We start from the raw sequence: 144,179 nt of genomic DNA, 5'->3' as shown, positions 1-144,179 counted from the left end.
TTTACTTCGCTTGTGGCACGCTTTGTTTTGACACTGGCTAAAAATGTTCAAAACACTCATATTGCGGACGCAAAAAGGAGCTTGCATCTTATTTAGAGCAAGATAAGAGATGGCGATAATCGAGACGCAAAAGGGCCGTTAGTGCTCGCCGATAGACGCCGCTAGTCGCTTGCGTAGCTTGGGTTTAGTGTATTATTCATGAGTTTCATTTTAAAGCAGAAATTTGATTAGTTTTTTTTATACCCACCTTCTGTAGCCTGCTACGAGGCTGGTTTTTATCTTTAATGAAAGAAAAAGTGATATCATTAATTATACGTTTGTCGTCGACACGATGAAAGATTCGCTTTACGCTTGTTGAAGAAATATCTTTCCAAAATATCGCGCCATAGTTAATTGAGTTAAATGAAGCCAGCTTTAATGGTACCGCTGATGGTATAATACACTTTAACACTTTAATAACTTTTATACTACTTAAAAGTTTGTAGCATGTGAACAGAAAAGGTGAACGATCGTGCATCGAACCGCCCAACAGATCGAGAATAGTTCTGCAGAAAAAAGTCATTTAAAAGCGCAATAAATCTTATTAGTGCAAGCTTAGTGTTAACGTACGCCTTTGGAACGTTATACTCACCTGCTTTATAATTACTTTATCGCACCTGGTTTTAGGATAAGATAGGAACAGGGAGATATTTTCTTTATAAGCTACAAGACGGTTGATATCAATTAATTAAAGCTACCAATTTCCCAACAGTCGAGTGGCTACCGGAACCGTCAAGAATGTGTCGGAGCCGGGAGAGATTTTTCTAATGCAGACGTTGTTAGAATTTTCACCATCCCAGAGAAAATGAACGACAGATTCGCGTGAGTCGGTAGTATGTTTTGAATCTCTCTTATCTTAAATTATGCTTATTACTAGTGTCGCGCGCAGCAGCAACGCTTTCCATGCGCACTAATTAGCATTTAAATGGAACTTTTTCGCAAATACATAAGCTGGCCCTTCACTTTGATTTGAGTTGGCTGTATGGTATAGCCACTCATCACAACCGTGGAGAATGGTTCGCATCCGCCCCTTCCCATCTGATAATGCTGTTCTTCCTGTATCACAACCATTGCCGACGCGTGTTCCACTGTACGCGACGCAAGTACCACATTACATTGTGTTTAATTTTTCTTTCCCTTTTATTCTGAATTTTTTACGAACTTTGCGCAAGTGTGACGAAAGAATTAAACTGTGTTTCACATTCTTTCGCATTCATGGCTGTAGAACCATAACGGGGCGAACGCAACCCCAGAACAAAGGCGAAATGTATATTTTAATGGAGAAATTGCCGGGCTGAAAAGGCTTCACATTCCAGGGCACACAGCCGTAACAGCTTTAATGTTAGTAAGTCATTAAATCAAATGCAAGAAGCATGGTTCGTTTCATAGCATTCACTGAATAACGCAAGCGACAGTAAAGTAGATTTCGGTCACATAATTAGGGTCCCCAAGCTGTTAGACATGATATAAAGTGATATAAAAATGGTTTCTAAAAATAAAAAGCCCAGTTGAACGCTGTCCTATTTGCATGTTATTAGCTTTTGACCTTTCGTAATTGTAAGTTATTTGAATTTTTCATTAAATTTAGAACAGGTCTGGCAAGCCTCAGTCAGGGTGTGTAAGGTTGAGATGTAATTACTATGCTATTGTCCTTTCTTTTTCCGGGAACTTGGCTTTGCAAGATCTGTCCTTTTAATATTTTCTGACTATTCCCAAAAACTAAACTAACCAAAGCACAGTAGTATTAAATTTTCTTGTAAAATTTTTATTCAGCAATATAAAAATACACTAATGCATAAAAAATATTTCATGAATAGTTGACGGACTTTTTATATATTCAAAATTGCGATAGTTTGAGTCCTCCTGCTCATATCCACATTTTTTGCAAATGCAAATTTTGCTTTTTTAGCAGATGCACACAACCCAGTGACGTTGGTGCCGCGGTAGAAGAAAACACGTACATTCCGAGCAGCACTCGGCGGGGCATAGTCACATCGAATCCGACGCACGCCTCGCACATTGAATGGAGTTGATTTTAATTTCATTATCACGATCCATGGTCCGCATGCCCGCCCACCATACCCGACCGTGCGCCACAAGCATGCAGTGGACATTGTGGCCTTGGTTGCATCTTCCCTGCACCGAACCTACCACGGTATCAAGGCAACATTCTTGGAAGTGGTGCTGCTAAACGAGCCCGGAAAAGAAACCCGCCCCAGTGCTGGCGTGTAGATGTGTGTGTCCATGTGTCACCCAAACGATCGACCGACGAACCTTTAGTTTTGTCGAAGGACTGTCCTGGCGACTGAATGGGTAATGAACGAAAGAAGGAATTTTAATTAAAAAACTTTTGTTGCGTTTTCTCTCTTTCGCGCTCCCTTGCCTGCCCACTCGAAAGCAAACCACAAACGCCCGGTGGTACCTGTTTGGGTTGAGTACACACAATCCTCGAGCCCAAATGCATATCGTTTGTGAGGCAGGTCATGTTTAGGAAAACCGGAAACCCGAAACCGTAAGAGGCTGTGGTTGTCATCAGATTTGTGGAAAGTTTTCTGTTTTTTTTTTTGCTTTGGTTTCGTTATCTGATCATTATTAGACGATCCGAAACCAGGAAGCTCCACAAGGGAAAGTCATGTCACAGGACCAAACGTATCGCTTTTTTGACCAACCAAGGTTTATAAATCCTGACGAAAGAAGAGTTTAACCTTCGGTATACAACGATAGACCTGCGGTAACGGCATGATTGTGGTGTGTGGTCTGTAAATCTTCTTATGATCCTTTCATGAAAACCATAAATTTTGTGTATAATTTAGATAAAGTGATCAGAAGAGAGATGGGCAAACTTGCTTGTTATCTGCTATTTATTATTTTTCGAATGAGAGTTGAGAGTGAGAGAGATTGATAAATTGATTTCAAATCAAAAATATTTAACTGTTCAATCCTAAAAAGTTAATTATCATTATCAATCTTCCATTGTTTCTTTGAGCTCTTTTGAAAAATGATTCAAACTGTCAAGAATTCCTCTTCGCGTGATGTGTAAATGCAGTACAATCATTGCATTTTTCATGTGGCGTATTGCATAACGCGAGCTAATCAATGCCTCTCGACACGATTATCTGCCAACGCACACTAATACACATGATTCTTTACAGAAAAGTTGAATCACACTTCGTATCACATATCCACTGCACCGCAATAGCATTGGCAAGCCACTTGATAAATGGGAGCAAAACTTTGCCACTTCCAATCGCAAAACCTTGTCAATCCGTGACCAACGGGCCACAATGGTGGATGTACTGTATCCTATCCACGAGCGATAACTTTGACACTGGGTCAACTCCACTACCAGAAAGCATGTGTGGATGCTACTTTTCCGCAAACACTTGTTTTGTGCAATATTTTCTCATCCACCGGGAAAAGTGTCGGTAAAAAATTATCGATGTTTTGTTCGGTGAACCAAACCGGCAAGGTAGTTTGAGGTGGTGGTACAAAAATCTTCGCCATGTTTTAGTATACGCCCCAGTTGTGTAACAAACTTGCTCGATCGGAGTCAATGTTTCGCAAGGTAGAAAACATTTCTTCTTTAATTTCGTTAAAAGCACAATGCTGGTTGTACAATGAATGCACAAACTATTAAAAGTACGAGACTATAAAGAATTAATGAGATTGCTTTCGCGAAATTGAAAATAAACTAGTTTACGTTATCCTGCACCAATTGTTTTAAGCTTCGAAGTTCATGAAATAAATACTTTTAATTAAAACAATCAAACAATTTTGGTTTCTGCTTGATTCAGATTTGAATATTGTCACCTAAATTTGTGTAAATTGGTACTTTTCCAAACATTTAACTCTTTTTTCAATGGTTCGTTCACACAAGTTGAAACTGTATGTTCGAAATTATTCAGTAAATAGACACATCCGCATAATGGAGCGCCTGAACGATTTACCCATACGTAAAAGAATGAAAATAAAATTTTTGTACGGCATTTGAACTATCAAATGGCGCGGTGAGCAAGGTCACCGATTCGTATGCAAACGAAGTGTATGCCGTTATCGAAAAGGCATCTTGTTCAAAATGAAAAATCAGACTTTTTTTCCCAATCACTAACAGCTGTGGTTTGCACTCGAAGTGGAAAGTGTAAAAAATGTCACAGCTTTTACGCCTTTCTGGTTTTTTGGACGCTTGTAGCGTAAAGAGAAACACAGCACAACGTTGTGTCGGCATGGCAAACCATGAACAGAAAGCTGAAACAAAAAATAAACCCAGAAAACCCAAGAATATTGTGGACATACAAATGATAAAAACTCAACAGAAGTTACACATCAACTGACAGGTGGTTTGCTGCGCGGTGAACATCTTGTACCACACAGCGGAAGTTGGTGCATATGCCAATGTGCAAATGTAGTTGCATTCGATGTAGTGTTGTGTGTTTTTATTTGTATATTTACGTTTTTGTGAATATTGTTGCATTTCTGTATTAATCTATTTTAAAATTTATTTATGAATATTTGTTATTTATTTTATTTAGTTTTTTCTTTATATATTTCTTTATTGTTAAAAAAGTCACAGACTGACTGTAAAGAACCAGACTGTATTGCTCATTCTGTTAACTTAATCTATCACACAATTTGTATTAGGCGTATACTCAACCGAAACTTTATGTTTTATGGTCATTTTTTTAATATATAAAATTTCATTAAAGGTAATCAAATATTGTAAAAGGAGTATTTGAATTGAAAATTATATGCAAATAATACTACTACTTTTAAATTAAAAAAAAATAAATCAGCAAAAGATTCTGTACACGTTTCCAATTTGAAAAAGCTTCTGTTTCTAGTGTTTCACACATAACTGGCTCCCTTCAGTGGTGTAAAACATCGACTAACTCACCGAACATGCAAACCGAATTTTTGGGTCGATGGTAAAAAAAAAAAGAAAACAAACCACAACCCCACTGTACAGTCCACGGTAGAAAATGTGGTCCTCCGCAACAGGATACATTTTCAGGTTGCATAAATAAAAATGCAACGAATGGTGTACCTTTCCCGCACAGCAAAATGCAGAACAAATAACAGATACCAGACCAGTGCTGAATGTTCGTTAAACCCTTGGCGAGAAACTTTCCCATCCCGTTTTTTGTGTCTCTCAGACAAAAACTATTTTATTTTACCCAAGCCAAACTATTTCCCACCCACCATGCCACCCACCGACCGGGCATCAGGGTGAGAAATAAGTCACAATGGGAAGGTGAAACGAAAACAACGTAGAATGATAAGTTATTTCATTTAAAAGTTACAAGCTCCATCTACCGTCACACCGACCGGGCAGTTTGTCGGTCGTGTGCGGTTGCAGTTGTTTTATTCTAACCCGTTCCCGTTCCCAAGAAAAATGGCAACGAATCGCAACAAAAAAGCGTTGCAACATTATGAAATGCATCCTTTTGCGATGAGATGCAAAACAAATGCATTACGTTCCTAGCAATTGCACGGCAATCGGAATGAAAGTGTCGCCCGGGTAGAATCAGTTAATGCGCACAGAACGGCCGACCGTCTTCCCTCCCGGATCGGCACGGATCAGCTCGGCTCCGGTGGTTGTTGAAAGTGCAATTCCATGCATCCCGGATGAGGTTTGCGCTGGACAAAGGAATCTAGGGCGGATGGGGCGCGTTGACTGTGGACGAAAAGGAAGGAACGTACGTGTGTCTCGTAACACACGGGTTTGTGTGCATTTATTCCAATGCAGAACGTTATTTTGCGAATGCTATTGTACGTCGATGCACACGAGTGTGAAAATTCTGCTGAACTGCACCAGCCAAGTGAGCGAACGGTTCTATTACTTTGTGAAATAGATATACAATAGCGCGAACCGACGCGGAGGGTGAGTCGTCACTAACGTTTACCAATGTTTTTACTATCCACGCGCGCACTCTTTCTCTCTCTCTCTCTCACACACACACACACACACACACACACACACTTGCTCTCTCGAATATCATGCACTTGACATTGACGATACTATCATATCCTGCCAACCAGTAGCCCTGATGTTCCGCAGCCACCGGTCGCAAGCTGATCCAGCACCAGGAGAGATGGTGTGTCGCCGTCAGCTTACATGGCGATTACTTGTAATCTCATCACAGCTGCTGCTGCTGCGGCTGCTGCTACGTGTGCTTACCCCGACCATCACCCCAAATAGATACCTCAGCATAATTTGTGTTCACAGTGCTATCTAGCGTGATCCTCAGCATTACAAATCAACCGAAGTCATTAGGGAATTAGAGAATCGTTGGAACTCTCCAGCTGGACCGACGCACTGCAGCTACGTGTGAGTTGGAAATCGCGTCCGTTGATGGTATTTAAAATTCACATATGGCAATTATCCCACACGAGTCGATTAGCAGTGATAAAATATTTACATAAAATTGATTCCTCATGGACTGGTAGAAGATTTCCAAACCAGGAGATAATTTATTAATGCTAACGCTTAAAGGCTCAAAGAGCAGAACGATGCTCAACTTCATGGTGAATTACTATCGTGCATTAAAGAACGGTAAAGAATGAATTACAAACAATCCCGATCTGCATATGCAACACTGACTGTCTGGTTTATAAAATTAAAGCTGTTTTAAGGGACATAAACCCGCTAGAAAAATCGTAACATAGTTTGCAAAGATCCGGAAGTTTCTAGCAACAAACTACAGAAATGTGTGCATTCGTGTAGACCGAAATTATCTGAATGAGTTGACCATTTAGAATATTCCTGGTAAATTCATTGTTTCAAGAGGTCCAATTAACTACATGAAATATTTGTGTATAACTACGTGGAAGAAGCTCATGATAAATGTATCCTTTCCGGTCCCACCAATATCATAGTCAAATATTCCGTAAGGTCTCAATTCAACCCTCATTTGCACTGCTTTATCGCACTTTGACAGTTTTTGCACAGAATTGTCGTATGTGACTTACTTCTTATCGTCCAGTTTCCATCCGTTTCCCAAAAAAGGGTCTATTTCATTTCGTTTGCCATGATTGGTATCGAACTGCCAAATTCAAGTAATTATGTTTTTTTGGTGGTAATTACGGTGGCAACCAAACATCAAGAAGCCCTTTTATAAACCCAGCTTTGTGCAAAATGGTGTACAACTGTTTCACGACCCAAATTGAGCATTTGGGCCATGCTACAACTTCTGCCATGGCGAGCAATTCAAATAATTCTTGTGATTTTATCGATACTTTTTGCACGACAGACTTTACTGAGCGAAGCAAACATTCGCAAACATTCGAAAGCAATAAACATTCGGCGTATTTTTTTCACAACTTCATTAATCACGTAATAAAAAGTGAAATAACTTTGTTTACCGTGAAATGAAGCTGGAATCACTTGTTTCACACTTTGCAAGATAGCGATCAATACAGCCTTATCTTCTTTTTGAAACTTATTAGTGGATCTTTGACTTTTGACTCTTTGACTCTTGCCCTGAGCTTTTGTATATCTGAAGCTAGAAACACAAAATTTCTATTTCTCAAACATAACATCATTAAGAGATCATTTTTATTATTGTTTTTCATTATTAAAGAACAGCCTGGACATAAGATGCCATGTTTTCGTAAACAAATTTATAGTTTATTAAGATAAATTTAAATTAATCGCATTTCAAAATAAAGCAAAAGATGTTTTCGTCACGTTTCTTTAAAGAAATTGTTACGCGTAATACATCTACTAATAAAACAAGAAAAGTATGGCAGGATCAAAAGCAATGCACGCATTCTTACCATAGCATTAAAAGTTGAAAGTTAATTTTTAGTGCACATAAACATTATCATCATCATCACCACAATGAGTTTACGAAAGAATGCTTTGTAATAGACTTTTAGTTCCATAAATTCCCAAGTAGTAACACTTTGCAATAAAACTCGATCGTGATATTGGCATACTCAACCGTAAATCATTTCATTTTGATGTTTTCCATTTTCGCTTGGGTTTTCTGCACTGTATGCATATTTTCATTCTGTCACATTTATTCCATTCAGGTCGTTTTCTTTATCTCCATAACTTCTCTGTTGTACTTACTGGCACTGTGTTCCCCAATCTTTCCTTCTCTCGGATTTGCTCTCACAGTTTCACTGGAAAAAAGCAAAGTACAAAAATGGGTGTACGTAAGTAGTACGACCACTACAGGCAATTTACTTAGGACATTCCAATAACCATAACATTTCCATAAACAATGACCGGTTCCGAGTGGTATGGATCGTTGTATCCTTACCGCATCTACGTGCACAGCAACGGTACCATTCACAAAAACATGCAGCAAAAGTATATCTTCTCCGACACACATTCACTTTCAAGCAGCACCATCGCTGCACCCCAACGGCGTCGGTAAAGAATCGAGAAATCGAACCGGGAGGATGAGATTTTGAAATGATCTGACAACGACTGACCATAAATATGTATGACACGCGATGCGTGTTGCGAGAAACCCGAAGTATTGCCATGGGTTCCCGCTCGGTAAAGCACCATCGCAGGATGCAACTAAGGACGTTTCGTCTAGCAGACGGCGCCTCACATCGGAACTTTAGTTCGAACACTGGGCAACCGTCGCGATGATCCCAGGTGTCAATTGATGAAACGCCCACCGAACACATTGGATCGTTGACACATCACGACCGAACGTTGAGGCGGCCGTTATCGATTCTGAGCATCATCCAATAATTCCGAATTTCCTCGATTTCCGAGAAGCTTGCTCGACCATCCTTGCCCACACCACGGGCTGAATGAAAGGATATTGGTTGGAATCGGTCCGGATATTCACGAGGCCACGAGGCCATTGGATCGTTTGATTGGCTGACTGAGAGTAGGCAGACCAGCATAGAAAAAAAAACTACACAGCCGACCATTAATAATAGTCCGATTATTGATTGCGATCCCAATGCACAGTGACAGCGATTCCACCCGATTCCACCCGATTCCGGACGACTCCCGGACGGATTCACGGCTCAGTGGGGCCAGATTGACGAATCTGGGTAAATAATAAGTTGGATCCGAGGGTTTCGCGTACATCATGGCCATGCCGGGACGGATCATGGTCCAGCGATTTCACTGTTCAACTCTGGCCTGATTATCTATGCATGAGTGTAGCCCCGGTGTAGTGGCATGGACAAATGCTCTTCACAGCCAAACAAAAGTTTACACGCTTTCCTCCGATTCATCCGATATTTTCGACTGTTTCCGGAGTCGTTTATAATCGAAACAGTGGATGGGGTTTGGCGTCTGGATGCCACGCTGAATGGGTGTGCGCGTGCTATAAATTGGAAGTGAAATATGAATTTCGATAAGCCGCTTGTATCCCCGCAGGCAGAAAAGGGAACGGGACACATCCTGTTGAAAGTTGGCATCATATGCAGTATTTCTGTTCTGGCCGACTTGTAATTCGACTACCAACAAGCCTAGTATTTGCGACAATTCACTGATGTTTGGAGTAAACACGAATACAATGCGCTGCAGGAAACATAAATTTAGGCGCAGTGACCAACGGTATAAATTGTTGGTTATGAATAAACTTGCGTGTTGGTATAAATCTTTCAAAAAACAGCTAAATTGTCATTGTTTTTTTAACTATTGACTATCTGCCAAACGAATCGTTTATCGGTTTCACACATTATATTTAAAGAAAAAAGATTTTGAAATCCCGACTAAACGACATTAACAATTAACGGAATACAATCTGTTCGGCAAAGCATGGGGTATACAAAAACCAAAATCTTGCATTCAAAAAAAAACCATTTGTCAACGATCGTTCCGTTGTACAGCATTGTTTTTCCTCTCAGATACATCGATTGTAGCACATAGAATATTAAAACCATACAATGTACGATGCGACGTGAAGCGAACAAATGCGAACAAAAACTAACGCTACCGCCAAGCTTCGGGCGCTAATGGTGCAAATAGAATAAAAAGAATTTTTTCCATCTGTTGCAGAACACGTTTCAACATGTGACATTGAGCAGAAACATTATACCGCATACTGTGTATAAGTAGAAATGAAAAATGGATAAAGAAATGCTTCCCTGTTTGATGCAAGGATACATGAAAAGATGCTGTTATAAAAACGGAAGTTTTCGCTTTGTAAAGAGACTGTCTATATCTATTGGATTTCTATTTGTAACTTTCAAGTTATACTTGCAAGTATATTTACATATGAAGTTCGTGATTAATGAATACATTGGTTTTTATTTCCTATTTAATTTAGATCATTTCAACCTTGAAAACATTTGAAAAATCTTTTATTAATTTTTTGGTTTTCGTCAAACTTGCGTCATATATTCGTTTACATCGACATTTCTAATTGTTTAAGTCAGTTTAGCACCGTTCTTGGATCGAATATATCAGGGCAATAACATGGCAAGATCTTATCGATATTGATTGACATAACTGGATTTGCTTGCTCTCCACTACGGCGCAAAAGAAAAAGGACGAAAGAAGGAAAAATGTGCTGTCAACAGACCGAAATTCGATTTCCGCACGTAAAATTGAAGGAGTAGTTCGGGTTGAAATCACGTGTGAGTATGACCGCCTTAAAGGGACGATGATGACGTTGACTGACATGGTAAAGTATTCATAGCCGTTATCAGATACATCTGCTTTCTTACTTTTTCAATGCAGGCTAATTAAATTTAACTTTAACGCAGGTTCTGACATATTTCTTGACTCACAAAGATTGAAGAAAGACGGTCGCTTGAAGGAAATTTCGTAATGGTAAATAATGTTTACAAATTCATGTGTTCGGAGTTGCTTTAGTTTTTGAAACGAAACATGAGTCTTATAACAGATGAAACTAAACTTTAACTTTAATATTTGCATCCAATCTTTGTCACAATCCTGTTTTCTTAAGATGGCAAATAGCAAATGTAAACTTTAAATCCATCTTCATCGAACTATATAAAAAAACCAAAATAAAAAGCACCACTTTGTATCACATTTCAACTTTTGCGCTTCAGCAATCTTCACTGTTTCACTCTCAATCGCTTCAAAGCACTAAACAAAGCGTAAACGAATTTAAACGGGCAACACTATTACGAAAACTGATCGCTTTGGGGCAACTTATAAAACGAGACCAAAACGAAAACCCCAACATTTAACGAAACAATCAACGGGTGAAATGGGCATGGCAGCAACCAGCCAGTGCCTTGTTCTTACCAACTTCCAAGTCCTTCGTTTCCCAGCCTTGTGAGATGAAAAGCGTCCCGACTTTCAATTCTATTCATTTCCTGAATCTGTGCGATGTTGGCGCTCGGCTTGTTTGAAGATGGTACGGAAAAAAAGCAACGAAAGGAACACAAGTTTTCACAACACTTGCTTTGCAGCTTTACTTTTTCCACCGCTCCAAATCAGAACTTCTTTCGGTGTGTTGTGTACACTCAACGTAACGACGAAATCGAGATCGTGTGAAAATCAAATTAGGTTGAATCAATTTTCATACTTAACAGACAATGTCGATCGGTACCCTTCTGTGTATGTATGTGCATGTGTTTCTTTCTTCGGGTTTCTTCGTAAAACGGAGAGGTTTTGTTAGGTTCAATTTTATCAATGCTTTTAAGCAGAGTTTTTTTTAGGCAAGCAAACACAGCATAGTGTCTGTGTGCATTAAGATGCCAAAAATCGCAACAAATTCTTTGTGTTAGTTTTACCATCCTTTTTGTGCTTCTCCTTATCCGGTGGAGTTTTCCGAAGTTTTCCCATCGAACACAGCGCTCTTGCGATTGGTACAAATGTGGCTACAGTCTCGCCAAACCCATCACACCCGAACTAAACATTCAGCCACGCACACAAAGAACATTCATCCAGAAGGGAACCGTGTAATGGAAATGTTACCAGGGTAATAACGTGTAATTTTATCACTGCTGGCCAAATCTTCGGCGGGAAATAACCATTCCACACACATACGCATCGCATCAGTTTGATGCGTGATTTACAGCGGTAGGGGGTTAATCGATAATTCCCGTCCATTATCCGGCTTGTTTGCACTGTTCAGTTACAATTCTGACACCGTCCATCATTGTCTATTCGCTTCCGAGGCGATACTGCGAAATGAATGGCAAAGGGTAAAAAGCTAAATAAATCCTACGCTCGTGAGGTGCAATGTTGTCGAACGAGTGGTACTGCAAATTCGAAATAGATCCACTGTTTTACAACTGGTTGCTGCGTGGTACAAACGATAACCGCTTGCCACCATGTGGTTCAGCGTGTTTTTTTGTAGTGCCTTGAGATATGAGCAAACTCATAGACCGTATTAGCCAATTTATTCAATCAATATATATATAATCTCAGCCAAACATTATCCGCCCATCCCCTCCCAGCATTAGCGACGGAAAACATAAATTTATCGCAAATGTCTTCTCGGTGGTTTGTTGGCGAAGAAAACCAGCCGTCCAACGAGGGAAGCAATAAGCAGGAATAAAAGATCGATGATATTGGCGATATCGTTCGGAGCGTCGGTATCCTTTCGCTTATGCTACTCAAACACCACTGCCACTCGTTTCGGCTGCTAATCAACCGGAAATTTGATGGACATTGAGGCAAAGGCCAACGAACTACTTTTCTGCTGAGCAAGCCATACTTATTGAACGGATATTGGCAATGGTAAGGATATTTTATCGCTCGAAATAAAGCCCTTTTTTCCGTGGCGCGTCTTACGCAATGCGATGTGTCTAGAAACAGTGGGCAGCAATATGATTTGATTATTAAAACGCTTACCAGCGCTTCGACCAACATGGTGATGATTTTGCATTTAACGTCAATGCTTAAGCAAAGGATTTTAATTCCTTTCTAGAAACACTACCTAATTAGGCTAGCATACGGTGCGATCGATCACCTAAGCAATATTTCGATTAAAATTCATCACCCAGCCCCCGATATTAGCCTAGATCCCAGCTGTACCAGTATTGATACACTGCCATAATTTATCAAACGCGCCTGTTTTATCCAATAATCAACGTTGTTTGGCTGCGCGAAACTTTTTTCATATTTTATCATAAATCAACAGTAAATGGCGTGTCGGCTCATTTCGGGCAGCTTGAACTTAGCAAATCTCTCACACCATCGTGCTGTTCTCGCGACAGCGATCGATTGCTATTCAATCATTAAAATGTTTAATCTAATTACTGCCACTCGTTATGGCACTAAGACATCCTTGCCTATTTTACCCACACCAACACACACCCATACACGCACAGAGACCCTTAAATGGGAGTTGTTTCGCAGGCCGCTTTCAGCTGTTGCTTGGAAAGATTATGTTTCGGATAGAAACACAATTTGGAGTACTGCCAGGCGAATCTTCTTCGATCTTCAATTTTCTGCAGTATGCCTAAGCCGTTCCGTCGAGGGTACTGAGTGCCCAACATAGTTCATTAAATATTCATGACGCTTGACACGTTTTCAGCCCGTACCTTAATATCCGACAGAGGGAGACTTAAGACTGCACAGCCAACTTGCACGAGACCCCCTTCGGTATGCTTTGGGAGGGTGTGCCGGAACCGAGTGCGCAAGGTTCGAGCGGAACCGAACTGCTCCTACTCGACATTGTCACGCGAATGTCACGCCAATGCTAATGACTGTCAAAAATCAATTTGAAATTAATTAACAAACAGTTTCACGCGCATCCTTTTACCATCCGGCCAAACGGGGGGATGTGGTGCTGCAAGGTGGGACCAACTTTAAGCAGGGTTGTGAAAGGTTAAATAATGTATCATTCGTTGTCTGGAGCTGAGTTGTGCCTTTCCACAGCAAAGCACAACGAAACACTTGAAGGCGACAAACTAAATGACATACCGTGACAGAAACTATCCTATTCGCTATCTCTTGTTACGGTGCACTTTGTTTTGCTTGTCCAACTCATTGCTTCGATGACAAAGCCGGCTTCCCGACCGTACTACGCCGTCCATTACGTTACGGGTGTGCTGAAAAGGTTTGCCCACCAAAGTACGTCGAAACAAGATAAAATTAGAAATCATCTCATTACACAACAATTAATTGGACTCGCCTGGTTGGGGCAGCTTAGTACAGAAACCCTATTTATAGAGGTCTTCAGAACGAAATGTCACTGCAGAACTGCACGGCAAGAAGCGGTCTGATAAAATTTAAATTATTTGAAGACGTTGTAAGGCGTTGCAGAATCAAGAACTTTATCGGCATTTCCTGGAGTACGTAATTCCGCTCGCATCGCAATACGGTATCGTTGGTCGAACATGGAGATGAAATTAAATTTTGAGAACAAGTATTAAGCTAATTTGCAAGAATGAACCCAACGCGACGTAAACTGCCTCTACTCCCATATACAAATAAATATCAAATAATGATGTCGACATAATGTTATTGCTTCTCAGGATTCAATTTCGCTGTAGTGTTTTGCTTAGAATAACGTAAAAGTTTAAAAGCATGCAATCTCAGGGAAAGTTCAGGGTTCAGGGAAAGGAATGTTTTTTTTTCCTTCAATACTGCTAGAAACATTTTATTTGGAAGTTTTAGAAATATTTATGTAATTGACGTAAATTAAGACCGGAGTAAATGTAAATAATATGGAAAGATGGTAACAAAAGTAACAAACCGTAGTTATCTCCCAGCTCCACGAAGATGGTTCAAATCAGCGGCGGATCAAACGATAGGCAGAGTAGGCGGTCGCCTAGGGCCTCGCCGTGTTGGGGGCCCCAAAAAATTTGTGCCGATTGTGCGATTTATGGAAATTTGGCAGCAGAGTTAATTTATAGCAAAGAAAATTAATTTAAAAGGTAAAATAATGATCAAAAATATCTTCCTTGGTTATATAAAACATTTGTTTCTATGTGATAAATTAAATGCAGAGAAGAATATCGACTTAGTGACTTTAAAGTATAAACGAAATTGTACCAGGACCAAGAACGCTAGATTTCCCGTTCCCCCGACTGAGTGCCTGAGTGTCTGAGGGTCACCTCTTGAGAGACATGCTCTCCTGGTATCGTAAATCTCAAAACAGCTGGTTTGTATGGAAAGTTAGTGTATAAACATTGCATACCTTACGGCGCATTGCATTGCAAGTTGATTGCAAAGTTAGTGTTTAAACATTGCATACCTTTCGGCGGTTTTCGAGCAAAATTGCTGTACTAGGTGCTACCTCTTCCGTGGATGCTCTCTTGGTATCGGCAATCTTAAAATAGCTGGTTTGTATGGAATTTCGTACCAGCCGACGGAAAGTTTGAGCGAGATGAAGGATGCTTTCCGTTTCATCCATCTTCCTTACAAGAGCGATCGCTCTCACGGGTTTGATAGTATGCAATGCAATAGTGATGGGCAAATTTATTTCACACTGCAGGTGTCACCTCTTTAAAAACATGCTTTCCTGGTATCGGAAATCTGAAAAAAATTGTGTTGTTCATCGCCTAAAATATCAACATGAGCGAAACAGGTTTCTAAGAAATTTCTCTGATTGTTACCGTAAAGTAAACCGATTGAAAACTGTTCCTTGGGCGAAAAATCGTAGAAGGCGTTGGACTAATCAGGAATCGTAAATGTACGTAAATCGTAGAAAATGTGACCCAAGTAGTGGCGTTATGGTTCTCCTTAGCGCATACAAACGTTTATATATAGAGTAGCTTAACGACCCGTTTACAGGGCTACGCAACAGAACTCTGAGGTGTACGCAAGGCTTGTTTCTTTCCGAGACTGGTTTGCTGGTGTTGTTAAATCATGTTTGAAGTACAACTCCCTAACACCGATAACGCCGTAGCAAAATTATGGGGCTACGAAATGGGAAATTTAAAACTTTCGCTCTGGGCCTCCAAGGGGATTGATCTTCCACTGGTTCAAATTGACATAAAACTTTACTCAACGCTAATGGTCGATCACTAACAAACAAAATTGTAAATTTTAACGTTTTTATTAGATCTCTTTCGATGACATTTATCATGTTTTCTATCTGTATTTTTTTAAAAGAAGGGAAACCATTAGTATTGTAAATGTTTATTGTTCTTCAGAATAATGAAAGCAATCATAGCAATTCCATGAAGAAATTCCAGTTTATGGAGGACAGTTATTGAATTAAAGTGTTACCCTGTCCGAGTCCTTGCTGCGAAGTTTGAACAGATTAGTTTCATTCCTCCTCTTAGCTGTAAAATTGTGTACGAATTAAATAAAAAAACCCAAGATGCTTAAATGATTGAATGATGTGATATAGTTTTCTTTGATGATTACTCTACAAGTTTATTGGATAGACATGTTAAACATATTTCATGCATGACATTACTGTATGTTACCAATATTGAACATTAAATACATAACATAAATGTTTATGTTGAAAAAATCCAACCAACGACCAGGCGTCTCCATCATTTTGCTTGTCGATCATGGAACATGTTTGCTGGTTGGTGGAAAGATGTTTGCATTTAAAAATTGTCCATATAATCTGTTTTTATCCCTCTAAATAATTTAACTAACTCAATACTACAGTATCTGTTATGTTGCAAAAACCCAACCAACGACCAGGCGTCTCCATCATTTTGCACGTCGATCAGGAAATATATCTGCTGGTTGGTGGAAAGATGTTTGCATTTAAAATATAATCTGTTCTATCAATAAATTCTGTTTTTATCCTCTGTTTAATTAATTTAACTATCTCAATACTACAGCATCTGCCGTATGGTAACCGATCTAAAGTGAGTTTTTCTCGCACATTACTTTTTTTCTCTCGTTGATGAAAAAATAAGCATACGAGCAACTGGTACGTAAGCTCATTTATAACATTTATGATACATTTTTGTCATTACCTAAAAAAACCTATTATGGTTGTCACCTATTCCGGTGTCTGCTTTTGTGAACATATTAATTACGTGTCGCTCCGGACTCCGTTCGATCACTGTCCAAAGAGGACCCCGGGTCTCATATGCAATGGCTACCTCGATTCGCTTAATTATCCTTGTAGCATGTGGTGACGTAAACAGTTAAGTAATCGTACCGAACGAAAATCACTCCTCTCCTGGTGTGTTGTGTGCGTTTCGCCTTCTCGCCCATACCATGTCCAGTAAGGATAGAGGAAAGAATAAAGCCTCATCTTCCTTCGATTCCACGCATATAGGCTTGACCGTGGTGTTGGAACGGAAAACGGGTGTCACGCGGAGGGTGATGGTATTAATTTCAAAATGATGTGACAAAAATTATTATCATACACAAACATTTACACAGTCGCCTTCGATTTCTCGACAGTGTTCCTTGCTATGAGTGGTTCCAGACTAAGGGCTGGTCCACGGGACATCACATCATTTTCCCTGGACATCACCCCTAAACTATACACGCATAAGCGTAGCCCGCATCATGGATTGATGTCAAAACCGGGCGCGGTTCCTGTCCGTCAACGGTGGATTGAATGGCCGCGGACCGTGATCGCATTTTCACGGGTTCCTTCTAGTCGGTTCGCTTCCGTCTCAATTACCATCGGTTCGCGTCAAGCGTCGAAGCGAAGTTGCCTGCCAAGTGCCACTAGCTTCGATTCGATCGTTCATGCTGCTCCGTTGGCTGACAGTCCGATTTCTTTTCCTGCTTCTGTCGCTAGATTTGTTTGCCCACTCGCACACGGAGCACCCGGAAGCGCGAGTGCGGGACCGGAAAATGGGTGCGACACTCGGCTCGACGATGTGCATGGGAGGGGCGGTGGGGGACAAATGTACATACACATAAAAAAGTTGAGCCGACGCCCTGGAGACGGCACTGCTTTTTCCTACGAAGTGTTTCTTTTTCCCTTCCTGAAGGCGAATCCAGACGTACGAAACTCAGCTTCTTAAGCTCGGGTCGGTGCGTTTTTTTTCCCTTTCCCAGTTTCGTGTTGTACGTGCAATCGATTTGGCGGACAAAATTTGTCGGAACTGAGCATCGAATGAATTGGCGACAAAGTGTGATGCGTTGACAGGCACGTCAGATAGATTGGGGTGTTACGGGGAAATAGCTGAGCACGGTGCACAACCGGACCAACTTCCGCCACGAACCGTCCGGAAAAGAACAACCGGAACGGAATGGTATCTTCAATCGTAGGAAGAAGATATAAACCACCTCTCCCTCCTAGGGGCGGACAGTTTTGTTATGCGAAGACAAGCTCTTTTTCTGTGGCTATTTTCTTTGCGATTTTCACTCAACCGAGACGAATATTTTTCTAGTACTTTTTGGTTTGTTTGTTTTCGGTTGTGTGTTTCCACATCCGTCGGACGCTTTCGTGTGAAACCACACACAGACAACTGGCGGGAGGATTTATCTTTGAAGTAGAAGCGATGTAAAATTAGATATCGATATAACGATATTTTTCTAGCTAATGAAACGGGCCGGCAGAAATGAAATCGGTTCGTTGCCTAAGAAGCTTTTCTATCGAAGAGTTTTATGTTAACATTTTATTTTATTGATGGTTACATTTTCAACGAAAACGAACGCTTATCTGATTGCTGCGAGTATACGATCCAGGATATTCTAATTGTTTCTGTAGAGGGCTCTCTTACCCACGCATGTATTTTCTGTGTAATATAGCTTATTATTGCAAGATTTAACGGGCTTATGTGCGCATCATGGTGTCGTCTTGCGAGTCACATCGCTAGTCCTTTAAGTCCAGTTAGGTCATCCGCAATAACAGAGTTGTCGACATAAACCATAAACCCGGCATCAGTGAGCAGTTGCCATCGTCCAAGACACATGTGAAGTCAACAAAGCGATTGAAGTGTGTGTGGGTTTTGAAAGTAACAAAGTGAAACTTGCAATTGTGAACAATATGATAGAGAATCACAGATGTTGAAAATGAGTCTATGAATACAAAACAATATTGTTTTATCACTGCACTTACTGTAATATTTACTTTCGTAAACTTTTAGTTTTAACAGCTTATATGCAAGTTTATCCCACACCCTGGATTTGAACGCCAGAACCAATTTTCTTACAAATGAAAAATTTTAAATACCTGCTATGTCGCCAACGTTCACTCTACCGGTTATTTTTATCGTCTAGAACTGTTTCACACTGTTCTCTTTCAGTTTATCCCTATTACAGACAAACCTCTCACCGAACGGGAACTGAGTTTGACATTTTCTAAATGAAAGATCCTCTTAATTATCTGCTCTTGTGGGAGAAAAACATCGCTGAACGTCGTCAGCTGTCGGAAGTGACATAATCGAACAATGGAATAAATAAACTATGTTCCCTTCACAAAGCACCAACAGCACTGTTCTGCTGGTAACTCTCCAAGAAGTCAATCACCGCTTCCGTGCACTCACAGCAAGCCCACAGGACGAACGGTCTCCCGGGAGGACATCATCTCCGTGGCCCGTGGTTCACCTTTTGACAGGTCGACGCGACGTCACGACCTTATCCGATGACCATAAATTATGGCGTCTAATTACCGTTTTAAATCATTTTCAATGCTGCCCCCTAGCTTCGGGCACGCACAGCAGCGTACCCTAGCCCGGCTGCACAATAATGTCGACGGTCTTTCAAGTTAGTATTCTGCCGGTGAGCTTGTGTACATAATTTACGGCTCAGAACACACAGCAAAACAAGCACCAATCCCATTTACCAGACTACCTCAACTCTCTTTGCGCCTTGTTGTTACTTCCCTCACACGTAGCGCAACACGGTCAACACTAATTTACCATTTGAATGCACCCTCGACAAGCGTTTGTTCGTGTTTGTCCGTTTAGTCTGGCTTTACGACGGGTCGATTGGCTCCAATTTGTGAACAATTGCTTCACTGTGGAAAGGAAAAGCGCTCAATTGCACTCGCGATACGCACCATATAATGAAGCGCTTAACACACCTTGTTCCGTGGAAAGTTGGCAACGCCAAGCATCGCTGCCTAGGTACAGCAACTTCTGGCCTTTCAGCAGGGAATGTTTGACATTTGCTACACGCAACGCTGTAGAGTTGAGCTAGTGTCTGTAGCAACTCTACTCTCACAAGCGAACTATGCTGGCGCAATGTTTGTTCAGGGATTGTCGAAAGTTTTCCAGGAAAACTTCAATTAGCTAAGAAGCAACTACAACCGCGCACCGTGTAGGAAGGATGCAACAAGTATTTCTGGAAATCTTCATCTTATCAAACATGGATGGAAAGATTCTATCCTTTGCGATAATCAGGTCACGTCGTACATCATCGAACATTTCGTGACTGAAATAATGTATCCTGCTGGAAGCGTGGAAATGAAAAGTACGCCGAAAGTATTTCCGTTTTAAAGCTTGTTCTGAATGCCGCATGCTGTGTGTTGTGAGGTTAAGTATTTGCAATACATGTAATAAGAGAAATGAGCTATGTAGTGTTTGATATGATGTTGAATGTAAAGTTGTCAACATGACAGAGATTCTGTGATGAATTTGTGATGTTTTAACCGTTTCTTCTTTTTTTACATGTTAATGTGGAACATGTCGCTGTAGATTTAGAACTATCCTTAGTTTCTTTCGGGATATGGTTCTACATAAAGCTGTCTGAACTTCTAACTTGCCAAGACCCTACGCTAAGATATATTTTCGACTCTTCCACTTAAACTGAAATAGATTACAAATTGGTTCAACTTACTCACAACTGGAACACGTTGTAACAATCTAATGCTATAGGTTGTACAGAAGTTGTGTTTGTTAAAGATTTAATTAAGTATCTTTTTTTTCTTATTTTAGCAGTCGTAGACGTAGAGAGATAATAAATCCTAGCTACGAGCGCCGCTACAACACCGGACTGCCCTAACAGCTCAAGCTTAGTGTCCTTACTATGTCACTATGTGTAGTGTCCCTACTACAACAATTGGAACCACACATGTTCCATTGCAAATATTCTAAGTGTGACTCGACATCGCAACTAGAAGGATAGAACTTATCTTCAAAAATATCTTCCTCTTAGATAGAAAAAAAAACAGTAGAAAAATAACTTAATAATGCAAATGCATTCTTTACTCCAAGCTGCTGCTAGACGCAATTGACACGCAATAATTGAAATTGTTCCTCGTCAGGCATCTAGACTGCGTCCCATATTTTTTAGAAGATCCTCATTGCCCCCATTAGGCCAAGATTAACTCCATTGACTACATGATATGTAGCTTTTAAACCTGTGCGAATAACTTCGATTTCAGTGTACCACTTTCGACATGCAAAAACCGTGTCATAGTTACATTAAATATCCTTGCCTTTTTTTATTGTAACCTAGTTCTAAGAAACTTATGTAATCGGCACCAGCTAATAAGTTCATCTTCAGAGACACATATTATTTTTCAGAATGCATTTGTACTACGAGTTTCAACTAGCTAGTGTGAGCTAAGTGTGTTTGTGGTTTTCTTTTATTTAGTTTATCGTTCGTTTCCTTTTCCAGTTGACGCTTTGCCAAATACAGCGAATGGAATTGGCTTTTACGAAATGCAGCTTAAGGTAAAAGGAGCGATATATAATGAATTACAGGCTAATGTAGCGGGAGAATACACGAATATAAATCAGGTGCAAAAAAATGTTCTGCATATAATCAAAATTAATTTCATATTTTAATAATAAACTGTTCTTAGTTAAATAGTACCAATACGATAAACAGTTATCCCATAAGCATAATAAAAAATAACAATAAAGGCTGTTTAAGTTTAAATATTTGGTTTGAAAATAAATGTTCACTCAAACGATTCTATTTGTTTATTTTTTTACACAGAAGACACAAGAGTTGATTGCCTTTTCTAATCAAGAGCACAAATACACCGAAAAGCTTCCCTTGTACTGTGCAATATCGTTCGTTGCCCACACTTTTCCCGAGGCCATGTGAGGCCTAGTGAAATATTTGAGCGGAGCTACGGTATTTAAATTTTGATCTCTAAGCGCAAAAACACCGAAGGGCAACGATGGCAAGTCAGGACAGCAGCGGCCGAACCTGTTCTTCCCGGTTCGACCAGACGGTAGACGGGAGAAGTTTTATTTATCGATAAACTTTCCTAATCTTTGCACTGGGACGCCATCATCTCCCGAGGGGCCTTTGTTTTTCATTCATTCTGTGTATGTGCGTTTTTTCCCGACAAAATTGAGACGACGCTTCTCGTACCTACGCAATGTGCCCTTCAATGTGTTACAACAGCGACATCCACATCAACCCAAACAGACGGTACAAAAGACAATGTTTCGGGAAGATGCTAAAGAGAAAAGAATAGCATGCCACCATACTATTGCCGAACCAGCACCATCGAATCAGATCGGATGAAAATCCCACCCATGAAAACATCCGGATAATCATGCTCATGCAAATCGTTACCGGCGCCCGACCGGATCCTTACGCTGGTCCGTTCGCTCCATGGTGTGCGTAAGACGAAAGGGGATTAAATGAATTATGTTCGGCAAAGGGAATGGAAAAGCGATTAACGGTGTTTATGTTTCTTGGAGGTGCGACGCTATTGGCGTCTGTTGGGTAAAGCTCTGTCGATATAGAGCGCTTCTTCTGGGGAAGGAAAATAAATCTGGCAAATATTAACATGTACGCGGTTGAGGTATACCGTACACTGTAATTGCGTCTTGTGGAATATACGTGGATTATTTCTAATGCAAAATGATTATGTTATTACTCAGAATTCGATTCAGTTCAAGTCAGGAATGCGCTTCCGACAAGTGAATGTGAATGAATAAGTCCGACCTCATACCCCGACACTGATTGGAAAAGGACGAAATTTTCTTTAAGATATGTACACACCAGTATACAATAGCTCTGAAAACCCATTGTCACTAACAATCTTAATATTAAGTGTTAAGAGGGCCGGGTTGGTTGGTTGAGCTGTGAAAGAAAGTTCTTGTCGCTGAACATCCACGTCGAAACAAACCCAAAAATCATATTTAAACTCAAGCTCTCTTGCAATGAAAATGGTTACATTCTTGGCACTTTTAGGTTGATTAATCGCCCAGTTCGTATGAAACATATTGTGCATCTCGAAATTGGACATACATTGGTTTTGTAACAGAGATAGTTCAACTAAAGCATAACGAGAGAATCTAAATTTAGTGGCGATGAGTTAAACAAAAAAATGCAATCTAGAATTATGTTGGTAATTAGCGGTCGACATCCACAAAATTGATATGTATTTGTTTTTGAATGCACCAGCTGCATAGATGGAAATTAGAAATACAGAGAACATAATACAAATATTTATATCGAACATAAAATTTAACTGTAGTCATACGGATCTGATACGATTGCCTTCGACAGGGTTGGATATACTATTAGCTAGGGCTCGAAAGGGGGATTATTCATGTGCCTATATTTATGGGGATTCCATCATACCTTCAGTAATTCTAGATCTGAAACTACTTCTATTGATACCAGATCTGATCCTGCTGGTGTTCCACCGAGTAGAAACACTGGCACAATTATGGTCTTGTGTATTTAAATGACGTAATTATTGTATCTATCGATTTGCGGATTATGTTAAAATGTGTCGTACTGTGAATTCCTCACCCGACCAAAGCGATATGCATTATCAAATGTCTGCAAGAGATCTTTAGCACAGAAAATAGTATTATACTGAGCTCAATTTGTAAGATAACAATAGCGATTAATTATGCTGCTTACAACAGTCTAGTCAGATTTATTATAGGAAATTGATCAATCAATTGACATCTCAATTCCGATTGTTGGATGAAACGCGTTGGAAATATCCTACGAAAAAATACTTGGTTCCCAATTAGCATAGTTAGATGGCTGTATAGAAATAAATTATCGTGTAATGGGAGAATTAGAACCTCACGAAAATGACTAAATGATTAATATATTTTTTATTCGTTATAGAAAAGCTTTAAAAGGGAGCGGCCCGGTGGCATGATGGGAGCGGAGCCGGTCTTCACACGAATGGACCGAACCAAAATCCACTTCCGGAACAATCCCCAGTAGCAAGGACTGACTATCCGGCTACGTGGTAAAATAAGTCGATACGGCCAGGCCATTCTAACGAAAAAAAAGAAAAGCTTTAACCATATTGAAAGACGTTTTTTATTTATTCAGACATTGGTTTGTGATTCTTCTTATAAAATCATTAACGCACGAACATTATTATTCCAAATAAATACGTACGTGAAATAATTCACGTACCCAGATCCACCTCAAGTTCTTCACACTTACTGGCTTACTGCCCGAGATAACACGACGTTTTCTGTAACTAATTTTAATAAGAAATAAATTTCCATACGATAAATATAGAAATTCAATTGGTATTTGAGATTTTGCTATCGTAGGTAATTATTTGAAACTAGGTTTGCAACAATAATATTAAATTGTGGCACCAGACCTCACTGCACAGTTGAATTCAGGTTGAATGTAGCTTTTTCTCGATTCTCTACCCGGATTGACTATTACACTGTTTAAATAGAATATTAATGAATCATCCTGATTAGATGACACAGCATGTACTGATATTCTATCTATAAAACAAAGCTGTTTGTCAATACCTGCACCCTGGCGCGTGGGAATGATATTAATCATCAGTGCGAAGGATACCACGTTACAGAGCCGTGAGATAATTAATCAATTTATCAAAAAAAAAAAACACTATTCTATCGGCTGCAAACTAATTTCTAGCACAACACGAAACCAATTCCTTTAAGCCACACGTTTCACAACCCAATTCATTACAAGCCTCAGATTCAGCTGGAAACTCAAAGTATTTTATACCCATCATAAAGGGGAAATCTATCGATGGATTAAACGAACTTGGGTTTGAGGTTCAAAACGAAGAAAAATAAATAAAGCGAACAACAATCCACCCTACGCACATGGCTCAATTCCGTGAGTAACGCAAACTTGATGTGACGGAAAACCACCGAAACCAACACGTGGTAGCCCCTGGCTCCGCGTTCGGCTAGAACCTCAATTTCCGTCCGTCCTCAAAATAAATGCGTGTATCGAACAATTAACCGCAGAGGACAGCGGATGGGGTGCTCCAAACGTCAGCGGACAAAGATGTGCGGTGCGTAGGTATCGATTCTCCCGGAAAACCTCCAGTAAACCCGAACCCGCCACAGTAAAGTGTCGAAAAAGTGAAGACAAAAACAAAACGCAGGGAGCTTAATTAATCCGTTCTAATCAGTCAGCAAATCAATCAACGCCGTTGTCACGCAGGGAAGTAAATTAATACAGTGTTAGCGGCATTGGTCGGCTAACTGTACCCGCACATGGGTACGACGCGGATCGATCGAACACGGGATCGATGGTCACTTCGTCAGTGTCAGTGTGTGTAGCTTGTGTTCGTAGGGATATGGGAAAGGCCGTTCGTTCTGTGCTCCGTGGCTCAAAGGGACGGATCAAAGCAAAACATATCGATGGTATCCCTTTTTCAAGGAAGACTTTCTATTTCAGTTTGTAAAAACAGAATAGTAACAGAGAACGTTGAGCACATGTATCAAAAATAACAACTCGCTAGCGTACCCAAAAACCTTTCACGTCTATGCCTGTTTATAATGCGCATAAAAGCTTATTCAACGAAAATAAAATAAATGCAGTGGACTATCGGACCTACTTGGTTTAAGCATATTTGCGAAAGACTTGTGCGTAGAAAGAACACTTCCGTAGGTTAACACACGGTTGGGCATCCCTTTTCAAATATTCCCGCGTTCGCGTGCATGTTTACATTGAGTATTTGAGGCAAAAAGGTCAATCTTCGGCCTACTTTCAGGAACGGGAAAACGGTATAGTAACGATCAAGTTTGGTCTGCGTGTGATGGGAAATCCTTTTGCTAACGTTCTTCGGTAAGCGATTGCGCAATCGGTAAACTTCCTTTTTTCTTTTGAAATATTTCCTTGTTACACGTCAGTTTTCCACCGCAAGATGGATCGAAGAATGGAAGGGAAAAATGGGAACTTAAAACAAAAAAAGAAGCAGAAACAGATCGAATCCAATTGGTGTGGAAAGGTTGGAAAGGTTGAATACATAAAACAACCAGTAGCAATCGGGATGCTGTGGCATTCCCGCAAGCTACTCAATCAACCTCAGTTCATCTGACGATAACGTTCCCGGGCTATGGGGTGGAATAGAACTTGCACAGCTGTCTGCAGCAGGACACGCCGATTGGTACGACGACAAACAAGCGAATCGGAGTTCGGTAAACATCCAGTTCTAATTAAATCCGATCCCGGTGCCCGTCCCAGCTACCTTCATGCACCGTGTCGCAACTGATGCGGTGATTAACGCTCTCATCGAACCCTGGCCGTGCGATGTTTGGATTGCGATTTTCCTTGAAAACCCGGGCGACCGTCGTTTCCGGTGGCCGCCATCTATTCGACCGTCACCCGTCGTTGCTGATCACCGTGAGTGTGAAGTGATGGGGCGGAACGATTTATAATGACTATATCTTAATTTTCACCAAAAGCTGTTTCGTCTCATGGCCCCGTGAAGCGAGCGGGAGCTGTAAGCTTTCCGGAGAATACGCCTAACTATTTATTGCTTCGCGAAACTCCTATTGCGCCGCTGATTTGTGATGACTTTAAATTTTAACAGCTTTTACGCCTGTTTCGGTTCGGAATTGTGGCTTTTTCTTGTGTCAAGGGACAGTATAATTATTGTTACTGTAAAATCGTAAAAATGGCTCTGTCACCAATTCGGAACCGGTTGAAATATCGTAAATTAATTCATCCTCGTTCATCCCGGAACACCGCTGGAAAATTCGGCATAACATCCATCTGATGGCAAACTGTTTGAAATGGTAAGTAGTTCCATCCGGGAATTGGTTTGCAAACAGTGCGTAAGTTGTTTATTTGGTCACAAATTTCCGAACCACCACCTTCTTGGAAAAGCTCATAATTAATTGACATTTTTAAACTGCCCTTTTTGCAAAAACCAAGCGTTTGCGAGACGATAAACATGCACGTGTTTTGTGTGCGAAAACGGTAAATGAGGCATCATCTGGTTTGTACAAAACATTGCTTATTCCGACTGGCGGTAGGTTCGAGAAAATGTCCCTGCCAGAGACAGTCACGTTGTGGGTTGGATGTTTTTCGATGAACATGCAGTTTTCATTGTTTCTTGTTTTATTGTTCGGCACAACAACCGTCTGGTTGAAACCTTCCGAAACCCTACAGCCGTGTTGTGGTATGTTTATAGCCGCGTTTTTTTAAGGACAACTAACTTTATTGTTTGTTTTTTTTTTGTGCATTGAAGGTGTACTTTGGCATAGACTCATCTTACGTCACCTTTGTGGCCCACAGTATTTCTGTTTGGCAGAGTACACGAGTGATGAGTATTAGACTTTATATGCTAAGTTACTTGAAGATGGGGACGTCGAAATCTACAATCAGAAACCTCCTTTAATGCCTTTTGGTTTGTTGGATGAGGTTTGAAGTGCAGAAACATAAATTTATGTTTGGATTTATGTGTCAATTTGTGGATCAGTTGAGTTGTTTGTTGAGACGAATTTGCTAGACTATCATAGAGAATGGGAGTTCCCATTCCATATCTTTGATTGAACAAGTCATGAGTCATGAGTCCAAGTCTAAATTTAAGCCAAATAAATGAAGTATTTCTTTGCAATTGTAGTTGAAAAACATAGTGATGAAAAGCGTGTAAAGGTCCTAAATTGCGATGACTTTGCTTGTAGGACATACACTGTGATCTCAGACAATTTTACTAGCACTTCTGAACAATGCCACAGGCCACTAACATATTTTATCAGACGATTGATACGCAACGTACGCTGATGAGAAAAAAAAAGATTTTGTCCTTCGAATCACCTTTCAGAAGTTAACGACGAACTGCAAAATTTTGAAAACATATTTATGAACTGGTGTCGTCGCCATTTTAAAGTAGCGTTGGTAAATGTGTTACTATCTCGTTTACTAGCGTGAATGCACTAAAATTATAAATAAAATACAAACAATACTAGTGATCCTCTGTATATTAATGCTTTAAACAGCAGCCTAGTTAGATTTATTTTAAAATATGGATCAAATGTATGATGTCCTTACAATTATTACTTTTCTCGCAATTTAAACTCGCACGAAACTCGATATTGATGAAATATATTATCATACGAAAGAAGAAATGTATCGTAAGCCTTTAAAATATTCGCAAGATTTTGTGAATAGGACCAGAATGATTTGTATACCAAAAAACAAAATTCTTTCTAAACTTACTTAAGTATTGGATAAAATATTCACGTAACAATTTCACATGTCCACAATTAATGTTAGTAAAGCGTTTTAGGCTTGTGTTTTTTCGTAAATAAAGAGCTTTATTAGTTAAATCCAATATTTACTGGTAAGACAAAAAGAAAAAAAATACAAAGGACCTGGAGATAAATATACTTAAAATGATTAAAGAAAGGCTCAGCGTGCTAAGAAGAAATATATCACAGTTGATGGATGATCATCAGTACACTCATCAGGAGGTGTGCACTTTTTGCCTGTGATTTCATACTGCAGTACAAGCTTGCCGCATGTAAAAGCAATTATCAGCTCACGTAACTGCAGTACCATTCATCATTCGTCGATATCTAAATGGTATACATTTCAAAACCATTTCATCGTGCAAATCAATGGCAGTTGATTGATCTGACATTTGTGCCAGACATGTGCCTTTTTTTTTTGCACCACGGGAACATACATTACACGCATCGGTTAAGCTGGTACAGCAAAGCCCAACGCCAAGTACCATGATCAATAGAGTGCCGTAATTATAGAGCAATAGCAGAAGATAATTAAATCATCATCATCATCGCACCGAAACGTAATGCCATCGCAGCACGACAAATCGGCGCGACGAAATGCCAATAAATCATGCCCAGCTCACCTTTGCAGCATACTGCACTGGGGTTACACACGTTACACGAAGCATTTAGTAAAACACCGGAGATAAAATGATTGATGCGCTGGCTTATGGTCAGCATTGATCGATTTGCTATATGTGCATACCTGCTGTTGTTGAAATCCGCCTGCACTGGATATAATGTCCGCTCCGGTTGCGGATGTAGACGAACCTTCAAACCAGCGCTGCCAATCGGAAGATGGAATAGTTTCCACTAAGCTCACACGCTAGCAGCACACGTCTTGCACAGTTTGCCACTCACAACGAAACTTAACCGTACAGCACACAACTTGCATTCATTTCCTGTTTAATCTGCCACTATGAACAGTGGAAATTAATCAACAAGTTTCGCCACACTAGAAACTTTACCCTGCCCCGGGAACTTTACGCCCTTTCTTTCGGTTGGGTATTTGGGTACCGCCTCGCACAAGTATACACGCTGACCGACAAGGCATCAAACGGCGGGGGAAATTCATTTGCACACTCGCACCTACTTGGGATCGTAACTATCCGCACGGAATTTGAAACAATTTCACTAACAAGATGAAACCGTAGCACACACCACTACCAAACAACGACGACCTTCCATCATCACCTCCGCCAATGCGATGCACACATCCAGCAGCAGGATGGCTTCAAATGCACACCCGCAGCACGGTAGGTTCGTCCCGGGTAGCTTGATGGCCGGATGGCTTGGTACATAAATTTTCACACAACTTTAGCAGACTGTGGGCGTTTGGCGCGCAAATATGCGACGTGAAATGCAAACGGAGACCCGCACTGGAACTGGGTGGCCACCACCGTTCTCGGATGTCTCGGGGTTTTTTGCTAGCTAGCTTTCACCACGCCACTGGTACGACGACGCAGAACTTTCCGGAGACGGGCCTTTCCAGCAAAAACGGACCTAGTGCTGGTGGCCACGCTCGGGAGCTTCTTCCTTCGAGAAGTTCATTATGTTGCATTTAATTATCCACTCTCTATTTTCCACTTTCTTCAATAAATTTTCCCATTCCGATGGGTAGCGTGAGTGGTTCGCGGTTGCACACTTACGTGTACCAATTTGACCGCTTCCCTGGGACCAGGAACGCCACACTTTGCCAGCTTGGCCTTGGCAAATGGACACGCACACAGCCACTGGAACTGGCGGAAAGAAACCGTTGGACGATGTACTAAACCCGTGGAAAGAAGCACTTAAACACGGGGATGCCTTTTTTGTTTTATGTTGTGGGCTATTCTTGCATTAAATGTTGCAATATGTTGTATTTGTTTTCTGTTGCACAATGCACTTTGCAGCGAGACGGTTGCACCACCAGTGTTGGGGCTTAACAATATTTAAATTTAACCCGACCACGTTGTCTCACAAAATGCACAAAACCGTTAAGTAGAATATTCTTCGCTTGCTATCACACACTCCTGATAATGATGGATGTTTTTCTTTACGTTAATTCGTACACATTTAGTGCAGGACAGTGGGGACCAAATAAAGCACTCCAGGGTCGCGAAGGAGCAGAATCGCAGAAGTGTTATCTGTATTTCCCCTTGTTATCACTGCACTTCGGTACGACTGTAACGGTCCCTTCCAGAAGCACTGGCAACCGTGTGGTCACGCACCGAATCGGTACCGTTCAGCTTGCTGCCGATGCGATTGTTTGTTATCGGAGACTGGACGGCTCGGCGAAACCGTGCCTTCATTCAGAAACGAGGATCATCATTACGCCGCGGGCTCGGATTCGGATCGGAAGCCGAATAACTCACAAAATGCGTCCGGCCACCATTGTGCCCCTCATCGGCCGGAATGCTTCGGGACGTCTCGGGAGAGCCGTGCAGGATAATGCCGGATATGGACCGAGCGGGAGCGATACCGATGCCGGGAGGAGGCCAGAGTCCACCGAGAGCGCCGACACACGGCTTCCGAACCGTTTTTTGCTGAATGACGATGATGATGATGGTGATGAAACCGAACTGATTCACGATTTTGATCTCAAGCTTGCGCGCAGCATCTCCCACGCGGTATGCATTTCGCTCACGCAATCGTTTGCTGGTTTTCTCGCACGACCGCGTACTGCGAATGAAATGGGTTTGTGTATGTGTGTGGGTGTGTGTGTGTGTTTCTATTAACATTTCCTTTACTCACCACCAAAGGAACCGCTCTCGTACGCATCCGGTTCGGAGCGAAACCCTCCCGCACGGTTGCCACAGCCAGCCCCAATGTGTCCCATCAATGCGTGGTGTGCATTGCGGAGTACAAGGCGCCAGCAGGCCGCTAACTCTCGCGTAGTATAAGGGCGCTCTTGCTCGGTTGGCACAGGCACGATCTCTTGCTCTTGCTAGCCATTTCCCTTCGTTTGCCCCTTTTCAAACACGAGCGTGTGTGCGTGCGTGATACGAGCTCCGGAACGGAATGATAACACTCGTAAAGTGTTGAAATAGCACTGTTATCCATTATCAGCGAAACGTTTCCCACCGGCACACGCGGTGATGGTGCGTCTCCATCGGATGATCCCTTTCGGTTCCGGTAGCCCTAACCGAGCCCTAGCTGTCTGTGTATGCGTGCGTGTGGTTGCGTCTGGCCTTGGTGGGTGATACGTGCGCAATGCTTAAAGTATGCATGTCTCCGTATCCCCTGGTCCCGAGTCTAGTCAGTTGTGCCACATGAGAATTACATGTTCTGCGGGTCGTGAACGGTGTTACCGTAGCCGTTCGACGTCATCATCACCCGCTGTCGGTAGTGGTCGTTATCCTAATCGGTGATCTGACGGAAGAGTTAAACCAACGGCAGAGCTGTCAAGTGCTTTTGAGAATGAGATTAAAGCTGTAACCCGTTGTACAGGATGTAGCACCATGCTAAAGGTTACGATCAAATATCCATTCGCTAGTGTAAAATGAGTTTATCATTATTTAAATTTATTTGCTGAAGAACTTAAGAATGCACACAAAACACAAGAAATTCTATGTTTTTTAGTTACGGGATAGACTCGCTGGCTTGTTGCGAGAATCCTTCGATAGCTAGGCTAAAGCCATGAGGATCTCAATGCGCTTTTGTTTAGGGTTAATTCCTTCTGTTTTTGGCTTATTTTTCCGGCGAGGATATTGTAATACTTGTAGAGTTTATGATTGCACCTTGTTCCGTGCAAATGGTCCCAGAAATATTGCGTTGGGTGTTGAATATCAAGTAAGGTAAATGGTATAATCATATATAAATGTGGGGCCACGAACAATGTAGGTTCAATCATGTTTATACTATAGAAGAAGAAAAAAGTGTTTAAAACCATACATACACAACAATTGGCGACGAGGATTTAAGGAACGAGAGGCTACCGAAAGAAATCACCAGGATGCCGAAACAAAACGATCTGAGGCAAGCAATCCTCAGGAAGACGCAGCTCTTACCGAATATGGTGCAACCTTTCGCGGTAAACTTTTGCGGAATTGGCTTCCTTACGTTACGAGTTATTATTCAAAAAAGATGCTAAGAATCTTGACGATGCTACGAAAGTTCGTCTACTGCTGAGAAAGTTGGACACTCAATCACACTGTCGTTATATCAACTACATCCTGCCGCAGCTAGCAAAAGATGTCAACTTTAAAGAAACTGTCGAAACCATTGATAAAAATTTTCGGAAATCAATTATCAACCTTCTGCAAACGGTATCAGTGCTTGCAGGTAACCAAACCTGAATCAGAAGATGTGATCACCTACGGCGGAAGAGTGAATCGGTTATGTGAAGATTTCGATTTCAAAAAGATGAATCTGGACCAATTGCTCAAGAAGGAAACGATTACTTCTGGTACTCTAATTATTGTGAACGTTTTACTTAGCACCTCGATGGTATTTTTCGCAGTTGCTAATCTGGTTACGTGAACTTCAGGCCATTTTGATCAGGATCAAGATCAGCAATTACTAGGCAGTAAAAATCATCCGCCAGTACTGCGTAATCGATGTGTATTCTTGACCATAGTTTGGAAGGTATAAGCCAAGATTCCAATGTTCCAGCGCTTAAAGAAATCTTCAATTACATTGTCGATACCCGGCCAGTACACGAAACTTCTAACTGTTGTTTTCATTTCATTGGGCAATTCTCTCGATCGCGGCTAAAAGGTTGTCTTCAACATGCCTCAGAGACGTATGCAAGATCGTCTTATTCTTAGTGTAACGCTTTACTTGGTATGGTCTTCCATACATTGGTTTATTTACTTTTTTTTCTGAGCAAGCCGCATGATCTGTTCAAATATCCTTTCAAGTGCCTATCGTCGAGCGCCGTCATCAGCTAACCTATTATCCAAGGTATTCGGCCGGACGCCACCTCAGCATTGGCCTACCAACTCAACTCTACCTATGTGGACGGTCTAAACACGCTTCATGAGTCCTCCAGTGCTTTTCTAATAACATGGTTAGCCTTCAAAAAACTTCCTCTCGACGCAACTCATGGGGTTTTTGAACAGGAATCTTTTAAAATTGGAAAATCAGGGAGGTTTAAAATTGGTTAGAATATTGGGTAAAGCAATAAGCCTTTTTTCGTTAGATCGGCCAAGGCGTATCGACAAGTAATAAGCCTTTTTGAAAACAAAAATAGTTCTATTGATCCGATCAGTCTTGGCCCGCCCACAGTTAGCTGACATGCCCAGGTCACCAAAACCGTTTTTAGGAAATCTCCGTCAGGGTAATCGCCACTATGGCTCGTCCGTTGGAAAGAGCTCGGTGTGTCTCTATATGTCTTATGCCGAACGTTGACGAGTACTTTCCTGATCGATCCGATAACTTTAAGCCGTAATAATCTGCAGAATAGGCACTTTCTACACCAAACAAATCTTGTAGACGGGTCTCCTAAGCCCTGAAGATGTCTTCATAGGCGTCTGTTGGAAAATCTTCAACGGCTTTTCTGATATTTTTGATGATCGCTCTTTTAAGCTTCTAAATAGACAGAAGTCCAGGGAAGACAAGCCCAGGATAGAGAGAAGTAGTTTAAACACGGATATACGTATACGGGCTATGCCCCTTTTAGGGCAGGCGGTGTGACTGGGCGCCTCCATTCTGCAGTGTTAAAAACTCTAAGCATGGGTTTGCGGAAAATATGCTCGATAGGTATCGATCTGAGAACTAATTAACGTTTGGCGTATTATTAACCGCAACAACGTGCTTGAGTATACGCTCGCCTGTGCAAAAATGAGACTAATTACTCCGTGAAGATTTATGTACTTCTACTAAACATAAGAACTCTCTTTTAACCTTATTATTCAAAACATTTTAACCGACTTTTAAGATGAGATATTTTCACCCAAATTTTAATCAAAATTTGTCATCAAACGCGATGATAGTGCCACCGTCATTTGTCTCACTAACCTCAAGACTGAGGTTTTTCACTTTCGGCTCAATGCTTTAGAATACATGTTTACTTCTAGAAATTGATCCTAGAAGTTTTCACTCCGAGTCACGGATAAATGTGCATGAGAAATTTGACTGCTAATTGATTTTTATTTTTGTCTTAAAATTGTATTTATCGTTTCACATAATAAGAACGTAGGCTGATGTTAATAATATTTATAAAACAACACTTTAACATACTTCTTTGAAGCGATATAACCACCCGTTAATTGATAATAAAGTTGACCTGAGGCAATGAATGGGCTTTTACTGCCATATCGGATGCCCTCGACCATCAATGTTGTGCACATGCGTCGCGATTGGTTTACTGAGACACCATTCGTACCAAACCTTGTGCGCTGCGACACAGCGCCAGAAATGAAGCGTTATCTCATCACCCTTCTTCAGCTGTACCGGATCAGTCAGCGGTACAAACATCGAGAACCAAGATACCAAACCCTTCGTATGCGTAAACGGATGAATGCTTAGAGTGATGTCCTTATACAGCACAGTATCAAAGTACCCGGTGAAACCGTTCATCACGCAATCGAGCGAAGCACGGAACCGAACCGTCTTATATCGGCTATTATCGATCGGATCAGTGTCCCTGTTCGGATGCACAAATTCAAACAGCTCCTGCGGATTGTCAATGTGGAACGCGTTCTTTTGATACGCCACGTACACTTGTTCCATGTGACGCGAAGAGATCACCCGATCTTTGCTATGCATATTACGCTCTAGCGTGCGCACCTGGTTGTAAACCTTCGATGCAAAGCACGGATTGATGTACGAGGTAGATTTACACGGTATGCTAATCCCGTTGTCCTTCAGATGTTTTTGTGCCCCGTCGAGACACTCGGGCGAAAGCTCATTGTCGCCGAACGAGCCAAGCAGTTCGGACACAAGAATGTCCGCCTTTTCCGGTGGGTTAAACTCTCGCATGTCGGTAGAAATTAGCTCAACTTTTCCATCCAGCCACAGCTCATTGATGTGTGCCGTCAGTGTGACAATGGCATTTGGGTTCTTCTCTATCACGTACACTTTCACCTTGCAGTTCGTTGTCTTGGCCGCATTCAGGGCGGCACGGACCAGTGGCCCACGTCCCCCACCGACAACCATAATGATCGATGTCCTCGTTTCGCGTTCCTTTTCTGGGACCCGGTCAAGCAAAGCCTGTTCGATAGCGTTTTGATAGAAGATATACTTCACAGGATCATTCTCGAACACCTCGTACGTCCCTCCGTCCAGATTGTCATAGAGCGGTTGGAGCGGATTCTGAAGGTAATCCTCGTAGCCTTGCGACGGATCCCTTACATAATTGTGCTGTATGGTGTACCGAATGTAATCCACGTAATGTGAAATATGACCATCGGCCGGATTAGCCTTCAGTATGAAATGGCAACCAAACGTGCGGTAGAGCAGAGTCACAAGCGATTGGTGGGCCTTCGAAAGTACCGGATAGTTTTTGGCATTTGTCAGAAAAATGTTCGATGGCACTACAACCGCATCAACCGGTTCACCCAGCCAGCGGAATATTTCCTCCTGCTTCGGCAAGTCCACCGTCAGTTCTAGCGCTACTTTTAAGACCGAATTGCCATCTGCATGTGTACGGAAGTTGTTCCACCAGTGCCATGGATTTTCTACCACCTGTTCCTCCTCGCCGACATCTCGTCGCCAGCCATTCTGCATAAGTTTCGGGTTGGAAAGTGGAACCTCTATGAGCAGTGTGCCTCTGGATATGGAACATCCTACCGTCCTAGCAAAGTTAGTACAGTTTGCTTTAGTTAGCCTCGTGTACATGTAACCGGCTTGTACCAAATGTTCGGCGAACGATAATTCCTGTCGGATGGTACGTTCCGCCTGCTTCCGAATGTGATCAATCGGCGAGTCCAGATCCAAATTATCGCCAATCCTACAAATCACCTTGTGGGCCCATTGCGAGGAGGTGAGTAGCAGATCAGATCGCGTAAATTGGACGTGCTTGGAGCGTAGCGGTTCTCGAACAAATTCCCGGTTGAAGTTCCAGTGTACGATGGGTACGGTAACGGAGCTGCAGTTTGCCTTGGATGCGTTTTCAATTTCCTTCGGCAGATCACAGGCCGTGTTGAGGTATAACGATACGGCGGGATTCACTTTATGCTCCGTTGCCATCGCTCAAAATATTGTAGTGGATTTTAATGGATATTAGGCAAAAGTTTTTCGTCAGCAAATTTACCCCAAACAGCCGGCTTTTAACTTTTTCTCACGTGTAATTCCAATTGTCAATACAGAATGACAGCTTTGTTTTGGTCGCACGGTGGAATATTACGAAATGGTCATTATTACACAAAATCAATGTTCAATAAGGTAACGCTTTTTCGCACCTTGGAAAATAAAAAAAAAACAATGTAAATGTGTATTAAATAACACAATATATTATTTGTTTTGTGACAAAGTTCTTGCATGCCTTTATTTACAGGGGCCGTTCGAAAATGCACGCTTATCCGTTTCTAGAGGGAGCTTGCTTTTTGTCAGTTTGGTTGACAACAAGGATAAATTGGCGCCATACAAACAAAATTTGCCGCATCGCCACAGGGCCAGAGTGATACAGTTTTGTTCAAATCTCTGTTTAAGCAAGATAATTTCGTGCTAAGTGATCATCGTGATGGCGCTCTGGGTTGATCGCTATCGGCCGCGAGAGCTATCAAAGCTCGACTATCATAAAACGCAAGCGAATCAACTGATCAATCTGTGCTCTCAAGGCGACTTTCCTCATCTGATGTTCTACGGTCCTTCCGGGGCTGGAAAGAAAACGCGCATTATCTGTTTGCTGCGAGAACTGTACGGTTCCGGCGTTGAGCGACTTCGAAATGAGGTGATGAACTTTACGACACCATCGAACAAGAAGATCGAAATCATGACCGTCAGCAGTAACTATCACATCGAGGTTAACCCATCCGATGTGGGCATTTACGATCGCGTTGTGATCACCGATATGATAAAGCAGATCGCCCAAACGCAGCAAATCGATCCATCGGGGCAGCGTGAGTTTAAAACGATCGTTCTATCGGAGGTTGATGAGCTCACGAAGGATGCACAACATGCGTTACGTCGTACGATGGAAAAGTATGTGGCCACCTGCCGGTTGATCCTGTGCGTTAACTCGACGTCACGCATCATTCCCGCGGTGAAGAGTCGTTGCCTTGGAATACGTGTTTCTTCACCGACGGAGGATGAAATTGTATCTATCATGAATGTAAGTCAAAGGTCATTTATTACCAATTTGTTTATTTATCATTTATTTGTTTTTGATAGTCAATCTGCAAAAAGGAAAACCTCCATATTCCGCCAGAGCTAGCGGTTAGAATAGCGCAGAAATCGGAACGCAATCTACGCCGGGCCATACTATCACTCGAGGCTTGCAAAGTTATGCAGTACCCTTTCACCGCGAACCAGGAAATCCCGGACATGGATTGGCAGACGTACCTCAAGGAAACGGCCAATATGATCGTGCAGGAGCAAACACCCCAACGCATGGAGGTTGTCCGCGAACGGTTGTATGAGCTGCTGTCCCAAGGCATACCGCCGGATATCATTTTCAAGGGTTTGGTTCATATTCTTGTGAAGAATTGCGACATGAGCTTGAAAACGCAAACGCTCAGCTTTGCCGGACTGTACGACCATCGGATGCAACGTGGTAGCAAACACATCTTTCATCTGGAAGCGTTCGTGGCGCAGTTCATGGCACTGTACAAGAAATTCCTCAACCAAATGTCAGCAATGGATATGGATGAGTTTTAAAGTAATAGTCGTTCATCAATACATCAATAATCTTCATTACATTTTTATGCCAAGAACTTTATTAACTCGATTTGTTAATAATTTGGATAATGCTTCACTCTGAACAACAAAACCGTGCTTTGCTTTGTTCCTAGTGCCAGATATCCGCCAGCAGGAGAAAATTGGGCCGCCGTTACATGCCCTAGGTGTGTCATATGTAGCGGGAAATTCCGGAACACTGTTCCACTCCGGACGTGGATTAGTTTAACAGCATTTTTAACAGTTGACGATGCCATCACCAGCAGCTCCGAGGTCGCATTGAACGAAAGCGAATCAATGTATGTGGTTAAATTGGTAATGGTCTTCAGTGGCACCGGTTGTTTCTGCGTCAGCGTACTATCCAGCGCGTAAATATTAACGATGCCCTGTCTACTACCTGTTGCCACATACTGTCCATTGGGACAGACGGCTATGCACGATCCATTAACGCAACCATCGTCGTAGAATATATTCACGATTCTCTTTTTCTCCAGACTAAATACGGACACGTCCGTATCATTGCTGTGACACAGCAAGTATTTTGAGTCGGGCGTAAATGCTAGCGAAGAACACACCTGTCGTAATTGAATCGTTTGCAGCATCTCTTTCGATTTGGCGCTCATGAGATGTACCTCGCCGCACTCGCCAGCGGAGGCCAGATACTTTCCACATCGGGACACGCGAAAGTTTTTCATCAACCACGTCGCTCGCTCGGGTATCTTGCGAGTGTCACTCTGCCCGCTGATCAGGTTATAAACGTGAAAGAACTTACGGTAACTGCCGAACACGGCTTCGTCGCCATCCGGCGACAGACTGCTGCAAACGACACGCATCTTCGGCAACCAGATCGTGTGGAGCTTCTCATTGCGCACTCCATCTACTGCGACGATCGACACCAGACCTCGTTTGCCGGTTATGATCGCCACCATCGAGGTCGGATGGAAATTGATGGAGCTAATTTCTCCTTCGGCTTTCGTTTCGCGGTTCAAATTCTTTAACTTTTTCAACTCGATCATACCCTTAGGCAGTCCCTGTGAGGGTGTCCCCTTAACGACGTGCCCTACCGTTTGAAGGATCTCTTCGTCCGAATCGGGCTCCTGCACTCGATCCAGATCGGCCCACTTTGGTTGGCCGACAATCTGTTCGAACTGTTTGCGCCGTCTTTGTTTTGTCAACTGCTCCGGCAGTTCTAGACGCGAGAACTTGTTTCGCTTCATGTTGGCCGAGTCCTCTTCATCGTCATCATCCGAATCGTGCCAAATGGCCGATCGTTTCGGCGGCTTCGATTTGTCGTCCGCTGTTCGTACATCTTCTTCAGGTTGTGTTGAACGTTTAGCTTTTGCTTTGTTATTCTTCTGTCTGGTTAATTGCGATACTAATTCCGCTTTGCCTCCAAACACAAGTGACATCAGTTTTTTTTCTTTTTTAGAGCTGGGTTGATCTACCTTTACCTCTTTTGCTCTTTCTGCGCCGTTCTTCTTCGATTTCTGCTTCTTTGCTTCATTTTCTTTTGTGTTTTCAGCTGATTTATCGCCTTTCTTCACGGATGTGCTGATATCGATACTTCCCATACTTTGATCTTTGTCCTCATCCGATTCATTCCTAGCTTGATTTGTCTCATCTTCCGTTTCGGGCTCAGACTTTACATCATATTCATCGGACGATTCTTGCGATTTATCTGAAGAATCACTGTATCTCATTGTCGATTTTAAAATGCTGACGTAGCTGGAAATTAGATTACTCCGCTCACCATCATCGGAATTATCATCACTTTGCGATTCAGGATCAGATTTTATAGAGTCAAGCTCTGTATGCTTTGTTGCACAGTCCGGCACAACTTCCTCGTCGCCACTCTCTGACTTGATCGATGCAGCTTCATCTTCGCTAGACGATTTTTCATCCTCATGGACCGTTTCTTTGTTGCCCATCTGCGCCCGCAGCTCACTAACAACGCTGGGCTCAAGATGACCAAAATCATCGTCGCTTTCCATCGTATTTTTCAGCAATATATTCAAGAAGGGACCACACAAAACCCAATCGCGCAACAAAACACGTGAAAATAAATGTTCGGTGAGTTGTCAATTTTGACAACACATTTGTTGTTGATTCGTTTGCCCCTTTGGGAATGGATGCAAACACGTTTGATCCCTCCTGTAACGGCTTCGGTATGAGGTCGGTAACGTCAAACGTCACAACATTGAATTATGTAAAAAGCGTACGAATGTTTTCATTTCTACTTAAATTTAGATCGATGGTCTCGATCTATCCCAGTTAAAATAAATGATTATTCGAAAGAGCAATACGCTGAAACAGATTTTGGATCGATGGCCCGGTAAGCGAACGTTTGGCATCTATCGGTTTCTGCCTATCTTTTTCGGACTTGGAGCGGCATTGGAATTCTCGATGATCCATTGGCGTGTAGGAGAAACTAATTTCTGTAAGCTGTTATTAGGTAGAGATGTGATTTCCGTTTGATCCTTACTTATATTTGGTTTGCAGATAATACCTTCAAGAAACGACAGGCGAAAGAAATTGTGGAAGAAAAGCTACGTCTGCATCAGCTGGAACCGATTCCACAGAAAAGGGGCTGACCGATTGATTGCCAAAGAGAGTGAACTTAGTGATTAGTGTAATTCAAGGGAAATCATGCCGGCCGGTGTACCTATGCGACAGTATCTGGCTTTCATGGCAGCCTCTCTGCTATCCATGTTCGTTGGATCACAAGTGGTTCACAATTACTATCACCCGCTACGAGACTTGAATTATTACGTGGAACGAGAGATCAAAATGCAAAGGTTGCGTGAAGTATCACAACCACCGGATAATACGGACTCACCTAAGAAAGGTTAAATAAATAACACCAATAGTCGTTATTCGGTTATATACGAAGCATTTTGAGTATACATTCAGTTATTCGTTCCAAGTGCGTTGAACATATGGAATAATGCAACTATTTTGTTCGTCGATTTCTTCAATTACTGATGGGTGGTGGAATGTGCCGCCTTGAGCACCTTCAAGTGCTGCATCAGGGTTTCATTTCGTTGGCATTCCATCGTGAGCTGTTTGACCGTGGCTGCATACTTGCGCTGCTGTTCCATTAGACATAACAGCTGAGCGTTAAGCCCATCGCGCTTAGCTTTCTCGTCGTCACATTTTTTCTTCAGCTTTGCCTTCGTTGCACGAATCCCTTCGACGATAGTTTCAAATTGTTGCACAAATTGTTCGCGCGAGTGTGGAGACTGCATGGCATTTGCATAGTTGTCGTAGATGGAGTTCAGCAACGACATTTCCTTCTCCAGATACAGCTTAGTGTCGTCCAGCGTGTTGTATAGCGTGTAAAATTGCTTTGTCTCTCGATGCTTTGCACTTACTGTGGATAAGTTCGTCGTTATTTAAATGCGTATGTCTGCCAACAACTAAACTCTCACCTTGATTATATAGCTCAAGAAACCTTCTCTGATATTGAGCCAATTCCGTACGATCTGGGACGGTGTCCAGCTGTCGTTTGATAGCCACGTACGAACGGTTTTTCTTCGCCAGCTGCAAACGCAAAGATTTCAGACGTTCCAGTTCCATGTCCATTTGCCGCTGTAGCTCCACCATGTCATCATCCGGGGTTGATGTTTCCGCTTTCCTACAGACGTACAGGATATACAACGATAAGTATATAGCACAGTCAAACGGCAATGTTACGATAGTTACTCTATCTTTTGTTGCAGTTCTGCCAATTCTTTCTTGCAATTTTCTTTGAACTGTGTCTCCTGTTTCTTCATGTGCTCGTTCTTCAAAACTAACTCCTTTACGTGGTCAAGTATTCTGCAAAAGAGAAACAAAATACCAACGTAGAAAACTACACATAAACTGGAAATTCGTCAACAACAAACTTTTGATTATTTTCAGTAATTTCTAGATTGTCGAGATTTCTTATTTCCTCCTCGAGAATTTCTTTACGATCGCTCGCTTCCTGTAGTTGCCGCTCCTCCTCGAGCACCATTGTTCGTAGCTGATCGCATTCGTCTACTGCGAGTTCAAGTTTTTTCTCTAGCGCCAGCTTGAGGGCAAGTTGAGATTTAATGCGATTTCGGTCAGATACATTGTCGACCACATCGGGCGAAAGTTTTTGTTTCAAATCGTCGTACTTTTTCGCCAGCTTTAACTGGTCAGCATCCGTAAGGTCGACGGGAATGTTGTGCTAAAACGGGAAGGAACATTACCACCAGTTATTACATTCTCAATCGTTAAAATAATGTTCCTTGAAGACTTTTACCTCTTTTACGATACTTTTAAATAATACATCAAAATTATGCTAAAAAAATGTGTAAAAAAAAAACAAAACGTAAACAAGGTGAATAAAGAAATGCAAACCAAACAATAAGCAAATTTTAAATACACTCAATAATATTAAAGTAATACCTCTTTTTCTGCAGTCACTGATACGTGTTCCTCCTCGTCGACCTCTTCCTCCGCACCAGTATCACTGTCATCGTCGATCGTCCGAGCCCCATCGGGCATTTCCTCCTGATCCGTAGCATGCTTAGGACGCACCGGTACCCATCCTCCACCGGCTGCTTTACGTTGCTTAAACTGTCGCTTAGGCAGATACTTCGATTCGATTGCCTGTAGATTAGCCAACTGCTTGAGGCGCAATCGCTGCAAGTCGCGGTCCGATTCAAGAGTGAAATGGTTTTGAAACTGAGTTGCAGCCAGCTTTCGCAACGTGTCCGCCTTTTTGCTTCGATTTTCCACCGATCGTTTGACCAACCATTGCACGACGGGAAAGATGTTGATGAAATCCAAGCCCTGTATTTGATGGGGTTCGATCAGGAAGGGACACTTCATTCGAGGTAGTACGCCGACAATTTTTTCCGTCAGGGCACTGCAAACGTGGAAAGATAGACGAATTGTAGTAAGGATTGGTAGATTATGGAAAAAGGTGCCAGCAATACTTACATTTTCTGGCCGATGGTAAGATTCTCGTGGAATAAAAGATCCACATTGACGTCATAGTCACAGGCCTCGATGCACCAGGTCATACCGCCCACTATCTTGTCGAAGGATGAGAGGCCCTGTATATGCGCCCGATAGTAACCGGCACCGACGAGCGTATCAATGATTTCCTGCTCCTTTCGTTTCTGCTCTTCATCTTCACGCTTTTCAACCTGTTAAATTTTGGCAGGTGAAACAAGAGTTGCGTTATCATGAGTGTGTTAACATCAAACACTTCTGGTGCATCCACCTCACCTGAATCTCATTACCATCCGCATCGAAGCGAGTTGCCAGCTTCACATTGGGTAGATGCTTGGAAAAGATGTTCTTTGTGGCCATGGTGCGTAGGAATGAATGAAAATGAAAAGTGTGGCTGAATATGCTTTACAAAAGATTAAAAACACGAGAGAAACAAGACGACACTGTGGACACACTGAGGGCTCAACATGTAATCGCCCTAGCGGTATCAACAAGATATTGCACCACTACCAACGCAAATTATGACAGCTCATTCGAAACATAAACAATAACAAATGGTAAAAAAAACCTGTGCCTAAAAAAAATGCATGTCGCTCGCCGACGATCTGACTAAAATCTTGCACAGACTGTGTGAAATATACTACAGAAACAGCGGCGGATCAAACGGTAGGCGGAGTAGGCGGTCGCCTAGGGCCTCGCCGTGTTGGGGGGTCCAAACATTTTGTGCCGATTGTGCGATTTTGAAAATTTTACAGCAGAGTTAATTTGTAGCAAAAAAAAATTAATTGAAAAGGTAAAAAATTGATCTAAAATAGCTTAAATGGTTATATAAAACATTTGTTTCTATGTGATAAATTAAATGCAGCTAAGAATATCGACTTTGTGACTTAAAAGTAAAAACGAAATTGCACTAGGATTTCCACGGAAGAGGTAGCACCTAGTACAGCAATTTTGGTCCAAAACCGCCGAAAGGTATGCAATGTTTAAACACTAACTTTCCCGTTTTTCGTGAAAAATTTCTTCGAAAACTACCAGTTTTCGAATGTATTGTACCAGAAGAGCACCAGGAGAGAAAAATGACCAGTTTGTCAAGCTCTGATACCAGGAGAGCATCCAACGCAGGAGAATGCTTTTTCCGTGTTTTTCGAGGCAGAAAACTCGCCAAAAACGACCAGTTTGTCAAGCTCTGATACCAGGAGAGCATCCAACGCAGGAGGATGCGTTTTCCGTGTTTTTCGAGGCAGAAAACTCGCCAAAAATGACCAGTTCGTCAAGCTCTGATACCAGGAGAGCATCCAACGCAGGAGAATGCTTTTTCCGTGTTTTTCGAGGCAGAAAACTCGCCAAAAACGACTAATTTGTCAAGCTCTGGTACCAGGAGAGCATCCAACGCAGGAGGATGCTTTTTCCGTGTTTTTCGAAACAGAAAACTCGCCAAAAACGACCAGTTTGTCAAGCTCTGATACCAGGAAAACATCTAATGCGAGAGGATGCTTTTTCCGTGTTTTTCGAGGCAGAAAACTCGCCAAAAATGACCAGTTTGTCAAGCTCTGATACCAGGAAAACATCTAATGCGAGAGGATGCTTTTTCCGTGTTTTTCGAGGCAGAAAACTCGCCAAAAATGACCAGTTTGTCAAGCTCGGATACCAGGAGAGCATCCAACGCAGGAGGATGCTTTTTCCATGTTTTTCGAGGCAGAAAACTCGCCAAAAACGACCAGTTTGTCAAGCTCTGATACCAGGATGGCATCCAACGCAGGAGGATGCTTTTTCAGTGTTTTTCGAGGCAGAAAACTCGCCAAAACTGACCAGTTTGTCAAGCTCTGATACCAGGAGAGCATCCAACGCAGGAGGATGCTTTTTCCATGTTTTTCGAGGCAGAAAACTCGCCAAAACTGACCAGTTTGTCAAGCTCTGATAGCAGGAGAGCATCCAACGCAGAAGGATGCTTTTCCGTGTTTTTCGAGGCAGAAAACTCGCCATAAATGACCAGTTCGTCAAGCTCTGATACCAGGAGAGCATCCAACGCAGGAGGATGCTTTTCAGTGTTTTTCGAGGTAAAAAACTCGCCAAAACTGACCAGTTTGTCAAGCTCTGATACCAGGAGAGCATCCAACGCAGGAGGATGCTTTTTCCGTGTTTTTCGAGACAGAAAACTCGCCAAAAATGACCAGTTTGTCAAGCTCTGATACCAGGAGCGCATCCAACGCAGGAGGATGCGTTTTCCGTGTTTTTCGAAGCAGAAAACTCGCCAAAAACGACCAGTTTGTCAAGTTCTGATAGCAGGAGAGCATCCAACGCAGGAGGATGCTTTTCAGTGTTTTTCGAGGTAAAAAACTCGCCAAAAATGACCAGTTCGTCAAGCTCTGATACCAGGAAAACATCTAATGCGAGAGGATGCTTTTTCCGTGTTTTTCGAGGCAGAAAACTCGCCAAAAATGACCAGTTTGTCAAGCTCTGATACCAGGAAAACATCTAACGCGAGAGGATGCTTTTTCCGTGTTTTTCGAGGCAGAAAACTCGCCAAAAATGACCAGTTTGTCAAGCCCGGATACCAGGAGAGCATCCAACGCAGGAGGATGCTTTTTCCATGTTTTTCGAGGCAGAAAACTCGCCAAAAACGACCAGTTTGTCATGTTCTGATACCAGGACAGCATCCAACGCAGGAGGATGCGTTTTCCGTGTTTTTCGAGGCAGAAAACTCGCCAAAAATGACCAGTTTGTCAAGCTCTGATACCAGGAGAGCATCCAACGCAGGAGGATGCTTTTCAGTGTTTTTCGAGACAGAAAACTCGCCAAAAATGACCAGTTTGTCAAGCTCTGATACCAAGAGAGCATCTATTGCAGGAGAATGCGTTTTCCGTGTTTTTCGAGGCAGAAAACTCGCCATAAATGACCAGTTTATCAAACTCTGATACCAGGAGAGCATCCAACGCAGGAGGATGTTTTTTCCGTGTTTTTCGAGACAGAAAACTCGCCAAAAATGACCAGTTTGTCAAGCTCTGATACCAGGAAAACATCTAATGCGAGAGGATGCTTTTTCAGTGTTTTTCGAAGCAGAAAACTCGCCAAAAACGACCAGTTTGTCAAGTTCTGATAGCAGGAGAGCATCCAACGCAGGAGGATGCTTTTCAGTGTTTTTCGAGGTAAAAAACTCGCCAAAAATGACCAGTTTGTCAAGCCCGGATACCAGGAGAGCATCCAACGCAGGAGGATGCTTTTTCCATGTTTTTCGAGGCAGAAAACTCGCCAAAAACGACCAGTTTGTCATGTTCTGATACCAGGAGAGCATCCAACGCAGGAGGATGCGTTTTCCGTGTTTTTCGAGGCAGAAAACTCGCCAAAAATGACCAGTTTGTCAAGCTCTGATACCAGGAGAGCATCCAACGCAGGAGGATGCTTTTTCCATGTTTTTCGAGGCAGAAAACTCGCCAAAAACGACCAGTTTGTCATGTTCTGATACCAGGAGAGCATCCAACGCAGGAGGATGCGTTTTCCGTGTTTTTCGAGGCAGAAAACTCGCCAAAAATGACCAGTTTGTCAAGCTCTGATACCAGGAGAGCATCCAACGCAGGAGGATGCTTTTCAGTGTTTTTCGAGACAGAAAACTCGCCAAAAATGACCAGTTTGTCAAGCTCTGATACCAAGAGAGCATCTATTGCAGGAGAATGCGTTTTCCGTGTTTTTCGAGGCAGAAAACTCGCCATAAATGACCAGTTTATCAAACTCTGATACCAGGAGAGCATCCAACGCAGGAGGATGTTTTTTCCGTGTTTTTCGAGACAGAAAACTCGCCAAAAATGACCAGTTTGTCAAGCTCTGATACCAGGAAAACATCTAATGCGAGAGGATGCTTTTTCAGTGTTTTTCGAGGCAGAAAACTCGCCAAAAACGACAAGTTTGTCAAGTTCTGAAACCAGGAGAGCATTCAACGCAGGAGGATGCTTTTTCCGTGTTTTTCGAGGCAGAAAACTCGCCCAAAATGACCAGTTTGTCAAGCTCTGATACCAGCAGCGGTGGATCAAACGGTAGGCGAAGTAGGCGGTCGCCTAGGGCCTTGCCGTGTTGGGGGCCCTAACAACTTGTGCCGATTGTGCGATTTTTGGAAATATAGCAGCAGAGTTAATTTATTGGACAAAATCTAATTAAAAAGGTAGATTAAAATTGTTCGAAAATATCCTTAGCTTTTATATATCCTTGGTTAGATATTTTTTTATTTGATTAGCTATATCGGCCCGGTTACAACGCTACGCAAGTGAAGTATTCAGTGTATTCAAACTCCTTCTTCGTTATCGGCACGACATCTTTAGGATGTTTAAGCCTACCATTTCTATTTTTATTTTTACTTTATTTACCCGTTGGATAGTCAGTGCTGCGTACGGAGGTTTGGTGGTCCAAATGAAATTTTTCCGTGGTCCTGTCTTGTGCAGACCGACTGCGCTATCAATACACCATCTGGCCGCCCCGTGAACCCTTATATGCCCTTTTACTTCAACCTATTCATGTGTTCTATTTCTTGAACGGAATTTTTTCATCTGTTCGTAAATGATCCTACCGTTAGATGCTAGAATAGAAACCATGCTTATTTTCACTTCCGCAATATTCGCAAGCTATTGCCATTGCGATACTCGTGGTGTGGTATTGTTTTCTCTCACCGATTGAACCGTGAAAATGTCCAGCCTACGTGTTTCGGAACAGTATTGTGGTGAAGTATTGTGTTTAGTATTTCGATTGTCACAATTTGTGTAAGTTTGCAAGCCGGTAAAGATGTTATAAATGACAAAATCTGTCAGTATACTAGGACATAGCTAGCATTGTCATAGAATATTAATAAAATCATATTGCAATCATTAGAACTTTCTTTTCTGTTCGATATTTGATACTTCATGGTTCTTGGAATACCATTTCTGTCTTTCTTGATTATTACTTAATCGAAGCTGGGCTGTAGGTCCAGCTTATGTCCACCCATCCCAAACTGTCCAAACACTTCATCATATCCCTTTGTAGAATACTGTTCAAACTACATTGCTGTAATCTCGGTAACATTTGCATCGTTGTTAAACTGAAATTGTTCTAAAATTTCCAATTCTAAATCCATACGGTTTTAGATCATCGCCGCGAAATCGTTAATCTAAATTAAAAAAAGAACACGAAAAAAGATACTTGAAGAAATCAAGTATGCATTGATATAAAAACGATGTGTTCAGTGAAGAACCTATCATAGTAGTCTTGCTAAAACATTGTTGGCGATATCGTGCGTGCTGAAAGCGGTCTCGTTTTCTTGCATTGAAAACTCAGTTTGTTTGAGAAAAATTTGTGAGAGCTTTGTGGTGTTGTAAACCTATAATTTGACTGACTATCAAATTGTGCCTGAGGAGCACGTAATACTGATGTAAATGTGCAAGTGTAAATGTGACGAAATGATCGCAAGTATCTTCACAATGACCGAAGAGATCGGCCCAGTAATTCTAGGATTTCTTGACGCACGGACAACTGACCTAAACTTGGAGCATCAAACTTAATACGCGAAAATCAATCGAGCGATCGAAATTCACATTAATATGTGCAGGGCCACGAGAGTTGACAAATTTGTCCAATGACCAAATAAACTGGGCAACTGTGAAAACCACTATAATGTTGCCGCGCACACAATTGTTTTCAGATTTCCGATACCAGGAGATCATGTTTTTCCAGAGGTGACATCTGCAGCTTGGGACAAATTTGCATATCACAATTGCTATTGCATACTATCAAACACGTGAGAACGATCGCTAATAAGTAATATCAATAAAACGGAAAGCATCCTTCATCTCGCTCAAACTTTCCGTCGGCTGGTACGAAATTCCATACAATACCAGCTGTTTTCCGATTTCCGATACCAGGAAAGCATCCACGGAAGAGGTAGCACCTTGTACAGCAATTTTGCTCGAAAACCGCCGAAAGGTATGCAATATTTGAACATTAACTTTCCCGTTGGTCGAGTAAAATTTTGCAGCAATTTTACTCATAAAACGCCGAAAAGTATGCAATGTTTAAAAATTTCTTCGAAAACTACCAGTTTCCGAATGTATAGTACCAGGAGAGCATCCACGGAAGAGGTAGCTCCTGGTACTGCGCCGTAAGGTATGCAATGTTTATACACTAACTTTGCAACCAATTTTCCGCCGTAAGGTATGCAATGTTTATACACTAACTTTTCATACAAACCAGCTGTTTTGAGATTTCCGATACCAGGAGAGCATGTTGTTCAAGAGGTAACATCTTCCAATCCCCCTCCCTCCTTCCCCCTCCACGATGGCGTCCAAGATGGCGGACAACATGGCGGCCAAGATGGCGACCAAGATGGCAGCCAAGATGGTGGACAAGATGGTGGCCAAGATGGTGGACAAGATGGCGGACAAGATGGCGGACAAGATGGCGGACACAAGATGGCGGCCAAGATGGCGGACAAGATGGTGGACAAGATGGCGGACAAGATGGCGGACAAGATGGCGGACAAGATGGCGGACAAGATGGTGGACAAGATGGCGGACAAGATGGCGGACAAGATAGCGGACGAGATGGCGGACAAGATGGCGGACAAGATGGCGGCCAAGATGGCGGACAAGATGGCGGACAAGATGGCGGACAAGATGGTGGCCAAGATGGAGGACAAGATGGTGGCCAAGATGGTGGACAAGATGGCGGACAAGATGGTGGACAAGATGGCGGACAAGATGGCGGACAAGATGGCGGACACAAGATGGCGGCCAAGATGGCGGACAAGATGGCGGACAAGATGGCGGACACAAGATGGCGGCCAAGATGGCGGACAAGATGGTGGACAAGATGGCGGACAAGATGGCGGACAAGATGGTGGACACAAGATGGCGGCCAAGATGGCGGACAAGATGGTGGACAAGATGGCGGACAAGATGGCGGACAAGATGGCGGACAAGATGGCGGACAAGATGGCGGACAAGATGGCGGACAAGATGGTGGACAACATGGCGGACAAGATGGCGGCCAAGATGGCGGACAAGATGGCGGACAAGATGGCGGACAAGATGGCGGACAAGATGGCGGACAAGATGGTGGCCAAGATGGTGGACAAGATGGCGGACAAGATGGAAGACAAGATGGCGGACGAGATGGCGGACAAGATGGAGGACAAGATGGCGGACAAGATGGTGGACAAGATGGCGGACAAGATGGCGGGCAAGATGGCGGACAAGATGGCGGACAAGATGGCGGCCAAGATGGCGGACAAGATGGCGGACAAGATGGCGGGCAAGATGGAGGACAAGATGGCGGAAAACATGGCGGACAAAACGGTGGACACAAGATGGTGGACAAGATGGCGGACAAGATGGCGGACAAGATGGCGGACAAGATGGAAGACAAGATGGCGGACGAGATGGCGGACAAGATGGCGGACAAGATGGCGGACAAGATGGCGGACAAGATGGCGGACAAGATGGCGGACAAGATGGCAGCCAAGATGGCGGACAAGATGGCGGCCAAGATGGCGGCCAAGATGGAGGACAAGATGGCGGACAACATGGCGGACAAAATGGCGGACACGAGATGGCGGACAAGATGGCGGACAAGATGGCGGACAAGATGGCGGACAAGATGGCGGACAAGATGGCGGACCAGATGGTGGACAAGATGGCGGACAAGATGGCGGACAAGATGGCGGACAAGATGGCGGACAAGATGGCGGACAAGATGGCGGACAAGATGGCAGACAAGATGGAGGACAACATGGCGGCCAAGATGGCGGACAAGATGGCGGACAAGATGGCGGACAAAATGGCGGACAAGATGGCGGACAAGATGGCGGACAAGATGGCGGACCAGATGGCGGACAAGATGGCGGCCAAGAGGGAGGACAAGATGGCGGACAACATGGCGGACAAAACGGTGGACACAAGATAGCGGACAACATGGCGGACAAGATGGCGGACAACATGGCGGACAAAACGGTGGACACAAGATAGCGGACAACATGGCGGACAAGATAGCGGCCAAGATGGCGGACAAGATGGCGGACAAGATGGCGAACCAGATGGTGGACAAGATGGCGGACAAGATGGCGGACAAGATGGCGGCCAAGATGGCGGACAAGATGGCGGACAAGATGGCGGACAAGATGGCGGACAAGATGGTGGCCAAGTTGGTGGACAAGATGGTGGCCAAGATGGTGGACAAGATGGCGGACAAGATGGAGGACAACATGGCGGCCAAGATGGCGGACAAGATGGCGGACACAAGATGGCGGACAAGATGGCGGACAAGATGGAGGACAAGATGGCGGACAAGATGGCGGCCAAGATGGCGGACAAGATGGCGGACAAGATGGCGGCCAAGATGGCGGACAAGATGGCGGACAAGATGGCGGACCAGATGGCGGACAAGATGGCGGACAAGATGGCGGACAAGATGGCGGACAAGATGGTGGCCAAGTTGGTGGACAAGATGGTGGCCAAGATGGTGGACAAGATGGCGGACAAGATGGAGGACAACATGGCGGCCAAGATGGCGGACAAGATGGCGGACAAGATGGAGGACAAGATGGCGGACAAAATGGCGGATAAGATGGCGGACAAGATGGCGGACAAGATGGCGGACAAGATGGCGGACAAGATGGCGGACAAGATGGCGGACAAGATGGCGGACAAGATGGAGGACAAGATGGAAGACAAGATGGCGGACAAGATGGCGGACAAGATGGCGGCCAAGATGGAGGACAAGATGGCGGACAAATTGGCGGACAAGATGGCGGACAAGATGGCGGACACAAGATGGCGGACAAGATGGCGGACAAAATGGTGGACACAAGATGGCGGACAAGATGGCGGACAAGATGGCGGACAAGATGGCGGCCAAGATGGCGGCCAAGATGGCGGACAAGATGGCGGACAACATGGCGGACAAAATGGTGGACACAAGATGGCGGACAAGATGGCGGACAAGATGGCGGACAAGATGGCGGACAAGATGGCGGACAAGATGGCGGCCAAGATGGCGGCCAAGATGGCGGACAAGATGGCGGACAAGATGGCGGACAAGATGGCGGCCAAGATGGCGGACAAGATGGCGGCCAAGATGGAGGACAAGATGGCGGACAACATGGCGGACAAGATGGCGGACAAGATGGCGGACAAGATGGCAGACAAGATGGCGGACAAGATGGCGGACAAAGTGGTGGACACAAGATGGCGGACAAGATGGCGGACAAGATGGCGGACAAGATGGCGGCCAAGATGGCGGAAAAGATGGCGGACAAGATTGCGTCCAAAATGGCGGACATCATGGCGGACAAAATGGTGGACACAAGATGGCGGACAAGATGGCGGACAAGATGGTATACAAGATGGCGGACAACATGGCGGACAAGATGGCGGACAAGATGGCGGCCAGGATGGCGGCCAAGATGGCAGCCAAGATGGCGGACAAGATGGCGGCCAAGATGGCGGCCAAGATGGAGGACAAGATGGCGGACAACATGGCGGACAAAATGGCGGACACGAGATGGCGGACAAGATGGCGGACAAGATGGCGGACAAGATGGCGGACAAGATGGCGGACAAGATGGCGGCCAAGATAGCGGACAAGATGGCGGACAAAGTGGTGGACACAAGATGGCGGACAAGATGGCGGACAAGATGGCGGCTAAGATGGCGGCCAAGATGGCGGACAAGATGGCGGACAAGATGGCGGACAAGATGGCGGACAAGATGGCGGACAAGATGGTGGACAAGATGGCGGACAAGATGGCGGACAAGATGGCGACAAGATGACGGACAAGATGGCGGACAAGATGGCGGACAAGATGGCGCTCAAGATGGCGGACAAGATGGCGGCCTAGATGGCGGACAAGATGGCGGACAAGATGGCGGACACAAGATGGCGGACAAGATGGCGGACAAGATGGCGGCCAAGATGGCGGACAAGATGGAGGACAAGATGGCGGACAAGATGGCGGACAAGATGGCGGACAAGACGGCGGCCAAGATGGAGGACAAGATGGCGGACAAGATGGTATACAAGATGGAGGACAAGATGGCGGACAAGATGGCGGCCAAGATGGCGGACAAGATGGCGGACAAGATGGCGGACAAGATGGCAAACACAAGATGGCGGACAAGATGACGGACAAGATGGCGGACAAGATGGCGGACAAGATGGCGGACAAGATGGCGGACACAAGATGGCGGACAAGATGGCGGACAAGATGGCGGAAAAGATGGCGGACACAAGATGGCGGCCACGATAGCGGACAAGATGGTGGACAGGATGGCGGACAAGATGGCGGACAAGATGGCGGACAAGATGGAGGACAAGATGGCGGACAAGATGGCGGACAAGATGGTGGACGAGATGGCGGACAAGATGGCGGACAAGATGGAGGACAAGATGGCGGACAAGATGGCAGCCAAGATGGCGGACAAGATGGCGGACAAGATGGCGGACAAGATGGCGGACAAGATGGCGGACAAGATGGCGGACAAGATGGAGGACAAGATGGCGGACAAGATGGCGGCCAAGATGGCGGACAAGATGGCGGACAAGATGGCGGACAAGATGGCGGACAAGATGGCGGACAAGATGGTGGGAAAGATGGCGGACAAGATGGCGGACAAGATGGCGGACAAGATGGCGGACAACATGGCGGACAAGATGGCGGACAAGATGGCGGACTAGATGGCGGACAAGATGGAGGACAAGATGGTGGACAAGATGGCGGACAAGATGGCGGACAAGATAGCGGACAAGATGGCGGACAAGATGACGGCCAGGATGGCGGACAACATGGCGGACAAGATGGCGGACAAGATGGCGGACAAGATGGCGGACAAGATGGCGGACAAGATGGAGGACAAGATGGCGGACAAGATGGCGGACAAGATGGTGGACAAGATGGCGGACAACATGGCGGACAAAATGGTGGACACAAGATGGCGGACAAGATGGCGGACAAGATGGTGGACAAGATGGCGGACAAGATGGCGGACAAGATGGCGGACAAGATGGCGGACACAAGATGGCGGACAAGATGGCGGACAAGATGGCGGACAAGATGGCGGCCAAGATGGAGGACAAGATGGCGGACAAGATGGCGGACAAGATGGCGGACAAGATGGCGGACAAGATGGCGGACAAGATGGCGGACAAGATAGAGGACAAGATGGCGGAAAACATGGCGGACTAGATGGCAGACAAGATGGCGGCCAAGATGGCGGACAGAATTGCGGACAAGATGGCGGCCAAGATGCAGGACAAGATGGCGGACAAGATGGTGGACAAGATGGCGGACAAGATGGTGGCCAAGAAGGAGGACAAGATGGCGGACAAGATGGCGGCCAAGATGGCGGACAAGATGGCGGACAAGATGGCGGACAAGATAGTGGACAAGATGGCGGACAACATGGCGGACAAAATGGTGGACACAAGATGGCGGACAAGATGGCGGACAAGATGGTGGACAAGATGGCGGACAAGATGGCGGACAAGATGGCGGACAAGATAGCGGACAAGATGGCGGACAAGATGGCGGACAAGATGGCGGACAAGATGGCGGACAAGATGGCGGACAAGATGGCGGACAAGATGGCAGACAAGATGGCGGACAAGATGGCGAACAAGATGGCGGACAAGATGGCGGAAAAGATGGCGGACAAGATGGAGGACAAGATGGAGGACAAGATGGAGGACAAGATGGAGGAAAAGATGGAGGACAAGATGGCGGACAAGATGGCGGTCAAGAAGGCGGACAAGATGGCGGACAAGATGGCGCACAAGATGCCGGACAAGATGGCGGACAAGATGGCGGACCAGATGGCGGACAAGATGGCGGATAAGATGGCGGACAAGATGGCGGACAAGATGGCGGCCAAAATGGCGGACAACATGGCGGACAAAATGGTGGACACAAGATGGCGGACAAGATGGCGGACAAGATGGAGGACAAGATGGCGGACAACATGGCGGACAAGATGGCGGCCAAGATGGTGGACAAGATGGCGGACAAGATGGCGGACAAGATGGTGGACAAGATGGCGGACAAGATGGCGGACAAGATGGCGGACAAGATGGCGGACAAGATGGCGGACAAGATGGAGGACAAGATGGCGGACAAAATGGCGGATAAGATGGCGGACAAGATGGCGGACAAGATGGCGGACAAGATGGCGGACAAGATGGCGGACAAGATGGCGCCCAAGATGGAGGACAAGATGGAAGACAAGATGGCGGACAAGATGGCGGACAAGATGGCGGCCAAGATGGTGGCCAAGATGGCAGACAAGATGGCGGACAAGATGGCGGACAAGATGGAGGACAAGATGGCGGACAAATTGGTGGACACAAGATGGCGGACAAGATGGCGGACAACATGGCGGACAAGATGGCGGACACAAGATGGCGGACAAGATGGCGGACACAAGATGGCGGACAAGATGGCGGCCAAGATGGCGGACAAGATGGCGGACAAGATGGCGGACAAGATGGCGGACAAGATGGCGGCCAAAATGGCGGCCAAGATGGCGGCCAAGATGGCGGACAAGATGGCGGCTAAGATGGCGGCCAAGATGGCGGACAAGATGGCGGACAAGATGGAGGCCAAGATGGCGGACAAGATGGCGGACAAGATGGCGGACAAGATGGCGGCCAAGATGGTGGACAAGATGGCGGACAAGATGGCGGACAAGATGATGGACAAGATGGCGGACAAGATGGCGGACAAGATGGCGGACAAGATGGCGGACAAGATGGAGGACAAGATGGCGGACAAAATGGCGGATAAGATGGCGGACAAGATGGCGGACAAGATGGCGGACAAGATGGCGGACAAGATGGCGGACAAGATGGCGGACAAGATGGCGCCCAAGATGGAGGACAAGATGGAAGACAAGATGGCGGACAAGATGGCGGACAAGATGGCGGCCAAGATGGTGGCCAAGATGGCAGACAAGATGGAGGACAAGATGGCGGACAAGATGGCGAGCAAGATGGCGGACAAGATGGCGGACAAGATGAAGGACAAGATGGCGGACAAGATAGCGGACAAGATGGCGGACAAGATGAAGGACAAGATGGCGGACAAGATGGCGGTCAGGATGGCGGACAAGATGGCGGACAAGATGGCACTTGTCTAATGGAACAAAGAATGCTATAAAACATAATAAATTGTTGAAGTTGTTCAGTAAGTAGAAGCTCACCGCAGAAATCAACCGTTCATTTTTGTTCATCGCCTAAAACATCGACGTGAGCAAATGATCATGGAGTTAGTCTTTCAACACAAAAACTTGACCTAGCATTTTAGTTTCCAAATGCTGAAAGCTATGCAAATCTAACCGACTGTGCATAACACAAATTATTATTATTATTATAATTTTACGCGCTGTTTGCATAATAGCGCGTTGTCTTGTTATGCGTTGTTTTGTTATGCATTGTTTTTAAAATTAGAGGCCCCAACTATAATTCCGCCCTGGGCCTCCCAGGGAAATGATCCTCCACTGTACAGAAATTACAACAATTAGCTATATATTAAAGGTTCTTTTCGGATAAGACATTTGAAACCATAAAAAAGTATGATAATTTAATGAAATCTGTTAAATAAGTTTATTTAGGATGTCGCGTAATATTTTCCGTTTCTTCACTTTCGACTCAACATCAGCCATAAAATAAAAAAAAAACGTTACATACATTTTACCAAATCTCTTCCGCACCAGCGGTCTATCCGATTACCTAGAGGCATATGTGTTCGCGTATACCCTGCCGTATACGTATAGAGAAAACCGAGTCAGAAACACGATCCACATTTGTACATTGCAAATTAATTAAACCTAAACAGCTGCACATCATAAAAGGAAGCACATGGGTACACAGTTGGCAGAGAGATCACGATCGATGATCTCGTACAATTCGCTTAGTACAGCTAATGTTAGTTGAACGATCAATGCGTATATTGTCCAGTTAGTTCAGTTCGACGAAGATAAGTTGGTTCCAACAAGAACACTGGTGAAAACCTGGGGAAGGATATGTAATGTGAATCGTTACAATTTATGGTACACTATTTAGCAGCCTACAGTTGTGTTAAACAATCTCTTACACACGCATTGAACATTAGTCAATGGGTATCGTCGTCCGTTAAAATAGTCAGTGGTAAGCAATAAATGCTTTACGGGTGCACAGTTTATCCTGATCATATAACTGGTGCTAGTTTCTAGTTTGATATTCGTTTCACACGTCCTGTTATCCTTCGTTTGTTCTATTTCCTTAAGCCTAGCTTAAACAATAATAAAAAAATATAGTATAAAGGCAAGCGTCTCTCTTCGGTCGGGGAGCAAAAATCACTCCCACTCCGGCAGAGTTCAACTTTTTGTTGGCAGCTATTATATTTCGGCACAATTCCATCTCCCGGAACTTCCATTCAAAGTAATCTCAGTCTCGATTTTAAAATGATGTTAAGAGTTAGTATTGATGCACGTTACGTAGGGAGTAAATCTTCTCCTTCAAGCAACGATATGATGACGTTGTGTTTTGAAGAAACTACTACGTAACTAAATCTTCTAGTTTGCATTATTGACGAACCATTCATAAAACTACCACTGGTTCTCACCTATAGCTCGAGCAGTGTTCTAAAGCAAAATGATACCATCTTAACACATGGTGAGAGGAATGCCAACAAACTATACACGGACCATCATCCGTCGAAATGGATGGATGGGAAAATATTTATCCTGCGGTTGTGGTTAAATCGAAGGTTACAAAAGGTACCTTCCTTTCTATTTGAGCTACACACCTTCCTTTTAGGACACTTCCATATTTCGATGGACGGTTACAGGGACGAGGATGTGATGACCACTTGTTGTGGTCGAGACGGGTGATCCCGGCGGTAAAACCGTAGTTCCCAGCACACCCGTTCTAGAAATGGATGTTGGCGAGGGAAGCAAGGTGTGCATGGCCGGGTCCGCGAACCGATCGATCGTCGTTCCGATCATTTTCGACTCGTTAAGCATCGGAGGCTTCGACAGAAAGGAGCTCCCGGGACCGCCCGTGTGATTGCTGTACGGGCTGGAAACGGATGTGCTGATGGACGCACTGTCCGACATTGAAAGTCGTTTGTTACCAACACCGGTACCGTGCCCACCACTGCCGGACGGAATTCCCTGCGGATCTACATTGGACAGGCACAGATGCTCCGATTCCTCATGGTGTGTCATGGTAGAGTAGCCATGGTCAGACGAGCCACCACCACCACCACCGTTCGGGCGGCGATAGTCAGACGACATCTGGTACGGTGAGGCTACATTTGGAATAATCATGTAATTCGCATTCTGCTGCCCGTTCAGTAACAGATTTTGCTTCGCGTTCGTACGACTAATGTCACAATCATCGGACGGGCTGCCGTCATCCAAATCAAATCGCGACAACGGCAAACCGTGGCAGTGATCCGCGACGAGATCATCATACAAATGCTCGGAAGCTCCACTTTGGTCAGCATTCTGGCGGAAGCAATACATCGCAAAACCAACCACGAGACAAAGCGCAAGAATAGCACCAGCAACGGGACCGATCGAGCTGTAGGCGGGTGGCAAAATTGACTCCATGTTGTTACCGGTGTATGCTGCGTCACCGTACGGTGTGGGCGCTCCGAATATTCCATTAAAGCAGGCTAGCTGGGCCGTACAAAAAGGTGTATTGAGTCGATTTTCACCATCGACATCAACCTGACACCATTCACAGCCAACCAATCCTGTTAAACATTAGAATTAAGGAAGACAATAGTAAATCATCAAATAATAATATAAAATTGCATTTAATATGTTCCACTTACCCATACACTCGTTTTGTGTCGTATAGTCCTCGCAATTTATGTTTGTACAGCTCTTCAAGTCATAGTCCGCTTCGTAATTGATGGCACTCATCGAAATCAATTCCTCGGGCAGTGGAGAGCAAAGTGGTACCGGGAAACTTCCAGCAGATTTCGTTCGTTTCGGCTGAGTTGCACAGCTTCCTTCAAGATCTGAAACGCCATAGTCTAAAGGACACTCGCACGGACATTCACACTCAGTCTGTTCCATTCGGTTGCAGTTAAGACATGAGTTGCCAACCTGTAAGCGTACACAAACACATAAGATTAAACATACAGAACAATATAATATAACGATATAACTTACCGTACTGCAAGGACAAAATGCTCCTCCATCGTTAGTGGAGTTAACAATGCCGAGGAATAGATTCGTGCCAGGAATCAGCGCGATCTGGTACTTTGTTTTCTCTCCATACATCAGATTGGTGATGACGTCCTCTGTCGACAGACTCATGTTAAACTGATAAAACCGCTGTACCGTTCGATTAACATAGTTATAGCACATTTTCTTCGTGACCAGTTGTTTATGGTTGAGAATGTCGTTGGCGACCTGCGACTCCTTGTGCGTTATGTGTTCAACCGGACGGCGGGTGTTTCCGGATCGTAGCGGTGCTTCAGCAACCATCGGATGTGCTACCAGGTAGCCACGATCATCCATGAGCAAGCATTTAATATTTTCCATACTACAAACAGATGCCGAATCAAGCAACAACTTGTAAAAGAACGTTTGCGTAAAGTCCATTGCAACAACGGCGATTGCTTTGTGATGTGCGGTGTTGCTGGCCGTTGTACTCGTTCGTCCTTCCGATATCGCATAAGCGACACTTACGACATATCCAGCACCACCAGCATCGAGATAGGGCTGGGTAAATACCAACCGGCCCGGATATTCCATCGCCTTTACGAACCACGACCGCTTCGTTGGTTCCAGGTCAGTATCGAGCAAACCACCGGGAAACATTTGCAGCACACCGTTAACGGTAGCGGCATAACGCCTAACGATGTACCGGCTAAGATTGCTTTGAGCGTGGCGGACTTGGTAATCGTACAGTATTTGCAACAGTGCCAAAACATCGCTACGTACATCAGGCTGCAGACCTGGGTTGGCAAACAGTAGCTTGCCGTACGTGTCCTTCAGGTAAGCCATAATGTTTTGTATAGTCCTAACGTTAATTTCCTCGCCGGTGCCGTCCCGGTTGTTGCGAATATGTGTAAATGGGGACTGGAACGAAGAGGAACTCAGATAGAGTGTGCTGGCGTCAACAATGGCTAATTGTTTCACCAATCGACACAGCGATCCATCGCCACCCGATTGCAGCAGATCCACTGGCGGTCGTTGCAGTTGAGGCGGAAAAATATCAATACGGTGATAAAGCAATGTCGAGAGAAGATTTCTCGTCGTGATACTACTGGCAGCGATGAAGTTGTATTCGACACTATTCCGCCCATCGCTGCTTCCCGTCAATGGATGAAGGTACTGCACCGGAGTTTGAGAAGTGTGGGGTTCATCCACATTCAACGAGTTGTCGGAATCGACACCGAGCGTTCGTACGATGCACACGATGTAAGAGTATACACGCTTCCAATAGTACATTGTAGTACGGTTTGTGCCGTAGTGATTGATGCGCAAGTTACCTTCCGGATCGGCCAACATTCGCTTGTATGCCGGCGCGAAATGCTCGCGTTCGAGGCGCGTTATGTTGGTTATGTAGAAGCTTCCACGAGCAGCCAGCGGTCGCGGAAAGGATGGATGCATAATTGTGTTGCCCTGCAGATCGATTAGGAATGCGTACGAATCATCCTGCTGCCGATAGTATGCTACATGCTCCGCCAGATCGCTCAGATAAAGATCAACTCCAACAAGACCGTGAACCCCTACAGGGTAACTCACGGTAACTACGGTATCGTGCAGTGATGGATCGTAGTACGGTAAGTGTATACGCAGATGTTCCTCAATGAAGCGACTCGCGCTTAAAAACGGTTCCATTAAAGCCACGATGAAACGCTGAGCATCGAATGAATGTTTCGATATCATTACCATCTTCCCGGCGGGATAGATCACTTGGGAGAGATTGTACCGTGCGTAGTTCTGTGTACTAATATCCGCAATAAGCTGCTTCTCGTGTGCAACTTCACGCTCGTCCAGCAATATTAAGCAACTGTTGATAATGACCGGATAGGGCAATCGTGTCTGACCTTCGTGAACTGTATGCAGGATGGTTTTTGGTGCAGTTGAGCCCGGTGGTAACAGTGCCCGACCGAGATACAGAAAAACTACCGGAACTTCGTCGTCGTGCGTTCGATAAATGTCGGAGAACGCATCAAACGCATATTGGAAGCCCGCCGAATGATCTGTCGTCTGTTTAGTTCGGTTGAGCGAATCAATAAAATCCACCAATCGATCCTTTTCGTCCATTGTGGCGCGTACAAATCGATTCGGTGTACGGCAGTCGAAAAATTCGTCCGAAGTAATGACGCGCTGTCCGATCGCCACGATCGAAACGCGATCGTTCTCGTTGAGCAGATACAGCACAAACTTGCTGATGGCTTTGGCTACCTCGAGCTGGTCGTATGTTATCGTGTTTCCGACGTCCAGCAAAATCAGCACATGTTTGTTGCGAACGGCCGATAGGAACAGTGCTTTGAGTCGACCGTCCCTTGGATAGTAGTGGCATTTGTAAGCGCTTGCATGATCAAGCGAGGAAAGGTAGAACTGCTGTCGGTAGCTCAGATAATTCTCATCCATTTGAGCACTGTGCTTGGTAAATAGCTGCTGCAAGTTGGCATTGTTATCGTCGATAGTTTGATCGGTAATGCGTATTCTTGGCCGATCGGAATCCGCGTTCGTTGGAAAGGCACTGAAATCTAGGAAACCGCTGGTGGCGAAGCTATTGTTAGAACCGTTGGTATTCACCAAAACGTCACCGGACGGGGAATACGGTCTGCTCAACGAAACGTTAGATAGTTTCGTGCTTTGAATGAAGCTCTGTAAATCGAACGGCGCTTCATCTTCCCATGGGTTTATGAGCTCGCTGTAGGGACAGGGATTGATGAGTGTGTTATACTTTGCACCATAGCTGCTGCCAGTGAGTTGGATGAATCGACGCAGATGTTCGATCACCGATATCGTCTGATTGAGCTTCCGAGTTAGCCTGAGAGCTATTTTTTCCAGTAGCTCGGCGTCATTGTGAGTCGTTGATATGATTTTCATGCTATCGTACAATTTCTACAAATAAGGGAAAGTCAACATTGCAATTACTGCATTCTTCACTGAACGCATTTATAGTCGAAAATGTTACCTGAACATTGGGAACACTTAGTTCTCCATTTCGGATATGGTCGAACGTAGTTTCTAGTGATTTTGTCAACTCCTGAACGCTATATTCTACAGATCCCGCAGATGCTGATGTTGTTGAGCTGCCGGAACTCGGCGCGGAAGCTGTCACCGACGACGACGGTGAAACGGGCGATATCGATGTGGGTACAGATATCACCGCCACCGAAGGCACTTGGTTGTTATCGGAACTTATCGGTACACTTACACTTACGTTGCTTATCGACGAAACTATGCTATTTACAAAAATTGTGCTGCCAGACGCTACCGCTCCTTGACACCGCAGCGGAATCGGCAGTAGCAGCACAATAAGCATCAACATTCCGAAATAATACTGGACGGTGTGGACAAGTCGCTTCATATTGGCGGTGATTCCTTTCTTCCAGCGAGGAAAAGCTTTCTTTTCGTCCCTCAGCGATCCATACGATTTGGAACGGAACACACACACGCAACACGATCTTTCACACGCACACAACTACACGTAAACAAGGGGAACTTCGGCCGCAAATCGTATTGCTTCTCGCTTTGGAATTTCCTACGCACAGCATATCCGCTATCGATGCATCTCTCATGAATTTTACGTGCGTAATGTAATGGTTTGTAGAATATGTATCGTGTCACGAGCACTTGTTCCATACGATGATATCGCGCACTGTTCCTCGCACACTTCACTGCGGTATTCGCGATGTTTGGGTGATGGTTTGTAAACTTAAAACTAAACCGTTTTCTTTTGCTACAAACCAATATGTATCTTTTGTCTAGCCCCGTTTGGTTTCAATCAGGTGCAACGATTGTTTCACTTTGTTGGCACCGAAACGAGAATTTAGTGAAAAACAGCAGGAAAACGATCTCAACGCGACGTGCTTTGCTTTTCTACCTTCGCGTTTGACAGTACGTGAAACTAGCCCTAAATATTTTCGCACGTGTCACTTCAGTCAACAGCAAACCGCGGCAGAAACAGGGTTGAATCGATAAGCATGACGAGTTATACCAAATATTTATACAAATCTATGCCTGGTTAATCTTCTTGCCGTTATCCTTCGATAGGTTTATAGACGATCATTCGTAAATTTCTGATATTTCTCTATTCCAGTTGATTGGGTTATGTACGATTTTACATCATCAATAACCACCATTAGCGCCCTCTGTACGGCAATACTTGAACGTGCATTGGCCGTGATGCCAGTTTAGTTTGAAATCGTTATCGACGTTGGCGGATTTATAACCACGTGCGTATTACCACGTGCCACTGCCACGTAACAACGTGCGTACTGCCAAGTATGGATGGAGAGAGTATGAATTTACATATTTTTGCTTAATTAAAGATTAAATTGATCCGATCCCAATTGATCAGTAAAATATAGTTCAAAAAATGATTTTCTGTTGAGCAAATCAATGTTAATACATATTTGAAGTTGGCTACAATAAAGCTTACGAGAAGTATTATTTATTGTAATTATTTAACCTGACCTAAGCAAAATGGCAGCGCAAAGTAAAAATCTAGCTAAAGAGATTTGAACAGGGAATTATAAAAACGCAGCCAAGGATTTAATACGTTCCATCGTTCTCGAAAGAGATAGGAGATAAGGAGGTATATCGACGAGAGTACTACAGCTTCGTTAATATAAAAGATGAACATTCAGAACTTCTACATCCCTTACAGCATTGTGGTTTCCAACAATGTCCATGACGGAGCTAACAACCAAACGGAGGAATAGGTAGATTATGAATATGATCATGGTCAACAGTGTTGTGATAGCCGGGATTAAGTCCCTCACGATTGTGGTGCATGGCTAGATGACATAGAGACACACGTATATCTTCAGATCCCTACCATAGGAATGACCAAATCGTCAGCGAGATTTTGCTTTATCTATGCCTCTGATGCCACAGCTACTATTCATCGCTACTGTTAGATACTACTTTTAAAGTAACTGATACATGTCCTTGTAGCGAAGTGTTAGAGACGAGCATTTATCTAGTATTTTTTAGATTATAAACTTTGTCGGCAAGGCACGGATCTTATCCAGATTAAATATTACTGAGTAACTGAGTACTTCAGCGATGATCTGCCTAATGAGCATTAAGTGCGAACGGTTTTATAAAATCTGTCATGGATCATATTATTCTCATAGCTTTTTTCCACCGCAACCTCAGGAGATATTGGCTTGAGAATGGAGGAATGTGCTTAATGGTTTTTTTAAAACTATAATTACCAGTAAGTTATAACTGACGCCAGTTATGGCGAACAGACAGGTGAGCACACTTCTGGAAACGTGAAATATTTCAACTATCTTGGGTTTAACGTCTGCTTCGACAACAATATTGATGGTGCTAGCTGCCAATCGGTCTTTTTACAGTCTGAAGACTATTCTGGACTATACTGAAGGTCTATTCTGGATACAACCAAACTCTCTGGAGACTTGGACTTTGTCTAGATCCCTCGAAGAAACCCTCTTAGCCGTGATAGAAAGGAAGATGCACGGAAGAATTTTTGACGCCATTTGTGCGGATGGACAAGGGAGGAATCAGTACAATGACGAATTCTTCGTGCTGAACGATGAATCCACTTTACTAAATTAAACTGGACTCACCATTGCACCGAAAAAGTCTTTTTAAGATGCGTGGACAGAGCATGCGCAGTGGGATCTCACATTGGGATCAAGTGATAGAGTTGTTGCGCCGGCCAGAAAGGCCCGGATATTAGATTGGCAGGCGAAGGCGCTCGGACCTTGAGCGTTATAGAGAACTCCTGCAGATGATTAAGTTGCAGGCAGAATGCGATTGTAGCACCGGATATGATTTCTTTCGATAAAACTCATCGCCAAAGAATATTGCTATTTTAACAACACAAATAATAAAACTCATTACACCGACGTTAGGATTATTTTTCGGAGGATTTTTATATTTATTTCAATATAAAACATTCTATCAACTATTAAATTAAAACGATATTTACAATTGCATGTTTGTGTATGTGTAATGTGTGAACATGAATCCATGCAGGCGGCCGTGTTCCAGCACACTATTGGAACGTAACAGGGGACGATCGGAAGAAAACCACGAAACTCTCAAAAAACGATCGTATTTGTGCATTTTCTTTGTCAACGTTCATTCATTGTTTTTTTATGTTTTGTTTTTACTTTCAGTGTAGCGATTGGTTACGCGGTGGTTGTTGGGTATTTTCACCATTTTTCGTGTTAAAACTTGTTCCATTTCTCCTCCAGCGTTACACATCGTGGAAAAAAGAGGGCAGGATAGTGCTACTTGTTAGAAGCTCATTGCATAAACCATATCCATCAGGCTACGTTCATCTAGCGGTGAGTAACAAACCGATACATCACAGTGTCGCTTTCGGCAAAGACACACGAAACGGCCAGTAAATCTCAGCACCAAGATATCACGGGAACATTCCAAAGGATAGCATAAATCGTCACCGCACACACAACGGGCCGTTTTGATTCGCGCTCTTCCAGCCATTACTGACTCCAACATTCGCCGATGCAGTTATTATGTTCTCTTAGCGCAAAAAAGTAGGCCAGCACTCGGTGGAAATAGTGCGCCAGGTCGTCATCAAACCGCCAGTCGATGTCGTCGGTAGGCGAACATACTTTACGGTTATTATCACTATTATTATTATTTCACAACGTTCAGTTCCTGATCGGGCTATTAGAAGAGGTAAAAAAAAAGTGCAGAAAACAACACAACGCACTCACACACGACCCATTTAAGAGATGCAACGACTAATGTGGAATGAAAAATGCGGGCAAAGAAAAAAAAACGTTGGCAGCATGATTGCAGAATTATGAAATGTGCAATCGAACGGAATCGCGGGCCGCCTTTTAACGACAAGTCGTGCGCCGGGTCGTCCGGGGTTTCCGCGTCGGAATTCTGTGTGGTTGCGAAAAATTTGCGCCCAGGCCTGATAGATAAATTATGCTTACAGGTCAACGCCGTCGCACGTACCGCCACCGCCAAATGGATCAATAACATTCAATTTTGCGTTGATTTATGGGGAACGGTTTCTTTTTTCCCTCCTTCCAATCGGCGCGCGCAAAGCCGACGCGTACGATCTTCAAAGGAAAAATCCAAATCACTGTCCGCGAAACGGCGCCCCGCCACACACCGGGTACGAAAGTTTCAACAGAGCGATTAATATCGCACACCGAGAGAGCGTTTGAAGTCCAATTTTCCCCCGTACCGGCGATGTGGGAATACTGGGGTTGGAGCGCTAAACGCAAAGTAATTCATGGTGCGCGACGTCCCAAAAGTGTTGGGCCATATTAAATTACAGCATTAAATGGTTGGTGCATGGCTTCCGACACCGTCCTACCGTCCGCATGTGCGTGTAACCAATCGCGTACAGGAAAAAAAAGCTTTCTACAGCAACAAATATGGTGGAAATGGTGCATTTCCTGACGGAACTCACTCTCAGGTGCTTCAGGAATGAACTGCAACAAAACAACACATCTTACAATTATCGGACGGGGCACATTTCATCCCCTTCCCTTCCCTCGGGTGGTATTCTTTTTTTTGCAGTTTTTCTTCCGTCCACCAAAAGGGGTTCCACTGGATCTCATCTTTTCTTCGTCTACATTATAAAAACCACCGTTTATAGGATAAGAAAAGAAGTGTTGGTTCGAATTCGTAGTGTTGATAATTTTGCTTCGAAGGTAGGTTGCAAGGTTCCAAGACTCGGCGATTAAGGAATTGGGACGTTTAAAGAGTCGCCAGTCGCCTGAAACGGTGCCGCTCACTTCGTGACAATTTGTAGCGTTTTCGTTGTTGTTGCACAAAATTTAATAAATAAACAACATGAAGGTGTAATAGCGTTTTGCGGTAGCGCAAAGTGCACGCGGAAAACATTCGTTTGCTGACAACACTGCCGTATTGTGGTTATAAAATCAGTCACATTTGCTGTTTGCTTAATGAGTTGCTTTGAAAAGAAGGCGAGCGTAAAGACACAAGGCTAGAAAAGCTTGCTATGATTGTTCTATCCACCGAAAATTTGATCGGCCGTTAGATCGCCCCTTTTTACTGGTGGGTCGTCAATCAAAAATCAATAAGCAAGCGCTTTAACATCATTTGTATCCTGTTTTTTTAAATGGAAGGACGACGATTTGAAGACCTCCTGTCTGTAAGCGTGTCTGTTTTTGGGTATCATTTATCGGAAAAGAAATGAGATGGAAACAGTCGATTAATGATGGATGATGATGATGATGATAATGGGGCACTATTGGATGGACAGATTGTTGATTTGATGATCTTCACGAGTATGTGCGCGCGCGCGTGTGTGTTTGTCGGTGTGTGTGTGTGTGTCGATGTGTGAGGAGCAAGTGAAAACAAACAGTAATAATTTGTACAATTCGTGTCACGGAAGTATCACTATTACGTCGTGCCGGCCACTTGTGGTTGGGGACCCTTCGGTTTTATCATCATGGTGGCCTTCTTGAGCGTGTAGTCCCAGCCTCTCCAGCGGAACCAAACGATACCCTGCCGGGCGGTCAGATCCTGTGGATCGTGCAGGTATAGTCCGTTCAGTCCTCGGCCGCATGACTTCCACCACCAGCCGCCCTGCGAAAATGGAGTTTGAAGAAGCAGAACCAGGTGATCAAGGGTGTATCGAGCAATACGGGTTGATGATGAGCTAGTACCTTCAGCATGCTGGCGCAGTTGAGCGAACTTCGATCGTTGTCGCGGTTGTATGTCGAGAACGGACTGTTGTTCGAGCCGTACCATGGATCGTTCAGCGAGTCACCCGCATTACCTTCGTAGCCGTCTATCTCCAGCTTGTAGTAGTCCTGCTCCGAATGGATCTTGAAGTGCGAATATTGTGCGTACCTGTGGCGCGATAGATGATGAGAAATCAATTACCGCTTTGCGATCCGCTTCCGCCCAAACCACTTACCGCTTATTGCCTTCGAAGTCTTCCAACTCAACTCGCAGCGAGTAGTCTTCGTTGTTCGTCAGCATGTAGATGTTTTCGTTTCCGAGCCAGAATTCCTTTGCCGGATCACCGAAACCGTTTTTGTAGTCGGCCCAGTCGCGATTGAAGTTTTCCCGCGGATCGCCATAGTCGTCACGTCGTTGGATTACCTGTGCGTGTGATGATGAGATATAAATTATGTTTCTCGATAATGAAAAAAAAAAACAACTGTCGGTGCTTGCATACCGTCCATCCACCATCGGCAATTTCTTGTTCGCAGAACACCTTCAGGAACCAGTAAGTCGTCCCACGGATCTGCAGATAGTACACGCCGGATTGCCGCATTCCAGCGTTCATTAGATCGACGCAAGAATAACCCTGAGAAAAAGAAAAGGACAAAATTAATGAGATTTTTTTATTTAAAGGACCGTCTTACTTAAGACAAGACATCATTTGGAGGAATAAATTATTACCATCTAGAATGGATAGAATTATCCGCCGCTTATGTAGTCAAGATCTTTATATAATAAAACTGCATCATGCCTACATCTATTCCGGTCAAATGATTCCCGGAAAGATAAGCCTCGGAGTTTTTCCCGCAGTGTAGCATACATCATCACAAATTACGTACCAATTACCGTGGTCAGTCCGCTTGCCGGCATTGGCAGATGCGCACGCTGTTAAATCATATTTCATCACTAATTCTAAGACGATTTTAAATCGCTTAGTTTTAAAAGCAACAACAACAACAAAAACCATTGTGAGAGGGTGGTAGTGGATTATTTTATCCATTTCTCATCCATCATTCGTTCTTCCGCTTGAACGTGCGCAATTGAGAGCAGACTTTAGCTGGTCCGCCTTAGTTGGTGTACCGTGCGAATGAAGCTGGACTTTATTGGCCTTGGCCCCCGGAGATCGTGGTACGAAACTGTTGAACTGAACGATCAATTCATAAAACGATAATTACAGTTCAATGGATCATCAAGGCTTAGTTACCGGGGCTGATAGCCATGGCTTAAACGTGTTAGATTTATTGTTGTGCATCCATCAGCGGTGCTTGAATGGTTTCTCACAAGCGCCAAAAACATCATCATGGTACGAAATTATCAAAAACACAAGATCGTAGTTTTTTAAATCCAGTTCCGGTTGCGCGACTATCATTAAACACGACTACGTTTGCTGACTATTGGTACAGTGCGTCAAACTTCAAGCGAAACTTCGGCGTAAAATTGGCGCAAATGTCAAAAGTTCGGGCATAAAGCGAGAACGTGCACTGCGCGTCGCAATAAATATTTGCGAAGATCATCCGTTTTGTTCCGAAACAAACGAAAAGAAGCGACGACACTATAAAACTGAAAACAGTGTGCTTACAAACGGTGCGTCCCGGCGATAGTTCCAAATGGCCATTTGGTGATAAATGTATCAAACGAGTGCGGCGGTACGATCGATGTCCACCAAAGATGGTGACAGAGAGAAAAAAAAATTGGCAACACGATGAACTGGTCCAAAACAGACCGAATTCTACACTTCTGCAAAACCCTGGTTCGTACGGCCACTTGCTAACGTTTCGGGATTTTAGTGTGTGGTATCTCGCACCAAAAACCTGTTCATAGGTCATCACCAAGTTCTCGGCATTTCCGTCCGAAATAGTTCTTGTTTCGGGCCAACGCTTTAATTATTCTGCTGACCTTTGCACGAACGGAATTCTCGCTCACTCGTTTCTTCTTTCGGGGGAGGTTCGCGTACGATAGTGGTTGATGGTTGATGGTGTGATGGGATTAGCATTTTACTACGTACAACGCCGTGGACGGCTGGCGGATGACCTGCTGACGGTTGGTTCGTTCGGTCGCTTCAAATCAAACGATCATCCGTTTGTGTCGTTCGGATGGGATTAGAAGTCCTTCATTAGGCGGACATGAATGAGCCATTTAACGAGGGAACTCGAGGGATAATTTGGGAGCAAAAGGTTGCTATTAGCAATTTAATATACGGCACCAACAGGGAGATGGTTGTGATTGTTTCCAGCTGTTTGCGCCTTGCGTTTAATGATTGTAGGAATTCTAGCACCTTCGATATGTTATAAAAAAAAATCGTTATCTTCCCTTTCACTTCCGCGGCCAAATAAGTGAGTCCAGATGCTGTAACATTTGATTGGAAGTTTATGCACCAAAGCACTTAAGCAGTTGTGTGCGTTCAAAATAAAGCAATCGCTTAGTAAAGATCACCGAAAGAAAGGTTACCGTCGCAACTGATCTTTCCACAACAATGTGTTTGCTGTAAAGTAGCTCAATTGATTGCTTTTAAAGGACCACGTAAACGTTCCATCGGCGAAGAACTATAATTACCGTACCCCATACACGGTCGGACCACACGAACGCGAGCTAAATTCCAACTGACCGTTCTGACCGGGACGGGCGAATAATTGTCAGTAGCGAATGAAAATGTGCGCTAATGCGAGGTTTTCGCCGTGCAATATCCTTTGCCAAAGCGCAATGAAACACGCAAAATCCGACCACTTTTTTGCAGTTACCCGTCACTGATAGTATAATCCACGGGGTTTGAGCTAAATGTCAATCCGATTGACTTCCCACCGGAGTCAATTAGCCGACCGCGGGTTGCTGTTGTTGGGAAACGATAATCCATTTAGCACCTTCCTGCCTGCCGTTACGTTCACTTTCGTCCCCGGCTGGCGGCCGACGCCCACGGACACCGACGAGGGGAAGCGCCGTACTTCACCGGTTCGATGCCACGGTTAGACAACGCTGCAACAGCATAATGAAGCGGGGAAGAAAAAAAAACACATCCACCGGACGAACCCACCCGGAATCGGTTCCAATGTAAACGCAACGTGTGTTTCGCGGTTGATGAGTGCCGAGTCAGGAAGGCGCGATACTGCGTGATAACGGGGTTGAAATGTTTATTAGCACCCTTTTTTAGCGTTTGACGTCGGTCGGATGCCGCGAAGAAAGGTTAGCAAACGAAACTCTACGAGCTCGTAGAAAAGGTGCGCATATGAAAGGAATCTTTTCTACACCTTTTCGGCTCCTTGCCCTAAAACGATCTGATGGAAATGTTAAAACGGGCTCGGAACACACGTAAACCCATGCACGGAATAACCGAGAGCACTAATTGAGGAAGGGATCGTGACTGTTGGGATTTATTTGACAGACACACGTAGTTTACTGTCTTCCTATCGTTGCACAACATATGTACAAGATAGCAGAGGTAACCCTTGTCACAAATGCATTTGTTGTTGATCTGATTCAAGCCCTTAGGGGAAGGCATCATGTTAGCATTCTCCAAAACAATTAAAAACCACTGTAAAAATGCAACACATCCAACGCCACAATTTCGATCCATCGCAGCATTCTACAGGTCTAACCGGAAACGCTAGTACCCTTTTTTGCGATCATGTTGACAATGATCGTTTGATCGAGAAGGAACCTCTGTGTTTGTGAAAGTGAAAGCACCGAAATGCACAAAACGATCACCGTTACATCAGCCACCACATTCGTTACGGCTCGTTGAGATTAGATTATCCTAGCCGTCCGGCAGCGCAGAGGTTAAGTCCTCGGCCGCACCCTTTTGGCACGAGTTTGCGAAAATGTGTTTGCGAAAAATAAACCACTCTGTCTGTCTTGTCTGCCCTCGGCTGCTTTGCCACTGAAATGGCTGAAATGGTGGGCTCTTGTACTCGGTAGCGGCTACCGGATGAGAAACGCACCACTGATCAATCTCCATGAGTTTGACTCAATAGACGTCTGGGGGAGCGTGTTCCAATCATTCACTGGACACCACACGCGCCAGCAGCTGGACACACATGAGCAACTGGTCAGCAGCGGCTTTTGTGCTGTAGCTCTACCGAAACTATTAATTTAATAACGGTCACCAATTAATCATCGTTTGTCGCGCTGCGAATGAAAGTAAGATCTTCTGGTAGCATTCATGTTGATGGAGCGACGACTTGAAGGGCAGCATGTTTTGCAGTAGCCTATTTGCAAAAAAAATCTATTATTCACCAATATTGCATGCTAAAACTAGAACTTCTACTTCGTTTTTAGTTGATAAAACTACTGAATTATGATCAACCTTGTATAGAAGTTCTTACAAGGCATACATGAAATAGAGATGTTAAATGTTAAATCGCACAACAATTGTAATAGAATTGCATTACTCCCTAAATTAAGATGATCAAACGACAGCTAAACTCGATTAATTCGCTAACTAACTATCTTAACCTTTATTTCAACTTCAAATTGGGGATCCTGGCTTTTGATATTGAAAAGGAAGCTGATTTTTTTTAATATCCCATATTCAACCAATTTGCGAAGTTTGGAATGACTATAATTGAAAGACAGGTTGGTGATTAACCTTTTCTGCGCTGGTTGCTAAAAAATAATGAGGAAGTCATAAAAAATTACATAACCATATTTTTAGCATCATACCCCACTAATTGATCAACAAACAGATTGGGTTGTATCTATATTTACGGTAATTTACATTCGACCAAAATTCTACCACGGCACTGCACTGGGCGACGCGATCGCAACAAAATATGACATGAAAAGGAAACCAATCATAAATGATCGGTTGATCGGTTCGTGTTGGTGCAATAAACACATTGGTTTCCCAGCCCTAAAAGCTACCATATGGTAGGTATTTTTCGCGCCAGACGCGCCTGGTATTCAACTCCTGCAAGTCACCGGCAGGTTCGTTGGTGACTTAGTGCCCTGTCAACCCGGTGCTAGGCGTTACGAGGTTCTGGCAAAGTGTTATTAAGCTTTGCTGTCCCTTGAGAAAGGTAATTGCGATCGCAAAGTATGCAATGCATGCTGCTGCTGGTACTGCTGCGGAGCTTAATGCACATTCGAATACAGGAAAGCGAACACTACGTATAAGGTTCAATCGGAGATATTGGTTTCGCGAGTTGGTGTCGGAATAGTGCCGAACCGTTGCGTCACGTTCTTCTTTCCTCGCGAACCGTTATGAGGATATTTTGTTCCCCCACGCCTTGCCTTTCCCAGTAAACGAGCGTTGGTTCTTATTGATCTCAAGTCCAGACGCGATGGAGACCCACATCTCCATGCTGGACACTAACTGGTCAAGAAACTGTGAATGCGTTCGGTCAATTTATGCAACACCTCGTAAATTAGAGCCATCGAGCTGCGCAAGTGCGCGCACACGCAAGTGCACTACGCACGCAAAGCACGTGCGGTTGTAGAGGGTAAAAGCAGAAAGCAAAAAAAACCTCCTCCCCACCGGTGGAACACACATGTCGAACCAAAGAAAAATGTTCCATCTGGTGCATGCTCCAAATAATTCAATTTGTCAATCGCTTCCAACGCGATTCGTCAATTGTGAAGTTTGCTGATTGCTCACCTTAATGTCCTTCAGGAAGATACTGTCGGTGGCGAAGGTGCTGTTCAGCACGGAGGGCTTATTCTTGACGCTGGGGAATATGATTCCGCCTTTACGCGACACGTTCTTCGCCGTTCCGGTCGTCGTCGCTGGACTGCTACTGTTCGAGATGTTGGCGTTGCTCTGTGTGGTACTGCTAGTGCTCGTGCTAGAAGCGGTGCTGGTTGAGGTGGAAGAGGACGATGATGATGAAGAGGCCGACGACGAGGACGTCGGGTATGTCGTCGTGGGGAGCGCTTCGGTAAAATCTTCCACGATGTATCTGGTAATTAAAAATGACACAATATTCCTCAGGTGAGTCCATCTAGTCCAGAAGATGCTGGAGGTATTCAAAGCGTTTCCTTACCTGTTTGGATCATACTCCACCAATCGATCAATGGTAGGATCCATCAAAAGCTCCGCCGGAACGGGTCGCTGAGCCAGTACGGCGACATCATCCTCCTGCTTCTTCAGCCTCTTCTCGACCATATCCAGATTGTTGATGATCAGATTCGTTTTCGTTTTCAGATCATGATGAATTTCCCCAATAGCGCGCTCCTGGCGTTGGTTCTGCGTTAACAGTGCATCCGACTTCGGCACCAGATCATCCACCGAGCTCTTCGTACCGACGACCACATCCCACACCTCGTCCATCTTCTCCGACACCGACATGATCGGGCGTATCTGCTTCACCAGGATATCGATCTTGCTCGACTTCACGTACGGTGGCAGGGTCGAGGTCGCATTGTAGTTGTTGTAGTTGCTGCTGTGATCGACCACCGCGTCGTGCACGTCGTTCAGCAGGTTCAGCGTCTTGCCCAGGTTCTCCGACACCACGTTAATGTGGAACTGCAGCTTCTTGTCGATGCCCTCCGTGATGGAGCGCAGCTGGCCGAGCTCCTTCGTGATGTGGCCCATCACCTCCGAGTGCATGGCTTTCGTGATCTCGGCCACGTTCATGCTGACCGTTTTCCGCTCGCTTGCCTCCGCGTTGATGTCGTCCACCGACAGGAAGTTGCTATCGATTTGGCTCTTCAGCCCGTTCAGCTTGCTGTCGATGTCGCTTACCTTCTGGTCGAGCGACACCAACCGGCTGTCGAGCGAGTTGGTCGACTTGGCCATCCGCACACTGTTCGGCCGGTCGGGCCCATCGTCGACGATCGACAGCTTGCTGTCGAGCGTGCGCAGCTTCGAGATGACGGAGTCGGTCTTGAGGATGTTGTCCGCCACCTTGCTGTCGAGCGACTCGACGCGCCGCATCAGATGCTCGACCGCCTTATCGAGGTTGTCTATCCGCTGCAGCTTACCCTCGAGTGTTGACACGACGACCTCGAACACATTCAGTAGCTGCTGCTCTCTGCGTGTGTGGGTGGGTGAAAAAAAGGGGGAAGGAAAAGAAATGAAACGTAAATAATGGTCATTTTAAATTATCGATAAGCTCTTCCGCTCCCGGTAGAAAAATATGTATTTATGTAACCGTTCACCGTGGTTCACATACTAATTTTTATTTCGTCGCTACACATTGTCGCTTCCATTGCAGCCGATGCGAGAAACTTGTCGCCTTTGCTTTTGGCTGTGCACTTTTCGCTTGTCTCTAAACGCTATTGGGCAGTCGGTTGCTTTCGCCGAACACCGGGCCAGGGCCAACGAAAAGTGAACGTCTTCGGTTATCTTAATAATTTAATTACTAACGTGCGTCCCGCTCTTTGCGCGTTTTCTCCATTTTCGCACTTTAATTAACATGATTTATTCGTGTCGTCGGTGTCGTGTTTCTGTTGGTCACTTTCCCGCGTGGAAGCATTTTAATTTTGCAAAATCGATGCAACCCGATAAACGATTACACTCGGTGCACTCGGTGAGAGAAAGAGAGTTTCTGGAGCATGATATCTCTTCTACTAAGAGGATCCTTTTTTGCTGAGCAGCAGAGGGGGCGGAGGATGTCTTTCACTTTGTGCGTTGGAATTATGGGAAATTAATCTCGCACTCGATGCGATTTATCATGCGAACACAACATCGGTATGGTAAAACGTTTTGCGGGTAAAAGTGCATTGAACGCTTGAACTTCCACCAAGGAAAGGTCCACCTTTGTTTGGCGTCTTGCGATGAGTTGAGCGGGTAAAAGGATCAATTTAAGAAATTGCTTTATTGTTTTTTTTCTGCTTGAAAACGCACGTAACACGGTGGAGAAAGGGTTTTCTTGGTTTTGGCAAATCGAAAACGGTTCCCTTTGCGTGCAAAGGCACCGCGCGGCGTAGGGCATAGTAGCTAATTAATCAATTAATTAACAAAATTAAACATGCCACCGTAATTGGAAATCGAAAATTCAATCAACATGCCCCCTTCGATCGGAAGGACAAGACTCGACACTAGCGCAACACTATCCGCAAGCAAAGGACTTCTATGGTATTTGCCAGGCATTGCGCAATGGTGATGGAAAATGGGAATGTGTGTGGTTTCGTGAAGAAGAAGGAGCACGCCATCGATCGGTCAAAGCGAATGCGAACGAAACCCCCGCCCCGAAGCGGGTGGCTACTTTGTAGTTCACTTAATGGCAGGTGTTGCTCGACTTTTATGCAACGCAATGCGGTACGGTGCGGGGACGGTGTTTTCAGGAAACGTGAAGAGAGAAAACAGTGAAGATCGAAGACACAAACCAAAACACCAGCACCAGTCCTCTGCAGTGGCGGGCGCTGGTTATTATGTATCCGAAAGCTGAGTGCGGAAAAGCAATCTCAGCACGGTGCAATGGTAAAACGTTCGCCACAATTTCGGTACAATTTAAACGAACCATTTTGTCGGTACGATTTCCCTTTCCCTGTGTGGCAGAGCCCGGGGGCCGATGAATGTTTACAGCAATAACCTAATTTTAAACTGTGCGCCATGGTTTTTGGAGTACTCTCTCCGGTTTTGCGGAGTAATGATGGAACATATGGTGATGGTTATATTATGTCCGTCGTACAGCTGTTCCATAAGCTGAGTGGTGTTCAGTACTTGGATTGTTTTTGGATATGTTTAACACTTGCCTTAATATCGGTATATGTATTAATTAATTTAATACATAGCATATGGTGTCAATTTTGAGCAAAAAAAAGGAAATAAAAATGCACACTTTCAGTAATAAATAAACTCCAGATGTCTTCAGCACTTCAAACGAGCGTATTATTGCGAGGCCACCCGCCAAAGCTCTCCACGTGATGCTGCCGTTGAACTACTTACAAAATTACCAGAAAAAGACTCTACGGAACCTCATTTGACATGTTCGGCCCTTATTAAGCTCGCGCCAAACCATAGTGACGCGATCGGGCATTAATTTGGCGCAAAAACTCCAGCTGTCCTGTTGCACAGGACTCCGTTACCGGGCCGGCGTACAATTGTTCCCGAGAGTCTCGGGGAGCACCTCAGAGCGCTCGGGAGAAGCTGATTTTACGTCTTTCTACGACGCGTACGATAGCCACACAAAACACCTTTTTGCCAGGCTTCACCGGTGGGCCACTTGTCAATTAATGCGAAACTCCATTTACGGACCTAAACATGAGCGAACTTTCGAATGTGCGCGACTTCTGTCCACCTTCTCCCGGTTTTGCGTAAAATGATAAAATTGCGCTCGCTTTGCGCGTGACGTTGCGTGGATTTACCCGTTCGTATTTGTTTCGCTGCCGTTGTTTTGTCACTACCGGCTGGCGGTGACGGTACGAAAAATTCGATTAAACCCAATCAAAGCATTCGGACGCAGGGTAAACTCTCGGTGTTTTGCTACCGTACCGGGCCCACAGGGTCACACAGGGTAGGGTGATGCGGGTCTGACGAGAAAAAGGGTTGGCGAAGTCAGCGGTGTAACTGGAAGAACCATTTTCCATTTTTGGTCGTAAATCACTTTCGAACCGAACGATCGCATAGTGCGCAATTCTTCGTGTCCTGGGTGTCCCGTACGCACCCCACCCTGATGATCGTGTTGTCCACATGCCACAACGCTTTGCGGATGGAAAATTGTACTTTACGTGTGTATTATAAATTCCCCCCCTCTCGTGTAGCGGAGAGTGAGAGAGAAGAAAATAGGTTTCAAGAATCCGGGCCAGAAAATTGTAATGCCAAGCGGCAAGCGGTCGCGAAGGCGCAACTAATCGATGTGAAGCTCCAATTTAGCGGTTCGTTGACTGTGTCCCTACTGGCGGAAGAGTGAAGGTTAGCTTTGTGGTGGGTACTAGAGTGCGGCGAGTGCTAATAGCAAAATAATTAATTTTTGAATGAAAGCCATTTAACCCAGAATGGATGGGGGTGGCGACGGGGTTGGACTGGATGGAAATGACTCGCTTGACAACTCGTTTGACGGCTGTGTGGCGAAATTCAAATCATTTTCGCACAGCTCTCGTTTTTTTTTCTGCTGCAATTACGACTATTTATTGCTCGTTTCAGGTGTTAAATTAGGCATCGCTTTGGTTTCTGTGCGGTAAAAGGTAATGACAACGCTCATCATGTGCATTATTGTGCAAGAGAGCTGTTGCGCAGAAAATCCAAAAAGTCACATCGGGCGTTCGTTCAAACGAGTTCGTAAGGGTCGTGAATTGTTATTGGAGAGCTACAGCAGAAGGTGCTTGATTAGACATCTCCAAAGGTAAGCGGTAATATGACCCAGTTCTTACTGAAGACTTTCGCATTGACGAAACGTTCTTTCTTTGTGTGACTTCGTGACGATACCCTCCCGATAATAGTGTTGATTTGACGGATATTGTTGAATTATAACTAGGTTGCAGTTAATAAATTCCCGCAGGAGTGAAACAGGAAGGGCACGGTGTCGCCATTGAAGTCCGGCTTCATACAGTCGATGAATTATTTAAATTCGATCGATTGCAAAATTACTTGACATGAATAATTCAGTGCATTCGGGGGCCCATTCGGCCCAACCGAACGGTTATGCCATGCGAAAAAGCGTTTGTAACCACTATTCTACGGCCGATCGAGTGATCAAGAACGTAACCGAAAGTAATGGTCGGTGGTTTCGGTTCCTAGGGAGTAGAAATGTTGCTCCACTCCGGGACACACTAGACACGCGGCGTTCTCCGCCGTCCGACCGATGTCACAATCGTGCATCGCCAAACAGCCGAACGAATTCAAACAAACCAGAGCTGGTGTGGATGGCTGGTGCTTTGCGTTCGATTATGTTTTTCCCTCCATGATGTGGTGAGGGAGGCAACAACAAAATACGCACACCAAATCCCACCGGGTACGCGGGGTTGCTCTAGATTTAGCGCATGCAAGCAGTGGACACAAGCGCAGTGTGTGGTTTAATAAAAATGTTACCTGTGCTGAGAGATCTAGCGGTGCAGGGGATCGCAACGCCACGATCAGCAGCGATCGGCAGTAGGCAACTTGTTTGACTTCTTCGTTTGTCAACTGAACCCTTATCCGGGCGGCGCCGTACGGGGTGGTTCGGTGTGAGGTCCCCGAAAGCACGCAAGCTGCCGGTGTCCGAGGTTGCGTAAGGCGGAATAGAAAGCTAGTAGGGGAGCTACTTCATTTTCTGTTGTTTCACTACCTCCGCCGCTGATCACGAGAAGGAATCTTCAAAGTAAGAAGATCTTGCCAGGGGAAGGGATGCCAATTCGGCAAGTTTGGATTAGCGCCGAGGGTTAGAAAATTCGTGACGCGTTGATTCGGTTCATTTGTTCCTCGTGTTCCCCAATCAACCGTTTAATGGAGCTTAGCAAATTTGGAACAGCCAAAGCGCATACATGCGTATCAGCGAACATGTGTTGCGGTTCGCTCAAGCGTAACCTCCACCGGTGGAGGCGAACAACAACGAAAAAAAAGCTCCAGAAAAGTGGTAAAGCGCAGGAAAGGGAAAAATCTTTCTATTGAGCCCACTGTCAGTAACTGCATCTAAACCGGGTCGTCGCGTAAAGGCCCAGCCTCCAACAGCTCGCTCCAACTTGAGCTTGCGCCCGGTGGTGTCCTTCGCCGGCGGCGATTGCAAATAGGTATTGTACACACTCGGTCTCGCCGATTCGCCGGCGATGTGTGGCGTACTTCCGTTCCAGTAATTTTCAACCAGTAGCAAATCTACCGCAACCATAGCCACCGAGGTATCTCCGAAGGTGTCCGGGGCTGGGCACACAGGACGGTAAAGCTCAATTAACCCAATTATCCCACGCACGCGTGACTTGCTGGGGCCGACGCCTAAGCAGCTACCAGAGCTCTTCGATTCCGAGATACAATTCGCATCACTGGCCGAAGCTTTCGGTTCGAAGCGGACACCACAGATAAGCGTTCCGTGTAGCACCTCCATCTCCCCCCGAGTGCCTTCGTTGCTGGCGGTACGCTCAAATCTCCGATTCAACACTTATTTAGCAGGTCTTGCGTTTCTGTGTGTGGCGTGGCAATTCACAGCCCGGCCACCCTGCCGGACACCCCGCGGTGGCCAATTCGCTCGGACTGATTGGAGTGACTGGAGTGAGGGTTTCATAACATCGTTGGTGGTTGGAGTTTAATTTCGCGCACTATCAGAAGCGCGAGTCAGCCCGAGGTGGCAAACGGGATGGGGGCTGACGTTTGTCAGAATTCCGACACCCCCGGGACCGAAAAAAAAAACCAAGTATGCGAGTGCGTGAATATTTCTTTCTTGCCCGCGAAGCCATCAACAAACGCAAACTCCCCCCCCGAGTGTGCGCGGCATTGCGGTGGGAACCCTGTAATCACTTAATTAATGCGGCCGTGCACGGATGGCCAAAGTCTTCGGAAGGTGCGCAAAGTGTTGTGAACTTTGTCTCCTCTCCCCCGCCCTTACGCTGCCTGCTGCATTCTGCGTGCGTTATTATTATTTTCATATTTTTCGCGCACCTTGTCCAGCAGCATTTGTTCCCACAACAGCAATAGGCATCGCGTAATTACACTTGGCTCTTGGCACTGACGATATAAAGGCAGCAAGGGTGCTACAGCAGCAGAAGTATGCAAAAAATGGTAAGCCTCATAGTAGGCTACGATGGCAGCTAAACGACAGCAATATCGTTTAACACTCGGCGAGGTCAGGATCGTTGCCACTGTAATTTGACGATTCGTCTGTGGACAACGGCTTTTTTGCTAAATTGTTCTGCAAACTGCTTGTTTCTCGTTGAAAGTAGGTGTTAGATAGTATCACTTTTTAGGTGTGCAGAGGAAAGATGGTAATTTTGCTGCTTCGTAGCTCACGATCATTGACGATCGTGATAAAGTGTTGGAGAACTTTTGCAAGTGATAATCTTCCTCTCGTGAGTGATCGAATTTAAGAGAAACCTTACAGAAAACAGCAAGTTATTATAACGGCAAAAGGCATGTTAAAAGTTGCATACGGGCATGACATAATAAAGCGAAAGAGAACGTTGAAATACAATTTTGAAGACATCCAAACGATTTTGGCATCATAAATCATCTCCATACCGAGCTTGCTGGCCCTCTGTTGAAAAAGTAAGCTAAGCGACCACACAACCATTTAAAGCATCATCTCTTGGGACACAAAATGCGGTGTTACATGTGTGTTACCTCTGAATAATCAGCCACCCAACTCATGTTGATGCAGAGGTGTGAGATTAGTTGGACAAATGGAAAAACAAACAAACGCTGGAAAGCACAAAGGAAAGCAACATCAGCGGCACTGGCACTGGTGCCAACTTACGGTCATTACAGACCATGATCGTTGACTCTGATTGACAGCTGAATCTCCATCTGGAGCTCGAACTGCTCCAGTTCGTGTGTTCCGGTGTGACGGACAGTCTAAAGTCGACATCCGCACGGTGGTCACGAACGGCACCAGCAATCCATCCATCCGAATGGAAAGCGCGTAATGGTAGGCGGCGGCAGTCCTATTGAGAAGATCAACAATAAAGCGGTGGCGGTTTCGAATTTTCAAACTGTCCATTCAAAGTAACAACAAAGCGATCTACTTCCAGTTGCCCGGTGAAAAGGTCCAGGTAAGGTTTGTTTGGAGGGTAGGCGAGAATTGGATTTATGCGCACAACACAGGAGGTTGTGTGATCAATCAAAAATCAATTGTTCGCAAATATGGATGCAAAGTGTCCTGTACCTTCAATGGAGAGCGCCGCAGTAGCAGTGCCGTACCTTCCCTTGAGTCTATCAATCACAAATCGGGTGAACTCAGTGCGCGTTGCTGTGGGGTGGTAGGAAATATTGGCCACTATATTGTGCCATTTCGGCAGGCCAATCGTGCGGTGTCGCGGCGGAGGTATTGATCTAGGACACTGGTTACCCAGTTAGTGGGTAGCTTAACCTGTGCTGAAACTTGCAAAGGTTAGCCAAGATTGTCCAAACAAACAACGTACGATCCACTTAGAACTAAGTAGATTGGTCCGACGTGTCGGAGGAACTCCCTTGTTGCATCGTTGCAAGGCGCTGCCCTTTTTATCGTAGGCGCTATTTTCCCAGAGGTAACTGGCATATTTCGAAGGCGCCTTCTAATTGACGCCTTCAAGCTGGGCGCGCGCGGTTTTGCTCCAAGTTCCATTCACTATGGGTTTTGCACCAGCGAGCCCTTTACAGAGGACCCAACCAAGATCATTTCACTCCTCCAGGGAGCTACTGTTAGGGAAGGGAACCGGAGTTTATTTGGCCCTGTGTGGAACCCGTCCGTGACTGTGGTCGCTCACGGTACGAAGCTAGTCACATGGGCAGCATACTAATGAGAGGACAGAATGGTGTCGAATCATTCATCGACCAATATTCTTTTACCGAACGCGTGGCCTTAAAGGAAATATCGGACGAATTGGTGTTATTGGATGATTTTTAAAGAGACTTTGAGCCATGCCGGGTACATTCGCTTTTGGACGCTTTAACCTAGATTCAAATTACACATCTCTTAATGGTGTTTGGCAACTAATGGTGTTTAACTTCGGGATTGATGGTATAAACAGAACGCACTACCTTAACAAAGAGACAAAGCATTCAAAGTTACAGCGATAAACAATGGTTTAATAGAATTGCTCCGTTATTTTGAACTATAATATTATGAACACGTCTCGCGTTCTGCATAATGGACCACTACTCGATGCATAGGACCGTACGTGGTTAATATATTATTAATGAGTTACACAGATAGTGGTTATGGGGACACGAACTACCTGCTTCGTCTAACAGCTTCGATCCAGTTCCACTTGAACAGTTTTACATTTTTTGTAAAAATTAACAAACCCGAATTGCGCATTCACAAGTTTGCATTGCGATCGTGTATCGATCAAACCATACTGGATTTCGGAGTCTCAATTTCATGATGTTACTCGGTTGAAGGCTCATCACAACCATGCGGGGATAACGGATGATGGCGCTAACATTTTGCATAATTTTCTCCTTTCTAGTCGAACTCCGAACTGTGAAGATATTCATATGGCTCCGTGTGGGACGTGATCGTTTGTTAACACCTTTACCGTACGGACACGCTGCTAGCACGATGACGTGGGAACGTGACAGCTGAGTTCCAATGTTCTATAAAATCTATGGCTAATCTACTTTTGTTACAGCACATTACTTAACACGAATTGAAAATAATTTCTTTTTCTAAATTATATTGTTCTTCAGATGTGCAATAATGTGTTCAATAATCTTATGAAAGATGACTAAATAAGGTGTATGAAAGAGCAGTTCAAGCGATTTTTTTATATTACGTATTTTTGATTTTAAAGGTTGATCGAGGTACGATGAATAATTTCTCAAAGATTGTCCAATGATTTCTGGTGTAAATGAAGGATATGGCTCTCACTCGGCAACAGGTTGGTTTTTGTTATTCCTGTTCCATAAGTTCATTAATTAAGGCGACTACTAAACATCCGAAAAATAGTCAAATGATCCTCATTAATAAGGATCAGCGCACTGCTATCGATTATGTTTATTAATTTTCTCCGAAAAACTTCACTACCACTGTTTAGTAACTTCAATCGGCGATGCTATACGGCAGCGGCAAAGGTACAGCCGGTGAGCCAATTATCACCTAATCTGCCGCCGTTTACAGCGCAATGAAATGCATCCAAAATTACTACACACTTTAAATTGGACAAAAACCTCAACCGTCCCATTCGTACCGTACCAATTCAAACCCCACGCGAAGGTGCAGACGGTTTCGGTTTATCTGGACAGCGTTCTGTTCGAATGCTGCGGTATCAATTTGTCGGCGGCTTAAGTGAGCCCGTCGAACGGTCCAATTAGTTGGTCATTTTTCAAACGGACACCAATATCGTTGGAGCCCCTTTTTCGAGGGATAGCAAGAGCTGGTTGGGCACGGAGGAAGAAAGTTGCCACCGGCGATATGGATGATTGAACGCAGCCCATATCGACGGTTAGACGAAGCCCTTCGGAACGACATCCTACCTTTGGCTGGCGGTGTGTCTGTTATGTTTAAATCACACCATAAGCAAAACCGGTGGAGATTGTTTCGTTACGAAAGTTGCTGCTACAGGAACACTGAAGAAGCTTTAAATTTGGACAGAGAGATGTTCGATTGATCGATTCCTTCTGTTTCAAAATTAGAAAAAAAACTACAAAGCCATTTACGTGTATTACGCAATTTGACAGCGAGTTCCAAAAAATATAAATCCCAATACGATTCCACCTGAAGAAAAAAGATCCACCTGGAGAACCAATGCTGTAAGAATTATGCAAGGAAGGGAAAGGATCGTGGTGTTTTTGGGCACCTTTCGCGTGGCTGGACGTAACCATGTCGCACGAATGTCACTTCGGCGGCATTTAAGTGCTGAAATTTGCAACAAACTGACACTGCTCGAACAAAAGGTGAGTAGACCCCCTCCGCCAACGTACGGAGCGGCACGTCCATCCGCATCGGAACGCTAACGAAATGCGTCGCCTATTTGCTGCTCGGTTTGGACCGTGGTGGATGAGTGTAATCAATTTGATGCGGCCACCCCGGCACGCACGTTGATGGCCATGAAAACTGTGACCGTCGCACCGCAAGATGCGCGTCATCTGCCATGTTGGCGAAGGGTCACACAAATTAGCAACATTTCTAACCCCTCTGCGAAACCCATCGACCATCGCGGGCATTCCCCAAATACGGGCCCAAGTGTTCGCAAAAGTTTCAACAGCTTAAAGTGGCGCAAAATAACAAAAAAAACCGGCACACCGAAAAACTACTAAAATCCTACTCAAGATATCGGGGGGAACTGATTATCGCACCGAGGAATCGGGCAGGTGAATCGCAAGGGAACGCAGGAACGGTTACAAGTCCTGACGATGGTGGAGAAGAAGATGCCATCCACTAATTAGTGTGTGTGTGTGTGTGTGTCGAAAAAGACAATTTCCATTCTCCTGAGTTGGGGAATGAAAGTGAATGTTGACGTTAACGCCGCATGGCTTGCTTGAGCTTTTTCGTCCTGAGCTTCTTGAGAGATGTGTCATGTGCCGTGAGTTGTTGGCTGACAGCACGATGAAACGATGACGGATCGATGTTTTGTTTTGATACTTGGTTCAAGGTGCATGGGTTCAATGCATTTGCGTAAGAAAGGGTTACGAGCGGTTCTATCTGGCAATTTTAAAGCTTCTCATTTGCAATTTTTTCAGCTCCTGTTGCCTGACCTTAGCCATTCATCAACCAACTGGGAAGAGATGACCAGTGAAGGGAAATATTCAATGTCAAAAGCATGTAGCTGGGACAAGCAGTAGCTAATCATATGCATCACTTTATCATATCCGAATTTGAGAGAATTGGAGGAATTCTGCCTTTAATGCCTTCAAATTTGATTGATTCTTACGCTTTCTAATGTCTTAATCGATCGTGGACTATAAAGCCTCTCTCCAGCTTTCCTCCGATTGTAAAATAGTATTAACTGTGGCTTTGACATTCCACACCTCCATTTCCTAACCAACTCGGACCAGGAATTCGTGGTGCGTGAAGTTTGGTCCCCTGGTGCGGATCGGACGCTAAATCGCGATCTGTCATCGTTGTCATTAATTCGTGGCTAATACGGTTTCACATGCCTGCCCGGCCGTGTCATACAACGCATACCCGAACGGTATGATTAAGACGCCATGCCTCCACCACCGATTGAGTAAGCCCTGACCTGTCGACGAGTCCACCCGGGGATCGGTGGTGGCGAACCACTACAAAACCGCTCCCAGCCCTACGAGCGATGTGTCTTCGGCCGTAGCTTAAACCGAATCGAAATAAATACACACGACCGTTGCAGTGCGTGCGTTGACTAATTGCCTCATTTTCGTACACCCAAAACTGCCGTAAATTGACCAAATTCGCCTCCGCATGTTTGAAAAAGTGTTCGACTGGTTCGAATGGTTTCCAAACTTGCGCGAGAGTCTGTCCGTCTGTCAATGTTTACCGATCCAATCGCTCCAGTCCGGCAAGTGGCCGAGTAAGATTGGTATCTTGCCCAACGGCAAACATGCCTGTAGGCTCAAGTGCCAATACCGGGACGGCTTAGCTTTTGCTTTGTTTCACTATGGCGTTTCAATTATTTCGTAGCCAAATCGGACATTATGGAGATGCCGAGCTACTTCTGCGAGTTTTTTTTTTATCGCCATCGGTACATTATGGCGTTGCCGATGGTGAGGGAAAATTTCTCAATCTTCCCGCCCTTGCGTACGTACGATGGACATGGTGGTCACTCCTAATTTCTGGTGACCTCCGAACGCCTAGAAGAGAAAGACCAATGATGGATTGCTGTGCAAACAAATGGATTATTTTCGGTGCGGAAAGAAAAAAATGATGCGAAAGGTAAATTCCACCTTACCGTGGCTCGTGACATCGAGCAGCAGTGCTGTATCCTTTATAAAGTCACACAAGAATCCTCTTCAGTGTTTTTAAAAGCCTTTTTTCTTCCGTATCTGTGTCCCAAAATTAAGGTAATGATGGTCACTTGTCCATAACACAAACATATATATTTGGAGACCAGATCAGCTGTAGTACTTTTCATGTGAGATAAGTATTTTCGATAAAGTGTTTGACAAACACTTGACATGTTTTTCTTACTTGCTAGAGGACATTTAATTTTTGCACAGCCTTTGTGGGTGATGAGTTGCTTCAGGACTCTAGGATATTTAAAAGCCCAGGCCTATACAGTATACACTGATTCTACGTTACCAATCCAATTCCAACAATGATTGGAAACAAATGACTGACAGAAAAATGTCAGAAAACTCGATGTCCTGATGAATATTTAATGACGTGAACGGTAGAAGGTACTTTGGTTGACCAGATGGCTGGCCAAACGAGCGTACTTGCTACCAATTCCATCATCGCATCGTACCGTCCTCAGCTACAATTGAGATGTCAAACTTAATGGTGACTCAAATTTATCAAACAGCGAACCCCCTTCATCGGCTCGCATACACATTGGGTAAGAATGTGAATCGTAAACGATTTTTTACATCCCAGCTTTTATTGCAATGATTTTTGAGGACGCTGGAGAGCTATCGAGTAAATCGGAACCAGCAGATTATAGATAGCAGCGGGCGGTGAAGGTACCCGTTCGCGGCACATTACGGTCTGTTGTGTCTCAGGAGCACACATGGTTTATGGAACACCAGGTGTGAAGGGAGTCACGCTGGCCATTGTGAATATGATTTATGTGCCTTAGTTTTTCTTCGTAGTTCTTGATCTACCGCTGAAGTCAGCCGTAGGATACTGCACTTGGCTTTTGCAACCATTGAAAGCGAGATCGTACCAAATGGGTTTTCGAATCGATATCAGCACCTCCTGTTAGATTCGCACAACATTGTTGTACTGGATGTGGTTTGGTCTATTTCATCATCGTTGCCTACAGTGGCGTGGCCTCTACTTCGCCCAGACACATTGATTCAATTTTACTCCTTTCGATCAGTGTCATTCGTATCTTGAATTTGATTAGAAGCGTATTAGGATATTTGTCTCGTTTGCAATACAGCGTTTGCAAAACACCCCGAGGTCTGTCGCGGTTATATCGCATGACCCAAATGCTTTTTCTGTGCGTCATGATCTTAGTTTGAATCATTGCAGATTCAACTGTTTATAGGAAAGATCGAGATTCTTAATTGTACATAAAAAATACTCTTATTAAACATGGATGTACACATGAGAACAGTGCGCATAGTTTAATAGTAACTAATAGTAATAGTAACTCTTTATCGCATATTTTTTGTGGAATTAAAGTTGCGATTGGCAATATGTTGTCATGAAAGATCAATAACCTTTTTAGAGATGGTGTGTTTATGGAGCGAAGTTTTGAGGGAACTTCCTCCCGTCGTAGTGCTCATGAATATTCATCCACATCTGATACACGGAGACGGTTATGATACTTTTTGAAACAAATGCCGGAAAGAATATTTTTTTAAATCCCGCATGAAATGTACAGGCAGTCCCCAATTTTGGTGCAATTTCGTTTATACTTGAAAGTCACAGAGTCCACTTCCTTCTCTGGACTTAATTTTTTCACCAAATCAGGCGATTTAAATATCAGGGGAAGAATATAATAAGAATTTAATATAATCAGGGGAGAATACATTAAAATTAGTTAGAAAGAAATGTTTTATGTTACAAAAAAAGATATTTTCGACCAATTTTCATCTTTCTTGCTTAGATTTTGTGCTATAAACTAACTCATCTGTCAAATTTCTAAAAACCGCGTATCTCGGGGACTGCCTGTATCACGCTTGATGTAAGTGCGTAGATACTTGAGAAGATGATACATTCCGCTTCAAGAAAGATCGCAGAAGTTGAAATCGAAGAAAGTTTGAACGGACCTGATCAATTACCTAACTAGTTTTGCGATGTGCATCTGCCTTGAGCCTCCTGTGATGCGAAAGCTCAATTAGTTGATGTCCAAGCCGCTTGAGCACCGCAGAAGGGTACGAAACTCTTCTTGCGGCGCTAAACGTCTCGAATGCTCACTGAAGCATAGCAACAGGAAGTAATTTCTTTCCTTTTTGTCAACAAGTTTCCTTAAGCACGGAAGATGTATCGCGCCGGGGTGTGCAAAATAATGTACAAAACCTGTCGAGACAGCGTGGCTCTTGGGTGAGATCGATATTCACTTCAGGCTTTGCTGAGATGAGACGGAGTTGAAGCAGATGACTGGTCGTTTTTCTAGCCACGCTTCAAATACTAACGAGACAGGTTTTGAAGCCATTTTTGTATAGGCATAGGCGATTATTTCAATAAAAAAGAAGCAAATACTTAGCCATGGTTCCAATTCTGCTTTGAACAAAACCTTATTTAATGGATGAAGATGTAGGGTCACCTCAATTGTCTCACCTGAAAAGATAGAAAAATGCTTGGTATTAGATGGCTTCAACCTCGATTTATTTCATTAAACTTTCATAATTATGAACATGCGTAGCATAATAATTTTAAAATAATGTTCGGAATACAATAAACTTGTGCGGTACCGATACTATCGGATTTTATGTTCATCAGCGCTATAAACGGCATTGTTTTTGTGCTCCTTCGGACGTAACACGCCCTGCCGTGCGCAGGTCGTGAAACCAAAAAGGTGGAACATAGTACGTGGCTAAATTACGTTATCGACCACACTGAGCTAATAGTTGAAATTGAACCGTATCATACTGTCCATCGCTTATGATACTTGGGCAAGAAATAGGCAAACCCAAAATCGTCTACCACCACCTGGATAGTTTTTTTCCCAGCTTTAATTTCGATCATGTTCTGCACCATTTTAAAATACTGGGTCCACAGCCTGTCCAGCCGGTATTACCAGCCAACGCGAATGATGCAATGTGCAACGTGGTCACGATTAATGTGACAAACGGAATGAAAAGAATGAACGTTGGCGGTTGTGAACAAACAAAAAAAAAACCATCATCAACCTATTAAACAAATCCGTTCGCCGATCGTTCGGGCAAAGTTTCAGTGGTCCAAGGTTTTTGTGTTAGGCCCTGTGAACGCCCAACTTTATGCGAGAAAAAGCACCAGCTTCCCTACCGATCTTAAGGGAATTCTCGCAGGCACATGTACGTAGTACCCGACCGGACGGACCGTGTCCATTTTGGGAGTCGCAAAAATGAAAGGGAATCGAAAGCACATTGAATGTCAACTTGAATTACGTTTCGGTGTGCCCCGGAAAAGCCCGCGGCCAAGCAAAGGCACACGGCGTGCAACAGTTTCGGGGCGTGTACGGTCCGCGATACGGCCGGGTTGCGCTGAAGGTGCCGGGCCGAATATTTAGTACCGTTTCAAAGTGCCCGGAAGGGAGAAAAGATTTTACAGATTTTCGTCGGAATAAAAACAGATTCAATTACGGTTTCTGTAAGTTTCGCATACAATTTCTGTTGAGATCCTTTTAATGCGTCAAAATGAATACCATAAACATTGATAGGCCGTAATAGTCAGCCGTGTATTTGCCTCTGGCCACGGTCGGGCACGAGCACCGCAAAACATTTATTATCGCTCGATGATGTGTTTTGTTTTGCCTTCACATGCTATAGCAAGACCGAACAAGCTTGCCTTTCCCTCATGGGTTCGATTGGAAAAGAATGAATTCGCCATCTAGTGCCTGTAAATATCCATTTCCTTCCGTAGTTCGAATTTTTGTGATTATTTCCGTTACCCGATCAACCTTAAGGCGATTAAATTCGGGCTTTCAATGATTGGAACTGCTTGATTTTGCGCCCTGATCGATACGTAACCCGACAAACGTAATCTTAACTGCCGTTAAGCCGAAAAAAGGTTCCCATCAATGCAACGCACGTTTATCATTACCAACAGTCGAGCCGAAAGTGTTTATTTCGATTTAATAAAAAAATGATAGTTGACTGCAAAAAAAAAGAATACACGAAGAACAAAATATCCAATCATTGCAGAAGTGCAACTTACTTGCAAAGAGCACTGATAACGAGCTTTCAGGTGTGAAAGCTCTAAAGCGGAAATTGCCTTGCCCGACCCCTTTGCATGGTGTTAATTCAATAAATTCATTATCTAAAAGAAATACAGACAAGTAAAAGCACAAACACACACATCCATACAAACCTGCATCGGTGCGTGACTTTATGCGTCCACTTCCTGCGTCCACCGAAACGATCGATTTAACACGATCGCGGAAAGGTGTGCTAAAGTCACGTTAATAACGCGCGCCCGTATCGTCCCGGATTACGTCGCGAAAACCGTTGCGATCAAACGGGAGCACACGAGCAGCGAAGAAAGAAGGAGAGCAACATCACGTGCAATAAAGTGCAGAAATGACCCAAGAAAGTCGTTTCCATTATCGAATTAATGCGATACGATGTTCGTTATTTGTCACTGTTATGATCGCTTTTAATTGAGTACGAATTATTGTGTTCGAGCGCACCCAGGCTTTTGGCCGAAAACCGGTTAATGGGCATGGGCTGGATGATTGAAAGGATGGTTTTATTGCTCACGCATCGCTAGTGACATCGGTGACTGTGCGCTGCATCAGCGGGAGCTTCACGGTGGCGGTAATACATTGAAAAAGCCGAAGCTCGCGCAAAAACGCTCAATAAAATACGATTTTGGTGAATCTCCCCTCGGTACACCGCGGAGGAGAGATTGGTTTTTAATGGGTTGAACATCGAAAGGAGGAAGAAAAGCGTGACAAATTCAATTTCCTTTAAATGACAAATAAACAATTGAGAACAAAACGAAGAAGCTCGAGGATAACTTTTTAAAAGCAACATATTATGCTGATTGTTTCAAGTTTTTATTACACTCTTCTCAATATCTAGCCAAATATGCAATTAATCATCAATTTGTATGTTTATCGGTTCCATTTATTCGTTAGCGATATTCAGTACTGAATAATCTTCCCAAATGATCCATTAAAAGACCAGAAACCGGATATTGTACGATGTGTTAGCTAACCAGCGTGGGTTTACCATCGTTAAGCTTATCAAACGATCGTGAGACATTCGGGAATGGAAATGTAATCACTGTTAAGTTGTGGTAACTTGATTGAGCAAAATGTTTATTGCAACACGTTCGCTTGTCGCTTCCAACCGGCTCGTAAAAAAGCAACCAATTAACGATGTTGTAGATCGACAAATCGGATTAAACAGTTGTTCCCATCGGAAAGGAGACATCACGCGACTAATGCTTCATCAGTGACTTAAGCTCTAAAAATTTGCAATCACCTTCCTTGTATAGCAGGAATTAAAAGCGCACCATGTCATGTTTACTCTTCTACGACAACATTTTCACTTATCTTTTTTAAAACTTCCTTCAACAAGCAACAAATCGCTTGAAGAAGATATTTGCACGCTAGTCCGAGGGTTTAAGTACACCACACAAAGTAGGATGACAATTTGCACCGAATTTTGACATGTGCTTGGGACCATTTTTATGGTAACCGTGCCGGGAAGGTTAAAACAATTAAACAGTTTCAATCTAAGGGTTACCGAAAATGTTCTGCCCATCTGACCGACACGCGGCACGCCGTCGACCTTCGCTTACGCAAAATGTCCAATCTTCTGCCTGCTTGTGACATCATTGGTTGGCGCACTAAGTGGCGTAAGATTGTACGATGTTTTCCGACAAAAAAAACAACAACAACAAATACAAAACCAACCGTGACTGTGAACGCAAATCCCACCTCCAAGCGGACAAGGTGTTTGAGTGTGGCTGTGTGGCCTCCCGTGTCTAATGGAACAGCGCGTTCAAATCTCACCCGGCAAAGGCACACGGCAAACAAACGCAGAACGATCGTCTCATGAAAAACATCTGATAGCCCCAGCATAATGTTGCTTCGTACAGAAAAAAAGTGAACTTCAAAATGTAAAGCAAATATTGGTGGACATCTACGAGCACTCCGAAGCGGGCCCGATGCTGGTCCCGGGTGGAACAACGGTGGAACAAGAACGAAAATTAACACCTCGCTCGGAACAGATGATCAAATTCTGGTCAACAAGCTGCGGTAACGAACGGTTTGAAGCGAATAAAATCGAAAACATTAAAATTCACCCATGACCTATGCTGACCTGGGTTCATAAAAATCGCACTGAGGTGGCCGGCTTTGGTGGTGGTTGGTTCTGGTTGAACATATTTACATAATTAATTCACACGCCTGGCGCACCGTCAGTTTGACTTGACGCGACTTGACTGGAGCGTTTGTTTTCGTTTGAATATTCGTGCTTTTGATACGTCGCTCTTGATCGTATGCCGCGCGTGCTATTGTTTGGATATGTGAGTTGTGGACTCATGCTTTGCTTCCCCTACTCTACTATTACTACTGCTACTACTACTCCTCTACTCTAGTACATCGAGCCAATCTTCAAGGATTCAAACAATGATAAGAGCTCGAATTGATGCACCATTTCAAGTAAAAACCACACAACAATGGAGCTGCCATATTGCATGAATAGGAATGCTGTTGTTCGTGGATGTATGCCCATAGCAAACATAACGAAGGGCATCATATTCAAGGGCTAAGGTAATCATTTCCGTGTTGAAGGATGCCATACGGTAAGGTAAATAAAATACGTTCAATCGCATTATAATGAAGCAATTCTTAACATAATGAATCATCATTATAAAGCAAACAGGAATAAATTTCCCGTCCCACCGCGATCATTTGCTGTATTCAGATTCATTAATTTATATTAATGTACTATCTTATCACAATCTTCACAAACCCCAATACTCGTAGATGAAGCGATAGTGATACATCTACAAAATGGCAATTTCCTACGTCAGCCTATATCAGCAAAGACAAGATTGGCATCATCCGTCCGCCACCTTCCTGAGGAAGCATACAAATTATCATATCTGTACGCTACGCATCCGCCAAAGGTTCTTCAGCTTCCAAATCGTACTGTATTCCGTGAATGGGGGGAAAAAAATGAAAAAAATAAATCCAAACTCAAGCAAGACGCAAACATATGCTTGAATGCTTGCCCATTAACACGATGACATCCGGTTGGTTTGACAGCGAATGTTTTTGCTATCGCATCCCAAATCACCACCGCTCAGAATGGATCACTTATGTTACTGGGTTTCGCTGCGCTTAGCTCATTGCTGAACAGTTCACAGTAGTCGCCGGGGGGCACGAACTACAAAATTATGCAAAACTACCGCCAGAGGCGACGTGACGTTCTTGCTCGGGATAGTGAGCGGACCGTTCAACAACGAAATAATTGTTTCCTAATGGCTTTATCTCGAAAGCTAATGTTATCGATAGTTGTGCAGGAAGTTTGGTAGTCGTGGGAAAATATGTACTTGCACGTTAAAAACTTTGTTATTGAAATTCCACGTAATCTGAGGTTCAAACATATTCGTGCAATAAACTGTACATAATTTACAAGCAGTTCAGCAGCATGTTAAATTCAGAAGCTTACAAAAGGATAGCTTCGTTACATAGTCTTTTATTTGTAAAGGAAGTCTTCCTGAAATATTGTTTTTGAATGTTTTTATATGAACAAGTGATTCAACAGTATGTTTAAACAACTCCAAAAAAAGTCCATATGCTAAAGATTTTAGGATACTTTTGTGAAAGTGAGATTTTATCTATTATATAATTATAAAATAAATAGTAATTCAATACTTGAAGAACCAGATTTTGTTAATTACAGTATACTACATATTGACAAATGTTTAAAAAAATTATACAGATTTTAGTGAAAATACGTCCGTATGATCAAATATCGCTATATATCAAGATATCAAATATATAAATAATATTAGGTGCGCAAATAAATAACAGCCGTTTTTTCATAAGTTTATTTTTACTCGAGTCATTTACATTTTCAAGAACTAGGAACTTTTACTCGCACGAAAAAATCACTAATCTGTTTACTCAGTTTGATTATGTCATTCCCGAATTTGATTTATGACGTTTGTAAACGTCAAAATCACGCCACAGCTAGTCCACAGTGGCCCCATCGATTTAAAAACGGTCGTTATTTATTTGCGGACTTAATATATAATAAATAATATATATACATCAAAAATATTTCAATATGTCAGATTTATCAAAAACACAAAAATTGCTACATCCCCTTCTAGCTCAAACCTAAGTTCGAGGTCTCAAAAAAAGTCTAGTAAAGACTTCGAAGGGATGTATGAACCAAAAACAAAATTACAACCCAAACAGTTAACTCTCAGAAATTACTGACTAATATACTTAATATACTGACTGCATTCCTCCTTTTTGATTGAATCCTAGTTCGAAATGAAAGATTTTTAGAGATTAACAAAGCATTTCTCTAAAAAGAACTAATCATGCCTGGTGTGGGCATAACCTCTCCTTAGCGAAAGCTAAGATTGCAAAAAAAATGAACACATATGATCTCCATCTAGTGAAATTGTTCATAATGCGTAGCATCTTTTTTCCCCGGCATAACACATGCACTTTCATCACTTTTATTTTGTTGTAAATATCACTGGATCGTCTGTGGGCTATTTCGGGCAAAAATCTTGGAAGCTTCTTGTCTGAGTATTGATCGTACAACACTTTTTCACATTCAAGCCTAGCCCAAATGATCACTGGTCTACTTGAATGGTTTACATGTTTTACTCGCTTTTTCCTTTCATCCTGTACAACTTTACTTGCGGTCACGCTCGTTGAATTCATCGCAAGAAGCTTCAAAGAGGAGAAAAAACGATCATCACGCTCGCGGCCGTTTCTCGAGGTGGATATCTAGCTACCTTTTCTTGTTACTGATCCTAGACAGTTCGGTTAGCTTTCTTTTTGCTTGCCGTTGAAATATGGCAAGAAAGGAAAAAAAAGACCTGAGCAGTATGATTAGTCACTTCCACCTCCCCGTCGCATCCGTTCGTGTTTTGAACATGCAGGCAAATCTTCTCCTCAATGGTCGTGTAGTTGATCAACCGGTGTTGCACTTGCACTTGAAAGTGCCCCACCCCAGAGCCGTCTCCGCAGCGTTTGTTTACGTTGAAAAGTTTGTTTTTCCCTCGAAACGGGAGATTTCCCTTTCGACTGGGGCAGGAAACTGGATCACATTTGCTCAACGATGCACATCGATGCTGGGCGGTAGCCGTAGCCATAGGCTAATTTGTCGCTCTTATTAATTCTTCGCAATTTGTTCGGGGCCGTGTCTGGGGCGCTGCCTGCGCGTAAGTGCGTTTGGTAATACACTTGTTCCGGTGACGCTGCCATTGATATGGTGACATTTAGGCCACGAGCCACACGGGTTGAGTTACGTCTCTGGACGAGCGACGTTTTCATCCACGCGGGAGCTAGAGGGTGTGCATCAAACCACTACTGAGGGGCGTGGAAGACCCCGAGTTCAAGATACTAATTACCGGCGGTGTATCTCCCGGCGGCGCGCGGTGTGTTGCATACAGATTGCGCGTGGCACTGGTGTACACACGGTACGTTTGGGTGAACACAGGCGACGCAATGACGGTAAGACCTCGGAACACTATATCCGTTAAAATTTCAAGTTCAACCGGTTGCAACGATAAGCCGTTTTGTGGCGCTGGAGGACATGCGTTAGTCGCCTTGTGCATGACAGGAAACAATAGCAAATGTTTATCCGAGACGAACCATACCATGACAAAAATTTGAGTTATTTGAAAAGAGTTGCCCTAAGCGTAATGGATTTTTTTAAATAATATATTGGTCAGTTGATGGAAACTTTTGCAATAAACTGCTTCAAAGATTGTACTGAAGAGTTCCTTTTTGAAAAATGATGTCACTTCTATGGAATACTAATTTTATTTTGAAAGTCTTCCAAAACTAAAAAGTATTTGTCAAAATTCTTTGGATGCATTAAAAAGGCAACAGCAGTAATAAAAAAAAATCCGACATTTTCAAACAGAATTCCAACGATAAACATTGCTGGAAATCTATTCCGTCCAATTAAATTCCACGGACGAGCAAAACAACATTCCCGAAGACGTTCTGTAAAGAGCTAACAAGCCTTTAGAATGTCAATAGGTCCTAAAGATTTACAAGCATCCGCAGGTTGAATCCATCAAAAAAGGCCCGGAATGGAATTCGCTCGGCGAATTCGCCAGCGCTTGCTTTTTCTGCGCCCGAGTAGGTTTTTATTTGCCCATCTCCGATAAGCTACGAATCTACGAACGCACCGGTTGACCCTCACCTTTTCTCCCGCATTTTGCGGTGAACCTCGGTGAAGCTATCGCCACAGCAGATCACCTCACCGTGTATCCCTGCTTCCGGATGCTCCGTAATCCAGTTTATGGTTTCGCGAATTTCTCTAGCCGCATCGTGCACCGGGCCACGGAGACGTACCGGGGGCCATTGGGCCAGGGAGACGAGATGAAACACGCTTTGCATATAATCGCCATCAAGAGCTATCAGCGTCCGAGTGGTTTCTTGCGTGGCCGAAACCCGCAAATGGGGGGTTTGTGGTGTTGGTTTAACTTTTTTCGCGACATCCGTTCCACCGTCCGTGGACGAGCTAGCTGCTCCATTCCGTAGCTGGAAGGTGTTTGGTATTTTCTTCTGCTTCTTCTACTTCAGCTTCTGCTTCTGCCTCGTCTAACCTGTTTTCTCCCATGACGCACCGGCTTAAAAAATCATCATCCGAAAGCCACCCGGAATCGGTGATGGTCGTGCACCCGCGGTTCGGTAGTTCCCAGCCGTACCACGGCAAAGGCCTTGACTCTTATCCACATTTCCGTTTTAAACCTGGCGTGGCCGCTTACCGCATTGGGAAATTATGAAAATGCTTGCACCGGGTGGACACCGGGAGCAACGGTTCAGGTGACACAGCCGTACTCTGTACAGCCGCGGGATGATACGCATGCGGTGGAGTCATAATTATGATAATTCCCCGTCCGTAACGTTCGATGATGGATAACTGCACGGTGAACCGAGGTTAAGTAACGGCGATTGTTTGGGCACAAGATTTAATCAGCTGTGCCAACGGGGCAGAGGTTTTCCCATGAATGAACCTTATGCACGGAAGGATTTGTTCCATTTTGTGTGTTGGAAATTGAAAAATAAAACATAACCGCCTTCCCGAAAACAAGAGACAAATTCGATTATGCAGGCGATTTGTTTAGAAATGGTTAATATGCGCTCTTTCTCACATAATCGTCTTGCTGATGAGTTTGTCCAACGAGAAATGCATTTTGGAGGCTGTCGGCATAAGGCTGGTCCTGCAAAACGGAAATATGTTGTATGACGCTGTACGAATCAACCCCCTTCGAGTAAGCCTTTTATTTATGATGGATGAGGATTAAACAAGACGGAGTCAATTTGTATGCGCAGTGGACAGTGATGGGGTTTAGCTTTCTGATCCCGTTTTCCTCGCAACAAGAATCCCTTTCCCACCGAGCGGAGAGTTAAAAGGGTCCACCCGAAATGTGATGTTAACGATGTAATTATGACGCTACAATAGCTTGATGAAGCGTATATTTAGATTAAAATCGAATCGAATCGGAACGAGAAGAGCCAGTGTGTGTAAAGAAAACCATTGGACAGACATGAAAATCCGGAAAGTGCGTGTGCGTTAAGGTAAAACAAGTATTACGGCTTTCTGGCTGGCGAAAATGATGCGCGCACCGTTGTACAAACGCACCAACGCCGCTCCGGGTAGGCCGGTTTTGCGCGGAGGGTGTGCGTTTAACGCATGGCGAATCGTAACATGGCGCGGGCATATTTCTTGCCCGGTTATTGTTGTCTAGTGCGGACGTGGAGAAGGGCCCGCAAGTTTTCACCGGTGCTATAGTATACCGAGGCGTCTTAATCATGCACCGTTTATGGATGAAAGTGAAAGACGTTGGACCGACGCACCATCGCACGCATCGGGACGATCTCGCGCGAAGGTCTGCACGGGCCCAACCCTACGGTAAGGGCCGCCACGTTCAGACAAGGGACGTGGTTACTTATTTTCCTGTTTCTTTTCATTATCCGCGCAGCGGTTGGTCACGGACAGTGTAATGTTCAGGTTGCTCCACTAGTCAGCGGGGGGTTTTGTGCTACGGGACGTGCTGCTAAATGTGGGGTTTCATTTCTCCCGGAACGTACGCAACGTCGCAGACACCAGGTCGCCAAGAGTGATCCGTTTTGTTTGGGTATTGTTGCAAGTGACGCTGAATGCGTCAAGCCGTACAACCATGGGGAACATTGAACTATATAAATTACATTTACGTGGAAAAATAATTTCAACAATTAATTTTCGTGCTTTGTATAACTTTTTCCAAAAACTACGATTATTCGTTTTTTTTTTTTGTTGCACAGCTGTTGCATTTAAGTCAACAATATCGCACATTTAGATCAGCATAGTGCAAGGAGTATGAGCTGTTCACAGTTGCTTTGAGGTTTAATTACAGCTGTTTTAAATAATTTCAATGTGTTTCCCGAGGTGGCAAGATACACATTTGCAAACAAAGTATACTAACAACTTGTAATTTCTTCAAATTTTACCTCATACTGCTTCATTTAAAGTAAATGGTCGCAGCTAAAGACAAGAACAGGATAGAAAACCATGAAACACTTTCCCTTATTAGACAGCACATTATGCCACTAGCTTAACGGGGCCGATCGTACGTTTTAGCCCGTACCTTAATGGTTTACACCGTTGTGAGAGTTTCAAGTTCTCGCTTTAGGTGCCCCGTTTTCTACGCCAAGATTGAACCTTGTTTAAGATGGTGAAGCAATTTGTGTTTGTTGTTGTTTCCTATACTCTCTTGATTTAAATTGAATGCACTTGAACTCTCCGACTGCTCCAGGAAAATATGATTGACAGTGTTTGGTAGAGGTGAGAAAGCCTTGGCAGAAAAAAAAAACTCAAAGAGGAAGTACAAAATCACCAAGCGGGAAAAGAAAACGACCGAGGTGCATTCCACCTTCGTCCAAATCGGATCTGCTGTTCCGACCGATCAAAGGGGCGTATCAAAATGCACTATTTTAAAAACTCCCCGCCCCGGTCGATTGTTTTGCTGTCTGCTCAACGGCTCAATCAACGTTTCGCATTTCCGGCGACCCTCTTTCCGACAAACGCGCACCGTTGATTGTTGCCTTTCAGTCGGTTTTTTGATGTTTGCACTGTCGATCGCTCAGTTTAGTTCCTCATATGTACGTGGGTACCATGTGGCGACGATTTTAACGAAGCTCTATTGGAAGGAATGCATTTTTCGCTTGGATAATTGTATTCAATTGGAATAATACGGATGTGGTTTGGAAATTGCAGGAAACGGAATCTTTAATGAACGGAGATTGATTGGCAAAAGAGGACGTAACCAGATAAAAATAAGAGGATATACGTTAAAGAGGAGATAATGTGATTGATTTCAATACGATCATGATCCTCGTTCAGCAATCGATTACTGATCATAGTTTTGCTGTCTTTCAAAAGAGAACGACAATGTTCATTATGCTTTCCGCTTTCGTTCTTTCCGGGATAACGTGCATTGGCTTAAATTTGTTCCGCAATTTAATTAATAATTTAAAATGCTCAATGCCACATCGACCTCCATATCGTGTCGCACGATTAGATTTGATTGCTTTCGGCAATGCCATCTTTCACTTGCAGTGGCCGCTGAAATATTCAATTACGATCGAAATTGGCATTTTATTGTTTATTTATTTTGTGCTCAATTATACACCTGTCCAAAATTGACTGTCAATGTTAGTTTGAATTTCACCTTAAAGTTCACTGTTCCGTGCAGCGAATCAAAAGGCGGCATTTGTCTAAAACGATTCTCTAGCATTTTTACTGCAGCTTCGACGAGCCGGACCGGAGGGGATTTGTTGTCCGTAAACTTTGCAATGATTTATGAAGGCCGCGTAGTGATCGTTGCCTTTAATTTTTTTGTTGTGCTGAATTTTTGTGCTTTAAACGCCAACCGCCAGGACAAAAGTAAACACGGCGTTTATGACACAAGCGAACATACAGGAAGGGGGGGGGGAAGTATCGAAGAAAAACACACCAAAAAGAAGGCGATAAATAGAGGACAAGGGACAGCGATCTAATGCCACCGTGCCACCAGTCCTTCGGTGATAGTAAAGCTTTCCACTACGATACGAGCTTCATACGCGATACGCGACGCGACGAGGAGAGACCACGGTGCGAAACTGCTGGTGGCCTGATATCATTAGATACCTGTTGGGTGGGTTTTTAGTTGGGCTCGTTGAGTTCAAAAAGGGAGGAACTCTAAAAGCGCCGAGGGCGCTGAAAGGGGAAGGTCTTGCAACAATTGTTTCACCTGCACTATGCTGGCCTCTAGTCACACCGGCTCCGGTGTATAGTTTCTGCCAACGGGCAGCTACACTCCGGTGACATTGTAAAACACCAGCAATCGGTTTAACACGCAAAAGTGTAACGCACTGGCGGTATCGAGCGAAGCATTAGTACGGCAGGTGTTTTGTGTTCGCGATGAGAATATTTTGTTTTCTATTATTAGAGCAGAATTCTGACAGATTTACAGCTAGTTTTAGTGAATTTTAATTATTTAAGTTTGAAAAAAGAATGTCAGAATTCTAATATTAGTTAGCAAAGTATTCCCTTTTACCCTGCGGTACAAAAAATGGAAATTTTAATTTATTTCCATTGGACACCACTAGATGGCGGCTAGCATTGTGCAGCAATAGGTGAAGCGAATGATGCAGGCATTAGCGTATGCATATCTATCACAAACGTGACAAACGCGTTCGGCTGCACCGCAGCACCTGTCCTTTCGGCCGATGGTGAAAGAGAGACAATTGATTAATGGTCATTGGGAAACGAGATAATCGATGCCGCCCAGCCTTGTACCAGTTGACACGGCTATCGCCAGAAGGTGGTACGGATCGATCGAGGAAAGCGTTCGAATAGACGCCGGTCGCGTTCTGGCGGGACCTTCTGTCACTTTCGACGCCGTTCGGTGAGGTTCGTCGTCGCCATGCCGTTGAAGTCACTTGTCCTTACTGCCCGAACGGTGAGCACTTGCGCTGTTGTTGTGGAGCATGTGTGGCTGCAAAGAGCAATGCCAAGACCCTACGTCGCACCGAATGAATGGGAACCCATTTCCGAGTTGCTGAACGGTGTCAAAAGATCAAAGATTTTCCTGTGATTGGGGCTCTTTTCTGATTGGAGATAATTTATTGGACTCCACCAAACGGAAACAAACGTGTGTTTCGAGTGGTGCGAGCATGGCTTTACAACGTCGTGTCTCCTTACGACCGTTCGTTTTTCCCATTATTCTTCCCACACGACCTGCACACACCCTGCATGGGACCCAGCGTAGGAGGAACCGCCGTTTCCTGTGCCCCCAAAGGACATCTGTTAAAACCCATTTCACTTCAGCTCGGTGGAACCTTTTACCGATGCATCTGATCTTAATCAGACGCGTAAGTGGGCGCTCCATTTATTATTACAGTTATTATGAAACATTACCTTCATCACCACGTGCCAAATGGTCGCGCCAGTTCGGTTTAAAGCGAAGGGAGAAATGCACATTTGAGGCGCCCTTCATCACGTTGACGCTGTGTGGTTGGAATAAAAGTGAAATGCTTTCCTAATGGTAGGTTTGGAAGTCCGGGCATAGCATAGCGTTTGTTGCGAGAGTTAAGTGCAGATCGAAACGGCAACGATTGAGATTCTGCAGTGAGTTAAATTGATGATTTCGGTAGATTGAACCAACTTGTGGGAATTGGTTTTACTTAAGTGTACAGTTTTCTTAGTTTTTGTTTTACAATTTTAAACTCAAAAATAATAAATTATTCAAAAAATGAATACAACTCTAGTATTTATAATACTCGACAAATAGTATTTATAATACTTTTAAGAAAATCAAAACCAGTTATTCTGTTAAAAATAAGACTAAATTAATTGTCCCCTCCACAATCCACTACAACAAAGTCGAAATATATAATAATAATAACAAAATAACATTCCCGATATTCGCGATCCATCTTTTTGATCTACACCTTCACTTAATAAATCTTAATTAACCCATTATACTTAACATCTTCGGTATCGTATAATAAGAGGTCGATCTGCTAAAAGATTAGTCACTATTACTAAAACTCTACAGTATTGTAAGATATAGAAAAACAAAATTAAGTTGTTACTAAATACATGTAGAAAATAGATTTGTGCTTGAGGTAAAGTAGAATCGGATAATAAATCAATGAAGAATAGTCAAACAAATAATCAAATTATTTGTTTTAACGTCCATTCGTTAACATGTTCTACTACTAATAATCACTATCGAGTCTATCTTCTTCGAATCAAAATCAAGTCATCGATGAAACAGCAAATGGTAGTTCTATGATCTTCTCGTTTTTCAACTGTGTACAAACTTAAAAATACCGTGCTACGATTTTTTATTACAAAACAACTTTAACGCTTTTAGCTTTCAGCACATTCAGCACAACAACACACGCATGAGTTAATTAGTGAGATAATCTTTTTATGAATTCTATCTTCAAACCTACACAGGAAATCAAATTTAAATTGTCATTAAATTGACCAAGTTGACACGAAATATTTGGACATAATAAATTCAATGCAAGTTAAGATAGTATGATGATCAATCAACTATTGACGTAAATAGTATCATCGAAAGCGATAAATAGGCATCATATTCGATGTGGTTAAGATAAACTGATGAGACGTGTCTTCGACTGAGTTGACAGGTGTTCGATCAATTTTTCGGTTATATCGAACTGCTTTTTTGTTAAAGTAAAATTGAAATGACATAAGCAAACGGAAGGTGTGTATAGCAAACAAAAGCAAAAACACTAAACTTCCGCGCCATTATATAAACCATTGTGCTAACTAGGTTTCCCATTTACAAACACAGGGAGGTGCCATTGGAATTGAAATGTGTCATTGAAGCAAAAACGAGGTGCCATTGAATACGCACCCCAAAACAGCCCATTAAAGTGCGTGTGTTTCTATTGCCATTTTGTTTTGTTTTTTCCAAACTCTTACGTCCTTCTCGAACGGGGTTTCCTTTGCCACCGAAAGATTAAAAACTTAAATTTATCAAATGGTGCCATTTTCCCACGTTTGACGGTATATGGATCAGTGAAGTGAACATTGTTTACTTTTCACACTGGCCTGTTGAACGATTTCCTCTATTTCGTGCCACCAGTACGCTACTAATAAAACACAGTTCAGTTAGCCGCCTCGCCACGGACTTCTGTTATTTGGAACAATTTAAATGGAAATATCATTGCAAGTGGTCACCGCGGACAGGCGGCCGCGTGAGGTGCGCTTCCTTTGACAAGCGGCAAATAATGCGAAGCAGTGTGCGATTTTCCCACCCATTCCATGGTAGAGTGGACAGAGCAAGCGGATTGAGTAATTAGCGAAGGATTCGCGTCCAAATTGACAGCATTGTACGCGGTTCACCGAGCAGGCGATCATGGACACTAATTATGAAGGCTGGAAAGAGTAGTTTGAAATATTTCAAGCAAAACAAAAAAAGCTCCAAAGGTCCACTGCTTGAACTGAGCGCAATTGTTGGTGGTTCAGCGCTTAAAACTGACCCATTCTTTTCGAGCTGCTGCGCGGGTCGGATCCATCAAGCGGACGACCGGCTGGCCCTTTATGAGAGCGCCCTTTAGGAGTCGACACTGCACGCCATACACGGGAAATCTGGAACATGAATCATGAGCATGCGCGCACCGCCCATGCCATGAGGTCGCGGTTACCCTCCGGGGGTGTTGCTCGATCGTTAATTTGAACCGATCTGGTAGTAATTTATTCCACCACATCCTTAACACGGTGCATTGGATATGGGGTTGAAAAATTTACTCGCGTTTCTCCCGGACAATGAGGGCGAAGTTTACATAACCTTCACCAGAATGAAGGGACGGAAATGATCAACGGCAGCCTAAAGCACGACTGCAACCATTTATTTCATTAGTTTGTTTTATCCCTTCTATTTTGTTTTATAAATGCAGCAGTAAGTGTTTGGATATACAAGTTCTAAGTGCAACAGAAAGGGCAGTGCATTTTAGTGCTTTAATATTTATCATAAAAAGTTAAGACAGATGATAATCTGTTAAAAGTCGACATTTTGTAATTTTAGTTTGTCTTAGTACGACAGACTCTTTAGCAAAGCCGTATGTTCTTCATTCAATTCACCGTATACTGTTTCTTCACGCCATTGGGTGAAAAACTGTCACGTCCTTCAATCAATCAACGCACCGTCGAAAAATTACTGCTACCAGGGGTAAAAAGTTGGACCGCTGGCAGCTGCAATCCGTCACCGAACCTGTCTGCGGGGCACACGACCAAACGATACGGTCGCTCTCCGTACCGTACCGCGCCAAATCGGTTGTCATAGTTAGCACATGCAGAGAACGCTCGCGAGCCGTTCAGTTCTTCTCTTTCGCTGTATGCCTTTCCCTCATTACTTCTAAGCTCCCCCAATCTCGACCAAACGCACGAAAGACTTGTGCGCAACGTCAGGCGACGAACCGCCAACTGCAATCTGACCGCCGTGTGTATCACATACGCATCAAAAAGGCTTACCGTTTGTCGCGGGTTTTCGGGTGATACACGGGCAGGACGGGAGCAAAACGAAGCTAATGTTGCAAAAATTGCCCTCACTTCCGAGGGAATTGCGCAGGGAAGGAAGGTGTCGGTTGTCGGCCTGTGCGGTAGCTAATGTCTCACTGGACCGATTACCGGTGCGACTAATAAAGGTGTGTATAATTATTAATTAACTGCTCCAATTTCGCAAAATTGGTCCATTCGACTAGCAGCGGCGCGACATATCGAGCAGAACTCGATCGTACCGCAGGGTAAGGTATTAAGGAAACATTAGCGCTTTTCCACATGTGTTCGAAGGGATTTCCTCCTGCTGCAAACGGCCCTGCGCAATCGGCTTTCCTTTTATGTGTCCCTTCACGGATGGATCGAATTTCAGAGCGCTTCTGTTCGCTGCTTTAGATCGGTTAGTGCTGCATTCATTGAAAAGCCATCACAAAGTAAAGAAGTCTCTACGCTGCGGGCTGTGCTGCTGTAGGGGACACCCCCAGTGGCTTAGCTTCTTAGTTGCACGCACGCGTCGCACTTACGCACGGCGGCCTCCTTTTTGGTGAAACGAGCGTGTTGTTCAAGTTCCAGCATTAATCTATCGTTAGTGAGACAATTTCCCATAATTTGAAAACCATACACTACGGCCCGGGCCGTCTCGTTGGAACGTTCTTTTCGGTCAGTCGGTCGTTTGCAACCGTCGCTAGGTCGCCGCTTGCCACCAAACCGGTGCTGCCTGCTGTTGTGCTGGTCGGAAAATGGTAAAACGCTTCCCTAACGCTGGGTACCCCGGCATCAGGTACGAGGTACGGGTGCCAGGGAGTTGAGAGGCGCGTTGGGTTTGAGAGCAAACTTGAACTGCTGTAACAATAATCTGCGCAGCCGCACCGAGGTTCGTTTAGTCGGTTTCTGGTGAATGGTTGCGACATCGCGAACGTAGGAGGCTGGTCGATCTCGGAGGCATACCACACCGCACACCCTAAACTCCGAACCATTCGCTTTCGTCGCTCGGAAGAACGAGGAAGAAATAGCTACAAGGGGCCCGAACGAGCAAGTCCGTGCTTTTTCGTCCTCGCCGGCTACATGCGGTTGCCAAATAAGCGCACGATTTTATGCACGACAAGGTTGAGGGAAGTTGAGTGAGAACTGTGCCACGTTTCCCTTTCGCTTTCGGTGCAAGCGTGTTTTAAATTGGAGCCACTATACGCCAGCGAATGGAAGGCATAAACGCGGAAAACGGGGTTAGATTTTGGACTGACTGCAAAGAAACATTCTAATCAATGGAATGATAATAAAATAGGAACACTTAGATAATGTGGACCGAGTTCACCTGCGCACAGAATTTATTGTTGCTAAAATGATCTCCCTTTTTTTCTCATCGTTTCCCCTTGCATTGTACCTTCTTCACCAACGATCTAGCGTGGGAGAAAGGAAAGCTAAACGATCAAAACATAACCGGTCAATCTCATTATGAGATCACTTGCAGCGGTTAGGCGGTAGTTTTTGATTGAAAATTGGAGGAATTTAAATTGACCCACATTCACCGGCAACTACTCGTAAGGTTTTTGAAATCATTACTGGGGTATTAGTCGTTCGAGTTGACTAGACGATTGAAGTCCTGACGTCCATGATATAATGATCATAGAGCTTTAATTATCCACGATTTAATATTAGAATTCCGCAATTTCATACAAAAATATAAGAAAAGCTATTAATTAGTTTTCGTATAGCAGAGATAGTCAACGCACCTTCACTTAAATTATAATTTACGTTGGTTTAATTAAAGCGCTTAAGTGTGTTACTCCGAAGATAAATTAAACCTAATGGCAATAAAACAATTATTCGTGTTAAGAAAAAACGTTCCACAGAAAATGTTTTGCAGAACTGTTTGTTAGCGATTCCTGTTGTTATTCTTACAGTCACAAAGCCAACGAATGCTGATGAAAAAAAAACAACATTAAATTTATAGTTTCAAAAACGACTGAGTCAGTTACCGGAAATTGCATCAATTTGTAAAGTACTACGGCGGATTTAAAGCCATTCAGTTTTTGTTTATGACCAACGGAAAATGTTTTGTGATCTTTTTTTTTTTGGTTGCTATGCTGCAAATAAAGGCAGATTTATAAACCGCTGCCTTTCACATAATGTCGGTGTCTTGAATAAAATATAGGATTAAATTATCCAATAGTTGAAACAAACGGAAATGATCACCATAATATCACACCATATAAAAGATGAAAGAAAGGCAAACCACATGAAACCGTATTTTTTTAAGCCCCTCACGTAACAGTTCCTCCCGTTCGCGTGTCAACCTTGTCACAAGCTTAACATTGGGGAGCTGCCACTCCGGAGCAGGTCATAAGGCATGTAAGCTATTTGCATGTAAGCTTACAGCTAAATGGAATCAATACCCCAGGGTAGAAAGGAACGTAAATACAACCATGAAGCTGGAAGTTAATTTAAAAATGTATTCCTTCAGGGCAGAACGCAATCTGCCAAATGACACGCAACTAAATGGGAGCAATTCTAACATTATGAAAAAAAACTGTAGATCAATAATAATAAAATACGAACGGAAACAGGGTTATAAGCGGGAATTCAACCAAAAAAGTAAAGTTCTGTGAATTTTTTGACAGTGACAGGTTGGCTTTGCTTTAATAAACCACCAAATCATTCATTGTTCATAGACATAATACAAAATCTAAGTCAGGCAGTTTGATGTGTCTCTGCAGTTTGAAAAATTTAAAAAAAAACCGTGGGACAAACAAAACTACTGGTCTTTACAGAACTAGCGTCACTTTTTCTAGAAAAATGATTGAATTCCGACCGAAAGATAAATTGCGCACAGTGTAGGAGCATAAATTGTTTATATAATATATATAATAATCAGCAACGTACAGGTTGCCAGGTGATAAGTCGATAGGTCGGAATTATTATTATCCACTGCAAAAAAGAAAACTTTATATTTTTAGTAAAGATATTAGATACTGAATTTGTTGTGAAAATTTCCTCAATAAAATATTGTCTTTATGCTTTAATGTTTGTTTAGATGTTGCCTTTAGTATAAAAAAAAAAACAAAATACAAAATTTTGCAAATTTAAAATGGAATAATAATATTAACAAAAAAAATAAAATTGGACCTTGCATAGACATTTCCGGGTGCTTAATCTCTCCATAACAATTATTCAATCAAAACGTAACAAGAGAACTAACATGATTTCCTCACGTTTACGCTTTTGTATTTCCTCTCCCTGAAACGAAACGAGACGTGGTGCAATTTTCCGATGCTTCCTCATCAACAACCACCAATCAATCGATTACGCATACGCTAATCACATCTCTTCGCGGTACGATGATGCATGGCAGTTAGTGAAGGATAAACAAACTACTAGTAACGACCGATGATCGCGCATCGTCGTCTGTTTCAAACGATTTGCCACTAAAGAAACTTGATCGCTAGCATCGGCGAGAAACCTAGCAAAACGAGCAATAAAACTCGCAACAGTATGTCTGTCTGTAACAGTGTGTGTATGTCTATGGGCTAATATGTGTTTATGAAATGCCATCCTCGTCGATGCTCACAGAATCCACTGCAACACTCCATGTTCCAAGCGGAGATGATTTAGTGTCTTGCGTTTTCCTCCCTATCGCTATTGGTTTCAGTTCCTGCGTAACCGTGCGCGATGAATAATTGCCCAAAGATGTAGCCCGGTCGGCGTGCGTTCGTGTGCCATGTGCCGTGGCGTGAGGCCCCACGTTCACATGTCGAGATAATTAAATTAACCCTTTCCGTCTGGGCACGCGCGGCCTACCATTAACGTGCCCATTAGAGATTCATTTCTTCCGATAAAGGGCAGACAGTCTGGAAGCGGTGGTCGATCAAAGAAATGTGCAAGAATGATGCGACTTTGTGGAATGGCTTGTATGATTGCGCGAGGGAATGTTTTTAAGACGTTTCAATTATTCACGCACGAGCGGTGAGAAATTCTTTAACCAGATCTTGATCGAACGTAGAGCGGCATGGGAATGAGAAACCGAAATATCGCCGAGTAGATCAATTCAATAACGATTCTTAAATGCCCAAAGGGAGAGGAAAACTGCCTTTGCCGGTTTGAGTGGAAAAATAAAACCTTGAACGCATAACGTCCGCGCATAACAGAGGACGCACCATACCATGCATACCAGTGTACAGTGTACAGCTATTGATGGTGAAACAATGCCGGGATGATCGTCGGTTTGGCACGAGATTATCTCGCAATGAGCGTAAATGGTGTATTTAGTGGTTAATTAAGCGAGGAAAAATGAAACTCTCTTTTATCTGTCCATCGAGCCGTTATCGTCCCCTGTGGGCAATGATGAATGGATGGGAAAAGTTACATAAACAACAACCGCAGCGAAGGAAACGACGTTATTAATTGGACCACAAATAGTACCCGTCTAAAGATGACCTCGATTGATTTTTAAGACTCGACTCGACCGTCTGAACATTAAATTGGTTTTGTAGGCCAACGACAGTTCGCAGTTCGTGGTGTATTTTAATGTGCACGCTTTGAAATGCAATGGATCAATGGGACAAACAATTTGGTCGAAATCGTTGTTGATCGTTAGACATTCAAAATATTCATTACTTTCAAATATGCAACACATTTCGTTTGACACAATCACATATAAAGTTTATTACTAATAAACTGCAATAAACTACCAGGGTAGTCATTATCTGTAATATGTTTGTATTTGCATGTGAGGCAAATAATGGCTTTATTAAAAGAAAAAATAAATACCACTTCACGGTCTTTTTTGTTTCAGTATTTTTATATAAGGAGTACTATGTACTGTTTTTCCAACACAATGTCTAAAGCATTCCGAATCAGAATACGAAATCTGATTATTACAAACCAGAATTTTTAAACAAACGACCTGGATGACATTTCAAGTCTCAGAACAAGAGTAATAGCCAATGTTCTTATCGTTCCAGATCATTTACTTTGGCAGGAATAAAATATGATTCCTTCACTTAATCTTCCGGTTAATAAGCCTTGAATGTGTTTGGTTTGAAGTTTAACGAAAGACAGAATAAGCCATTAAGACGGCAAGAATACTGTCGGGTTTTAATACGTTCTAAAGAGAGGACGTCCTTGAATGGTATACCAAGACATTTACGTGCTGAATTCATTGATTTTGTTGCGGGCTTAAGTGGAAATAACCATATCTTTTAACTTTGCAAGAAGGCTGTGTAGATTCTAAGGACCCGCGCAATTCTGATTGCAAACCACCAACCCGCTGTACTAACAAGCAGCTGCATTCACTTCAAACCGGAATGACCTTTAGCCAGTGAATCAAACACATTCACAAATTCGATTGCATGTGGTTGGGAGTATTAATTAGGCAAAGTTAGTACTTTTCCATCCACTCGATTTGTGATGAAGACGATCCACACGGATCGGGGAGGTCGCATCTACCAGCGCGCACCGTACGGTTAACGAAGGAACGCACACATGCTATGACCCGTCACCCGTGCCGGTTAAATTATGTTCATGTAGAGCATAATTTATCGCTAATTGTCTCCTCCATTCTCATGCCCGATCGGTTAAAGTTTGGATGTTACGCAAACTGCCACCCGAAGAAGTTACCCGGAGTCACCCGAGAATGATGCTGCGAGGCGGCTTCAGAAGCAGCTGGAGATGCGTGAAGCTCCAGCTGAAGTGGGTTCCGTCAACGCCGAATGCTTGAACTTTAATATGGCTGGACGATTGATAGGATGCTCCGAATGGTCGACGGGCTGGGTGGTGTTTTGATATTTCGATAAAAGTGCATACACACAGAACGTCGATAGGTCACGGCGTACAGCAGCAGCGGCAGAAGCTGCAATGTGTTAATATTACCCGCCACATGTTGCGATCGTACCTCGAATCATAACACCCCATTTATTTTATTTTCTTTTTCTTCGCAGCTCACCAACATAAGCTGCAGGTGGTGAATAAGTGAAAAATTATACATGATTTGTTATGAACGCTTTCCGAAAGGTGTCCTCTCCGGGCACACACCAGGGTGCTGTGGCAGTGGTGGATGAATCAAGCAAACGAAAGGCAAAACCGACAAAGACGTTCACCGGGCCCCGTTTATGCTCTCAAGCTGGGGCTTAAGTGAATGTTTCGGATTATCGAAAAGATACTACATGAAGATGCTTTCTCGAAAAGTTCAATGAGACACCGACGAGGTGGAAATGATATCGTTTTCGCGGAATAGCATACGATTCCCATTAAACAGGGGGTAACGTTAGTACAGCACGAGCTTCTGTACAGTGTTGTGCTTTTGCATCTACCGCGTGACCTCCGTAACAATAATGACGGGAATTAAAATAAGAACTTGTTGGAGTGCCACTGCTCATTAAATGGAAATGTTCCATCATGTCAGGCGAGGGTCACGAATGCCCAAAACCTCTTCGAAGCCACCCTAGCGCACCGTTACCATTTGAAAGTGAGGTTACGTTTGGCAGCCGAGTGTTTTGTTATTTTGTGTATTTGCTTAGAAATGTACCTTTGTCTTAGCTTATCGGCGGGATTGCCTTTTTAGGCACCGAACCCAAACGGTACCTTTCCAACCGTTCAATGTTTTGACTCGCAGTTTCTTTACACAGCTGACATTTGAACTGGGAAGGTACTAAGAGACAGACAGACCGAGTAAAACGAGGTGGGAGATCAATTTAAATTCCTTTCGTTTTCATTCAATGGTACTGCTCTGCAAGTCAATGTTTGTCCGGCATTCCATCAGATCATCCGGCGGGTAGGGTCGACCTTTCGAGGGTGGATCTACTATCGGATGAGATCATATAATTTCGCCCTTGCCGAGCGCCGTTACTCTGGGGTCCGTGTAGAATGTTGCCAGTGAGAAAGAAATTATGTTGCGAACGAATGGCTGCAGCTCAGTATCATAGCACGTAACACGTTGTTGAACGACAATTTATCAAATCTTAGCCGTTACGTTGGCAGCCACAACACAAAAAGCACAATAAATGGGCATTGGATGTAACGTAAAATAAGTACGCCGGGAACAATAATAACTGGGGCAAGCGAGCTGATCGCAACAATGACCGAATACCACCCACAAAATGGGGAGAGATCAGATACAGCAGCTGTGGATTATGCTTGACGGTCTCAGAACGACCGTTCAGTGGTCAAAATGTTGGCTAGCTTCCTGGTTCATGGGAAACGATTGATGATTTTATGTGCTATTTATCTGTTGTATTCCAAATTTGGGATAGACATTGTATTAATTTTAATGTATATTGTTTATCGAACAATTTTGTTTTGTAGCTTTTCAATTAGAGCAAACTTGCATATAATCAAATTTTCCTTAAGGTAAGAAATGCCAGGCCGACATGAAATCAAATTAGGCAATCGATCCTTAATATACATTTCAAAAGATCTTTTGAACACCATAGATGAGTATAAAATCATAAAGTATTTCCCTGGCAAAATGTTCATCGAAAATATATTTAGCGTTACATCATTGACGAACTCAGGACTGAATGTTAGCTAGTTTCGATGTTCTTTTTTAATTTTAAAACTGGAATTGATTAATGAGTGTTGGTATGGATACATGTACGAAATGATGAAAATACTCATTTTGGTTCACTGCTTGAGACTTAGAGATACCTAAATCCGCTTCTGGTATGGACCTGATATTTGGCTCGACTGTGGCCTAATTTTTAACCATCATATCGATCCCATTGTTGACTCTGCCCCCCTGAATTATCTGACTTATACGAAAAAATCAACTGTCAACCGTAACTATAATGACCCTTTGTGTACTAAGGTGGTGCTCTTCTGACGGTTGGTCAGATCGAGGTCGAGTAATGGTCGAGCAATCTGGTCTTCCTCAACAAGGATCAACATCGATCGTGTCGAATAAGTTCAGAGGACCTTCGAACAGGTTCAGAACAGATTTGCTTAAGGAAAATACTCTGATGGACGTTCCACCAGTTTACTCGATTACGATTAAAATGTTGGCGTTCTTTGGAACTTTGGAGACTCTGCATGCTCCAACCCCAGATGGTTGTAGTAATAATTTGATAAGTGCTATTCATCTGTTTAATTTGTTCAGTTTTTCCTTTCTATATGTCAATATATAATGATAGTATGCGACCTACTCTATAACTCCTGCTCCTGTTTCTCTCCTGTTTGGGAGTACCTAAGGTTAGTTAAGTTTTCAACAATCACTGTTTGTGTAGCTCATCTTCACACAAATTTATGTACTACATAAATATGAAGTAGAAATAAAATGAATTTTTTTTCAAAACATATAACTTCATAATTCAATATTGCCTTCGGTTTCCGTATTTCTTCTTTTTGTATAGTTATCTTAAAATTCCAATTAAAAGAAACAATCGGGATGAATATAGATTAACATACGTGGTGTTACAACAGGTGTAGAGCTACACCTGTTGGAAAATATTTTATTCTAACCTAATTTAAACAAAACATATCTGGAATTATCTCCTTCTAGTTTTTGTAACGATATCACCTACTCAATTTAAATACCATCCATTACCACACACCGACCAGCAAAATCTAATCCAAGACCTTGGAGTGGAATGGAATGTCGTTTTTGATCATAATTTACCCAAAAACCGTACCACTACCCCATTGACCTTGCGCCCAAGAAGGAAGGAAAGGCACCAAGAAAGTAAATGGAATAAAAATATCTAAGTTTCCCAAAAAAAAAAAACGATCTCCATTGCCGCCACGAGCGAATATACTTTAAACTCCTTCACCTGGCACACTGGAATGGAGCTTGTGCCGAAATGGGGAATAGCACCGTGATAAACTTTTACGATCACGTTATTACGTGCGGGAGGTTATCCGGCAAGAGTAACAAACAATAAAACCATTCCCGCGTCTCTTTACGAACAGAATAAAAAAAAAGTGATGGAAATGTTGAACGAACGCAAAACCTATTATTCGTAGTCCCAAAGTGAGTCAAAAACCAAAAAAAAAAATAACCTGATACACTCGTAACAATTTTTGGCAGTTTTCATATCGCCGTCGCCGATATTACGGTCAAGATAAAGAACACTATCAAACAACCCACCATTTATAATGCTCAGATTCGAGCAATGGGAGAATGTTGCAAGCAATACAGTAAATTTCACAACACCTTCGTCCACCGGTTTTCAATTATTGGACTGCATTCGCTGCGTATCGCTGTCCAGCTTTTGCTATGCAGTGTGGTTTATTGATTTTCGACTCTTTTTTTTTTGTTGTTGTTCGACAATATTTTGCAATCGACGAGGTAACAGTGCATCACGGCGCGTTGTAAAGCGTTCGATGCAGTGTTTTTAAAACACCCCAAAAGAAACGTTAAAACTGCGAGACGTGCGAACGATATTCATAAAACCCGTCTGCCCCGTAACCGGTGTGCAGAAGCTCATCGCTAATTAGCAGCCAATCGAACGGTGGTCATAATGATGCCGGAATGGAAAAAGGTCATAAAAATGTGTTATTAGAGAGAATACCTTCACCACCGCCACCGGCACCTCGCCAGCGACACAAGGGGTCGCTAATTTTCGGGGGAAGGAAAAGCAAGTCAAGGCCACCGATTTAGTTGATACAACCACACAAGCACCGCGAAAAAAAAAGCGATTCGAAAAGGAAACACCTTTGATAAAAGCCTCCACGCACAACAATGGCACGCAGTGCCAAAGTTGGAGGTTAAGCTTTAACCTCAAAGTGCAAACAAATAGCTGCAATTTTAATTGCATTGGCCACACCAGTTTTCCGATGACAATCGCCAATTGAAGTTACACTCGAATTGGATTAGTCGCGGATCTCAGCGAGATAGAGAGAGGCGTGGAACGAAGCTCGTTTGATGCGGTCAGCAATGCTGGGGGCCTTCACACTTATTTGCAATGTTTCCTTCCCCCGGACACGTTGCTGCAACGCATACCTTACATATCCCGCGGCTCTAGGCATGAAAATGGCCTCCAAAAACTGTATCTGAACTGCTGGATCTATGAACGGATCGTCAGTGGAACACATCGAGCGGATGTTCCCAATGGAGGAACCAATCTTGATTCGGTCGGCAACGGATGTCGGTCTACAAAGAAGAAAGACACCACATCTAACGTTGCATCTCGGCTTACGGTGGTGTTCAAGTACCGGTGCAAATGCAACTCGTGTGGAATCGGCTATTCCAAGTGCCGGCCCAGCGAGAATAAATGATTTATTCGAGTTTCATCATCACAGTGGACGGTGCGCGTGCTTGGATGGTTCAATTAACTTCCATTCATTCATGCAATTCATTAGCATCGTGAGTTATCATCGGCAACATCAGCATCAGCCGCCGTGAACATAAGTGACGAAGCAATGATTTATGCACTTGCACATCGACGTGATAATTTGAAGAACCGTCTTACCGTTGGAGCTGGAAGCAAGAGTATTCAGCATCAAAAAGACTTATTATATTAAAATGGGGAAATTTTAAATTACTTAAAACTTTACAAAATCAAATTGTGATCTATACTTTTACAGAACAAAATTGATTTTCTTATCCAGTGTTGGACCTGAACTTGCCAATTCAAGGTTACCTCACCTTACCAAAGGATATCCTGGTTGCATAACAAAATTACAGCTAACGATCATTCTACACGGATCGGTTGCACAATAGTATTGAATGGTGAGAAATAAAATAAACACTGCATCAAGACCTCCCTGACGGACCATTCTACCGGAACCCGTTTCATAGCCGGCGGCGATAAATTAATGGGACACACACACACACACACACACACACACGCTGCACATTCAGCATAACAAAATCTAAAGCCATATCACCAAGCAGCCAGGTGACTACACGGTTTGATCCAGTTTCGCGCATGTCACGTTGCTCCATCCGATCGATCGATTTGCTGCAACCCTGTGAAGGACGTCCGGATGCCACAATGACCACAAAGATTTCCACCACCCAGGGGTTTGTCTTGCTTTTGCCGAAGACTTTAGCGTTCGCGCAATCAACAATAAACGGGAGGCCCGTTCAAAAGGGAGGTTGGTTTTCTTTTTGTGCAAACTTGAAACACCTCCACTTCATTCTGCATTCTACTCAGATCAAGCGTGGCGACGTCTTGGTCGGGTGGTATTATTGCTCTGTGAATGAGTATAGTTTTGAACACTAATTGTATGCATCGGAGGCAAACAAGTTTTAAAGTTTATTTTATTTTGTTTTAAAAACGAAATAAAATAATCAGGTAACATCAAACGATGTGGGGTGAATAACCTTTCTTCATGCGCAGGTGAATGTAGTAACGAAACCAATCAAAATGCATATTTTATGTTCAGACCTTTCTTTCGTCGGAAATGTATCGCGGTACTATTCGTCCGGTCCATCTCCAGCTCGGGCGATAATTTATTCCAAGATTTATAGCACAATCAAATGAACGACAGAAGAAAGGAATGAAGAAAACTCTTTTGAGTGCCAATCGGCCAGTGCCCATTATTCCAGCCAGGAGTCGGATTGGTTTCGTCTCCGGAACACTTCCAACACAAAGCACCACGGATTAGGATAGCAAACTTCGCCGAATCTCAACCCGTCGCGCCAAAGGTCAACGGTCGAAGGCTAACCACGCCAAGGTCACAAAATTGCGTTCTGGGTAGGTAACTCTCCCCAGTTCAACTTTTGCGACTCCATCGCAAACGACGCACAAAGTGATTTTATGCAAATTTTCATCCAGAATTTTTGCGGGAAACAAATAAAATTCAATCTGTTCCCAGATAATCTTCGGGAGTGCGGGGCCAACTTTTCGGTTTTCGTGGTCCCCGCTTACACGAATCACGATGGAAACTTCAGCAAAAGCCATAATTAATTCACTCCCGTGGCAGCGGGATACTTTAGAGGTTTTATTCGATATTGTCTGGAACAGAGTAAACAACGGATGAAAAATAGGGAAAACCGGACCATGCTAAATGCATGCGGCGAAATTAAAATACCGCAAAAAAGTTTTGGCAAACGGAAAACGATCAATTTCTTACGATCGTAATCCGCCGCTAATGGATTAATTCAGATCGTATGATTTCGAACGGACGTTACCGAATAAACTACGCACAACTTGGCAGATACTGCGCTTGATGGAAACGACTTGACTGTGTTTAGCTTACGCAGATAGTTAACTTAGTATAATTGTTTGTTCTTCTGTTTTTCCATCGGTTCGTCATTAAGGGTGGGTTTGGTCAATATTGCAAGCTGTTCATTAAAGTTAAAGTTATGAGCTACTGGATTTGTTTCTAACTACTTTTGCGAAACGACAAAATGGGATTCTTCTACAGCATGTTCCTTTCAGCTGCGGCTTGCAAATGGAAATCTTACCGATAGAATGGTTTGTTGCAGCAGAATTTTAATTAACAGCTGCCCATAACACCCACACTGGTATCTTGATTTAATCATACTGCAACATGGCTGGACCCAGCATTCCGGTGGTGTTGGTAATAGAGCAAAGGTTCACACGCCCTTAACGCGGCCCACCATGTGCTGTGCTGTTTGAAATTTGTGTTTAGTAAAGCATTTCCTCCATTCTATCGGGATTAACTAAAAATCGGATTATCAAATTAATAGCTACCTGTACCTTAATTACGCAAACGCTTTTGTATTGATTTACTATTAACAAGTCCACAAATATTATAGCTTTTAAAAAAGGCTTAACGCTTTACTCGCAACTCCATGATCTCAATGTGCACTGATCCCTTTGACCTTCCGTACCCATACCATCGATAACATTGCGCATAGTTTTCCTTCGTAATTGAACGGATCTTGATTGCGGTGGGTAACAGGGTAGGATCGTGATCTCGTCATTCGTGTCACCGCGCTAGAGATTTGGCCCCCCACAGATGGCTGCTCAGAAAGAAGCTCACCCAGCGGACCACTCGGGGTGTTCAGGTGTTGTCGCACAGTACTCTCACAGTGTGTCCATTTCTTGCTCATGTTTCTTTTTTTCTGCTGCCCGAGCTCGATCAATGACAACCTTAATGAAATTCCTGCCCTGCACGCCAACACTGTACAAGGGGTGGAGAACATTAACTGCGTCATTTGGTAGCATAGGTTGCCCTGGGTTCCGTCGGATTTACAACCGTTGTCACCGGTGTTAGACCGTGCACTTGGTAGCGCTGCAGCAGGTATTACCTCCTTCTGACGTTTTTTTTTCGCTGCTTTCGATAGTTAGCTTAAATCACCGGGCTAAGCCGACGTGCAGCGTTTGCTTTACAGCCATCTAGAGCAAATCGTGTTGCGTGTTCTCGATCGCTTTACTCTGTCCGTCCCCACCAAGATTAATACTTCTCGCGTAGATAAATCGCCACTCGGACAAGTACGAGAACCACTGGCACGCAGATGACGTGACTAAGCGTATGTAAATTGAGGCATGATTGTTTTGGAACAGTTTTAATTACATTACAACGCGTCCAAACCACAACTGTTCGTGATCGCAAGCCATTTGGGTGGTCCATTTTCCAGCCGCTCCATACGCATGGGAAAATTAAAAACCAAAGCAACCCGTGCTGCATCCAATGGCAGGGGTGCATGTGGCAATCATCCACCAGAGCTTTTTCCGCAGAGTGAGAGGTGTATGATAGGAACGCAAGTTTGTTGCCAACTTTGGTTGATTGTTTTGCCATTTCGGTTTTCCAATTCTATGCCAGCGTTCAAACCGAAAGGGTCTCAACATGGAAGCACTGCTCGATGAAAAGAGACAGAGCGAAGGAGTTACTTGCGAAAGTCATTAATTTGTCTATGCTTAACAATGTGTGCCTCGTGCCGCACGCGCCACGAGAGAAGGTACCGCAAGAGGAGAAAAACTGTGTTAAGAATATATGTGCCAAAAAGTTTCTCACCCCCGGCCACCATTTGCATAATCATGCAAATGCAACTCATTCTCCGATGGTGATGAAGTAACATTTAACGGTATTCAACGAACACTTATCACGTCGGAGTGCTTTCGTGCAAAGCAGACAAAACAAACACAAAGCGCAAGGGAAAAAAAACATCATTAAGAGGAAGTGTTTGAAGTTTTTTTTTGGATTTAAAATTCAGTATTGACAGTTGAACGAAATCTGTCTAGCGATTGGTTGATAAATCGTTCAAGATCTCTCAATTAGATTAGATATTCTGGACGAATTAACGAATTCTGAATTTTAGCATTAAATCTAAATCTGATTTTCCTTTTCATTTATGTTAATAGAGTAACGACTAATAGAAAGTATGTTTTCCAAGAAAAATAAAAGGAACTAAATAGAACTTTTTTAGAATTGCTGATAAGTAGGTTACATTACAATGAAACTGTCATATAACCTTACCTATATCACAATAGAGTCATTGCAAGGCTCTGGCCTGTGTAGGTATTTTGCTTATGAGCTCTCTCAAATGACAGAAAAGAATGTGCACGATGTTATTAAAGCGCCAGGAAAATATCGGTTGATCAACAACACGGTAGGAGGTCGTCCATAGTTTCCCTCCCGTACCAAAGCGATTCGAATCAGTTAAATATGAGAGAAAAATCAATACGCCCAGGCGCTCGCAGCAATATTATGTAATGCGCTACACTTTGCACACAGTATGCACACGCAAAGCACACAAAGCTCCGGTAACCCGGTACTTTTACTGGCGTCCATTTCGCGTGGCTTTTGTTGTTCTTCGTTTGCTCAGGATAAGTAGCAGAAAACCGCCATCGCCAAGATGGCTGGGAAAAATCTATCGTTTACCTAGATTAAAATTGATTTCCAAACGGGGCGTTTAGCTACTTGTCACAGCGCACCCGTGTAACGAGCCCGAGAAGCACGACTCTCACGGCGATTCTTCTTGGGTAACCCTTTTTTCTGCGATGCATCATGTAACCTATCCCATTCCTGTTACAAAACATAAAAGGCGGAAAACTGGACCATAGATACGGATAGTTGTTTCTTCTACGGTACGGGCATACCATGACAGGTCGGCTCGAATATCAGGTATACTTCTCAGTGGAACCATAGAGCGCCCAAGAGTAGCGCCATCCACTTAATGTGCCTTTGCTGTGGGTCAGTTTCAGGAAATGGTTTTACCAGCAACGTACCTAAGAGAAGAAGGGAGAGAAAAAAAACGTCACAAAGAAAGAAGAATTAGTATAATTGACGCTAATGAGTGACATAGTGCCGGCTTGGCGTGAATAGATGTGTGGCAGAGGACCATCCAGTTTTGCGAGCTGGCTTGTAAAAGAAACAATCAATAACAATATGACGATAATGACGGAACGGAAAACTGCTTCCATTCATGGCGCACAAAAACAAACCTATGAAAAACGGGAGCTATTTGTTGGGACACTTGTGGAGGGCTTCGGAAGCCAAACTTTCAGCTACCGGCACAAGCAATTTGTTAAATATACCTTTTTTCTTACCAATGCCGGCATGCAAATGGGAAGAGAAAGGAAGCAGAGCGGTTGTGTGGCATACATTTTGAATCAACCGAAACAGTGAGTGATTGTAGTGGATCGGAAAGATTAGTTTTCCTGCAGCAGAAGGGTGAGTCGCAAGATGCGTAAAATGCGTAACATGTTGCCTTCCGTGTGCCATCGATTTTCCTGGCTTATCGTACTTGGCAGGATGTAACATAAGACGTTGCCTTTTAAATGAATTGTCTGTCATTTCTTCTCACAAATGCAGGCTGCTCCTTCTGGAGCGGCAACACGCGATGATGCAATAGTTATTTTCATATTTCCGTACCGATGTGTGACACAGCTACACACACACACACATCCACATCTACACGCGGGGAAATGGTTCACCGGTAATCATTGAACACGTGGCGGCAGGCCTCCGCTCTGTACAATTTTCCGCCATCTCATTTTCTGTCTCTGACCAGTTTCTTTTGGGAGTCCGCTCACCCGGCGGATGGTTTCATTTTTTACAAATTCATTTTCCACTCTCATTTTATACCGTCTCCATCTTGGGACTGTGCTCGAGTTTCGCGTCGAGTCATTCCCGCACGGCCAGTTCAGTCAGTCAGTCAGTCAGTCAGTTGGTCAGCCTATCGATTCATTATGATCGCGATCCAAAAGCAATCGCACATGTTACGACACGTAAGCGTTACACCGGCGGTGCGGACTGGCCGAGATGCAACATGCCGGGTACGAGGTAGCAGTGAGACAGCCAGCAACGAAAAAAACACGAGTCAATAAAAAATTAAGGCACAAGTGAAGGTGCAAAAAAGTTATTTAATACGAGTTTCTGATTCAGCCGCAGGAAATAGCTGAGCGATTTAAGACACCGAAAGAAAACATGGAGATTGATACAGATTGCCATTTTTGGCAATTTATTTTGCCTTTTCGATATGTTGCTGGAAAAAGTTGTTTGTTTTTAACAAACTATGGATTACAATTTTCCATGTGAAAAATATCGATATGTGCCTAAAAAGCATTTAACAACTGCCACGCAGTAGAAGCTTTCGTGAAGAAACGAAAGACTTTCGCGTGACAGCAAGCGACGAACCTCGCTTATGTCAACAAATATCACCCAACAGTGACCTCGGTGGCAGTTGGCAATTATGCAAAGAAAAGAACAATTTCATTTGTATTGCATAGCGCCATCAAGCGAAGTTACGCAAAGAAAGCATAATGAAAGGATTGTACTGAAAGCGGTACGTGCAAATATTCTTTTTTTTTATAGTTTTATTATTTGACATCCCTGTGCCTTAACAAATCCAAATCGAAGCACCGAAATTGTCCATTCTCTGCCGTATGCAAAACACCTTTATTGCTTCATTGTTCGCCGAACAAATGCTAAAGGAATCGACGCCCCAATCCGTTCGCTAGCACCAACCTTTGTGGTCACCTAACGAGCGCGACGAAGGGAACTCCAAGATGGGAGAGTAAACGTAAAAAAAAACGTATCATAAAACCTGACGCAATTTTGCACACTCACGAACAAATGACCATTTGTCGGTGGCCCAGACTACAGGTGAAAAATTACCTGTCACGGTTCCAACAATTGCATTCGGCCGCCCTTCATCCTTTGTGTCACGTATGAAGCGGTCAATTGTGGATATAGGATGGTCAAAATCATCCAACTTTTTCGTGTGTGTTTTTTTTCTTTTGCAGCACGATCTAAACCACAACCCACCATAGATAGTGGAAGCGAAAAGCTCTCAAAGCCCCATCGTCAACTTACACGCACCAAAGAACTGAACAAACTGTGGGTGATTGTGTGTGTTGCAGAAAGGAAAGCATACATTTCGCGGTCTCCCGACCCGAGCGCTAGTACTGGCTTTCACACTTTACATTTAACACCTTCAGCCCTGATGTTTGCTCTATTACTTACGGCTGGAACAGCATGGAAAATAAAAGCAAAAATCAGATATGGAAACATAAACCTCCCAAAGTGGTGTGAAGCGAGCAATAGGACGATTTATCGCACAACAACGATGCGTTGTGACGCCCTGCGCTAAATGGCACTTTTTGTTTAACCGTGGCAAACACTTTCAAACGCAAAAGTACCGAAAATACCCAAACCATTTCACGGATCGACGAAAACAAAAAACGCAGCCTTCCTCCTGTGGAACAAGTTTTCTTGGGGAACACAGTAACAGCCTTTCCCAATAATCCCAGCCATTGTACTCACTGTCATGTGCATATTTGCTCGTTGGCGAGTGTGGTCCAGGCGTTACTCAACAGCATCCGGGCAGCTGATGGGCGGATTATAATGCACCGGCACACCGCACCAGCGAACGAACAATACTCGATACGTGGAAAATCAATTAGCTACTGTCACTTGCAATTTTCACACAATCGTTACATGCTGAGACCAATTAGATGAGGACGATTAGCGCTCCAGTAAATTGATTTCAAGCCTGTCCATCTGAGTTGTGGACGTTATTTTACATCAATTGTTACGGCTTTGTTTTCTGCCGTCAAGCGTAGCTAACATTCACCACTAAAATTTACATAATACTAATCTGAATTAGACACATGCGGTTTACAAAACACGATACTAAAAAAATGCTTTTAGTTAACAACCTATGACATCAAACTTCGTATAGCATACCAATTTAAGCAACCAATAAACAAAATCCTTATTGTTTTTAATATACCACATGGAACACTACACTTAGCGTTGTTCTCTTCGTACAGATCACCACAAAAGCTAACGCAACCACTCGATCAACGCGTGCGCTGAAAACTTTATTTACCACCGTATCGATCAGTCCGCTTCATGGACGAGCTTCCTCTTTTGGATTGTCCCCAGTGGAACTCATCGTACACCGTGAATGAAGCGATTTCTACTGTTTACTCTAAAAACAGATCGTCTGCATTACAGCAACCCAGTCGCGTATCTGCGCGCAAAAAACGCGTGCGCCAGATAACGTTCAACGTTCGGTTTTGATCGATATGCACTTCATCGGGGTGGATAATTTTTTATCCCCATATCTGTACCCGCACGTTTAATTAATTCACATCCATATTAATGATTTCCATTTGAATCTTGCCAACACAAATGTGACATAATAAAGTGATGCGAAAATGATGGCGTGCTTATCTTGTTGCGTACATCATTCCAATAAAATGTGAGCAGAGAAACAAGAAGAGTATGTAGAGATATTTGGTTTAAGGTTTAAGGTTTTGATATTGAAGCATACTCCCTAACATGGAGTCTCTATCAGTTATCACCGGAACATATTGGATTGCTTGTCATGCAAAGGTGTAAAACATCAAAAGGATCACACTGATCGGCATCCTATTAACGCATCGTTTAAACCTTCGACCATCATCGGCAAATGATATAACACCAGCTGAAAAGCATTCCGAGCGATTTTATGTTTTCGCACATTACAAACCCCATTAGAGGACTGAAAACGAGTTTCCTCCCGAAAATGCATCACCGGTGACAGAAAAAAAAACTTCCCGACTCCCGACAAAACCAATGTTTCGAAAACGAAAAAACCAATTTGTTTTGATCATTTCGATGATGATTTCGATTTGATGGTTATGGGATGGTCGCATGTTTTCCGCTTTCCCACCGAGAGCTTCGGGGGCTGTTGGGGAGTTTGGGGACAGCGAAAAATGATCCATCCTTTCTGTCAACTTCTGCCTGCCGCTCTGTCCGGGCTCTGTCTTTTACATCGAACAGGTGGCGAGAAATTTATTAATAACTTTATTGGATCATCAATCCACCAAATATGGTCGGCAGGAAGGCTTCCGAGTGATGAAATAGCTCATCGATATGCATTTGATTTTCACCGTTTTTTTTTTTCAAACGGGGTTGTTTTGTGATTGACACACGCCCTTAGTGGTGGAGTTTACAACTTTGATTATGTTTATGTGCAAACGGATAAACTATATTTACGTAGAGACAATCAGCAGCAATACCCAATTTTCCACATTTGTTTGACAATTGTTTAGTAACGAATGTTTTAAATAGCAATAGAAATGTTGCTTGAGGATCACAAAAATCAGATACATGAGCTTTTTCGAAACGAAAAAAATGAATAATTTTATATTTTCAATTTTGTTAGTGAAATTCAGAATGTTTTCGCAAAAATCAACACAAAGTAAACGTACAAAACAATTAAAAACAGCAAACAAAATATTGTTCTATGATGCTCCACAGGTTGCCCATCAAATGGATAAGTCACGCAGTGAAAACAGAGCGCATTGTGTGCGAACGTGAACGTGTGTGTGTGTACGCAGTGTTCGGATTGTGAAACAATAAATTAATGATTGATTGCACGGCGAAAAGCATAACACACATAGGGAACGTCTGCAAGCCAAAGGTGAGCGAAAATCGAGACGAAAGGAACGTTAGATAACGGTCTGCTTGGATGGATTTTAATCGATTCCTTTGAACGTTTTCGTCGAATGCCCAGATTTTGAACGGACGGCACGAGGCGCAACGAAAAGGGAAGGTAAAGCTTTGACGATGATGATAATGATGATGATGGTGATGGTGTTGTTGGTAGTGTTGATGATATTATGCTGGGCCGCCCCAACAACGTTATCACAACTACGCTCCCCCTCCCCCCCTTCCTCCTGCCTCGCATCCTCTCACCGACCAACTCGGTCGGTTGATGAGAAGACACAATTTGCATACAAAACGGAATCCGTGAGCGCGAACGCGTGCTTGCACGTCTGAGAAATTTGGCTGCTGGTAGATTTTGGAAACCAGCACGCACGCAACAGGTTAAACGAACATTATTTATGTGTGGCCGTCGTTCCACAGTGTTTGTGTAGTTGTGCGAGCGCTTAACAGATGGGGCAGAATGGGATGAATACGGTTGACCGTCGAGAAAAAAAAACACCACCAAGCATGGTTCAGTTTGCTTAGCAGTTTTAACAACTTATGAAAGTTTGCTGTTTTTTATATCTTCTCACGTTATTTCAGGAATTAAACATATTCACGCGAGAACTTTTTGCATCCATTTATCATCGATGGATTTCGAGCTCGAAGCATTAGCACGGATTATTTCCAAAGTTTGCAGAAATGAAGATGCATATTTACGTTGCGCAGCACACAAAAAACAAACACATTTTATCCCAATACATCACACAAAAGTTCGCGGTGTTGTGTTTCGTGGTAGCTTTTGTGTTCTTTCGTTACGATAGTTTTTAACACGACCGATTCGCTCGCTGTTATCTGGCAAAACATGAGGAGTTTCACATTATCTGGACATTAAAGAATTACCGACCATTTATCACGTCGGCAAACAAGTTAATGTTTTTGCAAATTTGCTTATTCTGAACGGTGGTTTGACGGGTAGCGCGCTGACAAATAAGTTGTCAAATGCTTTTGGCACGCTAAGCAGTGAGTAATTTCTGTTATTTAATTATCGATTTTGGCGAGTAGTACGGCGCAGAAAACGATTAAATTAAGCACCCATCTGCAAAACATAAAACCTCTAGCCCACCGTATACACTCGCGTTCCATCAATTTCCTTTCATTTTCAGCCATTGCTCATTGAAGTGCCAACGCGGTGAAAGGTGCCGCACACAGAAAGGTCGGTCAAGTTCGTTTCGTTGCCCTCCGCGGGTCATCTTCTTCGTTTACTGAATGCCATGCACTTGCTAGCACATTCAAATCTCACCTCATACCAGCCTTTTGTTGTTTATGCGACGATCAACAAGCGCTGCTCATCTGGCGCACAGGCATTGGGTAGCCGCATCTTGGCCGCTATCGTTTGTCCGGTGCCGTTTGAGCTGAAAAACTTCAACGCAAATGTCATCTGGCCAACGCTAAACATGAAGATCAATCGCTCATTATGGGCCGAAAATGTCACCTGCCTATACCGGCTGCCGTGGGCTCTTTGCTGGCAAATGCTGATTCGGGGTGGTTCCAACACAATATTTGATAATCGTATATCTCTTCATCACCATCCGAGTTTCGGTTTTGTAAGTGCATCGTCTGCGAGTTAAGCTTGATTTTTTTTTGTAGCCAAAGCTCTTCATGAAAAGCTCAGCGACTAAAATCATAGTAATGAACATAAATTATCATGAAGACGTCATAGCAACCTTTTCATTGCTAGCAAATCAATTGCTGGCGCCGGATAACCTTAAGTTATCCGTATTTGGAATCATTAACAGATGGATTGAGCAAAAATGATGAATAAAATGCAGCTGTCACGATGAAATCCCCAAAAATCATATTAATGTCAACTAATTTTTCTGTAAGCAACGTCGAGAACTTTTATATGTGTTGCAGGACCCGTCGAGAATGTTTTCTCGCCCAAACAGGGACCTGCAATAGTATAGTGCAGTACAAACTTCATCATTCTGTAAAACTTGTAAGCAAACCAGAGGGCAGCTCAGTGATGAGAAGCCTTTATCGTTTTAGTAAAGACCTCCACCGGTTAACTTCAGCCAACGGTGGTCTCGTTTGTGTGTGTGTGTGTGTGTGCGTAAGTGTGTAAGTTGATGCTTTCTTGGTCAGCATCACAACATAGTCTTGCATCGAAAGTGCAACAGCAGTAGCCGCAGCAGTTGATTTCGATACGATTGGCTCCGGGGGTTCGTCGCTTGGCTCATGCATTGAAGTTCTTCGTTCTTCGGTCAGCTATTTGGCCGTTTGCCGTTTTCGAACGGTTGGCAACGAGTGCGGTGCAGCACAGGAAACTCGATTGCGACTGATTCGTACCGGGTTGCTTGCTAATGATGCGTACGTACGCAACCGTATGAAACTGCATGCACGCAAAATTCTGTCCGTCCTTGCGTAATGCCATACCACTGCACGTTGGCCTACTGGGACCGTCGTGGTAAGTCGGGGCAAGGGTAAAAATGTAGATAAACATTTGATTACTATTTAGATGTGTGTACCTAACTACTACTATTTCGTTGAAATTCCTCCCGACTTCCCCACCGCGTCCAGATTGCAGAACCTGAAGAACACCTTCTCCGCAGTGAAGCGTTACACCGATGTTCAACTAGATCAATCTTGAACGTATGGAGAGAAGAAAAAAAACATGGGAAGTTGTCCAGCACGGGGCAACCACACAGCGCGCCACACATTAATGGATATGCGAGCAGTGCGAAAAGTGTAACATGTTGTGCGTGGTACAGAACACGATCGCTGCTTAATAGTTTCGTCGTCGACGTTGATGTTGTCGTTGATTGATGAAGCGATAAAAAGTCGGTTGCATACTGTGCGGGAAAGGTTGTTCACTTTTGTAGTTTAGGACAGACCGCGTGGTTACTCTTAGTAGAGCGATTACTTATTAGATGTAATGATAAACGTATGAAGTGAAACTCGTTAGGGTAGACCATATTAACGAGTAAATTGATTGGATTAAAGAGTTCAATGGCAATTTTTTGTACTACACATTAATATAATTATTTGTGCGTAGATGTCATTCATACACTTTACAAATTTTGAAAATCTTTTTAAAAAATCATTTAAAAATCCATATTAAACTCTTTTTGAGCTATTTAACTAAAAATCAAAAATAGTTTAAATTTTACTATATTCTTTTCAGTTTTACCAATATCCAGCACACACCTACACCCAAAGGTAGCATAAGTTCGACTACGAAAATTTGCTAAGCAGGGGAATTTCCCCTGCAATTGAATAACCTCGGCTACGTTGCTGCACTGCTCCGAATTTTGTGCAACTACATTAGTGCAATTATTTTCGCTTTCTTTCACGCGGGGATCTCGGGGCGCGTATTATGACACAATATTTTTTTTTTGTTACTGATGTTTGTGATGCGTGCAGCGTAGAGTGTGCCGTTGGTTGGCAGTTGAATGGTTAAAAGTTTGTTGCAAACAATCGCTACCGAAAATGGTCGCAAAGGGGAAAGTACAGCGAAAAGCTATCGGCTATTGCTAATCTAGTTGCGTAATTGACACTGGATTATCGTTGGTGAAAAGGTGGAAAATGGAATAAGAAATTAAACAAAGCAAAACGATCAAAATGGAATCATTAAGAAAGTGCTATTTGCTAGTTTTGAATAACTTTGTGAGTAGCTAGATAAAGATTTTTTTTTTTTTACAAAATTTCGAAACGTTATCAAAGCGTAATTAGGAGTCATTCCTCAGTGATGAATTTGGTGTAATTATTTATAAAAATTATAATTTAAAAATAAATCCAGTAATCCAGTAGGTAACAAACTGAAGAAAAAAAATATTGACGTACTCTTACATCTCAACTGCAGCAAAAAGTAAATTGCATTAATAAAACATTTTACAATATACTGCATAATGCATGAGTTCTTTGGTGTGTCACGGAATATTCAAAATTTATACGTACTATTTTTTGGGTAAATTACAAACAACATGTGAAATGTACATCCGGCGAACCATTTCAAACATTCCTATTGAAATCGAGCATCGTTGAACCCACCCCACTCAAATGGAAACCATCAATGACGTCCTTAATTGGATGCTGCATCGACAGCGTGAAACGGACACTTTGAATGGAGCAGATGGTGGTAATTTTGGAGTGCATTTTTAACCTCCACATTGCTCCGGCTAAGAAACGCCATGGCCAACGCCTTTTCCCGTCCAAAATTGAACAGTTGCAGACCGACTCCGAAAACGCAGAACAAATATAGACGAACGTGCGAATCGCTTTGTCTCGATCGTATTCTGTTGTTTTTTTTTCGGTGATACTTTGTTCGCTGGTCGCTGGAACGAATTATGTATCGGATCTGCACCTGAATCTGACTACCATCGATCCCACCCTGATTGTAGCTTTGTTTGGCGTGCTGTAAATTAGTATCCATCGTATGGAGGTAGAGGCAAAAAATAAGTATCCTGCTCTAGGGAAAGGTGGTTCCGTTTCATTTCGATCGACCGCTATCTGGCGCGCGGGATTGAGTGATTTCATCCACTCAAGGTCAGCAGCGGTGGCGTTCGTTGCCCGTGCACCTGATCGCGACTGTAACAATCAGACGCTTTGATACACACCGAAGTGAGAGAACGCTTTGGCTTTGTTTCACCAATTATCAACGGCCCCGGGCACTCTATACCGTTCTTAATGGTGATGGATTGTAAAGCTGTACCCGTATCCATCGCCGTAGACATTTTTGGCGTAAGGTGCGGGAAACATAAAAAAAAACTCGATCATCGGACAGCTGTGCCGCAGACGTTATACTATCTCCACAGATCGGTCATAATTTAACTGCATTGCTCGTAAAACTTGTGAGTGCATCTCATCTAGACCAATTTTATCCCCACTATCCCCGGAGCGTGTGGAGATCCAATTTGCAATACTCCACATTTCACTCCACGTGTTGGCTCAATAGTGAAATAAAATTTGGTTAAAAAAATCTCCTTGATAGTAAGTTGTCCGTGCGATGTCCTTCGTGATACTGTTATGCATTAATTAATTTTAATTGCACCTGCCCTGTCCTATTGGCACACTCCGGTAGGCGAGCGGAATGAACGGGAAAAGCGTTCGATCCACAGGAATCTTACGCTCACCGAAACGATGCCAAAAAATGGAACACGTATTCCTTGGCCAGGGCACAAAATTATCCGTCACTCACGATTCACCGTTATCATCGCTGTGTCCGTGCCGTGATGGTCCGTTTCGGTGTTGCGGCGAACCTTCTCGCTTACGGTTAACCACACGCCACAGTGATTGTTTTGCAGCTTTGACACTCGGTTAATGGAACTAGTTTTTGAATGTAGGGTGATTTCGATTTTTTGGCACCATAATTTGGCCGCACCGTATTAAAGCAAGAGTTCTCACGAAGGACACTTTCCATTTCGGATTCTTGGCTGCTTGGCAAAGGGAGCTTGATTTGGTCTCTCTCCGATGCAAGGGCGCATGATGTGGAAAGATAAATGTGCCGCTATTGAACACGATTTGTACTGTAACACGATTTGGTTTAAAGGAAAAATGAGAACAAAATTTCAAATACGGGCAGACCTCTAAAAAAGGTGCATGAATTTTATAATCTAGACCTTTCAGAACTTTTTATAAAAGCGTTGATTAAAATTGTTTTGTTTATAATATGAACGCCAGAAAAACGCTTCAGCATAAAATTCTCTACAAAACATTCAGCCGTCTCAGCCGACCTGAATTTCGAACCACAACCACAACGCTCCAGCGGGTTCGTCGCTTATTTTTCTTCTCCATAAACGCAGTCGTTTGTTTTGCGGGTATCGTTTCGGCATTACCCAACACACGATTGGAGGAATTCAATCCACCGAATCCGTAAATCGAACGTCGATCCGCTCGATTGATGTGCGGCAAACGGCCTTCCCTCGAGGGGGTTTTCGCCATCGAATTCAGCCATCTCGCGCCCCGCGGAAAATCGGCCGATTGTCTGCGTTCGTCTGCGATGCGGCCGACGTGACCGATAGACCGACCGTACCGACCGGCTGCCGGTGACCGAGATCGAACGAGTGAAGCTCGGCATCGACTGATTACGTGTGAACTTGGGGGATTTGTGGCAACGACCCGTGGGGCCATTGAGGGCGATAAAATAGAGGGCATCCGCATGCTGCCCGACCGTACCCGTGGGTGTGTCGTCGTTCGCACCCGAAGACTCGCGTCTTTAAAATGGTGGGTTTACCACCCGGGAACTGTGTTAGATTTTGATCAAATTTCAACAAGGAATGCATTTTGAGGGGTTTGTGTGTGTTTTTTTTTTTGTCAAAATTAATCGCCACGAAAGGCATTCCAATCAACACCCGAAAGGGCTACGAACGCTCACGGTGCATGGGCCACTTTCGCTTTCAAGGTTGCCATCCGTGCGCCCAACTCGTGATCAACAAAACAAGTTTTCTCTCTCGATTATGTCTGTGAGGAAGAAGGTTCAACGTTAGCGAATACGATAAATGCATGCAGTGTATCTTCATCCCCGATCGCCATGGTGCTGAGAAATGTGTGCTACAAGTCGATGTTCAAAACATATTGTTTTTGTCAGCACACTTTTAATCGCTGCTATCAGTGCATTTTCATCTTTCTACGCCTGGATGGATGCCCTGGAGTTTCGCCGCACTGGGTTAATGGTCAGAAGGCATCTCCTTGCTGCCTGTGACGACCTACTGACCGTGCCCCGTGAAGAAATAATATATTCAAATTGCTATATTTCTATGCACAACTTGCCGGCATGTTTTGAAGATCTAGGACATTACGGAAGCGGTACAGCGTGGTCGGTGAACAAACCTGTAGTCCAGCTTCTGGTACCTTTTAAACATAATAAACGATAAATTAACTGACGTCTCTTGCAACATTTGCAAAAAAACAAAACACTTTCATAAGCCAACATAAAACATAGAACTGGAATGGCCCTTCTTTACCCATTCTGTCCTTTTCCAGCCATCCATTCAAATTCAAACGCACAGTGAGCGGGTGCAGTTGAATAACCTTTCGGGCGACATTTGAGTTTCGATCAAATTGGTAGCGATTGTCTGATCGAGAATAACTTCTACTGTTCGCTGACAGCGGACATAAGCGAGTAAATGCTTTTAAAGCACTACACAGCTTCGATACCATATGGAAAAGCCAAGGATTTTCGTCCATCTCTTACGTCCACCTACTTCTCGGACAATCATTTTTTGTGTCGCCCTTTGTGTCTAAGACCGTTCCGAAGAGCGGATCAATAGAGCAAGGATGTGATGATGGTCAGCGCCGCTAAACCATTCTAATTGCCATTCGTGTTTCTTGTAATGTTGACTAAAGTATTGAATTAATATGGTAAAAGGAAAATCTACTAAAGTAAATGAATAGTAAGGTAACGAAGTTTTTAAACTTCAAGAAACAGTCTTGAATCCAAATGTCTGATGGCATTATTTGGTGAGCTTGCAAACAATTGAATATATGTTACATAGATTTTTTTGGTTGCATAATTATCATTTTTCATGTTGTAAATGTGTACAACAGCTTGGACGAATGCTCAATAAATGAGATAAATGCATCAATGATCATTGATTCTACGCAATATAATTAATTTATCAGATTTCTTAACATTGTAGCGGTGTTTATGAGCTATCACAACCCAAAAAAAAACATACATACTCATGTGGAATGCATGTATGCATGTCGAGAACATGGTTGGAACAAATTGACCAAGACCGATGACGCCATACTGGATACGTTTGATTGAATCGTGGTTTGATTGGAAAGAGAATGTGTGACAAATGTACTACAAAAGTGTATGAAAATCAATTCCACGCGGCGTGCAACAAAACTGTTATCTCTTGAACGGTAAAGCATTGGCGCTAAAATGGAATTTCGACCACTGTGGTCCCCCTGGCCTTCTAAGGACTGTTTTGCAGGTTAGGTGATCGACAAACTAGGAAAGATAGGGTAAAAGATAGAAAAAGTATCAGCGAGAGTTATCAAACGCTTCGATACGGATTCGTACGACTGTGTCTTATTCGCAACGCGGCGCATACATTGCACGAGATATTGATTCGCCAGCGACAAATGGCGAAGTGATAAATCGATTAGTTTTCTCAACCAAGTGTCCCCCGGGTGGTTGGAAAATTCATAAGCCCGGCCCCGTACATGGCTACTGCCTCTAGCGCACAACACACACACATTGGCCATCACCATCCGCAGCAGGTTGCAGAAGCCTTCACAAATCAATTGGGTACAGTCTTTTGCAGAATGGTGAGCGATGGTGGCACATGCTGCCCGCGGAGACTTCCCATATGATCAACGCCCGATCGCGCTCCGATTGCATAACGACGTGTTTGCAATTTCCAGCTTTTGTCCCAAAGTCGGTAGAACGCGTTGGGTGTTGCTGAACCGGGAGCGCGCGGCGGGGAACCGCGGCGTGACCCAATGGCGCGTGTTGCCGATTGAACCAGTTTGAGGTCCGTGCCTTGATTAACAGACGGTTTCCTGCTCCAAACCGCCATAAGATGGGTACGAGCTGGGGGCTCGTTCTCCACCAACATGCCTGCTACGTCTGCAAGACTACGCGCCTAAGAAAACGACCACCGCTGCCATTGGATTCGCCGCGAAACGGGACGGATCTGACCGGTTCGTACATTCTGATTTGTAGGTTGAAAAATGGAGCAAATGGTAGTAAAGGGGTCTCTTTGGTGCAGGTGCCGCCGGGTTACCAACATTTGACAAGCATTAATCATAGATTCAACTCGCAGGGACCTGCCAATTTTCACTCTCCGCTCGGCAAAACCACACCTGCCACAACGGTTAGCCATCGATCTTGGAGGTCGCTCGAAATAGGAGAAAAAGAAGGGGAAAAAAAGACAGAACGCGAAAACATCCCAGCAAATCGGTTACACATTTAACGTCCAGCGACCCGGGGGTGGCAGAGAGCATGGTGGCATGATGGTAAGCATTCGCTGTTTGCCACCATGTTTGCTACTAGTCGCGGGCCCTGGGACGTAATCTGTTGCGAGATCGCTCTTGCCGGTGCGATTGTGCGATCTTACTCGAGTGCGATCAGATTTCGATACTCACGTCAGATTTATGTGACCGAAACGGGATTACTGCAAAACATTCAACGGTTTGCTAGGCTTTCGACCATCGGCATTTCGGATACTTGTTTCGCGTTCTTTGCAATGCCGCCCCGGCCCAAGACTTGCGCCAGATATCAGCGACCATCATCAAGGGTCGCGTCCATAAATAATGCCACGGCAAAGATTGATGTCCGCCGAGTTGCAAGGTGCAAGGTGGCTTTCCGGCCATTGGAACGAGCATGATTGTAGCGCTAGAACTACAAAGCTTTCGCCAACTGCTCCACGACGTCACGGCACAATCAATAGCATTAACCGCGTCGTTGATAACCTGCAACGGTTGCATTGGAGGTAACAAATCGTGTAGAGCATAAATCTGAGCTGGCAATGCACGAGGTGTAGTGTTTGGAACTGAGACTGCATGATGCCCTGAAATGAAACTCACTTTCGCCCGATCCATGCAAAATGGTGATAAATGTGCAGTCGAGGTAGTAAATTGTCTATCGTATTCTCAGCTGTTTTGTGTGGAATTCAAAGAAAGTACCTGTTAATACAGTTTAACTTGCACCGAACAGTGTTGCATAACCGTCAGTAGCATCGTCTTTTCCGTATGGGAGTGTGGAGTAGAATTAAGCTGTATGCTTCCTTCATTTTCCCATGCAACATTAGTTTAGCAGTTGAGCAGTTGTTTAGTTGAGTGGTTATAAACGCAACGAGATGATGAGCTTTCTGACCCCATCGTCATTAGTTATTGTTTATAAGTGAAGACTTGGGTCATAGCAGCATAGGGAAACTAGTGCCGACAAGTCATCATCGTCGTTACCCTGAGTGGATGTGCGTCGTCGCATCTGATGATCACTAAATGAGCTGGAGCTACTCTGTCGGTCGTCGGCATGCTGTTGATCATGCTGTGTTACACCACCCAAGCCACGTCGTAAAATCACGTCGTTGTGTGTCTAAGGATGAAGATCACACACTGTATGACGTTTAAATAGAGGTGACGGAAAACTCAATGAAACGTACAAATGTTACAAAATGGAATTGCGAAATAGATCGACTTATTTTAAGTACATCACATCCAATGCGTTAACCATAACGTAGCCTAAGGGTGTTTGATTAACCTTTCGGTCGCCTTTTTTTTGTGTGCTGCTAAAGAGCCGAGACAAACCAACAAAAAGGTCGCGCCATTTTAGGGACATAGCCGGCGCAAAGTGTCAGCAAAACATAACGATCCATCAGGTGTATATATACGCTACTGATCGCATGACAATCCGCTCTGTGCCATGCCCATACAAGGAACCCCATTGTCAATGTCACCGTCGGTTCCTGCCATTAACGAAATATATCTTTCTAATAGACAACAAATCGTTTAGACGACAACAATCGGCATGCAAAACGATCCCGCAAATACCGTGCCCGCTCTCCGGCCAATTGGCAGAACTTGGCCAGTTCCGCTGCGTTCGAACCGGGATCGTTTCGCCGTGATTTATGCAGCGACCTTGATAGACCCACGGGTGCTTGGTTCTGGTGAACACAATCAACCAGTTGGTAGAGAGTGTGTAGAGTGGCGCGAGTTTGTTTGCATACGTGCGTGTGCCATAGGGTACTACTCGGAGGTACCCGAGTGCGCATTAATTCATGATTGGGATTATCGTCAGAACCGCCCGTCCAACGAACACTCGAGAGGTCGCGCGAGTTAATGCGATTTGTACTCAATCTTTTGCAGGTTCTCAACGATTGGGACTGTCCAACGAAACCGACGGTTGTCCCACGGTGACCTTAATCCTGTATTTCATTCCACCAGGTACTGTAGTTCAGGCATGTACCACGTTAGATGTCCTCATCTCAGATCTCGGTTCCCAGGAACTTCTAGGTCTGATTCATGGGTTTAGCTTGCGTACCCATAAATCATGGCCTACGAGCATTGGAACGATTTGAGTGATGGGGTTTGACGTACGAAGGGTCTGACGAGCATCATCATCATCATCATCATCTCCTCATTATCTTGGCACGATTGCGTGAAACCAAGTACCGCCCGCAACTTCTTCCTTAGCTGTTGCTTTGCACACCAAAGTTAACACTTCCCATACAGCGATAAGTGCTAAAGCATACCCTTCAAAGATATCTCGCTCCAAAGGAAGTTGCCAAGATGAACTTCGTGTTTAGAGATTACCTAAATGAGCATCGAATGAAGACACCGCAGAATGTACCGCACACACAATCAACAGCGGCTTGTGTTTAGAACTCAGACGGCAATGTGTCAAGGGGGCCATTACGTGGTGTGCTCATCGATTAATACTCGCTGCAACCAAATTGTGGCCGCGCTTCCTTTCATTGTATTTTGGGCAAAGGAAGTTACGATCTAGAGACGAAAATATGATTCCAATAGAAAACCTCCCCCAAAACAGCAAATCACAGCTGCGCACAATTGCACAAAACAATTGACGCCGTAGCTTCCTGCCGCTTGGGCAACTTTGGCGAAACGTTGCACGGAAATGGGGTAAGATTGTGTTTGCGCGGTACTGCAGTGCCCCGTGGGCTTCAGCAGCCATCCGAGCGAGCTGCTATCCGTTCTATTGGTTTATCTGGCCTCACATCTTCCGGATCTCGCAGCTGCGCGAGACGCTGCGATTGTAACGCTTTGATGCCACCGTGATCGTTTTTCGATGGATTGCTGGCGCTGTGCTCCTTCCGTTTGTGTTGCATCCGAAAGCAAAAGGAACCTAAAGCCACACTGCATGCCGATCATTAGCGATCTAATCGTGCATCCCACTCGTGAATCACGGTTTTCGCTCGTGGAAGCGAATTGTTCCATTTAATGGGTGAGCTGTTGATTGCCCGCAGCTTCACGGTCCTCCTTCTCGTTTTCTTTTTTTGATTTCTTCTGTTTATCTAGCTTTGTTTTTTTCACGACGGGTTTTTCCAATGCAAAACGGTATGGAATAAAAACCAATTCCATTTATGCAGTAAATATGAGATCACAGCTCATTTAAAACGGTGTTTATATCATTTTTTGAAGTCTCAATTAGGCATATTTTTTTAATATATATATATAATATTGAACAAGCACCAATGGACAGGATCAGAGAGTCATCGTATTCATTCTGTTATGTACTTTTAATTTCCAATGCGAGCATATTATTGTATTTGCACAATGCATCTTTCGCTGCAGTCTCGTTGCAACACATCGCAGAAACTTCCAATTTCTCTACCTCTTCTTGCTTATTTGCTTGCCCTACAAATGAAGCAATAGAGACGTTGCTTCGACCTTAAAAACCCGGTTACATTGCGAACAGATACGATTACATTGTGCTTTTACATACAGCTCCATTTCCTGCAATTGTAGCTATAATGGAGCTTTAAAGTTTTGCTAAAAGCCTTTTAGATCTCAAGATTTGTTAACCCTATCGTGTTATAACATTTCATCATTCATTGGTAATTGGGTTTTTTTCGGAAAAAGTGCCACATTCAAACTTCAACCAAACTACAGCCTCTCCTCAGCGCAATCAGATCTTACAACATAAAGGGTTTTCATGAAGGAGTTTATGTTTCGGACTTTATAATAAAAAAATGGTGGTACAACACGCATTTGCATTTTTTTTTTTCATTTACATGCTAATTAAATGCACTAAACAGGTTTCTTAATTAAAATCATTGCTAATTGTAATTTAAGAACCAATCAAAGGAAAGAGTCGGTTTTCGAAACCTAAGAACCGTGCCGTCTCATTCACAGGAATCTGGATTTCATGTATGCCTTGTCATGTTCCATTAACGGTTCCAGAGCTGAATGGGAAATGTTATGAAATCACTACTATCAATCAGCTTAATCGATACCGAATTCACCTGACACCATTCGATTATTCGCTAAAACTTCCATAACTACAAAACCCATACCGATACAAAGTGGTCGATTTTTCTACTCAAATGCTTCGTTTCGATGGTGCCAAATTAAAGAGACAAATACATTCACACTTCCACCCAAAAAAGCATAACATACTCCGGTGGCTCTTTACGTTTCTCGGCAGACGCTCTGCTGTTGTGGTGGGGAATCTAATCAAACATATTCGTACGAGCATGGTCGTTGACCACTACCACGGTGCGATCGTACGCAAAGTTCATGGTTTGTTTTTCCACCCCACGGCGTTCTGCGTGTGTACCATGGTTTCTGCACCGGCCCCGGCACTGCTCGCCACGATCATCGTCAGCTGTATTAGATTAACATTTTGAAAAGCCAAAAAAAAAAGGTGGAAAAAACCGGCTGGCATCGATAAAAAAAAATCGTTGAATGATCCAACTCATGGATTCATCCATTTCTAGCTACAGAGGCTCATCGCGATCCCCAATGCGTACACCAAATTGTGACCCGTACCAGTGATCACTAACACCAAAACGGAGCGACAACATGTTGTGCGATTTGTATGATTTTGTTTTGGCATTGAGGTTGCTTAATATGGAAGGTAAATACAGTTAATTCATGATTACATACTTTTTACATATTATTAAATCGTAACTAAACTTATATTTCTCTCTTACCCTTTTGGTTCCCATAGGTATGTGAACATTTCTGAGTAATCCTTTATAATTAATTGTAACTCTCAGATTATTATTTTCTTTTGATATGTTTTCCTTACATTGGTAAGCAGTTGTTGTTCCTAAGTGCTTAATGAATATTTTGGGAGCTACATAACAAAAAGTGGTTTTTTAAACTCATAAATTTCTCGGAATCAGCTCACCCATCCAATATTGTGCGGTGGCGTTTGTGAAATTGATTTTCATTGTTTTACTGCTCCCCGGTAAAAAAATAACAAAATTCGGTAACATAAAGTTCAAACCACCCACGACATGGTGAGCAAATTTGGCGATAATAGCTTCACGGTTCGTTCGATGCATCCATTGCTAGCGTCCAAGTTCACCGAATCGGAAAATTCCGATTGAATTTCGATCGCAGACACTATCCGAATACCTACAGTGTAGGAGAAGTAGCTGTGAGCAGTTTCGAAGCGAAAATGGTGATAGAATCGGATGAGAAAGAGTTTTAACATTCTATCAAACCCGTTCCCCTCGCTCCGATGACTTTATTTTATTTGGGCATTGACGCAGCTGCCCCGGCGCTGGGACGAGTGTGCGCGGTGTGGTCGCTACAATTAGAAGCTTTAAGTTATAGGCCGATCTGGATTTCATTCCTTGCCTGACGCGTTCTTTGGTTCGAAAGGGGATTTTACGATGAGCGTCAAATTTTGTTTTCCCTTTTCCGCAACCATCACCCAATTGGCGTGTGGCTCATTTACATTCCGCTCGAGACATTTGGTCAAGCGAACCGAGCACAGCGTGATTTCCGATTGATCCAATACCATCAAAATGCTTCAAAACAAACAAGCTTCCCAGGTGATGATGATCTGCTTAGAAAGAAAAACGGATGAAACAGCCGGTTTGATAGGTCAAGGTTAGGGTAGTGGGCAGATATAGGAAGCGTTTTGTTTTACGTAGTAAAGGCAGCTTAGCTAGCGAACAGAAAACATATTAACGGGCACGTTAATGAAAAACAAACACTAGCAATCATCGAAAGAACTGTTGATAATGAAATGGAAAATAAAGAACAACATACGCGCCTGCACAAAAGTGAAAGGAAGCGTTACAAGCTGATGGAGCTGATATCTAGATCTTACTCCATCCTTGAACACATCCGACCACATGCATTACGAAGCTGAGAAGGATTTACAAAACATGTTGCCTCCAGTGATCTCCAGAAAGGATTACCGCAGGATGTTCTGAAAGGCGAATTGAAAGTAACACTTGACTCCTTATCCAATGTGCGATTTTTGGAAGAAACTGGATCACCTCGAACGAAGTAGTGACAACCAAATGCATTAACCACGATTATACAATTATCCACCCAGCAACCGCACACCGTGCGGATGGAGAATGTTTTCGGAAGTTCTAGAAACACGATCCAGCTCCGGTGACCCCAACGATCAGCGCGAGGCAACGTGGAAGAACATGCTGTACCCGGCTAAATCGACCTGGAAACAGAGTAGGCGGTGCCGACGGCATTCATTACGGGCATGTGTACCGTGTAACGACACATGCGACCAGCGACGGCTTCGACAAGGACGTCTAGTTTCCACCCGAACACCGGTAACCTTCGCGGAGGGGCACCGTTCAGATACAATCGAATCCGTCCGGATGAAAGCCGGCCCGAAAGGGGTTCGACAGTGTGGCGGTTCTACATGTTGGGCTGCTCGGGAGATACTGTGACGTGGAGATTTATTACGCGCTTCGGATATTGGGAGCGGATGTCTGATGAGAGCTAAGCAACTGCAGCGAAAGGAAATGTACGTCTTTTAACTCTATTATTTAATAAAATGTTTTTGATGTGAAAGGTGCGAAAATTGTACCAACAGTATATGTAGAAGGAAAGAAAATATTACACAACATCGACATTGGTTTCGTGAAAAGCAAAAAAGAATACGAAACAAAACAAGTTCAAAATATTGCGTCGTTCAGCTCTGCATCGCGAACTTCAACCTATGGCACAGTTTTTCTTTTCACTGTCTTCTTTTTTTCCGCGGCACCTCAAAACCCATCCTAATCCAAGGAACTCAAGCATCTAGCGATAAGTAGCATCGGCCCATAAGACTTTTCGAGCCATGTACAGTTTGATGAGAGTTCATCAAATATCAAACGTTGCTCTTTCTTCGGGTGAATGTTTTTTGTGATGTGCCAAAAAAAAACACTCCCAAGACGGAATCGTTCGTGATATTGATCATGATGTCGATGATGGCGGTGATGGTGATCTTGATGAATGATGATGATATACCTACAGGATTTCGGTTTAAAAAATTTAAAAAAAATACGTGAGATTTTTAATAATAAAATAACCCCCCAATCGTAGCAAAGTATAATGTGAGGGGTTTTGATGTGTCCGAGAAGGCATCTCTCTCTCACTCTTTTTTTGGCGTAACGACTCACTAGACTTATTTTACCACGTAGCCGAATAGTCAGTCCTTACTACGGAGGATTGGTCCGCAAGGGGTTTTGGTCCGGTCCGTTCGTGTGAAGACCGACGCCGCTACCATCATGCCACCGGGCCGCCCCCGAGAAGATACGTGTGCAAGAAGAAGATAAAACCGGGCTCAACGAACAGGAGGGAGCCATGGCAGCAAATTTATCATTTACCAAAAGCCCAAATAGAGCGTGTGATGTCAGGTTGTTGCTTGGTGCTTGGCTGAAGTTTGGAGAAATGTTTATGCGTTCACGCAATAGCTAACCATCGGGCTCTTTCCCTCCGAACTACCAACTGGATGGGGGGCGCACGCGTGGCTAACACTCGTTCCCATACATCTAACAAAAAAAAACTGCTTCGATGGAGGCACAAACGGTCGGAATCGATGGAGATTGTCAACGGGTTTGTTGATCGCTATCGTATCGTTTCATGATCGTAAAGCCCGTTTCATGATAGACAACCGCTTTTGGGAAACCGTCCGTTTGTTTTTATCTAGCTGGTTTCGTTACCATATCTGTGCACGGTGGCATCGTGAGCCTCCCAGCGGCAAATGCTTCGAGTGGTTTGAGTAAAGTGCCACCAGGAAGAAAGTGCCATAATCATGTACCGCGCTGGCTATGCGCGTGTGTGATTGATTTCGATTTCTCGATTTGAGCTTAAATTGATTTGTGTTTTGAAAAAAAAAAATGGCTCCAAAGAAAGTGGAGAAATGGACAATTTAAAACTGCCTCAAGTGTACTACGTCTTCAGATTTCCTTAACCACTTTAAAAAAGCTGTTCCTTATATTAAAATAAGATTCTTAAAAGTTTATGTTAAAGAGAGGTGCCGACGACCGTGGGAATAAAGAACATAGCAGGAAAGAAAAACAAAAGACTTCAACGAGTGTTAAGCGATGACACTTATTGCACGATTGCGTACAGCCGTGCCTCCAGCTCTGTCTGCATATCTTCTGCGTCTGTCCGGCGAAAGGTCATTGGATTTCGCTAACTAAGCGAAAATGGAACATAAAAAATAACGTCACTGCCAAATTTCGGCTTTGCAACAATTCCTAAATGCCTCCTAAATCACCGCAACCTGTTTTGGCCGCATGCCACCCGGCCGGACCGGAGGTCAAAATCAACCGTGAGCGGTGTGTGTGTTTTTTTTTATTCCCATCAGTATACCGCGAGTGGCCGTAGCTCCCTTATGCGTGCCACAAATTTGCACCGCATTTGTGTGTATGTAAATGTGTTTTATTTTTTATCTGACTTCTCCATTTTGTGGGTTTTCGAGCGACCGTTTTCTGCAATTAATTAATTTGGCGAAAAGACAAACGCACACGTCGTTCGCATGTGTGTGTTTTGTTTCTTTTTTTTTGTTGTTGTTGAATGAACAGTCTCCCTGCTGCCTCTTAACCCCGAGTCAGGAACTGCGCAAAGGACTTAGGTAAGTGTCATTAATTTGAGTGATGGCGAAATAAGCTCGGCACACAGCTCGGTTTACCGTACGCACCGCCAGTGGACTGCACCGAACGTGGAACGTGGCGGCCGGTATTTTACCCTTCATTGATTTTTTGTTTTTTGCTTGCCTTAACACCATCCCCTTTGACAAGTTTCTCTAGTCGGGCTGAAGAAGCGACAGCAACCTGCTGCGCTGACCGATTAATGCTCCAGCCCCCTGCGAGAGCGCAGCAAACCAGTTAAGCGCCGCACGGCTACCGGCAAAAGCGACGAAAAATGCTGTGATCTATCGAGCAAAGCGATGCGGGGTTTTGCCGATTCGTATATGGTTGTTGGCATCCAATCGATTCGTCGTCTGATATGACGACTCGCGGTAGGATTAACTTTGACCTATGGAAACAAATTTGAAGATGATCGGCCAAACACACAGCCCCACACGCGCTGTACTGCCATTCTGCGCATTCCTTTCCCGTTTCCTCTGAAGGTTGGGGTGGCGGTTTCCGTGCTTTGTGAGGCTTTTGTTCGGCGGGTCCATACATTTAACACCTGGACACTTGTCGAGGGTAATTAAACGCAATTTGCACTGCGTGGATAAGCTGGTGCACACTTGCATTCCGGCACAATTTTCTTGCACTGTGTAGTGCAGAAAGAGGATTCCCAACTGAAACGTAAAGAGTAACTTGTTCCACGTTTTGTGCAATATTCTGCAAAATTCAATGCAATTAAGCATAAGTTCACAATAAAACTGAATAGATAAGTCACATTCAAAATGTGTAACCTGTAACAAAGGTTCAAGGATCTTATATTATATTATATATATAATATTAGATTTTAATTCGAGTAAATTATTATTTAATTCGAATAAGATAATTAATTCGAGTAAAGGATTCATTTAGCATCATGAATTTCAATGTACGAAACCAAAATCTTTAAACAAAACTTTTCATGTTAATAATGCCTTCTACAGTACTAAAACCAAGGTAAAATAGACATTTTGTACTAAAATTATTAAACCACCTGAAGCGTTTTACTGTTCGCATAGAATCCTCCTCCAAACAACTCAATAGAAGTTTACCATCTAATAATAACTTCATGGTGAAACAAAAAAACACAAAAAAAGAAACACACTGAACACAATATCCTATTAAGAATTAATTCATTCTCATGTTTTGGCTTTTTGTTTTGCCATTTGAAATCTCAATCACTACCATGATTGGCATTATTATCTTCACACACCCGCCAGTCTTAATATATTAACAAAACAATACTGATTAGTGCTGGCCTTTTTGAATAGAATAGCGGTGCTGCGGTGCTTCAAGGTGATTCAGAACCGGGAGACTACCACAGACCGGTACCAAATTGCGGAAATTCCAACATAAAACAAAAAACTTATCAACATTCGTCACAGTGAGAGATTAGTTCGCGGAATGGACGAAGAATGTTTACTTCATAATTCGCATCTTATGCGTATCGTTCGTTCTGGGATGAAATTAAAACAAAAAATAGCAAAAACATGGCAAGTTTGTAACTTTGCACCTACCTTGTTCTGTAGTTACCCCGGCTTTGAGCTGCCTGGGAAGAGGTGGCGGCACTGCTGGTCAGATTTCTCGAGGTCGAACCACGCGCCGTGGTGGTATTGTTCTGTGCGGACAGCTGGCTGGCACTGGTGCGGGGCAACCTTGGTGATGGGTTGCTGGAGCGGCCACGGGATGCCTGTGGCTGGGGCCCTCCGGTCGTCGTTCCGGCGGCTAGGGCGGCGGCTAAATACAGCAGCAGCAGCAGCGCCAGACAACAGTAACTGGCCCTCCGAAAGGCCATCTCGGCTGTTGGAGATCTCTCAGGGAAATTGGGTTCGCAAACCAGCGGCGGAACAGAAGCACCGAAACCGAAACACTATTCCCTCCGGTACCGCGAGTTCACTAGCACGGGTTCACTCCGACAGGGTGCGTGGGTTTTCCTCAGTTCACACACGATCTCAAAAACTACTACGGTCAATGCAAACGCTGATAGGGATTTACGTTGATGTTGTTGATGTTTTTACT

At 43.7% G+C, this 144,179-nt stretch overlaps 8 protein-coding genes across 8 annotated transcripts; 3 read left to right on the top strand and 5 right to left on the bottom strand.

The window, feature by feature from the left end:
* Positions 1-34,287: 34,287 nt before the first annotated feature.
* On the bottom strand, positions 34,288-36,421 carry LOC128303287 (protein arginine N-methyltransferase 5). The gene has a single exon (XM_053040187.1). It carries the CDS (start codon positions 36,334-36,336, stop codon positions 34,453-34,455), a length of 1,884 nt encoding a protein of 627 aa, XP_052896147.1. The 5' UTR covers positions 36,337-36,421; the 3' UTR covers positions 34,288-34,452.
* A 321-nt stretch (positions 36,422-36,742) lies between these two features.
* LOC128301320 (replication factor C subunit 3) lies at positions 36,743-38,016 on the top strand. Its single transcript, XM_053037733.1, has 2 exons — positions 36,743-37,420; positions 37,480-38,016. The coding sequence occupies exons 1-2, from the start codon at positions 36,830-36,832 to the stop codon at positions 37,963-37,965; spliced, it is 1,077 nt and encodes a 358-aa protein (XP_052893693.1). The 5' UTR covers positions 36,743-36,829; the 3' UTR covers positions 37,966-38,016.
* On the bottom strand, positions 37,643-40,017 carry LOC128301319 (U3 small nucleolar RNA-associated protein 18 homolog). Its single transcript, XM_053037732.1, has one exon. It carries the CDS (start codon positions 39,972-39,974, stop codon positions 38,040-38,042), a length of 1,935 nt encoding a protein of 644 aa, XP_052893692.1. The 5' UTR covers positions 39,975-40,017; the 3' UTR covers positions 37,643-38,039.
* Positions 40,018-40,195: 178 nt separating this feature from the next.
* Positions 40,196-40,624, top strand: LOC128301769 (small integral membrane protein 4). Its single transcript, XM_053038397.1, has 2 exons — positions 40,196-40,420; positions 40,483-40,624. The coding sequence occupies exons 1-2, from the start codon at positions 40,264-40,266 to the stop codon at positions 40,572-40,574; spliced, it is 249 nt and encodes an 82-aa protein (XP_052894357.1). The 5' UTR covers positions 40,196-40,263; the 3' UTR covers positions 40,575-40,624.
* Positions 40,625-40,629: 5 nt separating this feature from the next.
* Positions 40,630-40,865, top strand: LOC128301770 (protein brawnin). Its single transcript, XM_053038398.1, has one exon. The coding sequence runs from the start codon at positions 40,630-40,632 to the stop codon at positions 40,831-40,833; it is 204 nt and encodes a 67-aa protein (XP_052894358.1). The 3' UTR covers positions 40,834-40,865.
* Positions 40,729-43,402, bottom strand: LOC128301768 (coiled-coil domain-containing protein 93). Its single transcript, XM_053038396.1, has 8 exons — positions 43,225-43,402; positions 42,934-43,142; positions 42,397-42,859; positions 42,251-42,289; positions 41,868-42,175; positions 41,686-41,799; positions 41,412-41,617; positions 40,729-41,353 (listed from the first exon to the last, which is right to left on the bottom strand). The coding sequence occupies exons 1-8, from the start codon at positions 43,306-43,308 to the stop codon at positions 40,959-40,961; spliced, it is 1,818 nt and encodes a 605-aa protein (XP_052894356.1). The 5' UTR covers positions 43,309-43,402; the 3' UTR covers positions 40,729-40,958.
* A 13,136-nt stretch (positions 43,403-56,538) lies between these two features.
* Positions 56,539-62,935, bottom strand: LOC128301412 (VWFA and cache domain-containing protein CG16868). Its single transcript, XM_053037865.1, has 4 exons — positions 62,110-62,935; positions 59,118-62,036; positions 58,775-59,051; positions 56,539-58,693 (listed from the first exon to the last, which is right to left on the bottom strand). Exons 1-4 carry the CDS (start codon positions 62,503-62,505, stop codon positions 57,747-57,749), a joined length of 4,539 nt encoding a protein of 1,512 aa, XP_052893825.1. The 5' UTR covers positions 62,506-62,935; the 3' UTR covers positions 56,539-57,746.
* A 4,597-nt stretch (positions 62,936-67,532) lies between these two features.
* On the bottom strand, positions 67,533-143,955 carry LOC128304264 (serine-rich adhesin for platelets). Its single transcript, XM_053041423.1, has 7 exons — positions 143,678-143,955; positions 73,835-74,824; positions 73,450-73,750; positions 68,317-68,448; positions 68,053-68,240; positions 67,799-67,985; positions 67,533-67,718 (listed from the first exon to the last, which is right to left on the bottom strand). The coding sequence occupies exons 1-7, from the start codon at positions 143,953-143,955 to the stop codon at positions 67,533-67,535; spliced, it is 2,262 nt and encodes a 753-aa protein (XP_052897383.1).
* Between the last annotated feature and the right edge of the window lie 224 nt (positions 143,956-144,179).

This window comes from Anopheles moucheti, chromosome 3, assembly GCF_943734755.1.
Source record: "Anopheles moucheti chromosome 3, idAnoMoucSN_F20_07, whole genome shotgun sequence".
Lineage (NCBI taxonomy): Eukaryota > Metazoa > Arthropoda > Insecta > Diptera > Culicidae > Anopheles > Anopheles moucheti.
This window is presented reverse-complemented; position numbering and strand designations above follow the sequence as displayed.

Bases quoted from the DNA above. Each gene is read 5' to 3' on its own strand.
- LOC128301320 (XM_053037733.1), top strand. From the start codon at position 36,830: ATGGCGCTCTGGGTTGATCGCTATCGGCCGCGAGAGCTATCAAAGCTC. The intron at 37,421-37,479 runs GTAAGTCAAAGG...TGTTTTTGATAG, and splicing joins AAATTGTATCTATCATGAAT to TCAATCTGCAAAAAGGAAAA.
- LOC128304264 (XM_053041423.1), bottom strand. From the start codon at position 143,955: ATGGCCTTTCGGAGGGCCAGTTACTGTTGTCTGGCGCTGCTGCTGCTG. The intron at 74,825-143,677 runs GTAGGTGCAAAG...CCACACACGCAG, and splicing joins CGGGGTAACTACAGAACAAG to AGAGCAGCAGCTACTGAATG. The intron at 67,986-68,052 runs GTAAGTGGTTTG...ATCGCGCCACAG, and splicing joins GACTTCGAAGGCAATAAGCG to GTACGCACAATATTCGCACT.
- LOC128301319 (XM_053037732.1), bottom strand. From the start codon at position 39,974: ATGGAAAGCGACGATGATTTTGGTCATCTTGAGCCCAGCGTTGTTAGT.
- LOC128301768 (XM_053038396.1), bottom strand. From the start codon at position 43,308: ATGGCCACAAAGAACATCTTTTCCAAGCATCTACCCAATGTGAAGCTG. The intron at 42,860-42,933 runs GTAAGTATTGCT...CCACGTTTGCAG, and splicing joins CTTACCATCGGCCAGAAAAT to TGCCCTGACGGAAAAAATTG. The intron at 42,290-42,396 runs GTATTACTTTAA...ACATTTTTTTAG, and splicing joins CAGTGACTGCAGAAAAAGAG to CATAATTTTGATGTATTATT.
- LOC128303287 (XM_053040187.1), bottom strand. From the start codon at position 36,336: ATGGCAACGGAGCATAAAGTGAATCCCGCCGTATCGTTATACCTCAAC.
- LOC128301412 (XM_053037865.1), bottom strand. From the start codon at position 62,505: ATGAAGCGACTTGTCCACACCGTCCAGTATTATTTCGGAATGTTGATG. The intron at 62,037-62,109 runs GTAACATTTTCG...CCTTATTTGTAG, and splicing joins TAAGTGTTCCCAATGTTCAG to AAATTGTACGATAGCATGAA. The intron at 58,694-58,774 runs GTAAGTGGAACA...AATGTTTAACAG, and splicing joins GACACAAAACGAGTGTATGG to GATTGGTTGGCTGTGAATGG.
- LOC128301770 (XM_053038398.1), top strand. From the start codon at position 40,630: ATGCCGGCCGGTGTACCTATGCGACAGTATCTGGCTTTCATGGCAGCC.
- LOC128301769 (XM_053038397.1), top strand. From the start codon at position 40,264: ATGATTATTCGAAAGAGCAATACGCTGAAACAGATTTTGGATCGATGG. The intron at 40,421-40,482 runs GTAAGCTGTTAT...TTTGGTTTGCAG, and splicing joins TGTAGGAGAAACTAATTTCT to ATAATACCTTCAAGAAACGA.